The 144,179-nt window shown below is 42.3% G+C and overlaps 1 protein-coding gene and 1 long non-coding RNA gene across 2 annotated transcripts; both read right to left on the reverse strand.

Annotated features, from left to right (window-relative positions):
- Positions 1 to 1,873: 1,873 nt before the first annotated feature.
- On the reverse strand, positions 1,874 to 2,972 carry LOC118958229 (uncharacterized). Its single transcript, XR_005047293.2, has 2 exons — positions 2,579 to 2,972; positions 1,874 to 2,466 (listed from the first exon to the last, which is right to left on the reverse strand). It is a non-coding gene; the product is annotated as an uncharacterized LOC118958229 (long non-coding RNA).
- An 11,719-nt stretch (positions 2,973 to 14,691) lies between these two features.
- kcnh7b (potassium channel, voltage gated eag related subfamily H, member 7b) lies at positions 14,692 to 110,362 on the reverse strand. The gene is made up of 16 exons (XM_090229712.1): positions 109,863 to 110,362; positions 109,050 to 109,280; positions 86,541 to 86,696; positions 69,910 to 70,350; positions 69,681 to 69,701; positions 69,031 to 69,245; positions 67,418 to 67,843; positions 57,453 to 57,852; positions 57,125 to 57,324; positions 52,436 to 52,688; positions 34,122 to 34,327; positions 28,852 to 28,945; positions 28,445 to 28,678; positions 18,458 to 18,614; positions 16,610 to 16,793; positions 14,692 to 15,106 (listed from the first exon to the last, which is right to left on the reverse strand). Exons 1-16 carry the CDS (start codon positions 109,936 to 109,938, stop codon positions 15,074 to 15,076), a joined length of 3,327 nt encoding a protein of 1,108 aa, XP_090085838.1. The 5' UTR covers positions 109,939 to 110,362; the 3' UTR covers positions 14,692 to 15,073.
- Positions 110,363 to 144,179: the final 33,817 nt, after the last annotated feature.

The following is a 144,179-nucleotide window of genomic DNA, read 5'->3' on the forward strand; positions in this document are numbered from 1 at the left end:
TCAGGCCAAAGAGTTCAATCTTGGTTTCATCAGACCAGAGAATCTTGTTTCTCATGGTCTGATAGTCTCTAGGTGCCTTTTGGCAAACTCCAAGCGGGCTGTCATGTGTCTTTTACTGAGGAGTGACTTCTGTCTGGCCCCTCTACCATAAAGGCCTGATTGGTGGAGTGATGCATAGATGGTTGTCTTTCTGGAAGGTTCTCCACAGAGGAATTCTAGAGCTCTGTCAGAGTGACCATCGAACAAAAAGTTCCAAAAAACTGTTTTTACTTTGTCTTTATTGGGTATAGTGTGAAGATGGCTGAGGATCATTTTTTTTTAAAATCCATTTTAGTTATTCTGTAATGTAACAAAATGTGGAAAAAGTCAACCGATCTGAATACTTTTTGAATGCACTGTATCTGGTGTATTGATCATGTTTAAGCAATAAGACCCGAGGGGGTGTGGTATATGGCCAATACCACTGGCTAAGTGTTGTTATTAAGCACGACACAACGCGGAGTGCCTGGATACAGCCCTTAGCCGTGGTTTATAGGCCTTATACCACTAACCAGACTGTACCACAACCAGCCGTGATTGGGAGTCCCATAGGGCGTTGCACAATTGGCCCAGCGTTGTCCGGTGTAGGCCGTAGGTTTAGCCAGTGTAGGCCGTCATTGTAAATAAGAATTTGTTCTTAACTGACTTGGCTAGTTAAATAAAACATAAAAACCTGAGGTACCTTACAGTGGCTTGCGAAAGTATTCACCCCCTTTGTTATTTTTCCTATTTTGTTGCCTTACAACCTGGAATTAAAATGTATTTTTAGGGAGTTTGTATCATTTCATTAACACAACATGCCTACCACTTTGAAGGTGCAAAATATTTTTATTGTGAAACAAACAAGAAATAAGACAAAAAAAACAAGAAACTTTTTTCAAGGCAAAACTGCTCCAGCTCCTTCAAGTTGGATGGGTACTGCTGGTGTACAGCAATCTTTAAGTCATACCACAGATTCTCAATTGGATTGAGGTCTGGGCTTTGACTAGATCATTCCAAGACATTTAAACGTTTCCCTTTAAACCACTCGATTGTTGCTTTAGCAGTATGCTTAGGGTCATTGTCCTGCTGGAAGGTGAACCTCCATCCCAGTCTCAAATCTTTGGAAGGCTGAAACAGGTTTCCCTCAAGAAAGCCCATGTATTTAGCGCCATCCATCATTCCTTCAATTCTGACCAGTTTCCCAGTCCCTGCCGATGAAAAACATTCCCACAGCATGATGCTGCCACCACCATGCTTCACTGTGGGGATGATGTTCTCGGGGTGATGAGAGGTGTTGTGTTGGGCTTGCGCCAGACATAGCGTTTTCCTTGATGGCCAAAAAGCTCAACTTTTGTCTCATCTGACCAGAGTACCTTCTTCCATATGTTTGGGGAGTCTCCCACATGCCTTTTGGCGAACATCAAACGTGTTTGCTTATTTTTTTCTTTAAGCAATGTCTTTTTTTCTGGCCACTCTCTCCTTCACGGTTATCTTTGGTCTCTTTGTTGACTCTCTGATTAATGCCCTCCTTGCCTGGTCCTTGAGTTTTGGTGGGCGTCCCTCTCTTGGCAGGTTTGTTGTGGTGCCATATTCTTTCAATTTTTTAATAATGGATTTAATGGTGCTCTGTGGGATGTTCAAACTTTTTGATATTTTTTTATAACCAAACCCCGATCTATACTTCTCCACAACTTTGTTCCTGACCTGTTTGGGGAGCTGTTACATGTTACTTTTTTAAATTTCCCTTTACCAGTTTGGCCTATTTTGTGTATGTCCATTACATGAAATCCAAATAAAAATGTAATTACAGGTTGTAATGCAACAAAATACGAAAAACACCAAGGGGGATGAATACTTTTGCAAGGCACTGTATTGCTTTTATAAACCGGTTGCCAACACAATAAGGCAAGGAACTACACATCTAAATTGAAAATGTAGCTTTAATCAATACATTCCACCAGAAAAAGTAGTCCGGTAAAAGTCTTGTTGTTTGACTAGTTGCTATGCAACATAACCACAGGCTAGCTAGCAAGCATTAGCGCCACTTCTAGAGTGACTAACACATGCCACCTATTTATTAATGTTGAATGTTGCCATTTCTTAAAATTGTCCCACGTTATTGTTTGTTGTTGGTTTGCTCATGGTGTCGTTTATTGGGCTCTACGCTGCTGGAAATGGATTCCGTTTGTTTTTTGCTGGGGGAGCTGCTGCTGTGTTGTCAGAGAGAATAGTGCTCCACCGCTTCGTCGCTTCCAGATTTGGTCTCCAGGAACTTTGAAGAGAGGTTTCCAATCTGTGTCCTCTGAAAGACAGTATTTATCGTGCCACTAGTCAAGCATCCGACCGTTTCTGGATCATGGTGGTTCGAGGCAGTAGTTTGTGTAAATCTGCGACAGGACAGCTATTTTGCAGAGGGTGTTCACTCCCATTGTCTCTTTTATGTACCTAAAACATTTAAGACAAAATAACGTTAGCTAATTGTTAGGCCTACATAGCTTCCAGTTATATTGTCAGGGTACATTAGAATGATTTTGCTAGCTAGCTAACAGTTACATACCATATGTACAGTATCCATTCACTGGTGGGCAGCTTTGTTGTGCCTGCCCCTTTTTACTCAACTGTTTAATTACGCCGACAGACACATTGTTGCTCGTTGTGAATTCGGTGTTCTTCTGAATACTCCATGCCAAACTGAGAGGGGGGTCGTTGATATGTCTAGCGTAGCTGCTAATTCCATATTATTCGCAGTGGTGTAAAAAGTACCCAATTGTCATACTTGAGTAAAAGTCAAGATACAGTAATAGAAAATTACTCAAGTAAAAGTCTCTTGATAAGTGTGTGAATTTAACCATTTTTTTGTCCTGCTAAGCTTTCAAAATGTAACGAGTACTTTTGGGTGTCAGGGAAAATGTATCGAGTAAAATGTACATCATTTTCTTTAGGAATGTAGTGAAGTGAAAGTAAAAGTTGTCAAAAATATGAATAGTACAGTACAGATACCCCCCAAAACGAATTAAGTAGTACTTTAAAATATTTTTACTTAAGTACTTTACATCACTTATTCTTCACCATTCATGTTTCTCACTGAACCATGAAAGTCCCGTAGAATGATGTTCAGCTCCATTTTTGTTGTATTCCTAGACTCACATATCCCTTTTTCTGCCCACCAGTCAGTGAAGTAGGTAAGTACCCACTTTGTTTGCTTTACAATGTTGTTTTCATTTCGGTTTCTCTCAAGTTCATCTAACCGCGTATTTTCTACATCGGCATGTTGAAATATTGTTGATGCAGCCATCAGCTCGAGGTGAAAAGGCGCATTTTTACCAAGGTGAAAAGGCTAAACATTATAGTCATGGTATATGGTCTCACATAAACATGGCTAAATGCTGTTTTAGCAAATCAGCATCCAAACTACCCGGTTTATAATATAACGTATATAATGATGAGGAAAAGACATGCTAATCAGCATTTACAATTTATTCAAAACTACAATTCCTTATAGCTAGCATATTACAACCCTACCATTACGCTTGTTAACACTGACCTACGCTGGGGTCGGAATGCAATCATGGTTACTGTGGAGCATGCGAGATATGGGTTGGAAAATGTCAATGCAGGGAATGGATATGCCACTGTTCTCCACATTCAAAATTTAGCCACACTGATACATTGAGAAGTTTGAAATACTGCTAGTTTTCCCGGAAAACTGACCTTTTCATCCTCATGCTGCGTAGCCATTATGGTATGGCACATCTCATTGAACAATAAAGAAGTTGATTGGCTGACACTGCCATTCCAAAAAGGCTGCAGTGGCTACTGCTAGCTAGGACGAAAAGTTTTCCTGGAAAACTTCTCGATGTATCAGTGTGGATAAAGGTAACATTTGGAGTACAGTTGCATATCCCATCCCTGCATTGAGGTATGTTTTCTGACCCATATCTTGCGCCGGCTCCATGGAGTCTAAATTTAACCATGATTGTGTTCTGACTCCTGGGCAACTCAATGTAAACTAGTGTAACGGTAAGGTCGGAATCTACTGGCTACTATTCCTCACAAGATCTGTTCAAGTTCAAAGGAGCATGGTTTTGGCTAGCATGAAGGGCAATATATGGGCAATCTATGAATCCTTATCAAGTAATCATCAGGTGTCTTCCCTATCAGTTCTTTAACCAGGTCAGGGTGTTCAGTGTCCTGTAACACCTTCAAGAAGATGGAGAACTCCTGAGAAGTTCCTGAGTCCCACATATATTTATTCTGTTTTGATATTCAGCTAATATATCTAGAACAGAAGTTGAATTGTTAAATTACAGGATAATGCATGACTAAAAATGTACTCACATAATAAACTCATACCCTATTAAGAGCTGCAGTGCAGTTCGTGACATTAGTCTGCCCTCATCTGGTCCACAGATGTATTACATCAATATAAATCTAGGTCTATTGATCATTAGTAATATGATTTGATAGGAGTTTAGGCTATGGACAATGTTCCATATGGCACTAATACAGTCTACACACATACAATTACATACAATTTCACGGTCCTCTGGGAATAGAATATCTTCCGCAAAACAGTAGTCTTCATCCTCAAAAAAGTTCAATAAGTCTGGCGGAATTTTCATTCTCTGTCTCCAGAGATGGACTTCCTCCATATAATAATGAATGTTTACAACCCCCAGCTGACAGTGCATCCTCAAACTACCTGCACCAATCGTCTGGATGTTGCTGGATCCTGATGATTCTATCAATAAGTAGATTGACTGCCTTTCGATTGCTCTCTCTGTTTTCACCATACTTTGGATAAAGTATTTTTGGTCATTGTCTATGAAGTTCAGGTGATCCAGCACAATTTACATTATTATTATTTTTTTTTAACCTTTATTTACTTAGGCAAGTCAGTTAAGAACAAATTCTTATTTACAATGATGGCCTACCCTGACCAAACCCGGACGAGGCTGGGCCAATTGAGCGCCGCCCTATGGGACTCCCAATCACTGCCAGTTGTGATACAGTCTGGACTTGAACCAGGGACTGTAGTGGTGCCTCTTGCCTTAGACCACTGTGCCACTAGGGAGCACAAATTCCACTTCAATGAGTTTCTGCAGCCTGGGTCTTTTTGCCTGGAAACCCGACGTTGAATTGCGTTGAATTCTGTTTCGGGCAAAATTTGTGTTTGGATCAGGAAAATTTCCTCTCACAACCTTTACAAGCCAGTATGTTGAATAAAAAACATACTCTATCGGTTGTTAGCTCCTTTTGATGGTAGGAATGCAAGACAACATATCCACATAATTAAATATAATTCAAACAGTATAATTAATCACCTTATCAAAGTGCTGGTATCACCTGAATCATGTGTATGCTTCAGGTGATAGCCAATCAGGTTGCAGCAATCTGTTGTATACCCTTGGCTAACCTAATGTAGCAGGCACAAAAGACCTAGCTAAAAGCCGGGCCCAACATAAGGATGTAGCGTTAACTACTCTAGCACTGTGGTGGAGAACTAGCTGTTGACTAAACTTCCAATAAATTGAACTATTGAGGAACATCTGTGTGCTTATTAGCAAAGGGAAGAGAACACTTCGCTCTCCAACCAAGGTGAATGAATACAGGAGCAAACTGAAGTGACGAGGAAATTCATCAACTTTTTTTAAGGACAGTGGAAGTTGATAAAAGTGCTTCTTTACCAAAAGTAAAAATTAACACTTTACATTTTCACAACTTTCATCAAGACTTTACAGTTAGAAAAGTGAAGGAGGACTTTATACATTTCAACACAGCCTCCTATGGATTCAGGGACCAATCATAATGGGAATACAAAACAAACTAGGATGTGATTGGTTAAATGAGTTGTAAAAAATCTGACCAATTTTTTTAGACTTAGACTGACCAGTAGATTGTGGTTACATGTTATACTGACAATCAAATTGGTCAGTATAAGTCTAAAAACGATAGGTCAGAGTTTTGGAACTCATTTACCAATCACATTATGTTTTGTTTTGTATTCCCAATGTGATTGGTCTCTGGACTCATATGAGGCATTTTTTTCACATAAAAAATCTTCGCAATTAGATATCATGAAATTGGGGTGAAAAAACACCAATAATAAAAAATAAAAAAAACATCTTCCTTCAGATTGGGTGAGTTCGTTTTGCATGGCCTGGTGCCCCGGGTGAGCGGAGTTTGTACATTTTAGGCCATTCCATTGGTCCTTAAGTGAAGTCTCCAACCATGCAAAATGAACTCACTCTTTACCATTTGTAAAACCGTGATGGAGGCGGCTAACGGGCAAATATAAGCACTTCTATCAACTTTTACTGTCCTCCAAGATTGCTGGTTAGTGCACCCAGCCAGAATTTTCCAGATTCAACAGGTATAGGCACATGTCCACCAGAGGATTTACCTATGTTTATGTTAGGATAACGTCTTTATTGGACAATACTTTTAATTCCCAAACTGTTTTAACTATAATTTTGTGTGTTCTATTTATCTGGGCGTACCAATCGAGAACATATAAATAAATAAAACATTTCCTTGTTATGTCAGGATTACAATTTATTTCTCTCATGATCACGACATAACAAAAGTTGTTTTGTCGAGATTACAAGTTTACGAGATATAAATGGATGTATTGGAGATAGATTGACAGTATGGCTGAGGCGACAGAGCCCATTTAGAGATGGTACATTTCATGCTAACATCATGCCTTCATTTGTGTTTGGAGCTCATTATCAGTTCATAAATTTGATTGTTAGCAAGCTAAATGTCCCTTACCTTAAACTAAGAGCTGGGGGGATAAGCCCCCGTGGGGCATTTAAGCCCTGAACGATGCCTGACAAGTAGCCCTGTCTCCCAGTGTGCCATCCCAAGACCACAGACAATCACATGCAAGCAAACATAGCTAACTTGGATAGTCTTGTGAGTGAGCAAGCTAGCTAGCTATTTAGTTAGCTAGATAGCTAGCTAGCTTGTTATATATGCTGGTTGTTGGCTTGCATAACTTATATATGAATAATTGTAAGGGACATTTAATGTTTTATGGATAATATTTACATTTACAAGGTGGGTGAGCTCCATTCCTGACATGCTGATCAGATTCAATTTCAGCCTCAGATCTTAATCAGATTCAATAGCAGCCACACGGTCAAGAGTGGATGCGCTCTATTTCTGTCAGGCTGATCAGATTCAATAGCAGATAAATAAGGATGCTGCCTTGTAGGCTGTCTGCAAGGAGCCTTACATTTGAAACAGCCTACAAGGCAGCATCCTGACATTAGCCTCTGAGGCTGCTATTGAATCTGATCAGCCTACCAGGAATAGAGCTCACCCACTCTGGATCATATGCATCAGCACTGGCAGGGCTTTGTCAGCCTGCAAAGAGCTTTAGCTATGAAACAGCTTACAAAGCAAAATCCTGACTTAACGACAGATTTGTACCTTGTCAGCTCGGGGGTTTGAACTTGCAACCTTCCGGTCCAACACTCTAACCACTAGGCTACCCTACTGATACTTTTTATTATTTTGTGATCTCGACAAAATCTATTTTGTCATGTCATGATATCAAGAAAATTGTCTTGTGATCTTGACAAAACAACTTTTGTTATGTCGTGCTCATAAGATAAGTAAGTTGTGATCTTAACATAACGAGGGAATACTTTTTATATTCATATATCCTCTTTGGACTCAATTGTAATTTCCACTCTAGTCAGTTAATTGTTTGTCTTGTGTTAAAACGCCCACACCAATATAAATCCACTATCCACTATTTGATCTCGTGACAAAAAACGAACTGCCTGCTTCGTGAAATTTGTACTTGACGTGTCTTTTCCTTTGAAATGACGTGTAAATTATTTTTAGCATACTTTCCTGTCAGGGCTGGGTTTTATTTCAATGGTACAGTATCACCCACCAGCATGGCATTGTTAATTAATCAGAAACACCTGCAAAATTCGCAAGTTGCAACTGAGCTGAGCAACATAATATACCATCTTTGGCTCCAGCAAAGAGGGTGGATCAATGAAGATTGTTCACACAGGCCGTTAATCACATTGAAAGATGTTCAGTTCTGATCTACTTAACGGGGTGTGTTTTCCATAGACACCAAAGCAATAGCAGCTGGTTCTGGTCTACTTAGTTCATTGACTTTCATTGGACCAGAAAAAAAACAGCGATTGGGTGTGTCTTGCGTTGTCTTCCGTCTCTAGCTGCACTTGGCTGCCTGAGCCATGGAGCAAATTAAAATAGAGGGTGCGAACTTATGTTTTTGCACCTCCGCTTTTTTTTACCAGCAAATTATCATAATCCATTGGATCATTTGTAAAGTTTCACTTATTTTTGTTCTAGTGTGTTTTAAACAACTATATTAAAATTGTATAAATGGAATACATTTTGGAACCCGTTCACCGTTGCCCCAAGATTAATGATTTTGATCACGCTCCACTGCTTTGATCGGTGCGGCTAAAAATCACAAGTTTCTATCCTATAACGAAAAGTCACCCATGAAAGAAGATTCCACAAACTTGTTTATCTATGTAAAAATGTGCTGTTACATCAAGTATTGGTGTTTCGTGGATGATGCGTTCAGGGTGCTGCTGTTGTTATATATCATTTGCTGCATGCATTATGAGCAAATTCATTGTAGCCTATCATTTCACATCCATCCTCATGAGCCTACCAAAGTTTGCATTACAATATAGAAAAACGTGTCTCTAGTACAAACCATTCAATAGTTAGGCTATCCATATTACCATCTTATTCTTTCTATTTCCATGGCGGATTCGCGAGCCCGCAATTTATGGAAGATGACAAAACTTTGGAGATAACAATAGATTGAAAAGTCAAAGATACTGGTTTCCCCAGTACATCTGTGGTGGAGTTTTCCCTACATACCTATGGCAAATCCAGCACCAGAACCAGCCATAGCCCAGCTGACTAATCTTTTGAATAAGGTGTAGCAACAACAGAAAACATTACTTAGCTTGATAAGGCTAGGATGCTAGCTAGCTACACTGACAGCTTCTTCTTCATTGGTATAATGGCGGTTCGCAAACAAATATGTTAAGGTGCATGCTGCCACCTACTGTATTGGCTGTGTATCAGACTACTATTCTGTAGTATGAATTCATGACACTTTGTGAAAAAATGTCCCTACCAACTAACCCTACACACATTAAAACCTCATCACTTTTCCATTACTTCTGCCCTATCTGATCCTACACCAGGCCAGCAGCCTGGGAGGACGGGGCACTATTTTTCAAAACACCTAACTCGTCTGCAGTAAAATCTCGTACACCCAAGTACGTCTCTGCAGCTGCCACCACAACATCTATCCTCTCTGATTTATGTTCCATTCCAGCTATACAGTTGACAACCATGGCCATGTATGCCAAAAACCAACCTTACTAAAGCACATGTTATTCCTATCACTCTATATTGACCTTGGCCTACTCACAGGGATCCTATTAGGATGCCTTACCCTGGACCCATCTTCATCTACTTGTCTCTTCTCTGCCTCAGCATACGACACCTTCTGCACTGCTCTGATCCTGGCAACCTCAACCTGCCTTTCTTTCACTGGACACCTCTGATCTCCAGTACCTTGGACATCCCTACAGTTTACACACAACGTTTTACACCTACAGTATACTACACAAACCTTTATCACATGTCCTCCTGCACACTTCTCACATCTAGGAATCTCCCTCCTACACACTGCTGCAACATGACCATAAGCTTGACACCTAAAACACTGTAATGGGTGCGGGACAAAATCTCTCATGCAATAACAGACACATCCTAACTTGACGTTATCTGGTACAAATGCTGCAACAAAACTCAGTAGCATAGACAGTGTCTTCTCTCTTTCACCATGCTCTCCACCGGGTCTGCTTCACACCAAACAGAGGTCGTCACAGACACCGGACAACTTCATCTTCAGTTGGCTCTCCTAAACACTTAACGCTACTCCAGTTATCACTCCTTTCCGGAGAGGAAAGCAAGTCACAGTTATTGTCCCCAGTCATGTGGAGCGGAGCGCACGGTCCCTCTGGACAGCAGAAACACAAAAAATCTACACGATTCCATGTTGAGTAACTTTCACCGAGCCAACATTCCCCAAGCTCTTCTCCACCCAATCTGACACCACATATGGATCGGTCAGAAGGCAAGGATCCATTCTCTCCAAAAATCACACTCCCACTGGGCAAAAAAACATCTTGATCACCATCGGGACGAGGCTCAAACTCACCGCACCTGCCACCGCAGTTAATGAATCCTTACTCTCGTCATGCTAAATTTCCTTCTGCAGTAATCCATATTTATGCTTAATATGCTCCACTTTCTTAATTTTTTCCTGCCCTTTTCCTGCCCTTTCTGACCTCAATGGGTTCCCCTGATTCCACCTCCAAGTCAGATACACTTACTGTACGCAGTTTAGCAAAGTTGCACCCTGCTGTACTTTGAAAAACATCAAAAATGTGGAATGGAATGGTCCAATGGAAATGCGAGTGCAAGGTGAGAGGTTGTGTCATGCCTACCTCGGCTGGAGGTGGTGTCTGAAGTCAGCCAGGTGCAACTTTGATAAATTGCGTGCAGTAAGTGTATCTTTTGTGTATAAAATATAATTTCTTGCTGGTACGAAAGTTATATTCCAAATGTTTCCAAAACCGTATTGCAAGCGAGGATTACTAATGTTTCTTAATGTTAAAACAGAGCGTCGGGATTGTAGTTCACATGGAGCCAGCTGTGATCCATATGTTCAGCTGGGAACCCAAAAGGGGGACCGCTATAAGCCCCCTGGGCCCCGTTGGGTTCTTGAGAGCTAGAGCTAGGCTAGCTTCAGTCTCAATTGACTGTGTTGAGACATCTGTCCTGTCCAATAAACAGTTCCCTGGCTTTCATGTCGCAGGCCTTTTGGTCGTTGTTTTACCAAATAGGGCCTACATGTGAGTTCCTAGAAAAACACATTACAGTATGTTTTGAATTCCTGTTCATTAGCTGCATAGGACAGTTGATGTGTATTGATGATTACCATCCATTAAATAAATATACATAAAAGACTTGGTACACTTGACATTGTATTCAATATACTTTTTATTCCATAAAATAGACAAGGTAATTAACTAAATCAATTGTATTCCGTGCATTTTTTAAATCTGTAATCCCTTTAGACCAGAAACATTCCAATCATGTTTAGGTGAGTGTACAAGTGAAAATGCATCAAAAACATATGTGAAAACTAGACCAATACATTAATGTTTCCCTATCCCTCTAGTGTGTGTGTAAATCCGGCCAATTTACGCAAAAGCTTACTAAGGCCTTTACCACGTATTTACTTGCCATACAATACAATACAATACAATAACTAGGCTACTCATTTAAGGGAATGTTCACTTTAGGTAACAGCTCACATAATCAATGTAAAAATAAACACATGAATTAGTTGGAATATTGTGAGCATATATTTACTGCCTGTTACTCTGGTATGTGTCTTTACTTGGGAATGGACTTCTGTGACACTCATTCTATCATTTTAATACAGTAATCATGGAACCAAAATCCTTCCACTTCTTTTACGTTTTAGTCCCGTGGACATGCACATTATACTGTCTTGTCTTCATGACTTTAAATTGAAGAGAAAGCAAGGGCATTTGTAATGCCATATGTTTTAAATACTGTAGTACAACATTGATAACGTACTGGATTCTAAATACATGCATGAGACAAAATAATTGCACTGCTGAGTATTCAAGCAGCCTTTAGTGCAAAAAACATGTCCCCACGAAAATATGTGGTGGACAAATCTTTGTAGAAAAAAGGTCAGTCATTTGAAAGTTCTTCAAAAGTTTCCTAAATGTTTGTTTTCATTTTATTGCACCCGTAGCTTCAGGAAAAACATATGCTACCTACCACTAACATTTCAATTGCACCCCATCCTTTAATAATACAGTATATTTCTTAACAAATAAAAATAAGAAAGATATTTTTTCTTACATGTCTTTCCTATAATATGTTATATTAATGTGCAGATATAATACGTTATATCAATGTCTATGATAACAGAATACACTGGAAAACAATGTGATTTTGTTGATGAGAATGTGCAGTATGTAGGCTACATAAACATACTGATTTGATATTTGGATTTAGTTATAGGCACAATACCCCATTTATATCTCATGGGCCTATTGATAAGCTAACATTTGTCTCTCCATGTGTTACATAACATTATGCCTTGCATACAGTGCCTTGCAAAAGTATTCATCCCCCTTGGTGTTTTTCCTATTTTGTTGCATTACAACGTGCAATTTAGATGGATTTTTATTTGGATTTCATGTAATGGACATACACAAAATAGTCCAAATTGGTGAAAAAAAAAAAAAAAAACGTATTTTTAAAAATTCTACAAAGTAAAAAACTGAAAGGTGGTGTGTGCATATGTATTCACCCCCTTTGCTGTGAATCCCCTAAATAAGATCTGGTGCAAACAATTACCTTCAGAAGTCTCATAATTAGTTAAATAAAGTTCACATGTGTGCAATCTAAGTGTCACATGATCTGTCACATGATCTCAGTATATATACACACACCTGTTCTGAAAGGCAAGCAGCACCATGAAGACTAAGGAGCTCTCCAAACAGGTCAGGAACAAAGTTGTGGAGTATTACAGATCAGGATTGGGTTATAAAAAAAAATATCAGAAACTTTGAACATCCCAAAGAGCACCATTAAATCCAATATAAAAAAATTGAAAGAATATGGCACCACAACAAACCTGCCAAGAGAGGGCCGCCCACCAAAACTCACGGACCAGGCAAGGAGGGCAAAGTGACCAACAATAACCCTGAAGGAGCTGCAAAGCTTCACAGCGGAGATTGGAGTATCTCTCCATAGGACCACTTTAAGTCGTACACTCCACAGAGCTGGGAAGAGTGGCCAGAAAAAAGCCATTGCTTAAAGAAAAAAATAAGCAAACACGTTTGGTGTTTGCCAAAAGGAGACTGCCCAAATATATGGAAGAAGGTACTCTGGTCAGACGAGACAACAATTGAGCTTTTTGGCCATCAAGGACAAAGCTATATCTGGCGCAAACCCAAGCCCAACATCACCCCGAGAACACCATCCCCACAGTGAAGCATGGTGGTGGCAGCATCATGCTGTGGGGATGTCTTTCATTGGCAGGGACTAGGAACCTGGTCAGAATTGAAGGAATGATGGATGGCGCTAAATACAGGGAAATTCTTGAGGGAAACCTGTTTCAGTTTTCCAGAAATTTGAGACCGTGACGGAGGTTCACCTTCCAGTAGGACAATGACTCTATGCATACTGCTAAGGTAACACGAGAGTGGTTTAAAGGAAAACATTTAAATGTCTTGGAATGGCCTGGTCAAAGCCCAATTGAGAATGTGTGTGATGTGCCAAGCTTAAAGAGACATACCCCAAGAGACTTGCAGTTGTAAGTGTAGCTTTGGCTGTGTGTTTAGGGTCATTGTCCTGCTGGAAGGTGAACCTCTGCCCCAGTCCCAGGTCTCTAGCAGACTGAAACAGGTTTTCCTCTAGAATTTCCATTAATTTGGCTCCATCCAACTTGCCCCCATTCCTGGCCAGTTTCCCAGTCCCTGCCGATGAAAAGCATCCCCATAACATGATGCTGCCACCACTATGCTTCAACGTAATGAGAAGTGTTGGCTTTGCGCCACACATAGCGCTTTGCTCTAAGGCCAAAAAGTTTAAGAGCCCCTTTCAACATGTTTGCGGTGTCTACCAAATGGCATTTGAAATAGTTTTTTTCAGCAATGGCTTTCTTCTCGCCACTCTCCCATAAAGCCCAGCTTTGTGAAGCATCCGGGTGATAGTTGTCACATGGATTGTTTCTCCCATCTCAGCTGTGGCTCTCTCCAGCTCCTTCAGAGTTACCAGTGGCCTCTTGGTTGCATCTCTGATTAATGCCCTCCTTACCCGGTCACTGAGTTTTGGTAGACGGCCTCCAGGGGTTGTTCAAGATTTGGGATTATTTTTTATAACACCAGAGTTTATTTAGAGGTGTCACAGCAAAGGGGGTGAATACTTATGCAATCAAGACTTTTCCATTTGTTCTTTGTACATTTTTCCCCCCACTCCTAATTAAATCCATTTTAATTACAGGTTGTAACAGAATAAATGTGAATACTTATGCAAGGCACTGTAATACTATGTATGCATAATAATTTAGTAAAACTATAATCTCAAACAAAAAAGTCAGAAGTATACAGACAATGCCATTATCATAGATTATATTGTATGCTACTTTTGGTTCAAATAAGAAGTGCAAAATTGTTTAACATACTAAGGTGAAAACCAATGTACTGCCTTGTGAACATTCCAACATCGCACTTGCTTGTCAGGAGTATGACTCAAAGCTACCATGCAACAATAACACTCCCAGTTAGGCACATTAGCCTATCTACCCAAACAAGCACGTATGGTGTCTGTGTTGCTGGCAGTGTAACATCAAGGGTGTCCATGTACATATTTAATGATGCACATAATTTCAGGAGGAAAACTACAAGATACTTCACATATTGAAATGCAATAAATAGTCAATAAAACCCTGAGTCACTTCAGAGAGAGAAGACAGGCAAACAGAAAGGAGAGATCTACACTACCGGTGAAATGTTTTAGAACACAAACTCATTCAAGGGTTTTTCTTTATTTTTACTATTTTCTACATTGTAGAATAATAGTGAACACATCAAAACTATGAAATAACGCATATAGAATCTTGTAGTTACCAAAGAAGTGTTAAACAAATCAAAATATATTTTATATTTCAGATTCTTCAAACAGCCACTCTTTGCCTTGATGACAGCTTTGCACACTTTTGGCATTCTCTCAGCCAGCTTCACCTGGAATGCTTTTCCAACAGTCTTGAAGGAGTTCCCACATATGCTGTGCACTTGTTGGCTGCTTTTCCTTCAATCTGCAGTCCGACTCATCCCAAACCATCTCAATTTGGTTGAGGTCAGGGGATTGTGGAGGCCGCGATGCATCACTCTCCTTCTTGGTAAAATAGTCCTTACACAGCCTGGAGGTGTGTTGGGTCATTGTCCTGTTGAAAAACAAATGATAGTCCCATTAAGTCCAAACCAGATGGGATGGCGTATCACTGCAGAATTCTGTGGTAGCCATGCTGGTTAACTGTGCCTTGAATTCTAAATAAATCCCAGTGTCACCAGCAAAAGCACCCCCACACCATAACACCTCCTCCTCCATGCTTTAAGGTGGGAAATACATATGGAGAGATCATCCCTTCTCTCACACCGCGTCTCACAAAGACACCATGGTTGGAACCAAAAATCTCAAATTTGGACTCCAGACCAAAGGACAAATTTCCACCGGTCTAATGTCCATTGCTTGTGTTTCTTGACACAAGCAAGTCTCTTCTTATTATTGGTGTCCTTTAGTGGTGGTTTCTTTGCAGCAATTTGACCATGAACGCCTGATTCACACAGTCTCCTCTGAACAGTTGATGTTGAGATGTGTCTGTTTCTTGAACTCTGTGAAGCATTTATTTGGGCTGCAATTTCTGAGGCTGGTAACTCTAATGAACTTATCCTCTGCAGCATAGCTGACTCTGGGTCTTCCATCCTGTGACGGTCCTCATGAGAGCCAGGTTCATCAAAGCGCTTGATGGTTTTTGTGACTGCACATAAAGAATCTTTCAAAGTTCTTGAAATGTTCCGTACTGACTGACCTTCACATCTTAAAGTAATGATGGACTGTCATTTCTCTTTGCTTATTTCAGCTGTTCTTGCCATAATATGGACCAAATAGGGCTATCTTCTGTATACCACCCCTACCTTGTCACACCACAACTGATTGGCTCAAATGCATTAAGAAGGAAAGAAATTCCACAAATAACTTTTAAGGCACACCTGTTAATTGAAATGCATTCCAGGTGACTAACTCATGAATCTGGTCGAGAGAATGCCAAGAGCGGGCAAATATGTCATCAATGCAAAGGGCGGCTATTTGAAGAATCTTAATTTTAAAATATATTTTGATTTGTTTAACACTTTCTTTTGGTTACTAAATTATTCCATGTGTTATTTCATAGTTTTGATGTCTTCATTACTATTCTACAATGTAGAAAATAGTAAAAACAAAGAAAAACCCTTGAATGGGTAGGTGTTCTAAAACTTTTGACCGGTAGTGTAGCTCTATGGCCTTGGAGGCCCTGGGTCTGAGACTGGCCTAGATTTGGAATGCTGATGCCCCTTGTTGGGTTTGTTGTATGTGTGTCTTTGCACAAGTAGTACTGTAAGGCTGTCCTCTCTGGGTGAATCATCCATATAAGCCAAGCCTGACACCGAGTCTTTGAATTCCTGATGGCTCCTCTCCAAGTTAAGTTCAGGACTCTGATAATGTAAAATAAATAAGAGCAAACACACACATTTCAACATAAGTGTGCTTCCACCATTAGAAAGTATCTCAGAACTCTTGGAGTCGGTCATCACTTTTCAAATATGATATCAATCCCATTTTTAAAAAGTCTTGGTCCTTGATTGCCATTGTCTGTTTGTTCTGTGGGAATCAACAGTTCAGTACGTACTTGTGGTGATGAATGGCTGAAGCAATGGCTGCTGGTCAAAGCAGCGATTGGCTGACCCCTAACTGCAGGCCTTTGATAGTCTGGACTGGCAGTCACAGTGCTATAGGCAGGAGGTCCCAGGGTAGACTGCCTCTGCAGGAGCTGCAGGATGGTCTGAATATCTGATGTCATCTGGGACTCCAATCTGCAAACACAGATGGAAGGCAGAAATGAACTTCTACTCTTGGTTATAGGGATAAGGGACTGGAGGCTAAGGAGGGATAAGTTTAACACAAATCAACAACTATACTGTCTCTAGGCTATCGCTGTTTTGTTTTTATTGTACAGTCGTTGAATATGTCAAATTCTAGCACTAGGGGGAGCTTGTGATCTATGTTTACAGTATCATCATGGTTGTCAATGAAATCAAAAGGCATGGGAACATGTTTTATCAGCTCTCTCTCTCTAGTAGGAGTCATAATGAATATTCAGTATGGGTGGGGTAACAGTGTCTGTGGAGGGGATTTCTAGCTACCTCACACTCACACATTGTCTGTAATAATAATAATGGATGGATATCCTCCTGCTATCCATCACCGCCTGGTATGGCAACTGCTCGGCCTCCGACCGCAAGGCGCTACAGAGGGTAGTGCGTATGGCCAAGTACATCACTGGAATGTTAGAGGAAGGACCTAAAAATTGTCCAAGACTCCAGCCACCCTAGTCACAGACTGTTCTCTCTGCTACCGCATGGCAAGCGGTACCGGAGCGCCAGCTTCTACCCCCAAGCCATAAGACTGCTGAACAGGTAATCAAATGGCTACCTGGACAATTTGCATTGACCCCCCCCCCCCCCCCCTTTTTTTATGCTACTGCTACTCACTGTTTATTATCTATGATCTATGCATAGTAACTTTACTCCTACCTACAGTACATGTACATATTACGTCAATGACCTGGACTAACCTGTACCCCCGCACATTGACTCGGTACCAGTCCCCGCTGTATATATCCTCGTTATTGTTATTTTATTGGTTCTCTTTTATTTTTTACTTTAGCCTTTTTTGTCAATATTTTTCAAAACTCGTATTTTTCTTAACTCAATTTTTGGTTAAGGGCTTGTAAGTAAACATTTCACGGTAAGGTATTTGTATTTGGCGCATGTGACAAATTCAATTAAGTTTGATTCGATTTGATGTGACATATCAGATTTAATTTGAGGTCTCCTATTCTTTGTGATTATTCCTGCTAAAACTACCACCTGCTGTTTGTCTGTCTGCTCTCGTCAGCCTGCTGGTGCAGGTGTTGTTATCTCTCCTCTCAACCTGTTTGACTGCTTCAGGAAATAATGGGGATTGAAATGTAACACTGCACACGGAACAAGTTTTGTTGTGATGTTGTTTGAATTTGTATTCGTTGGAGAGTGTGTGCTGTTATTTTTCGTATGGTTTAATAACTTTCAGACACAATCTGGGTGACTTGTCTATTTGGGATTCATAGATTTCAGTCATGAGGTGCCGCAGGGCCAGACGGATTCACAAAATGCAACAGTAACAACAATTTACTTTTTTATGTTCATTCTGAATTTCCATTGTCTCCATGAAACAGAATAGAAAAACGAGAGCTTTATGAAATCACATCTGTTTACTGGCCTTTGTACCTGGATTGCAGCTAGATTTCCATGAATGTTAGACATTACATTGTAAAGGTCAGAGATGGCCAAAGGAGTGCAGTACAGGCCTACCTGTTTAAGTGCAGTACAGGCCTACCTGTTTAAGTGCAGTACAGGCCTACCTGTTTAAGTGCAGTACAGGCCTACCTGTTTAAGTGCAGTACAGGGCTACCTGTTTAAGTGCAGTACAGGCCTACCTGTTTAAGTGCTCTTGGAGCTGATCTAAGCGTTGCTCCACCTCTCCGTATGTAATTTCACTGGTGTCGTCATCCTCGCCCCTCAGGTCCTGCAATTGTGCTGACTCATCCAGGTAGTCTTGGGGCTTCTCGCAGTCCCATTTGTCATTGCACACATCTGGCGAGGGAGGGAAACACACATTCTTTACAAGTTCACATGTGGGTCAGAGCATAGGAGCCTGGTAATCACTAAACCAACCAACCAGTACAATAGAACACTATTAATATTTTGGTGAAAATCTGCTGTGTATTGTTCCTTGTGTTTGTAATTTATTTGCCTAGCTAGTGTTTCAGGAGACAAAATTGTTTTCTATGTCATAGTGGGACGTAGGTCAAGTTCCTAAGCTTCAAGGACAAGATGGCATTTTTGGAGAGAGACAAGAATTTGAGAGGAACCAACATCTTCCTCAACGAGGACTTCTCTGAAGATTTGTGCCAGAGGCGGAAATAACTTATCTTAACTATGAAAGCTACCAGAGAGTGTTGGGACATTGCTTACATCCGCTACGACAAGCTCAGGAGGAGTGAGAGAACCAAGCTTCCGGTTCAGTAGCTTTAGCTCAACAGCACACACTTACAAGTTCCTGATTGACTGACTCTATTAGCCAAACAATGTTTTAATTTTTATTTAACTTTTTAAAATATATTATTTCTATTTCTGATAAGCTACCCAGGAAAGGGATAAGAATAGCCCATATTAATATATGTAGCCTTAGAATTAAGGTTCATGAAATCAATAACTTGCTAACATCGGATGACATTCATATACTGGCCATCTCTGAAACTCACTTAGATCATTCCTTTGATGATACAGCAATACAAGGATATAACATCTACAGAAAAGGCAGGAATGCCTATGGGAGAGGTGTTTCTGTATAGGTTCAGAGCCATGTTCCTGTAAAGCTTGGAGAGGATCTCATGTCAAATGTTGTTGAAGTGTTGTGGTTGCAAGTTCACCTGCCTCATTTAAATCCTCTTCTTTTGGGGTGCTGCTATAGGCCACCAAGTGCTAACAGTCAGTATTTGGATAATATGTGTGCCATGCTTGATAGTGTGTGTGATGTTTAACAGAGAGCTCTGGGTGACCTGAACATTGACTTCCTCTCTGTATTATGACCCAGGTTATCACTCAACCAATAGTGTTGGATCTGTGACTTCCACTCGTATGGATAATATAAATCACTAATGCTGTAGAGCTTTGCTCCAAAGTAATATCAGTTCCCATTGGCTGCAATGACCATAACATTGTGGCAATAACAACAAAAGCCAAAGTGCCAAAGGTTGGCCCTAAGGTATGTAATTTATAAGAGATCATGCTAGATGTTGTTCTCTCAGGACTCTTTTGTTGACCAGCATGCACCTGTAAAGAAATTCACTGTGAGAACTGCTAGAGCCCCATGGATTGATGATGACTTGAAAAATGGTATGGTTGAAAGATTTTGTGCAAAAGGTGGTAAACAAGTCAGGCTGCTCAACTGTTTGGTTGACATACTGTAAATGGAGAACTTTTCGGACTAAACTTAACAAAAGGAAGAAGAAACAATATTACCAAACCAAGATAAATGACATAAAACACAACGGGAAAAATATTTTGGAGTATCTTAAATGATATCACGGGCAGAAAATCAAAATCATCTCCATTATCCATTGAAGTTGATGGGTCATTTATAATAAAAGCATTTAATATTGCCAATCATTTCAATGATTACTTCACTAGTGAAGTTGACTAATCCAGAAGTGAAATGACAACATTCAACAGTGAACCCTCATATTGTTTTGTATAAAAGATCTAATAATGAATAATGATGAATTTAGTCAAGTTAGTGTGGGAAAGGTGGAAAAACCATTGTTATCCATCAATAATAAGAAGCCACCAGGTATAGACAACCTTGGTGTGAAACTATTGAGAATGGTTGCAGACTGTATTTCCTATATCTTTAACCTAAGCCTAAAGGAGTATGTGTGTCCACAGACGTGGAAGGAAGCTAAAGTAATTCCACTGCCTAAAAATAGTAAAGTACCCTTGTCTGGCTCTAACAGCCACCCAATCAGTTTGCTGCCTGTTTTTTAGTAAACTGGCGGAGAGAATCGTGTTTGACCAAATATAATGCTATTTTTCAGAGAACAAGTTAACTACTGACTTTCAGCATGCATATACTGTAGATAAGGGCACTCAATGCGTACCACACTAACTCAGATGACAGGTTAAAATAAATGGATAATAATATTGTTGGATTTCATTGCAGCCTTTGATGTTATTGATCATAAATTGTTATTGAAGAAATTCACTTGCTGTGGCTTTACATCAACTGCCATCACATGGTTGGAGAGTTATTTATACAACAGAACCCAGAGTGTTCTTCAATGGAAGCTTCAGATATGTACAGTGCGGTGTTCCTCAGGGTGTTGCCTTGGGCCGTTACGCTTCTCTATTTTTACAAATGATTTGCCACTGGTTTTACACAAAGCTAGAATGACTATGAATGTGGATGATTCCACACTCTACATGTCAGCACCCAAAGACAGTGAGCTCACTGAAATTCTAAATGAGGAGTTACAGTCAGTATCACATTGGGTGATTAATAATAAATTGGTCTTAAATACATCTAAAAATTCAAAGCATTGTAGTTGGTTCAAAACATTCTCTAAGACCTAAACCTCAACTGGAGTTGTGTATAAAGGGTGTGACCATTGAAGTTAAAGTCCTAGGTATAACATTGGATGGTCAATTATCATGGTCAAGTCATATTAACAAAGGTGTTGTGACGTTGGGGAGGGGTATGTCTGTTATAAAATAAATCATATTTTTTTTACACAAATCAAGTGTACTAGTTGTTGGTTTTGTCCCATCTTGATTAGAGTCTGGTAATATGGTTAAGTGCAGCAAAGAATGACCTAGCAAAGGTGCAGCTGGCTCAAAACAGAGCTGCACACCATGCCCTTAACTGCATATACAGAACTAACAACAACATGCATGCCAGTTTTTCCTGGTTGAGGGTTGATGAGAGATGAACTGCTTCTCATGTAGTTTTTATGAGAAATATTACTGTGATGAAAATCCCAGATTGTCAGCATTATCAAATAGCATTCAGCTCAGACAACCATACACAACACCCCACAAGACACGCCGCCAGGCAGGGCTTGACATGAACTTTTTTTAGCCACTTAGGATAGATGTTTTACCTGTCCGAAAGCTGATGTCACTTATCCGTAACACCATCAGTAAAAGGGTGACTGAATATGACTGAAGTAAATAGGAGGGATCTGAAATCATTTTCTGCTCTTGCCATGTATCACGTGTCAAACTCGTTCCATGGAGGGCCGAGTGTTTTTGCTCCTCCCTTGTACTTGATTAATGAATTAAGGTCAATGATTAGTAAGGAACTCATCTCACCTGGTTGTCTAGGTCTTGAATGTAAAAACCAAAACCCACTAGTCCCTCTATGGAATGAGTTTGACACACCTGCCATAGACAATGTTTTCGCCCCCTAGCAACCATCCAAAATAATGAACCAAAAAAAAGTTAATAAGTAAATACAAGAAGACTGGCTGGCATTCTACGTGAGGGAGAAGAGGAATCATGACATTGACAAAATATATTTAGTGGAGCCAAATATTTAGCAAGGCCTATCTGGCTGTCTGTGTATGCCGAAGCGAGTAGATGTAGACGAGTGACACAGTCAACGAGTCTCGCTGGATGTGTGTCTTGTGAAGGGTTATAAATCATCATGGGCTCCAGAGCAACCATGCTGTCTTCAGAACTGGAACATTTTAAGCTGAATCACATTCTTTCCTCATCCTCCTCTCATATTAGGCCTAGGTTTCTACATGCGTTGTATGTACTGTAGGTTTCACATTGCTAGAATAATATGGAAATAAGCCTAGGCCAACTACGCATTTCTTTTCAAATGTTTTCCTCAGCTGTAGCCTATTTCTTTTAAATGTCTTGGTATTGTTTGCTCAATAATTATTCAAATGTAAAATATGCAAATTTGGGAAATTAAACACATTATTAGAATAGTTTGGAAAATAGTCTTCATACCTTTAAAATGTGTCTTCGTGCTTTTATAATATTTCAGTTAGTAGGATTAGACTTTTGGTCGTTTGGTTCACAATGGCAAGGAAGTTTGTTTTTTTTTTGGCCTCGCATGCATTCATCATTTATGTATTATAATGCTGTAAGGTTTGTTCAAATTTCTCATTTGATCTTTATATCTTGCTATTGTTTCTTCTATCTCTCTCATTATTACCTTAAGCCTCCCATCTTTCTGGGTTATTCCAAAACAACTTAAAACTTTTTGATATCGCCTAGAGCATGCGCTACTTTGGTGAGAATCTTAGCTCTGTCTACATTGTTATCTTGCTTTGTGTAAATATAACATATTAATGCCGAGCCCTACCACCAGGGGTCTCTTCACAGTGACCAAGTCCAAAACAAATTCCTGGCAACACATAGTATTATACAGAGCCATTATCGCATGGAACTCCCTACGATCTCCAATTACTCAAGCAAACAGCAAAACTACCTTTACAAAAGGGATTAAAAACATCGCATGGAACGGCGGGGACTGTGAGCGGACACACACACAAACGCACGCACACACAGACGCGTTAACACACAACTATTTTGTTGTGTTGTTTGTATTATTTTTTGTTGTTGCATTGTTTGTATACAGTTGTAATTGAACATTTGCGTGACTGCCCTTGTCTATCAGTGTATCAGTGATTTGTTACTTGTCCTGTATTGTTTTTTTTTGTATACCCCAGATAGAGTAGCTGCTGCTTCTGCAATAGCTAGTGGGGATACAAACAAATAAACAAATAATGAAGTAGTGGGTCGTAGTCAGGCTAACTCTGGTGTTATCTCTGCTAGACACACTGCTAATGCGTGCTGTGTACATTGATTAATGCTGGTGTGGGTAAGAGCAGCTCTTTTGTGATTTGAAACAAATGACAGGCTGATAATGAACTTTAATCACGTTTGTCTGATGTAGCAGGAGCCTTTGGAACGCCCAGACTGAAATACACACTCCTCTTTCTGTTGTCTCTTTCTTTCTCTCGAAACATTAGGCTATACATTAAATATTAAATGGTTGTCTCTTATTATTATAATCTATTTAGATGTGACAGATTACAAAAAGGGGGAGGAGTGGCTATGTATGTAGAATTTAATTTCATGGCGTCCCAATCTTGAAATATTTCTGTTCCCAAGAAATATGAGCTCCTGGTTGTATATGTGTCCATAAACTAGAATACACATTTATTTGTTGCTGGGATTTACCCCCTCATGCTGCCATGGTGGATGCTATTGGTGCTTTATCTGAGTGTTTATTTGACTGCTCTTCCCTCTGCCAGCATCTAGCTGACTCGACGTTAAACCCGTCAACTTCCAGTAAATCTTTGTTTAATTTCAACCATGTACGATCTGTGATGTGCTAGATGCCTTGTTTAAGATTGATGTAAAAACAAATCCACTGGGGCTGATATGCTTGATCCATTTCTGCTGCAGCTGTCTGTCCCCCTGATTGCTGAATCATTAACCCATAGGTTTTACCTGACGATAATATCTGCTACTATCCCCAAGGTTTGGAAGGTGGCCCATGTACTCCGCCTTCACAAAGGTGGTGACCCTTGTGACCTAAATTTTGCTTTATGTTTTGGATCATTGTCTTGTTGGAAGACAAATCTCCGTCCCAGTCTCAGGTCTTTTGCAGACTCCATCAGGTTTTCTTCCAGAATGGTCCTGTATTTGACTCCATCCATCTTCCCATCAATTTTAACCATCTTCCCTGTCCCTGCTGAAGAAAAGCAGGCCAAAACCATGATGCTGCCACCACCATGTTTGACAGTGGGGATGGTGTGTTCAGGGTGATGAGCTGTGTTGCTTTTACGCCAAACATAACGTTTTGCATTGTTGCCAAAAAGTTCAATTTTGGTTTCATCTGACCAGAGCACCTTCTTCCACATGTTTGGTGTGTCTCCCAGGTGGCTTGTGGCAAACTTTAACCGACACTTTTTATGGATATCTTTAAGAAATGGCTTTCTTCTTGCCACTCTTCCATAAAGGCCAGATTTGTGCAATATACGACTGATTGTTGTCCTATGGACAGAGTCTCCCACCTCAGCTGTAGATCTCTGCAGTTCATCCAGAGTGATCATGGGCCTCTTGGCTGCATCTCTGATCAGTCTTCTCCTTGTATGAGCTGAAAGTTTAGAGGGACGGCCAGGTCTTGGTAGATTTGCAGTGGTCTGATACTCCTTCCATTTCAATATTATCGCTTGCACAGTGCTCCTTGGGATGTTTAAAGCTTGGGAAATCTTTTTGTATCCAAATCCGGCTTTAAACTTCTTCACAACAGTATCTCGGACCTGCCTGGTGTGTTCCTTGTTCTTCATGATGCTCTCTGCGCTTTTAACGGACCTCTGAGACTATCACAGTGCAGGTGCATTTATACGGAGACTTGATTACACACAGGTGGATTGTATTTATCATCATTAGTCATTTAGGTCAACATTGGATCATTCAGAGATCCTCACTGAACTTCTGGAGAGAGTTTGCTGCGCTGAAAGTAAAGGGGCTGAATAATTTTGCACGCCCAATTTTTCAGTTTTTGATTTGTTAAAAAAGTTTGAAATATCTAATAAATGTCGTTCCACTTCATGATTGTGTCCCACTTGTTGTTGATTCTTCACAAAAAAATACAGTTTAATATCTTTATGTTTGAAGCCTGAAATGTGGCAAAAGGTCGCAAAGTTCAAGGGGGCCGAATACTTTCGCAAGGCACTGTATATATCTGTGATGGGAGAAATGTTGGGTTGTCTGAATTACAGCTGTACAGAACCTTTGGGCAGAATTAAACTTGGTTAAAGCTTCTCTAGAGTCCGTGAGTTATTTACTCACTTAAAATAAGAACCTAACACTTTTGATGGTGTTAAATCAGGTTTCCTGGGTATTATGAAAGGTGTCCTGCAGGGGTCGATATCTGGACTCTGCACTTCTTACTGTTTACATTAACAATATGGACTTGTCTGTAAAAAAATGTAACTTATGCTGATGATGCTGTTGTGTATGCTATTGCCTCATGGTTGACCAGGCTCGATCTGAACTACAGTCTGCCTTCATTGTAGTACAGAAAAACTTTCTTGACCTGAAATTGGTATTGAAAGACGTTAAAAAATATTATGCGCACAAAAATAACTCTGATTTAAGCATACAGTTGAAGTCGGAAGTTTACATACACTTAGGTTGGAGTCATTAAAACAATTTATTCAATTTTTTTTGGCAAGTTGGTTAGGACATCTACTTTGTGCATGACAAGTAATTTTTCCAAACAATTGTTCACAGACAGATTATTTCACTTATAATTCACTGTATCACAATTCCAGTGGGTCAGAAGTTTACATAAGTTGACTGTGCCTTTAAACAGCTTGGAAAATTCCAGAAAATGATGTCATGGCTTTAGAAGCTTCTGGTAGGCTAATTTACATCATTTGAGTCAATTGGAGGTTTACCTGTGGATGTATTTCAAGGCCTACCTTCAAACCCAGTGCCTCTTTGCTTGACATCATGGGAAAATCAAAAGAAATCAGCCAAGACCTCTGAAAAATAATTGTAGACCTCCACAAGTCTGGTTCATCCTTGGGAGCAATTTCCAAACGGCTGAAGGTACCACGTTCATCTGTACAAACAATAGTACACAAGTATAAACACCATAGGACCACGCAGCCGTCATACCGCTCAGGAAGGAGATGTGTTCTATCTCCTAGAGATAAACGTACTTTGCTGCGAAAAGTGCAAATCATTCCCAGAACAACAGCAAAGGACCTTGTCAAGATGCTGGAGGAAACAGGTACAAAAGTATATATATCCACATAACCTGAAAGGCCACTCAGCAAGGAAGAAGCAACTGCTCCAAAACCGCCATAAAAAAACCAGACTACGGTTTGCAACTGCACATGGGGACAAAGATCACACTTTTTGAAGAAATGTCCTCTGGTCTGATGAAACAAAAATTGAACGTTTTGGCCATAATGACCATTGTTATGTTTGGAGGCAAAAGGGGGAGGCTTGCAAGCCGAAGAACACCATCCCAACCATGAAGCACGGGGGTGGCAGCATCATGTGCTTTGCTACAGGCGGGACTGGAGCACTTCACAAAATGGATGGCATCATGAGGAGGAAAATGATGTGGATATATTGAAGAAACATCTCAAGACACCAGTCAGGAAGTTAAAGCTTGGAAGTTAAAGCTTGACCCTAAACATACTTCCAAAGTTGTGGCAAAATGGCTTAAGGACAACAAAGTCAAGGTATTGGAGTGGCCATCACAAAGCCCTGACCTCAATCCTATAGAACATTTGTGGGCAGAAATGAAAAAGCTTGTGCAAGCAAGGAGGCCTACAAACCCGACTCAGCTACACCAGCTTTGTCAAGAGGAATGTGCCAAAATTCACCCAATTTATTGTGGGAAGCTTGTGGAAGGGTACCCAAAATGTTTGACCCAAGTTAAACAATTTAAAGGCAATGCTACCAAATACTAATTGAGTGTATGTAAACTTCTGACCCACTGGGAATGTGATGAAGAAATATAAACAGAAAAAAATAATTCTCTCTACTAATTATTCTGACATTTCACATTCACAAAACAAAGTGGTGATCCTAACTGACCTAAAACAGGGAATTTTTACTAGGATTAAATGTCAGGAATTGTGAAAACTGAGTTTAAAATGTATTTGGCTAAGGTGTATGTAATCTTCCGACTTCAACTGTAGGTCCTGCCTCTAGCTAAATGGTAGATTATTCAGTCGATATCCCTATTGGTCCTAGATTATGGCGACATCATCATTGCACATGTTGATCTTAAGCTTCCACAGGCAGTTTGGAACTCGGTAGAGAGTGTTGCAACCGAGGACAGATGATTTTTATGCTCTGTGTTTCAACACTCTGCGATCCCATTCTGTGAGCTGTGTGGCCTACCACTTTGCGTATTAGCCGTTGTTGCTCCTAGATGTTTCCACTTCACAATAACAGGACTTAAAATTGACCGGTGCAGCTCTAGAGGGGTAAACATTTGACGAACTGACTATTTGGAAAGGTGGCGTTCTATGACGGCGCCACGATGAAAGTCACTGAGCTCTTCAGTAAGGCCATCATACTGCCAATGTGTGTCTATAGAGACTGCATGGATGTGCGCTCGATTTTATACACCTGTCAAAATGGGTGTGACTGAATTAACTGAATCAGATAATATGAAGGAGTGTCCACATACTTTTGCATACACTATACATGCAAAAGAAAAATAGAAAAAAGAAGAAACCCACACACTGCTCTTGATAATATCACTGCTCTTTAATAAGCTTTACGTATCGGCCTCACTTTTTAATTAGCACCCTGATGCTTGGTAGGTCGATGTCCTCATTGTGGTTTTACAGACGTGTTTAATACGTTTTATGTACACACTTTATTAGAATATTTATGAAATGCATATTGTTATATTTGGTAGCACTTATTTGTTTTCCCTCGACTCCAACCCCATTCGATGTGTGGAACGGATGTGGGTGGGGCTGTGTACATAAGATTGCTAATTTAAAAAAAACTCACAAAAGCTCTGACTAAGGCCGTGAGGCCGATACTTAAAGCTTATTAAAGAGCAGTGATTCTATCAAGAGCAGTGTGCGGGTTTCTTCTTTTTTCTCATTTTATTCAACAGTTACAGCGCACCTGTAAAAATGATAGCTCAGATGTGCTAGTGCCTTTTGAATTTTGGTATACACTATGTATGCAAAATGCACCATACTGGCTATATTTCTGTATTTAGAAAGTTACATATCTTGAAAACTTGATTGCTGACGAGCTAAATATGTTGGGACTATATCAACAATGGATAATGAAACAAATGTTGCTCAATGTTTGAGCACAGTAAGGGTTAGGATTGTATTTCTGCTTACCAATGTTATTGTCATAAGAGGGAGTTCTCTCCATGCTGTCTCGTGCCTGGATGTCTCTGGTGTTACTGGAGTCGAGCCCCAGTGCAGGGTCTTCCACCGAGGGACACCCCTGGATGGCTGGCCCCAGGGACCTCTGCTCCTCCTTCCCTGAGTGTTTCAGGTCAACTGAAGCTCTCTTTAGTCCTGAGTAGGACTCCCTCTCCGAGCTGTTTTCCGTTTCCTTGTTGCTTCCTCCTGTGGAATTGTAATCAACACGAGTCAGTGGAACACACCCGTGCTTCTAGTGCCACGGAAAGAATGCACTGAACTCTTCTGGGACTTAGAAAGGTGCTCAGTGAAAAATAACAATAAAACAAATGCATGCACAAAAGCAAGCGCTCGTTTCGGAGAATGAATATGGAACCCACCTTTAGTTGGATGTGGTGTGAAGGAGATTCTTCTTGCGCTCTTTGTGCTCTTAACATCTTCTGGATCGGAATCACTAGCGTGAGAATACGCAGCCTGTGTAGATGGAAACATCAACACATACAATCACTGAAACGGCATTCTAAATGGCACCTTATTCCCTTTATAGTGCACTTATTTTGACCAGGGCCCAGAACTCTGGTGAAAGTAGTGCTCTAAATAGGGAATAGGGTGCCATTTGAGATGCACACTGCGCCCGTCTCCTAAATGTAATGTAATATTATATAATGAATATTGTATAATCTGCTACAGCAACATATTATAGCAGTGGCCATGAGCATAGTTAAAGGCCCAGTGCTGTCAGACACTTGATTGTCCTGTGTTTTATATACACTCACCGGCTATTTTATTAGGTGCACCCATTTAGGGTCAGACCCCCCTTTGCCACCAGAACAGCCTGAATTCTTCGAGGAAGTCTACAAGGTGAAGGAAACATTCCACAAGGATGTTGGTGCATGCTGACGCGATGGCATCATGCAGTTGCTGCAGATTGGATGGAGGTACATCATGCTGCGAACAGCCTGTTCCATCTCATCCCAAAGGTGCTCTATTGAGTTGAGGTCTGCGCACGCCACTCAAACAAACAGAACTCGCTATCATGTTCCAAGCGATGTTTTCCACTCCTCAATTGTCTAATATTTGTTTAATCTTGTGCCCACTGGAGGCGTTTCTTCTTGTTATTAGCTGATAGTAGTGGAACCCGGTGTGGTCGTCTGGTGCAATAGCCCATCTGTGACAAGGATCAACGAGTTGTGCGTTCTGAGATGCTGTTCTGCACACCACCGTTGTACTGTGCCATTATTTGTCTGTTTGTGACCCACCTGTTCGCTTGCACGATTCTTGTCATTCTCCTTTGACGTCCCTCATCAACGAGCTGTTTTTTGCCCCCCCCCCTCGCACCACTATCTGTAAACCCTAGACACTGCTGTGTGTGAAAAACCCAGGTTAGCCCGCCTGACACCGGCGATCATACCACACTCAAAGTTGGTTAGGTCACTAATTTTGTCCATTCTAATTTTCAATTGAACAGTAACTGAATGCCTTGAGTCCTGTCTGCCTGTTTTATATAGCAAGCCAAGGCCACCTGATTGACTGTCTGTAGGAGCGATCCATTTATGTGAATGGGGGTGGTGTACCTAATAAACTGGTCAGTATTTCCACACTATGAGGTTTGAATAATACTGTGAAATTGTGAAAATTATGATAATGCCAAGTGCTGTTGAAAAGACTGTCTGATATCTCAACCTGTTTTGGTGGGATGGAGTATTTACATGCCTGCCTAGTGACATCACCAGGTGGTAAATTAGTTAATAGACCAATAAGAAAGAGTTCCAAACCTCTCTGCCAATAACAAATAATTTTTTGTTTTCCCCTCCCTACTCAGACCATTCACAAACAGTCCTAGCAAAAAAATAATATCTTTGCTAAGAAGCTTTTTTTTTTTTTTGTCCATTTTAATTGAAAACAAACACTGTGAGCTAGTTAATTGTTACCCAGAAGTTATTCAACATTGAGATAAAGAACAGCTGCATTGGACCTTTAAGGAATGCTAAGTAAAGTCAGTGTAGATGACCTTTTCGAATACTTTAGAATACAGGGAGTGGTTTTTGAAATAGTATTACTGATTTACCAGGATTATATTTAAGTGATAATGCCCTCGAAGCCGGTGTTTGGCCGGCAAACTGTGCCAATATATCCTCCAAACACTGGCTTCGGCGTTATCACATTTATACAACGGGTTGCCAACATATTCAAATAATGATTTACATACACTACCATTCAAAAGTTTGGGGTCACTTAGAAATGTCCTTGTTTTTTATTAAAGAAAGGCTCATTTATTTGTCTATTAAAATAACATCAAATTGATCAGAAATATAGTGAAGACATTGTTAAAGTTGTAAATAACCATTGTAGCTGGAAGCAGATTTTTTAAATGGAATATCTACATAGGCGTACAGAGGCCCATTATCAGCAACCATCACTCCTGTGTTCCAATGGCACATTCTGTAAATTAATCCAAGTGTATAATTTTAAAAGGCTAATTGATCATTAGAAAGCCCTTTTGCAATTGTTAGCACAGCTGAAAACTGTTGTACCGATTAAAGAAGCAATAAAACTGGCCTTCTTTTGACTAGTTGAGTATCTGGAGCATCAGAATTTGTAGGTTTGATTCCAGGCTCAAAATGGCCAGAAACAAATAACTTTCTTCTGAAACTCGTTAGTCTATTTTTGTTCTGAGAAATAAAGGCTATTCCATGCGAGAAATTGCCAAGAAACTGAAGATCTCATACAACCCTGTGTACTACTCCCTTCACAGAACCGTGTAAACTGGCTCTAACCAAGTATGTATTTTCAGTTTCAATGAGTTGTAAAAATGTCTCAGAGAACTCTGCTGAATTCCCTCAGTTTAAGGTCAGCTAAATTAACCTAGGCTACTTAACATTACTTGCTCTGTATTTTAAGTTGTTATATTATCATTAGAAGTCTATTATCAGGTAAAAGCATATACTTATTATTAATAATTTCTCAAATATTTATTAGCTAATCATTCAGTCGAATACGCTATACGCAATATACAGATATTGAAGTTGTCTTTGAGCGTTAAGGGAACTCGGTCCACGAAATTGTTATTATATTTTTCAATCTTGAAATACAAGGGTGAATGTTATTAATCAGTGACTGAAATTTCGCGCTACGTGATATTCACTTCTGAACTTGGAGACTTGGAGAGCACTCAAAGTGTTGTAGAACGCCCCTCTGAATAACGGGGCATGGTTTTGGCATAACTGCGTTGGGAAAAAGAAAGACGGCATCAGGACACTGTTGTTCAGAAGAGCTAGTCAACAACTAAGTTAACACAATCACTTCAAAATGAAGCTGGAAAGACTGCAAACTATCTGCACTTTGTTTCATTTTACCTTCTTAAAATTGTAATTTCTTTGTATACAGTCCATTCGGAAAGTATTCAGACCCCTGGACTTTTCTCACATTTTGTTACGTAACAGCCTTATTCCAAAATTGATTTAAAAAAAAAATCCTCATCAATCTACAGACAATACGCCAGAAGGCAGGTTGTTAGAAATTTTAGCAAATATATTCAAGATTTAAAAAACCTGAAATACCTTATATACATAAGTATTTCAAACTCTTTTCTATGAGACTCAAAATTGAGCTCAGGTGCATCCTGTTTCCATTGATCATCCTTGAGATGTTTCTACAACTTGATTGGAGTCCACCTGTAGTTAAGATCAATTGATTGGACATGATTTGGAAATGCACACACCTGTCTATATAAGGTCCCATAGTTGACAGAGCATGTCAGAGCAAAAACCAAGCCATGAGATAGAAGGAATTGTCTGTAGAGCTCCTAGACAAGATTGTGTCGAAGCACAGATCTGGGGAAGGGTACCAAAACATTTCTGAAGCATTGAAGGTCCCCAAGAACACAGTGGCCTCCATCATTCTTAAATGGAATAAGTTTTGAACCATCAAGACTCTTCCTAGAGCTGGCTGCCCTGCCAAACTGCTCAATTGGGGGAAAATGGCATTGGTCAGGGAGGTGACCAAGAACCCGATGGTCACTCTGACAGAGGTCCAGAGTTTCTCTGTGGAGATAGGAGAACCGGCCAGAAGGACAACAATCTCTGCAGCACTCCACTAATCAGGCCTTTATGGTAGAGTGGCATGACAGAAGCCACTCCTCAGTAAATGGCACAAGACAGCCTGTTTGGAGTTTGCCAAAAGGCACTTATAGACTCTCAGACCATGAGAAACAAGATGCTCTGGTCTGATGAAACCAATATTTAACTCTTTGGCCTGAATGCCAAGCGTCATGTCTGGAGAGAAACCTGGAACCATCCCTACGGTGAAGCAAAGTGGTGGCAGCATCATGCTGCAGGGATGTTTTTCAGCAGCAGGGACTGGGAGACTAGTCAGGATCTAGGGAAAGATGAACGGAGCAAAGTACAGAGAGATCCTTGATGAAAACCTGCTCCAGAGTGCTCAGGACCTCAGACTGGGGTAATGGTTCACCTTCCAACAGGACAACAACCCTAAGCACACAGCCAAGACAACGCATGTCCTTGAGAAGCTCAGTCAGAATGTCCTTGAGTGGCTCAGTCAGAGCAATTGAACATCTCAGGAGAGACCTAAAAATAGCTGTGAAGCGACAGTCCCCATCCAATCTGACAGAGCTTGATGGAATCTGCAGAGATGAATGGGACGAACTCCCCAAATACAGGTGTGCCAAGCTTGTAGCGTCATACCCAAGAAAACTCTAGGCTGTAATCGCTGCCTAAGGTGCTTCAACAAAGTACTGAGTAAAGGGTCTGAATACTAATGTAAATGTGATATCTGTTTTTTCTAAATTTGCAAACATTTCTTTAAAACTATTCATTATGGGGTATTGTGTGACGATTGATGAGGGGGGAAAAAAACTATATAATCAATTTTAGAATAAGGCTGTAACGTTAGGAAACGTGGAAAAAGTTAAGGTCATAAAAATGATGTCAGCTGATTCATGATAACGACTGGCTGAGAAACGTTGCCTGCCTGTCTGTCTCGTTCCGACTCCCGACACCTTCATTACTATGGGTCAGCTGGAGATCGAATTTGAATATTGAAACAAGGTTGCAAATGTTGGACAGACAGACAGGAAGGTTTATACAAATCTCCGCTGTTGAAAACAAAATGTTATTCTAAAGAAAATGTGAGATAATGTCTAGATGGTTTTTATAGTGGAGATCAAGTTTATAAAGTGCCCGGCTGGGTTGATGAGACAGTGGATTGCGCAGTCAGATGGAACAGAGTAAATTGGCATTTTAACATCATAGATTTAGCCGGTGGTAACTTGTGGAATAGACACTGGCTGGAATGTGGTTTTAACCAATCAGCATTCAGGATTAGACCTACCAGTTGTATGAAATATTTTATCTTAGACAATCTCATATGGCAAGTCTTATTTGTTTCTGTTATTGTCAGGACTTCATTGTTAGAATATGATACAGCATAAGATGCATCCCAAATGGCACCCTGTTCCATATACTCTATAGTGCACTACTTTTGACAAGAGCCCTACGAGCCTTGCTCACTAAAAGAAGTTCACTATAAAGGGAATATTGTACCATTTGGGACACTACCCATGTTTACTGACCATACAGTTTTGACAGACAACCCAATAGGCTTGTGTTAGGACCATCTGATGTAAATGTACCTTGCCATTCTCGTCTCTGAGGTCAAATGTCAGCTCCAGATTTTTCCGGAAAAAATCTGCGAACTCAGGGTACATGTCAAGCACCTCCAAGAGATCTTCCCTCTGGATCGTGTGCAGGTCACAGTAACTCAGGGCTCTGACGTCCGCATTGGACTTCCCAGGCTTGGAGTACAGATGGATCATTTCTCCAAAGATGTCATTCTTCCCTGGTGAGTAGAGAGCGAGAGAGTAGATTGGGTTAAGTTCTTAGAGAGAATTATCAGAATACTCTAGCCATCAGGAGATCTGGTTTGAGTCTCTCAGTAAATATAAGATAATCATAAACTCGTCTCTTTTTCAGGACCCTGTCTTTCAAAGATAATTAGTCAAAATCCAAATAACTCCACAGATCTTCAATGTAAAGGGTTTAAACACTGTTTCCCATGCTTGTTCAATGAACCATAAACAATTAATGAACATGCACCTGTGGAACGATCATTAAGACACTAACAGCTTACAGACGGTAGGCAATTGAGGTCAGTTATGAAAACTTAGGACACTAAAGAGACCTTTCTATTGACTCTGAAAAACACCAAAAGAAAGATTCCCAGGGCCCCTGCTCATCTGCGTGAACGTGCCTTAGGCATGCTGCAAGGAGGCATGAGGACTGCAGATGTGGCCAGGGCAATAAATTGTAATGTCCGCACTGTGAGACGCCTAAGACAGTGCTACAGGGAGACAGGACGGACAGCTGATCGTCCTCGCAGTGGCAGACCACGTGTAACAACACCTGCAACAGGATCGGTATATCCGAACATCACACCTGCGGGACAGGTACAGGATGGCAACAACAACTGCCCGAGTTACACCAGGAATGCACAATCCCTCCATCAGTGCTCAGACTGTCCGCAATAGGCTGAGAGAGGCTGGACTGAAGGCTTGAAGGCCTGTTGAAGTAAGGTAGGTCCTCACCAGACATCACCGGCAACAATGTCATCAATGGGCACAAACCCACCGTCGCTGGACGAGACAGGACTGGCAAAAAGTGCTCTTCACTGACGAGTCGCAGTTTTGTCTCACCAGGGGTGATGGTCGGATTCGCGTTTATCGTAGAAGGAATGGGTGTTACACCAAGGCCTGTACTCTGGAGCGGGATCGATTTGGAGGTGGAGGGTCCGTCATGGTCTGGGGCGGTGTGTCACAGCATCATCGGACAGAGCTTGTTGTCATTGCAGGCAATCTCAATGCTGTGCGTTACAGGGAAGACATCCTCCTCCCTCATGTGGTACCCTTCCTGCAGGCTCATCCTGACATGACCCTCCAGCATGACAATGCCACCAGCTATACTGATCATTCTGCGCATGATTTCCTGCAAGACAGGAATGTCAGCGTTCTGTCATGGCCAGCGAAGAGCCCGGATTTCAATCCCATTGAGCACGTCTGGGACCTGTTGGATAGGAGGGTGAGGGCTAGGGCCATTCTCCCCAGAAATGTCTGTGAACTTGGTGGAAGAGTGGGGTAACATCTCACAGCAAGACCTGGCAAATCTGGTGCAGTCCATGAGGAGGAGATGCACTGCAGTACTTAATGCAGCTGGTGATACAGATACAGACTTTTGATTTTGACCCCCCCCTTTGTTCAGGGAGACATTATTCAATTTCTGTTAGTCACATGTTCAGTTCATGTCTCAGTTGTTGAATCTTGTTATGTTTATACAAATATTTCCACATGTTAAGTTTGCTGAAAATAAACGCAGTTGACAGTGAGAGGACGTTTCTTTTTGTGCCGCGTTTATATTCTCAGAAGATTAGGAGAACGGCTCTGTCTGTCTGTGTGTAACACAGGAGACTGCTGAGGAAAGGGCAGCTCATAATAAAGACTCTAATGGAGCATAGGGAATGGCATCAAACACATGTAAACCATGTGTTTGATACCATTCCACTTAAGGTGCCACCCACCTCCTGTGGAGTGTAGACTAATGCACTCGACTGGTGTGGAGAAGGACGGCCGGTCTGGGTTTGCCTTTGAGGATCTGAAAAGTATAGTGCCTATTTTCTTTCTGTCTCTATATGCGTTGTCAACTCAAGGTCTGTACATCAGTGGTCTTGATCCATGATTTAAACAAAGTAATACAGTATACAGTATATCCGATAGAAACAACTTTGATGTGATGAGCACCGTTTGAGTTAGTGATCAACATACTTTGCTGAAAATACAAAAAGGAATCGACTGTTGTGATAATGAGATGCAATGCATTTGTTAAATTTGGAATTACTCTTGTATAATGAATTATATTATGCTCTTTACAAACGTGAGAGACCAGTTTGTCAGCTCTCAGCGGGTGGCGTGTATACAGAGTGTATAGTTTAAAGGGCATCTTAAGCCACTCGTCATCGGGCTTAAGGCGGCCTTTCAGTGGTGCCAGGTCTTAGTAAATGTCAACCCATGTGCAGAATTTTGTGTGAATGAGATGCAATAGGTTGGACTGCTGTGTTGCTTTAAGTGACCTATGAGGAGTGGCCTCCAGCCTCAGTGTTCCACCTCAGCAGGGACCAGATACTTCCCTAACACACGACTGCAGCACAGCAGAGTGGCTCAGAGTAGAGGCCCACACTCAGCTCTCACACCAAGGCTTTGTATCATGATTACAATAGAACACTTGCTTACAATAGAACACTAGCCTACTACAAACAATTCACATGTTTTTGGTTCTCAAAATCCATTAAGCCTGTACATACAAATGGATTTCTCTGTGATATATTAATACTATATGTTTTGTTATCAAATACGCTGATCTACAGTACAAGATTGGCATATTCAACACCTGAATGTATTTTATACTAGTTACTACTAGTCTTATCTGGTTAGGATTTCCTCGCTATCCACATTGGATCTGGGACGATTCTGGGCGAGAGTCGGGGCACTTGGGCTGAGAGTCAGACTCAGTGTGAGTTATCTGGCCCAAATGGGGCTCGGGCCGATTGTGGCTACTTGGGGCTCGGGCCGATTGGGGCTACTCTCTACTCTCTGGCAGATGATTACACGGACTGCTTTAAATAACATTTCATTATTTATATATTTTCCCATATTTTCTAATTGTTTTTGTGATAAAAAAAAATAGAATTAACATTTCAATTAAATTCTTTAAGAGTCCTGTTTAAGTAGTATTTTAGGATTTGGAAACTTTGTGCAATGAAATTGACAAGCATTAAAAACCTTGTGCATGGAGCCTCCCGAGTGGCACAGTGGTCTAAGACACTGCATTGCCGTATAAACTGCGTTGCTACAAATGCTAGTTTGATACCTATGCCGGCAGTGACCGGGAGACACATGAAGCGAAGCACAATTGGCCCAGCGTCGTCTGAGTTAGGGGAGGGTTTGGCCAGCCTGGATGTCCTTGTCTCATCATGCTGTAGCCACTCCTGTGGCGGGCCGGGTGCATGCACACTGAAACTTTGTTTTCTACGACAAAACATTTTTTTCGGGCCGATGGGTATAATTTGTATGCATAAAATGTGTAATAGTAATATTTAAAATAACTAAATTACTAAATGTGCATCGGGCCGCTTCTGGGGGTATTCTGGTAAGATGCCGGCAAAGTAGGCTGAATTCCGGTAGACGGAAACGGCCCAATGTACTTGGGGCGATTCTGGGCAGTCATTCATTTTGAATCCGGGCCAAGACCTACACCCAGGCTGATTCAATCAGTTCCGCCACCCCGGGAAGAGGGCCGCTTCTGGGCCGCTTCCTCATTGCTAGCTGGGTTTCCTTCTCACATTTAGACAAGAACAGTGACTAGAGAAATTAGTGGTGCCAGTTCATAAAGGAAACCCGAATGCCCTGCTACCAATTAGAGGCTAGTATCAATAACTTCTATCTTATTGGGTGGGTATTTAATCTTTACGGTTCTGCTGCCGTTTGCAGCTACTGCTACTATGTGATGGCTTCTTGCTTTGCATCAACGCTGCTGTGTAACTAGATGTTTCTCGCTATGGTGCTGTGTTCTGATATAATATTTTCTTTGCGAATGCTCACTAGCAGAGTTTGAACCTCGTCCACGTCGTTCAACATGGTCATGTTGCAATGTTTGGCTGCTGTGAGGATGTCACTGATTGCGAGAATCAACCATGTTGCTGCTCTATTGTTGTCAGTCAATAGCGGCTACAAACTAGCTAGCTAAGTAGAATTAGCCTCGGGAGTAGCCTATCATATATATCAAACTACTCGTTTGTTCCCAATACCTGCTTTCAGGCAGATACGGCGCGCTCCGTGAACACACACCCCATCATGGGGAATCATCCCGTCAGAAAAAAGAAGGAAGAAGCCTATGCTAGGCTAGCATACAGGCAATGCGTCGAAATATATAGGAGTTAGTAGCAATGTTTTTTAATAATGATTAGGAGATTAATTGTATTGGTCACACACACACATATTTAGCAGATGTTATTGCAGGTGTAGCAAAATGCTTGTGTTCCTAGTTCCAACAGTGCAGTAGAATCTAACAATTCACAGCAATACACAGAAATCTAAAAGTAAAATAATGGAATTAATAAATATATAAATATTAGGAGGTTGAATGTCAGAGTGGCATTGGCTAAAATACAGTAGAGTACACTATATACATATGAAATGAGTAAAACAGTATGTAAAACATTTTTAAAGTGACTAGTGTTCCATTATTAAAATGACCAGTGATTCCATGTCTATGTACACAGGGTAGCAGCCTCTTTGGTGCAGGATTGAGTAACCGGGTGGTAGTCGGCTAGTGATGGCTATTTAACAGTCTGATGGCCTTGAGATAGCTGTTTTTCAGTCTCTCTGCCCCAGCTTTCATGCACTAGTACTGACTTCACCTTCTGGATGATGACGGGGTGAACAGGCCGTGGCTCGGGTGGTTATTGTCCTTAATGATCTTTTTGGCCTTCCTGAGACATCGGGTACTGTAGGTGTCTTGGAGGGCAGGCATTGTGCCCCCAGTGATGCGTTGGGCAGACAGCACCACCCTCTGAAGAGCCATGTGGTTGCGGATGGTGCAGTTGCCATACAAAGGCAGTGATACAGCCTGACAGGATACTCTCAATTGTTCATCTATAAAACTTTGTGAGGGTCTTAGGGGCTAAGCCAAATTTCTTCAGCGTCCTGAGGTTGAAGAGACGCTGTTGTCTGTGTGGGTGGGTGGACCATTTCAGATCGTCAATGATGTGTATGCCGAGGAACTTGAAGCTTTTCACCTTCTCCACTGGTGTCCCGTCGATGCGGATGGGGGTGTACTGTCCTGAAGTCCACAATCAGCTCCTTCGTTTTGTTGACATTGAGGGAGAGATTGTATCCCTGGTACCACTCCACCAAAGCCCTTACCTCCTCCCTATAGGCTGTGTCGTCATTGTTGGTAATCAGGCCTATGACTGTTGTGTCGTCTGTAAACTTGATGAGTTGGAGGCTTGCGTGGCCATGCAGTTATGGGTGAACAGGGAGGGAGCTGAGCACACACCCTTGTGGGCCCCTATGTTGAGGATCAGCGTAGTGGAGGTGTTGTTTCCTACCTTCACCATCTGGTGGCGACCCGTCAGGAAGTCCAGGTCCCAGTTGCACAGAGCGGGGTTAACAGCCTTACGAGGGTTAACACGCTTAAACGTCTTACTCACGTCGGTCACAGAGAAGGAGAGCCCACAGTCCTTGGTAGCGGGTCACATCGGTGGCACTGTATTATCTTCAAAGTGGGCGAAGAAGGTGTTTAGCTTGTCCGGGAGCAAGACGTCGGGGTCCGCGATGTGGCTGGTTTCCCTTTTGTAATCCATGATTGCCTGTAAACCTTGCCACATATGTCTCGTGTCTGAGCCATTGAATTGTGACTCCACTTTGTCTCTGTACTGACGTTTTGCCTATTTGATTCTCTTACAGTCACCTAGCCGTGGTTAAATGTGGTTAAAAATGTTCAGTTTTGCGCAAATGCTGCCATCTATCCATGGTTTTTGGTTTGGGTAGATTGGGTAGTCACAGTGGGAACCACATCCCCTATACACTTCCTGATGAACTCAGTCACCATGTCCGTGTACACGTCAATGTTATTCTCATAGGCAACCCTGAACATGTCCCAGTCCGCGTGATCAAAACACGCGGACTGGGACATGTTGAAGCATGGATTTCGATTGTTCAGACCAGCGTTGAATAGACCTTAGCATGGGTACTTCCTGTTTTAGTTTCTGCCTATATGAAGGGGGGAGCAGAATGGAGTTGTGATCTGATTTGCCAGAGGGAGAGCGGGGGAGGGCCTTGTAGCCATCCTGGAAGGGAGAGTAACAATGTTTGAGAGTTTTTGAAGCGCGAGTACTACAGGCAATGTGTTGATAGAACTTCGGTAGCATTTTCATAAAATGTGTTTTGTTAAAATCCCCAGGTACAATAAGTTGCGGCCACAGGATATGTGGTTTCCAGTTTGCACAATCGTGGTATCGGCTTGAGGGGGAATATGTACGGCTCTGACTATAACCGAAGAGAATTCTCTTTGGGGGGGTAATACGGACGGCATTTGATTTGAAGGCATTATAGGTTGGTTGAACAAAAGGACTTGAGTTCCTGTACGTTATCACAATCACACCATGAGTAGTTGATCATGAAACATACACCCCCACATTTCTTCCTACAAGAGTTCTTTATTCCTGCCTGCACAACGTACTGAGAACCCAGCTGGCTGTATGGACAGGGACAGTATATCTGGAGAGAGCCATGATTCCGTGAAACAGAGTATGTTACAGTTCCTGATTTCTCTCTGGAAGGAGATCCTTGCCATGAGCCCATCTACTTTATTATTCAGGGACTGAACATTAGCCAGTAGTATACTGGGGTGGATGGTGTGCACACCTCCTGAGTCAGCCTAGAAATCCACTCCGAATACCTCTTCTCCACCGGCGGCGTCTTGGAGAAGCCTCGGGGATAAGTTCAATTGCCCTTGGGGGTACGAACAAAAGGATCCAATTCAGGAAGGTTGTGTTTTTGGTCGTAATGCTGGTGAGTTACTGTCGCTCTGATATCCAAAAGTTATTTCCGGCTGTATTTAATAACACAAAAAACATTCTGGGCTAATAATGTAAGAAATAACAGACAAAAAAACAAAATACAGAAAAATACAGTTGATTAGGAGCTAGAAGATGAGCTGCCATGTCTCTCGGCGTCATCGATCATGGTGATTCGATAGTATTTCAGTCTATATGCATACGTTTATCGTTTAGTGCAGCATCAATATCGATTTTTGTTTCACTGCGCAGCGCATGAGAACACTGGAATTATGCATACTGTCACTGATGGCTATATTTACAGGTCATGCCAGTCACATTAGTAGTGACTTGCGCCGGCAGTCACACCTTAAACGTTGTACAAGTCATTATGACTATGGAACCCTATTCCCCTACACAGTTTAAGATAGAACGCATTCAACTTTTATTCATTTGCAGAATATTCTGGATTATTGCACTTATATAGCTACACTCCAGCTGGTTTCTGCTCTTAGCAATCTGAGTATCTATGTTCATGGTAGCATATTTGTTGCATGAGTCACACTATTAGCATACATTTACGGTATAATTTCAGTCAACGTAGTTATATTTGATTCTTATTTGCAGCAGTAGATTGAAGCTTTTTATTAGCATGTCTTATGTGTTATGGATTTTAAATAGCGGGTCCTCCCTGTCAATCCATCTTGCATTCTAGTATTATTATTCTTATTCTATCATATGTTATTGTATGCTATTTTAGCAATCACTTCATTCTAGGCATCATGTATTAGTAGTTGTATTTATTCATTTTTTGTGCATTTTGTTATTTTCATGTCTTACATACTAGTTATATTATGTGTTGAGGCTGTAACTCGTAATGCTGTGGTGAATGCTTGCACATTCAGGTGTTAGCTGGAATTCTTTGCTTTATTTTCCACACACAGTATGGCATGGCTGCCAATATTGCATCGTGGCAGCATGTGCTGGTTAGGCTCTGTATACATCACCTAGGTGGATGTTGTGTTATTCATGCACACAGTGAGGTTGTTGTTACTTAGAAGGCAACACTAGCTATTCCTTCCACAGCATCTGCTGATGCATTGCAGTACAAAGGCACATCATTTTAGGATAGTAGTGTCGGGTTCACCTAGGGGTCAGGAAAAGGGTTGTACCAAAATGTTTGATGTATTAGAATAATTGATTATGCTTATGTTTTATTAATAGAAGGGGAGGGGTTATAAGACCACATGTGTAGGGTCCTAGACTACAGATTAACAATATATACAGTGCCTTGCGAAAGTATTCGGCCCCCTTGAACTTTGCGACCTTTTGCCACATTTCAGGCTTCAAACTTAAAGAAATAAAACTGTATTTTTTTGTGAAGAATCAACAACAAGTGGGACACAATCATGAAGTGGAAAGACATTTATTGGATATTTCAAACTTTTTTAACAAATCAAAAACTGAAAAATTGGGCCTGCAAAATTATTCAGCCCCCTTAAGTTAATACTTTGTAGCGCCACCTTTTGCTGCGATTACAGCTGTAAGTCGCTTGGGGTATGTCTCTATCAGTTTTGCACATCGAGAGACTGACATTTTTTCCCATTCCTCCTTGCAAAACAGCTCGAGCTCAGTGAGGTTGGATGGAGAGCATTTGTGAACAGCAGTTTTCAGTTCTTTCCACAGATTCTCGATTGGATTCAGGTCTGGACTTTGACTTGGCCATTCAAACACCTGGATATGTCTATTTTTGAACCATTCCATTGTAGATTTTGCTTTATGTTTTGGATCATTGTCTTGTTGGAAGACCAATCTCCGTCCCAGTCTCAGGTCTTTTGCAGACTCCATCAGGTTTTCTTCCAGAATGGTCCTGTATTTGGCTCCATCCATCTTCCCATCAATTTTAACCATCTTCCCTGTCTCTGCTGAAGAAAAGCAGGCCCAAACCATGATGCTGCCACCACCATGTTTGACAGTGGGGATGGTGTGTTCAGCTGTGTTGCTTTTACGCCAAACATAACGTTTTGCATTGTTGCCAAAAAGTTCAATTTTGGTTTCATCTGACCAGAGCACCTTCTTCCACATGTTTGGTGTGTCTCCCAGGTGGCTTGTGGCAAACTTTAATCAACACTTTTTATGGATATCTTTAAGAAATGGCTTTCTTCTTGCCACTCTTCCATAAAGGCCAGATTTGTGCAATATACGACTGATTGTTGTCCTATGGACAGAGTCTCCCACCTCAGCTGTAGATCTCTGCAGTTCATCCAGAGTGATCATGGGCCTCTTGGCTGCATCTCTGATCAGTCTTCTCCTTGTATGAGCTGAAAGTTTAGAGGGACGGCCAGGTCTTGGTAGATTTGCAGTGGTCTGATACTCCTTCCATTTCAATATTATCGCTTGCACAGTGCTCCTTGGGATGTTTTAAAGCTTGGGAAGTCTTTTTGTATCCAAATCCGGCTTTAAACTTCTTCACAACAGTATCTCGGACCTGCCTGGTGTGTTCCTTGTTCTTCATGATGCTCTCTGTGCTTTTAACGGACCTCTGAGACTATCACAGTGCAGGTGCATTTATACGGAGACTTGATTACACACAGGTGGATTGTATTTATCATCATTAGTTATTTAGGTCAACATTGGATCATTCAGAGATCCTCACTGAACTTCTGGAGAGAGTTTGCTGCACTGAAAGTAAAGGGGCTGAATAATTTTGCACGCACAATTTTTCAGTTTTTGATTTGTTAAAAAAGTTTGAAATATCCAATAAATGTCGTTCCACTTCATGATTGTGTCCCACTTGTTGTTGATTCTTCACAAAAAAATACAGTTTTATATCTTTATGTTTGAAGCCTGAAATGTGGCAAAAGGTCGCAAAGTTCAAGAGGGCCGAATACTTTCGCAAGGCACTGTATATATATTCATTACATAGTTTTAGAATTGTTCCACAGCTGTTTGCTATTTCTCTCACTCTCTTTTAAAGAGACCCCTCTTAGAAATGTGTGACTGAGACAGAACTCTGCAGGGGAGTGTGGGAGATAAGAGACATTCCACAATAAATCAACTTCGGGGAGTGGACATTTTATTGCCTAGCTTTTAGATAACACTGAAACCCTATGTTTGTATAGCTATAGATGCAGGGTTTTGGTAGAAAGGTCATGACGTAGTCAGTGACATCACTAAGGCGGGACTTCGGTTTAGTAAAACAACTTGAGACCTTTTGTTTGATGCAGAACTTACTCAAACATGCGTGCTATGTTCCTGATTGTCAATTTCTGTCTGCAATTGCATTAATAAAGGTTCTTGAATGATTTAATTAAAGATATTGTCATAATGCTAATTTGACCAATGAACCAATGATTTACAAGGATGTAATGAACAAACCCTAACAGTAGTAAGCAAGTTCATGTGCGTTATCATGCATGCTTGTACGTAACGCTTGTACAGCCATCTTATACCCGGATGCCGCTCACTAAGCGTGACTCATATCTACGGAATTGTGCTGGTCCAAATGTGTTGGTGCTACATGAACTGTTTATCAGTCAGTTATTGTGATATCTTGTGCTACTCGAATGCCGTTAGTCCGTCGTCAGCTAAGCTTACTGGGTATTTTCCTCACTAGTAAATATTCACAGGAGTACAAGCTCATTTTAAATTGATACTTCTGCCTAAACCTAACCTTTCTTCCTCAGATTTGGAATGGACACCTTGGTCCTTAGTATGTAAGCTGACGTGTATAGCTGTGCGGTGACGAATCAAAGCTTGCTATAGTTTCAGCATGTTGGATGGGCTGTTGATACTGGCATTACCTAGCATGTGGTGGGCTTGCTAAACACCCATATGGCGATCATTGTTGACGATCAAGCATTTATGGTCCCTTATGGGAAGCTCTGTTAGAGCTTATTCAGACACTCTTATGTGCAGGCATATCTAGTAATTTACAGTGCATTCGGAAAGTATTCAGACCCCTTGACCCGTTTTGTTACGTTACAGCCTTATTCTAAAATGTATTAAATAAAATATGTTCCTCATCAATCTACACAGAATACTCCATAATGTTGAAGCGAAAACCGCTACATATCTTTTGAAAATATACTACAAATGAAAAACACACATACCTTATTTACATAAGTATGCAGACCCTTTGCTATGAGACTCGAAATTGAGCTCAGGTGCATCCTGTTTCCATTGATCATCCTTGAGATGTTCCTACAACTTGATTGGAGTCCACCTGTGATAAATTAAATTGATTGGACATGATTTGGAAAGACAAACACCTTTCTATCAGTTGACAGTTCATGTCAGAGCAAAAACCAAGCCATGTCTGAAAGAATTGTCTGTAGAGTTCTGAGACAAGATTGTGACGAGGCAAAGTTCTTGGGAAGGGTACAGCATTGAAGGTCCCCAAAAACACAATGGCCTCAATCATTCTTAAATGGAAGAAGTTTGGAACCACCAAGACTCTTCCGAGAGCTGGCCGCCTGGCCAAACTGAGCATTTGGGGGAGAAGGGACTTGGTTAGGGAGGTCACCAAGAACCCGATGGTCACCCATGACAGAGCTCCAGAGTTCCTTTGTGGAGATGGGAGAACCTTCCAGTAGGACAACCATCTCTGCAGCACTCCACCAATCAGTCCTTTATGGTAGAGGGGCCAGACGGAAGCCACTCCTCAGTAAAAGGCAAATGACAGCCCGTTTGGAGTTTGCCAAAAGGCATACCATGAGAAACAAGATTCTTTGGTCTGATGAAACCAAGATTGAACTCTTTGGCCTGAATGCCAAGTGTCATGTCTGGAGGAAACCAAGAACCGATCATCACCTGGCCAATACCATCACTACGGTGAAGCATGGTGGTGGCAGCATCACACTGTGGGGATGTTTTTCAGTGGCAGGGACTGGGAGACTAGCCAGGATCGAGGCAAAGATGAACGGAACAAAGTACAGAGAGATCCTTGATGAAAACCTGCTCCAGAGTGCTCAGGACCTCAGAATGGGGCGAAGGTTCACCTTCCAACAGGACAACGACCCTAAGCACACAGTAAAGGCAATGCATGAGTGCCTTCAGGCCAAGTCTCTGAATGTCCTTGAGTGGCCCAGTCAGAGCCTGTACTTGAACCTGATCTAACATCTCTGGAGAGACCTGAAAATAGCTGTGCAGCAACGCTCCCCATCCAACCTGACAGAGCTTGAGTGGATCTGCAGAGAAGAATGGGAGACCCCCCCAAATACAGGTGTGCCAAGCTTGTATCATCATACTCAAGAAGACTTGAGATTGTAATCACTGCCAAAGGTGCTTTAACAAAGTACAGAGTAAAGGGTCTAAATACTTATGTAAATGTGATTTATTGTTAATTTTTATTTTAAAAACTATTTTTGCTTTGTCATTATGGGGTATTGTGTGAATATTGATTAGGGGGAAAAAAACAATTTAATCATTTTTAGAATAAGGCTCTAATGTAACAAAATTTGGAAAAAGTGAAGGGGTCTGAATACTTTCCGAATGAACTATATTGGGTCTATTTCTTTCATTATCAGGTTAGACATTAGACATTAGCCTTTAGTTCAAGTAGACTATTTTTAGGTCTAGGTTTTCATTATCAGGTCACTCTCACTGTGCATGCTGCAGATGCATAAGCTACTGCTGAGCAATTTCAGTAGGACATTAGGCTATTTAGACAAAGTGGATACTTAGCTAACATTAGCTGCGGTTTTCGGGGTTTGTTAATTATACTGTATGTTTTATGCCATGTGATGGTATGCCATGGCTGAGCTGTGGCTCTCTGCAGCAGTCTACTGTATGGTCTTCTCTCTGTACAATGTCTTCTGTTATATAAACACATATGCCTTTTCTATTCCAATTTCAGTACGGCAAATGTGCCTTATGCTCCAATAGCAGGGATTCTGTTCAATTTGGGTGTCAGGACCCTTCAGCGTGCCGGCTGCTCAAGAATCCATCTGTCTGCCTACTCTCCATGGCCTAAGGAAAAGCAACAAACGTATATCAGAATACAGTATCTCTCCTCTTTCTCAGTAGCACAAGTTTGAGTTCACGTTAAGGCAAGTGTTGGGTTTACGTTACACTTTCCCAGAGGTCTGAATGAACAAAGTGTTCCTTCCCTTTAATTGATTTCGTAAGATCTGTTTGCATTATGGACTGTCAAATTTGGAACATTGTCATCATCACCAGAACTAAGATCACTTTGTCCTCTCTTTCATGTTATGCTGCCTGCATGCTGAGCTTGGGCAGCACCTGGCAAACCTCTGTTCAACATTGATGCTGGTAATCAGTGACAAGATACTGGAACTCATCACGGCTCTGGTTCCTTCGTCAGAGCTGAGGGCTTGGTCTGAGCTATTGGCGCCCAATTCTGAATCGGCGCTGCTACTGTTTCTCAATTGATCACTCTGATCCTCTGCTACTACGACGTTAAAATTGATGTATTCTGAGATTGCGAAACCTACCTGAGTTGATGCAGTATTGCTATATGATCATGATTGTCAGCCCGTGCATAAGTAGAATATCCTCATACACCAAGATGAGAGCTCTCTCTGCCTCCTGGGCTTCAAAAGAGCCATCTTCAGGCAATGCGAAAGGTTACCCTCAATGGATTCACATTAAGGGAAGGGTGTTCTGGTTCATACAATGATATTATTAGAGGCAGTCGTCTTATGGATTTCTACAGGATTGTTTTACGGTTGGGGAATACACTTTGCACAAATTTTTCTTTAATCATTGCATTAACCCACGATTTTCCGATTTAATTATGGACACTCACATTCCCAAACGAATAGAAAGGGTAAAGGCATGCCATTAGTCACTGCTCAAACTAACACTGGTTTCTGTCCTTTATTCCATGTTACGCTACCCGCAGTAGCGACCACTGGCCACGCTGGGCGATCAATTATTCATCACCGATGCGAGATACTGGTTTACATCACGGCTCTGTCTCCTCTGCAAACGCTGCGGGCTATCTCCTGATATGCAGAACATTTTAATTTAGCATCGGTGCTGCTTCCATGACTTCTCTCTGTCCCTGCGTCCACACTGACGACCAAAGCACGTGGTCCTGTGCTTCCTATGAATGCTATATTAGATTACAACGCCAGGGAGATTTTGGATGCCAAAAGTTAAGCACAGGTGGTTTGGCTGGGTGCTTAATACTTAGGATGTATTGTAGTAGATATTTCACGTCGGCCATAGATTAGGCTACTCATATAGTTCAGTGTTGGCACCTGTCGGTGCTTCTTTAGGGCGGCTGGGTTCAAACTGCTGAGTGGCAGGGTAGGCAGATGGTCACATGTGCCAAGATTGACGCTCATCTTGCCTCAAGCGAGGGTACCCGGCGATACGTCACAAGAGATACATCAGAGTTATACGTGGCTCAGTATGCACGTACAGTGCCTTGCGAAAGTATTCGGCCCTCTTGAACTTTGCGACCTTTTGCCACATTTCAGGCTTCAAACATAAAGATATAAAACTGTATTTTTTTGTGAAGAATCAACAACAAGTGGGACACAATCATGAAGTGGAACGACATTTATTGGATATTTCAAACTTTTTTAACAAATCAAAAACTGAAAAATTGGGCGTGCAAAATTATTCAGCCCCTTTACTTTCAGTGCAGCAAACTCTCTCCAGAAGTTCAGTGAGGATCTCTGAATGATCCAATGTTGACCTAAATAACTAATGATGATAAATACAATCCACCTGTGTGTAATCAAGTCTCCGTATAAATGCACCTGCACTGTGATAGTCTCAGAGGTCCGTTAAAAGCACAGAGAGCATCATGAAGAACAAGGAACACACCAGGCAGGTCCGAGATACTGTTGTGAAGAAGTTTAAAGCCGGATTTGGATACAAAAAGACTTCCCAAGCTTTAAAACATCCCAAGGAGCACTGTGCAAGCGATAATATTGAAATGGAAGGAGTATCAGACCACTGCAAATCTACCAAGACCTGGCCGTCCCTCTAAACTTTCAGCTCATACAAGGAGAAGACTGATCAGAGATGCAGCCAAGAGGCCCATGATCACTCTGGATGAACTGCAGAGATCTACAGCTGAGGTGGGAGACTCTGTCCATAGGACAACAATCAGTCGTATATTGCACAAATCTGGCCTTTATGGAAGAGTGGCAAGAAGAAAGCCATTTCTTAAAGATATCCATAAAAAGTGTTGATTAAAGTTTGCCACAAGCCACCTGGGAGACACACCAAACATGTGGAAGAAGGTGCTCTGGTCAGATGAAACCAAAATTGAACTTTTTGGCAACAATGCAAAACGTTATGTTTGGCGTAAAAGCAACACAGCTGAACACACCATCCCCACTGTCAAACATGGTGGTGGCAGCATCATGGTTTGGGCCTGCTTTTCTTCAGCAGAGACAGGGAAGATGGTTCAAATTGATGGGAAGATGGATGGAGCCAAATACAGGACCATTCTGGAAGAAAACCTGATGGAGTCTGCAAAAGACCTGAGACTGGGACGGAGATTGGTCTTCCAACAAGACAATGATCCAAAACATAAAGCAAAATCTACAATGGAATGGTTCAAAAATAGACATATCCAGGTGTTTGAATGGCCAAGTCAAAGTCCAGACCTGAATCCAATCGAGAATCTGTGGAAAGAACTGAAAACTGCTGTTCACAAATGCTCTCCTTCCAACCTCACTGAGCTCGAGCTGTTTTGCAAGGAGGAATGGGAAAAAATGTCAGTCTCTCGATGTGCAAAACTGATAGAGACATACCCCAAGCGACTTACAGCTGTAATCGCAGCAAAAGGTGGCGCTACAAAGTATTAACTTAAGGGGGCTGAATAATTTTGCACGCCCAATTTTTCAGTTTTTGATTTGTTAAAAAAGTTTGAAATATCCAATAAATGTCGTTCCACTTCATGATTGTGTCCCACTTGTTGTTGATTCTTCACAAAAAAATACAGTTTTATTTCTTTAAGTTTGAAGCCTGAAATGTGGCAAAAGGTCACAAAGTTCAAGGGGGCCGAATACTTTCGCAAGGCACTGTATGATTAACAATCTATTTAAGATTAATTTGCGTGATAGGATTCCTTTAGGGGGTCATTCGATGATAATATTTTCAACGGCGCTTCTGCCATAGCTACACCTAAGCGTCTGGCGTAAAGTTCTGCAGTTTTGGGGGATTGGGATAGTTTACCGCACCCACTGCCCGTAGGCTATATCTTATAATGGATGCTTCGCTCCGGCAGTGAGTTACCCTGAAGGAGTAGAGCCTATATTGCAAAATCTTGCGTTATTCATTGCTGAACAAATGGTTAAACATTTTTCAACGTGCCGTTTTCTTTCTGAAATTAAGCGGAGCCGGGTTCAGAAAGGAAACCCGAGTGCCCCGCCTCAGCTGACCCATCAGCTGAGATGGTACCAATTAGAGGCTAGTATTAATCACTCCTACCTTATTGGGTGGGTATTTAAGCTTTACGGGTCTGCTCTCTCAACCTGCTGCTGCATGCTGCTTACCGCTACTCTGGCCTGGCTTTCTGCTCCCATCAGCAACCCAGCCTCCACCTGTTAGGTTATGTGTTCATGCAAGGGGGATTGGTAGAGCTTGCACTGTTGAACAAACGGTTAAACATATCTCTATGCAGAGTTTTCTTTCTGAAGTCGGGTAGGCTTCTATTCCCAAGGTCCTGTCTGTTAAGGCGTTAGGACTGTTCATCAGACAGGGTGGAGGCTCTGACATTTCCGTGAAGCGGTTCCGCGTGAGACTGTTTTGCGATATCAAAGAGCACAGGGAAATGGCTGTCGCTGCTCTTTTAATGGCTGCAAATCTTTAAATGCTCTGCTGAGAGCATGATAAGATTTTTCCGGCCACTAAGGAGAACCATTATGTAATTTTGTCATTTGTGTGAACTACCCCTTTAAGCCTAGCTATATGCTTCTGTTCTGTGTTCCTTCACTTTTGTAGCTATTAAACTAGCATTACACTGTGCTCTTCGAAGTTGCCAAACAGTCTCACACAGTGGCACTTAATAGAAATGTCAGAGCCTCCATCATGTCTGATGAACAGTCCTAATGCCTTAACAGACAGGACCTTAAGAATGGAAGCCTTTCTAACTTCTCTAGTCACGGTTCTTGTCTAAATGTGAGAAGTAAAATCATAACCAGGTAAGACAACTGGTATAAAATACATTCAGGTGTTTAAGCTTACGAGGAGAATGTTACGATTCTGGGTAGCCTAGACAGAACACATTGTTCCAGTCAGTTGTTGGATTTGAACAAGAGGTCTGCTGCAGTGGATCAGTGTTTGAAAAACCGCCCATCTTTCCTTTGGGAGGTGGCACTGTGTATCCCTGCCTGAGCTGACATCTAGCGCAACATATCTGCAAATATCATACGAGCACGAAGATCCTACCATGGTCTAGGACGGAATCATTCGAATCAATCATTTAAATCAACTCGTCCAGCAAACATGCAAAAAAAAAAAAAAATGTCTGCTTTAATTGTATAAACACAGAAGAAATTAATTGTAATATTAATGCTCATGCTCATGCCAGAGTAAGTGCTCCTTAAACCATTGTTAGAAAAATGTCTCACCAACCACAGTTCTCCACTTGGTTGGGTCCTTTCAATACTGCCCTGACAGTACAGTAAGTAGCAATGTGTCTTGTCATGCCTCAAAAAGCTACCAATAAGCATTAGCATGTTTTCCAATCAGCATGTATGAGAGCCTGGAGTTTTTACTGCTCAGATCACATGGTCATGAAAAACTCTTAGCCTTAAAGGAAAACTCCACCCAAAAACTATTTTTTTTTCCCCCATTGTCCTGTTGTTGATATAGTCCCAAAATGTTTTGCATGTGAGCAATTGTTTAAAAAAAATTCAAAATACAGAAATACAGCCGGTATGATGCATTTTGTATCATGGGATTCTGCGTTTTGCATCATATGATGCTAAATGCAATATACCCGATGTGATGCTAAATGTATCTTACCGTCTGTATTTCTGTATTTTGAAAGTTGATTGCTCACATGCAAAACAAATACAAATGGATTGTTTTTGGGTGGAGTTTTCCATTAACAACTAGTATATAATTTTATAATGTAGGAGTTTCACTTGACCATATGGCAACAGGTAGCCTAGTGGTTAGAGCATAGGGCCAGTAACCAAAAGGTTGCTGGATCAAATCCCTGAAGTGACAAGGTGAAAATATGTTGTTCTACCCCTGAACAAGGCTGTTAACCCACTGTTCCCTGGTAGGCTGTCATTGTAATTAATATACTTTTCTTAACTGACTTACCTGGTTAAATTTAAAAATAAAACATATGATCTGACCAGGAAAAAAATCACCCATTTCTATTTATAGTTCAACTGCATTTACCCAGAATGGCCACCACAATGTCATCCTTCAAGATCTCTATGGAGCCCCGAGACAGGAAGTAAAGTGCTGTGAGGACGTCTCCAGAGTGGACCAGGGTGTCCCCTGGGGGGGCGTGGGTGGTCTGGAAGCGCATGGCCAGGGCTCTCAGGCAGCCCTTGGTAGCTCCATGGAAGGCCTTGCAGCTCTCCAACAGATCCTGGTTGAGGTGGAGGCAGATATCTGCCTGAAGACACTCAGGGAATCCTTTTAACACCTACAGTATGTGTGGAGAAATTGAACAATTATAGGATGCAGCCAACGTGGATCACCTCTTGAGTCAACCAATTGGGTTTTATATATTTGTTTTCATAGTTATGATCACCCTTCTCAAATGGTTACGGTATCTCAAAAGTGTTTTCATCTCCTGGAATTTAAAGTAGGCTACCTGTAGTGACAAAAACAATAAAAGGATATACTTACCTTTACAATACATAGGAATGAACCTAGGTTAAACTATTCCTCTGTTGGCCCACATGGAAATTACTATGATAATGAAGTGTTTCAGTGATGTAAAGTGATGCAAATGTAACTACTGTATACACTCACACAGACTGTTCAGACCTTTTTTCACAATGAAAGATACTGTACGTTTTTAGAAACAGGAAGTACCGATGACGCGCTCAATACGGAAGTGGTCCGATGAAGCGGATGCTAAGCTACCAGACTGTAATATGTTCCAGGATTCATCCGATGGCATTGAGGAGTTTACAAGATCAGTCACTGGCATAATTAATAAGTGCATTGACGAAGTCGTCTCTACAGTGACTGTACGTACATATCCCAACCAGAAGCCATGGATTACAGTCAACGTCTGCACTTAGCTAAAGGCTAGAGCCGCCGCTTTCAAGGAGCGGGACACTAATCCAGACTCTTATAAGAAATCATGCTACGCCCTCCGACAAACCATCAAACAGGCAACACGTCAATACAGGACTAAGATCGAATCCTACTACACCGGCTCTGACGCTCATTGGATGTGGCAAGGATTGTAAACTATCACAGAGTACAAAGGAAAACCCAGCCGCGAGCTGCCCATTGATGCAAGCCTACTAGACGAGCTAAATGCCTATGCTTACTATGCTCGCTTTGAGGCTAGCAACACTGAACCATGTATGAGAGAACCAGCTATTCTGGATGATCACACTCTCCATAGCCAATGTAAGTAAGACATTTTAAACAGATTACCAGGATATGTACTGACCTGCTGCCAAGTGTCTTCACAGACATTTTCAACCTCTCACTGATCCAGTCTGTAATACCTACATGTTTCAAGCAGACCCCCAAAGTCCCTGTGCCCAAGAACGCCAAGGTAACATGTCTAAATGACTATCGCCCCGTATAACTCACATCTGTAGCCATGAAATGCTTTGAAAGGCTGGTCATGTTTCACATCAACACCATTATACCAGACACCCTGGACCCACTCCAATTTGCATACCGCACCAACAGATCCACAGATGACACAATCTCTTGTCATGACTCTCCTGTGAGGATCCAAAGATCCGGTTAAAACTGGATCAGCTCTACAGAGCTCTGTCTCCCTCAGAGAGGGGGGGGGGGGGTTGATGTGGTGGCTTTATGACACCTCACGTCAATTGTAAATTGTAATGCAGCAGGCCGACTCCTTTTGGTTTCTAGTTTGGGTGATTGAAATGTCTTTGTGTCTTATGAAGAGTTTGCTGCCCAAAACTACAACAAAAAACAAAGGACACTGGGACAATATATTTCAACATCCGAATGTTGGGAATGATGAGAGATGGAATATGGAAAATTAATGTCTATTTTGTGATGTCATAAAAAGGCTGAGAAAGACATTAGAAAAGAAACATTGTAACTTTAAGAGCTTTCACACTTTACATATCAGGTTTACATCTAAATGTTGTAAAAATGATATGATAAAAAAAATATGAGAATACTGTTGTGAAGATAGCAATGTGATTTTAGCCTTCTAAATGAGACTTGGGCATGGCTACTGACTGGGCACAAGTGAGCTCAGAGTTCGTGTCAACATGAGGGAACACCCTCCAAGACCAGAGTGCTTAAAAGGACTCACTAATCAAATCAAATGTATTTATATAGCCCTTCGTACATCAGCTGATATCTCAAAGTGCTGTACATATTAGACCAGAGAACGTGAGGTCATGGCCCACACGTTGAAATGGTTAAAACTACAAGACCAGACAGCGTGGAGCGGTGGCTACACGGCTGAAAATGGTAAGACCCTCTGAAACTCTTAACTTAACTCTTAAGAAGTTAAAGACTAGACCAAACATTCACAGTCGGCATCTGTGTATGTAAAGTAGTCTAGGATATTTGACTGAAGATGAGAGGGGAGAACAGATCCCTCTCACCACCTGAGGTATCTATTCTAATGAACACTCCAAGACAGAAAAAGCCTACAACTAAGAAGGACATTGCGACCTCTAGTGGACAACCAGAGACTTACATCAAACCACTTCCCATAGACGGATCGAGTGGTTTCGACAGGGAAATATAATCTACTCGTAAACATATATTGCATTTCTAATCCGAATGAGCGGTTGTTAGGGTGCTAAATATTCTGGTTACGGTGAGTGTTGTTTCCAAATGTATGTACATATATGTACATACCCCTCTCTTTCCATTGTGTAACCAAACGGTCATGCTTTTGCTAGTCCACTAGGGACCTGTTTTCATTCTATTATGTATGTAATCAATAACCTATGCTGTGTGTGTTTACATATTCTGTGTGATGATTTAGTTAGTCAGTAAATAAATAATTAAGCCAATTTGTGTATCACTGATCCAATACTTAGGTTAAGGTTTGGGCAGATATCCAAGAATGAGACTGATGAGGTAATAATTAATAATGGACTCTTATTGATGTAAGAGATATTTATATAATCTTTAGAGTTTAAGTCGGGAGATAGTACCTCTGTAAACAACTGCTCCCGTGGTGCCCCAAATTCCTAATGAGTTAATTGTTACATGATTCATTTAATGTAGTAATAATTAAATGTAGTAGGTAATTATTTGATTAATAGCAGTCATTACATTAATAATGTCACAACACTCTATTTCCCTCCACACTGCCCTTATCCACCTGGACAAGAGGGACACCTGTGAGAACGGTTGTTCACTGAATACCTGTACATCCCTCCAAGCTCATCCCTACGCTAAGGACCCTAGGACTGAACGCCTCCCTCTGCAACTGGACCCTGGACTTCCTGACAGAATGCCCCCAGGTGGTGAGAGTGGGCAACAACACATCTTCCACGCTGAGCCTCAACACAGGGCCCCTCAAGGGTACGTGCTTGGTGGCCGGGCATGACTCCTACACCATCATCAAGTTTGCCGATGACACAACAGTGGTAGGCTTGATCACCCAAAACGATAAGACAGCCTGTAGGGATCTCTAATCCCTGCAGCAATGTTCCAACATCTAGTGGAAAGACTTCCCAGAAGAGGGGAGACTGTTATAGCAGCAAAGGGGGGGACCAACTCCATATTAACACATTGACTCTGTACTCTGTACCGGAACCCCCTTCATATAGCCTGGCTACTGTTATTTTATTGTTGCTCCTTATATTTCTATAATTATTTTTTTTAAACTACATTGTTGGTTAAGGGTTGTAAGTAAGCATTTCAATGTAAGGTCTACATCTGTTGTTCTCGGCACGTGACAAATAGAATTTGATTTGATTTTGTAATAAGATGTTCGACGAGCAGGTGTCCACATACTTTTGGTCTTGCAGTGTAGTTAGTCCGGGTAAATATTTGGTAAGCTATTTAACTATCTGCATTGACCCTTATTGCACACCATTTTTTGACTCATCACATAATGCTGCTGCTACTGTCACTTAATTACAGTATATGTACATATCTACCTCAATTACCTCGTACCCCTGCACATCGACTCGGTACTGGTACCCGTGTATATCGCCAAGATATTATTATGTATTTATTATTATGTGTTTTACTTTTCTGTTATTTCTCTATTTTCTTACTCTGCTTTGTTGGGAAGGTAAGAATTTCACTCTTCCTCTACAGCTGTTGTTTACGAAGCATGGTGACGAATAAAATTGTATTTGATTTTATAAGAAGAAAACACTACTATATCCTTTCAGCAAGCTCATGCAGCCACATGCAAGCCAACCTGTGACATATGCCCTTAGCCTCAGCGCAAGGCACTCTTGTAATGAGAATCCGGCATGCATGTGGAAGCTCAGTGTTGGCACACAGAACACAGGAGATGGTATGGAAACTGAAACACTTCACTCAAAAACTGAAAAGAAAAGTGGTGATGATGACAATGACAATGGTCGTGGTTTATGGTGTTGCTGATTTGTCTTCTGTCGACACATGATGGGCTATTATGAGATGTTTTGAGAGCCAAATATTATAATATGTTTTGAAAGCCAAAGAAAAATGTCAAGCAATTAAGCGAAAATGGAAATGGTTACAGTGCATACTTTCACATTATATGTATATAATATAATAATATAGAATATATACCTCCTGCTCTTACCAGCGTAGATGTTATTCCAATCGAAAAGCAGAAATAAAAAATAAAAATGTTTTTTTTTTAAAGCATTTTGCACGAGGATCACATTGGCAAGAAAGAGGATTTAACTATGTTGGTATGCTGATTTGAGGTTCTGTTCTGTTTACCGTGTTCATGTCGATGCCGTTGGTGTAGGTCCAGGAGTGTTGGAAGTACTCCTCCAGTCTCTGCTTTAGTGGGTTGGGGATCTGATGGAAGCGGATGAACTCTCGAACCCGGAGCATCTGGGTGTGGTATCTTGCTGTGCCAGAGTACAGCCGCTGGATGATGGCTGAGACGTTACCGAAGATGCTGGCATACATGAGGGCTGAACAACACAGACATATATAAAGGCAGGGGTACAATTATTTGGTGTTTTCATAATATGCATTGATTTGTACAACCAATCTCGTCAATTTAAGGACAAAAGTTACACAATGAATAGTTCAGACTCACAGCCGATCAGCATGACACAGATAGAGAAGATCTTTTCTGAGTTGGTATTTGGGGAGACATTCCCAAAGCCCACGCTGGTTAGACTGCTGAATGTGAAGTAAAGTGCTGTGACATATTTGTCCTTGATGGAGGGCCCAGAACTAGGGTCACTGTAGTTATACCTCTTGCCAATGGAGACACCCAGATTGTCGAGCCAACCAATCTTGTGCTCCAGGTAAGGCTTCTCCACATTGCCAATGGCGTACCATATGCAGGCTAGCCAGTGAGCAATAAGTGCAAAGATGCACATGAGTAGCATTAGCACAGCAGCTCCATACTCAGAGTAACGATCCAGTTTCCTGGCCACACGCACCAATCGCAGCAGTCGGGCTGTCTTTAACAGGCCAATCAGAGTGGTAGTCTAAAGAGACAAAACATACGGTGCATATTTAACAAGCACTCCAAGAGACATGACCAGACACTGTGAAATATGTTCCACCTTTTACTAAAGAAATACTGAGTGTAAAAAACATTAAGAACACCTTGTCTTTCCATGACATAGACTGACCAGGTGCATCCAGGTGGAAGCTATGGTCCCTTATTGATGTCACTTATTAAATCCACTTCAATCCGTGTAGGCGAAGGGGAGGAGACAGGTTAAAGAAGGATTTTTTAAGCCTTGAGACAATTGACACATGGATAGGGAAGACAAAATATGTGCCTTTGAACAGGGTATGGTAGTAGGTGCCAGGCGCACCGGTTTGTGTCAAGAACTGCAATGCTGCTGGGTTTTCATGCTCAACCGTTTCCCATGTGTATCAAGAATGGTTCACCACCCAATGACATCCAACCAACTTTATACAACTGTGGGAAGCATTGGAGTCAACATGGGCCAGCATCCCTGTGGAACGCTTTCGACACCTTGTAGAGGTGGGGTGCCACTCAATATTAGAAAGGTGTTCCTAGTGTTTGGTATACTCAATGTATTTACTGCATTTGATTTATATGCAAAGTGTGCACTAACTTACAGTATATTAATATCACACAGCTGCATTAAAATATACTTCAGTCCGACAGATGTTTTACCAAAGTTAGCTTACACCTCTGCTTTAAAAAAGGCTGGAAAAAGAGTCAAATTCACTATTTCAACAGTAATGAGCTTTCTCAGCACTCGTCTCAACAGTATAATTCAAAGACTTAATCTTGGCGACTTTCAATGTAATGACTCTCTGGTCAAGGACGAATTAACACGGAGCTGTGATACAAGCAGCCGGCAGATAAATCCTGCTTTATTGAAGTCTGGGTGGGAGGAAGGCAACACAATGAATGATACCTAGGGAGGTTGCTGCTTGCTCTCTCATCAGCAATGGCTACACTTACACCATCGTTCTCTTTAGGGAGATAATTTGTTTACTTGACAATTAATATGACCCTGGCTGCCATTCATTATTTTTAAAGGGTCCGTAATTGATAACACTGACAGTGGTTCTAATGTACAGTGGGGTGCATAATTATTGGCACCCTTAAAGTGGAAATGACAGCATTTTCACTACATTGCAGATATTTAACAGACAATCATCAGTCAAAAATATCAAATTCACAGTTTTTGCTACAAAACCGACTTAATAAGAGGTTTTAAAATTTGGTTCCATTTGACTCAGCATTCCATGACGTATTATAATGATGGGGCGGTGGGTCAGATGCAGGTGCAACGATTTAATAAAACCAAGAACGCGACACTAACATAAGGTAGAACACCAATACACAAGAATAACACCAAATGGTGAGTGTACATGGGAGAGTGACATATAAAGGGGAGGAAATTATGAAGGTAATGTGAATCAGGTGTGAATTATAATGAGTAACAGGTGCGCGTAATGATGAATCCCAGGACCGGTGGTTAGTACTCTGGCAACGTCGTACGCCGGAGGGGAGGAGCAGACGTGACAGTACCCCCTCCCCTCTAACGTGCGGCTCCAGCCGCAGGACGACGCCGACCAGGGGGACAACCCCGAGGACGAGGAGCGGGTTGGTCCGGTTGGAGAAGGGGTAAATCACGTATGATGTTGGGGTTCAGAATGTCCTCCACCGGAACCCAACACCGCTCCTCTGGGCCATACTTTGCCCAGTCCACCAGAAACTGGAGCAGACCCCCACAACGTCAGGAGTCCAGTAAGGATCTGACAGCGTACCCCGGGCCCCCCTCGATGTCAAGGAGGTGTGAGGGACAGCATCAGCTAGGGGACCAGGAACAACTGGCCTGAGATGGGAGACATGTTAAGAGGGTGAGATACGGTAGTGACTGGGTAATTGTATCTTGTATGTCACCCTCCGGAGAACCTTGAATGGCCCCACAAACTGGGGGATCAGTTTCTTGCAGGGCAGGCAGACGCGATCCCCAGGATGGAACACAGGGGTCTCACTGCGGTGACGGTCTGCCTGTTCCTTCTGACAATGGACGGGAAGCCAAGGTCACTGAGGCACGGGAAGCGGCAGGAGCTTCCCTGCTGGAGCATTCCGGGGGGACTTGGTTTGAACACACACGGAACAGGAGTTGACATACCGTGTAACATACTGCACCATGGTGGGCCACCAGTGTTTCTCAGTGAGGGAATGGATGGTGCGAGAAATACCTGGATATCCAGCGACAACAGCTGTGTGCCCAGTCCAGCAGCCTATCCCTTATCCCTGTGGGAACGTAGATGCGCGTGGGAGGACAATATCTGGGTGCAGGCTCCCTCTCTATAGTCTGGCGAATGTCCATTTCTATGTTCCAAACCACTGGACCCACGATTCAGGAGGATGGGATTATGGGTGCCCTCTGGACAGGACCCTCTCCGAATTGTAGATACGGTCTACCTCAAACACAAAAGGTAGCATGGGATCTGTGTTTCAGCAAAGGGGCGGAGGTGAAACGCCCCTTGAGGAGACGAAAGGCCTCGTCAACTGCTGGAGGCCAACCCAACCTTGAGGAGGGAGGGAGGTGAGAGGGGCGGTGACGGCGCTGAAGTTCCTGATGAAGCGGCGGTAAAAGTTGGCAAACCCCAAAAACCATTGTAACCCCTTGGTGGTTGGGACTGGCCATGACCTTACCGCATCTACCTTCTTGTTCTACATCCTCACTCCCTGCGGGCTGATTTGGTAGCCCAAGGAGGAGACAGCCCTCTGGTGGAATTGGCACTTCTCCGCCTTGACAAACAGGTGGTTAGCCAAGAGGCATTCCAGGACTGCTCAAACGTGAGTGATGTGATCTTCCAGGTTGGTCGAGAAGATTAGGATGGCATCGGTGTAAACAGTCACCTGACGTCCTACCGTGTCCCTAAACACCTCGTTGACAAATGCCTGGAACATTGACGGAGCATTGGCTAAGCCAAAGGGCATAACCAAGTACTCGTAGTGACCAGACATTGTGCTGAACGCCGTCTTCCACTCATCCCCTTACGGATGCAAATGAGATTGTAGGCACTCCGCAGGTCCAGTTTGGTGAAGAACTGGGCCCCACGGAGCTGCTCGATGGCACCAATGGGAGAGGGTATGATATTTTGTGGTGATGTCATTGAGTCCACGTTAATCGATACAAGGGTGTAATCCCCCCTCCTTCTTGGCCACGAAGAAGAAGGTAGCGCGGGTCTTGGAGAATACCTCCCTTAGATCCTGATATTCCTCTGGGATGTTGGGCTGGAGGGCAACCACAGAACTCTCAACCGATGTGGAACCACAGGGGACAGGGAAGCAGGTCTTCCGGCATTCAGGTGACCAGTCAGTGATTCTCATACCTGACCATGAGATGGTAGGGTTCTGGCGCTAAAGCCAAGGTAGGCATAGGATGCTCTTGTGACCTGGTGCACTGGTGATGAAGGGGATGTTTTCCTGGTGATTGGGCTCCACTGTGAGGGTGAGTGGTTGGGTGATGTGTGTGATTGTTCTGGATCCTAGAGGCCGACAATCAAGACCTTGAACCGGTAAAGGAGAGGAGAGCGGGTATGTAGTAATATTGAGAGAGGGGGCAAGGGTCTGATTCATAGTCACCGGAATCCACTAAAGCTGTAGACACGGGGAATGAGGGACAGTCAACCAGAGTGAAGGGTACTACAAAGAGCAGTAGATGGAATACTCACTCATGGTCCAGGTGATGTAACATCACGTGACTGTCCCTCTGCTCTAGTGGATACCTGATTCTGAAGTAACAGACACCGCTGGTGCTTGGGCCCTCCCTGGCCACAGTACAGACAGAGCCCCAGCTGTATCCGTCTGAGTCGTCCACCGCTGGAAGGCATGTGACCCCTACCTCCATGGGTTCAGGCACTCGCCGAAAGAGGGAGAGAAGCGATGAAGATGCCGATGCTCCCGAAGGAGGTTATCCAGATGGATGGCCATCGCAATGAGTGCGTCCAGGGTGAGGTTGTCATCTCGGCAGGCCAGTTCCGTCTGGCCCTCCTCACGCAGACTTCCTCTAAATAACGTGCTGAGCGCCGGCTCATTCCATCCACTGGAAGCTGCTACTGTCTGGAAGGTAAGCGCATACTCAGCAGCCGTCTGATTCCCCTGCTGGAGCTGAAGCAGACGCTGACCTCCCTCTGCCCTCGGAGGGATGATCGAAAATACATTTAAACAGAGCCATGAACCCCTCATGAGACTCAAGCTCCTCCTCTCACCCAGATGGCTGTAGCCCACTCCAATTCCCGCCTAGTCAGCAGAAAAATAACCATGGCAACCTTAGATCTCTCAGTGGAGGGGGCTCCCATCTGATGTGCGAAATAGAGGGAGCACTGAAGGAGGAAGCCACGGCATTTGGATGGTGTCCCGTCATATTTCTCTGGGAGGGATAGACGGGCATCGCTGACCTGAGCGATGGTCTGGTGTGCTGACTCGGTGGGTAGACTGGCTCTAGAATATCCTCCGCTGACTCGTTGGATAGACTGGCTCTAGATTATCCTCCGCTGTTGAGACGTTGTAGACTGTGGAGAACATCTTCCATGGCCGTCCCCAGTTGAGCCAGCTGATCATGGTGTTGACAAAGAACGTCACCTTGTTCATCAATCGTCCGGTTGTCCTGCTGCTTCCATTCCATATTTTGAGTTGGTATTCTGTAATGATGGGGCGGTGAGTCAGAAGCAGGTGCAACTAACATAAGGCAGACCGCCAATACACAAGAACAATACCAACTGATGAGTGACCATAGAGTGTGACATATAAAGGGGAGGAAATGATGAAGGTAATGGAGTCCAGGTGTGAATCATAATGATTAACAGGTGTGAATCATAATGATTAACAGGTGTGCATAATGATGAGTGCCAGGTGTGCGCAATGATGGACCGGTGGTTAGTACTCTGGCAACGTCATTGGCCGGATGCAGTTTAATGCATGATTAATATAATTCACCAATACATTTCTTGGTAGTCCAAAAAATATTGTTATTAGGTTGTAAATCACAGCTGGCTTGGTACATTGTTTGCTGCCTCCATTCGGGATCCACTGTTTCAGTTTACATGATTCAATATTTAGGACAAAAACTGACGAATGTAACTAACTCTGTGAATGTCAATACAATCAAACTAGCAAGGGCAATGATCACAAGTCAGTCATAACGTGGCTAATAGGTTAGCGTATCTATTTATGTAGCAAGCTAAAGACACAGAGCCTAACATTAGCTACAGTAGATAGCTAGCTATCTGCTAGGAGGATGTCATGTCATTGGAGGAGCAGATGATTGACTGATGTTTCCCCTGATATCGTTTTTTGGTGGCTATACACAGCTAGAGATGCAGGTGTCATTTGGTTAGCTAGAAAGAATTTGAACGACTTATCACAGTTAGCATATCTCTTGCGTTTGCAAATTCACTGGCCATCTACTCAGACTTCAGCGTACTCTCGTCTGAGTGTGTCAGAGTGCAGAACAACTGATGAATTTAAAAAATGAGCAACACCCGCTGAATATGACCGGTATAAGCAAAACGTAGGCAAAAAAAAAAAAAAGTTAGTCATGACCGCGCTAGATAACATGTAAACAGCCTAACCACCTTTGCTAGGGTGAATAAAATGGTCAGAGTGAGGTGTTCTCTCGTTTGTGTCTGGAAGTAGCTAGATAGCAAGCTAGTCAACTTTAGCCAGTTAGCTTGGGTGCTTGCTTGGGACAAGCAAAAGGACGAGTAGGCTACAGCTGCAGAAGGACAAGTAGGATACACTTACCCATTGTGTATCAGTGCGATTTTGACTGCCAGCTAGCTGAAAATGTTTGAGAGGGTTTATCTAATGTTGCTTCGTTAGATTTTAGCTCATCTTGCTCTGGCTAGCATTAGTTGTTGATGTGCATAACTGAGAGAGCCTACATATTAGTGGTTGTTTGATAAAAAGGACTTTAAAGTTCCCAGATGTAAGAGGACTCCCACGGTATTTACTGTACATATTTTCAGAAATCAATTCAGGTGTATTTTGTGGCTTTTGGCTAATGCGTTCTAATGATCTAAAGTCGCGCTGTTGCAACTGCCTGGAAACACACAGTCCAGTTTAAAGTATATGATGGCAGGCCAGTGTGGCAAATGGCTTGTTTGCATAAAGGCCTACTGTAGCTCTGATTGGCTATGGCGCACTGGTCTGTGTAGACTCAAGTCATGGACGAGACAGAGGTTTTTATTACGTTTTCTTTACTGCAATGTCTATTGATTGTCCAAATGCACGGCCTCATTCCCACTCTATATTGTTATAGAATATTCACAAATGCTTTGGTATACGTAATTCCCAAACATTCTAAGAATTTATGAAAATGTGAAAATGACCATATCTTAGTGCTCACTTGTGAGAATATTTTTTTTAAGTGTCATATTCTTCCTGAGGGTGTATATGAATAGATCTTAATAAGATGTCATGTTGCTAAAAAAGACTGTATAAAATAAATAATACAAATACTGAGCTAAACGTCCTCTCGCTGTCAACTGCGTTTATTTTCAGCAAACTTAACATGTGTAAATGTTTGTATGAACATAACAAGATTCAACAACTGAGACATAAACTGAACAAGTTCCACAGACATGTGACAAACAGAAATGGAATAATGTGTCCCTGAACAAAGGGGGAGTCAAAATCAAAGTAACAGTCAGTATCTGGTGTGGCCACCAGCTGCATTAAGTACTGCAGTGCATCTCCTCGTCATGGACTGCACCAGATTTGCCAGTTCTTGTTGTGAGAGGTTACCCCACACGAGCAGTATGGCTGGTGGCATTGTCACGCTGGAGGGTCAAGTCAAGATGAGCCTGCAGGAAGGGTACCACATGAGGGAGGAGGATGTCTTCCCTGTAACGCACAGCGTTGAGATTGCCTGCAATGACAACAAGCTCAGTCCGATGATGCTGTGACACACCTCCCCAGACCATGATGGACCACTCCACCTCCAAATCGATCCCACTCCAGAGTACAGGCCTCGGTGTAAAGCTCATTCCTTCTACGATAAACGTGAATCTGACCATCACCCCTGGTGAGACAAACCGCGATTCGTCAGCGAAGAGGACTTTTTGCCAGTCCTGTCTGGTCCAGCGACGGTGGGTTTGTGCCCATAAGCGACATTGTGGCGCAATAGCGCCTCTTCAACCTCAGGAGGCTGAAGAAATTTGCCTTGTCACTCAAAACCCTGACAAACTTTTACAGATGCACAATCGAGAGCATCCTGTAGGGGCTGCATCACAGCCTGGTATGGCAACTGCACCGCCCTCAACCACAAGGCTCTCCACAGGGTGGTGCGGTCTGCACAACGCATCACAGGGGGCAAACTACCTGCCCTACATGACACCTACAGCACCCGATGTCACAGGAAGGCCAAACATTATTATTTTTTTAATGGAAGAGCCCACGTACAGTACATGCTGCACAACGAAGAAGAAGTTTCTCAGACACAAGTCAAATTGAGAAAAACGGTGTCTGGACCTTTCTATAATATGCCATTTATATCAAAAATGTAGATATGGTTGTAAAAAAGCTCAATTCTCCTTTAACAACAGCCCCAGGACCAGTGGAAGCAAAATAGCCTCATAACATCAAAAATCTACCATCATAGTTTACCATAGGTATGAGGTACTTCTCTGCATATGCTTCTGTTTTTCAACACCAAACCAACCAGTGGTGCATGGGCAAAGAGCTGTATTTTCATGTTATCTGACCATACAGTAGCACTGCCTGCAGTTTGATAAGCGACATTGACACTTTGATTGGAACCGGTGCGATGGTCAGATGACATGCAAATAGAGCTCTTTGGCCAAGCACACCAGCGGTGCAGAAAAGTACCTCATACTTACAGTACTTGTTAAACAATATATATTTTTTTTAGAATACAACATAGCTCAGTATTTGATTTGGATGTTATAGTATTCTTTCCTAATCTTTATCAAGGGTGCCAATTATTATGGACCCCGCTGTATGTGTGGATGAGACTTTGGTGTGTGGCCGTGGGAATGTTTGTTTGTTGAATGGGTAGAAATGTCATTGTTGAAGCTGCGGCGATGCTGTAATTGTGTGAAACAGATCAAATTGAAACATTGAATGAGCAGCTGTTAAGTCTGGACATTCTTTGATGCTTTCTGTAGCAGTTCTCGGCTGAGGAACATACTGTACATGTACAGCGTGTCTTTCTAGCACTGTGCTCATGTACATATCCCTGCCTGGCCCCATTTAGCTGTTTGATCTAGCTCCACATAGCTAGGGCTTATAGTAAGTAGCATTACAGGTCCGTTACCAATAGAAAATAGCCTCCTCAATTAAACTATTCAGGGGATGCAAGACAGGCAAAAACACACTACTTTCTTTCAAGCTATTCCCACTGAGCAAAAGCTTGTTACTAAGTACAAGTACAAAAATATGTACGTAATATTACAAAAAAATGTATTACTAATTTAGTTCAAAGGAAACAACGGTCAGTGTATTATTATAATTTTTTTGCCGAGCATACTACCACATTCTCCTACACAATAATACATATAAAAATACATTGCATAGTCTCAAGTCTACAAAAAATATTACTGGAATACCTACAGTGGAATACAAACAATACTGTGTTATGTATAGTGTGTTGTGCAGCCAGCAGGGTATAAGCAACTGAAGCATGGCGGAGAACTTAAACACAGCACGGGAGCCTGCTGGCTTGGTTACAAATCTCCCTGATCATTACTGTCTTAGACAAAAACTGTGCTTTGAAAGGGCAAATATGTAAATCCATTAACACTTGCAGGTTGTGACAAAATAGCTCCCTACACCTGGTTGCTGTTGGTCAATAAAGAAAACTAATATAAATGGTCAACAATTACCCTTAAATAAGCTGTAGCTCTACAGTACTAAAGATCCTGTTTCAATTTCATCCAAAACATACATTAAAAAAATTAGTTGAAGGTAAAAAATTGGAGACAAACCTTGGTGGCAAACCTTGGTGGCATAGATAGAAGACAATTGGGGGTAAATTTAACATTGAATGGTTTTGGTTTATTACACTGGTTTAAATTTTGGTTTGTTGTCAATATTCAGTCTGACTCAGCAGCAGTAGAATAGGTGATTATGGTTTATAAGCACGAGCTGTCTCTCATGTTCTGGTGTGCCAACAAAGCATGATAAAGCGCTGAAGTGGCTCCAGACCCTGAAGGGATATTCCCTCATAAATAAACAAGCCAGCCTGCCTCCCAATGGGCCTTTCACATCTGCATGTAAGCTGTGCACACAGCGCTGCTGACTCTCCCCTCATTTAAATGCATCATTGATTGCCATTTGTAAGCCATTAATCCACGTAAATGGATTTTGAAATGACGGCCATTCAGAAGGAAAAAAAGGCAACATGCAATTTAATACAGTAATCCTTTCAGAGACGAGACAGAGAAATGCAGGCTTTAAGTAGTAGCCCATAAAACTGAGCTTAGTAAATGGGAAAAGAATGGGAGCACTGCTAAAGTGATATGCAATAAACCTCCCAGAGAGAAAAACACAGGGAAAGACATGCATTAGGGACGACTTACTTCATCTGATCCTGAACCGAAGATAAGCAGGTCAAAGGGGATTGCAGCCACCATGTCTATAAGGAACCAGCCTTTGAAGTATTGAATGGCAATCTTCCCTGGCTGGCTGACCACTTCCTCGTTCAGATTCACATAGGTGGTTCGGAAGTTGATAACAATGTCAACGATGAACATGATGTCCACCATGAAATCCACCACGTTCAGGGGATTGCAGGAGTATCCACACTCGCGCCTCATTTGCTCCTCGCGGTCATTGAGTAGGAAAGCAGCAGAGTAGGGAGTAAGAATGGCTGTGTAGATGACCAGCAGCAGGATGAGCCAGTCCCACATAGCTTTGAAGGGACTGTAGTGGAGGATGGTGAATCTGTCCATGCGTGGAGTCTGGAGCTTGTATTCTGGAAGGACATCAGCGCCAAGTGACAGTACCTGTAGTAGCAGAGAGAGAAGAGGGGACAGCAACCACTAAGAACACTAATTAACTAGGCTTCTGATAGAAATAAAGTTTTACTCTGTAGATATGAGTGTCAAACCTTTGTCGGAATGGCAAAATATTAATCTGACAGTTTAACCAGAGTCTGCTTTTAACTCACTTGACTCAGTTAACCCGAGAGTAAATGCTGCACAGTCCTCTAGTCTCAATTGACAGACATGACAATTGCCTCTGTCTTGGGATGTGAATCATGTGCCTTCCAATATAGATGTGTTCCACAGGATCACTGCCTTACCGTCTCACATTCTGGCAGTAAGTGGTAGTAAATTCATCTATTGACTTTGATTAATTTGATATGATATGACAGTATTGAAGGAGGATAATCAGGTAATGTATCCTAGCCGTACATCTTTTGAAAAGACTACTTTGTGCTCTTTTTTAGACATTTGTAGTGCTTGACTCATAACAATGGTATAGATACAACAGACAGTGTCCAACGTTCAACAGCTTGGTTAACATCTCTGTAAGCTTTTCTCCATGGTTGGACTCTATGGCTTATTATGGTTATTCAAGCAATGTTGTAATCTAATAGCCAGTGAGTACGTGGCTTTCCTCTCCTCTGGATCCTAATGTGCTCTGACAATTATGGATTCTTAATTGCATCCCGACAGCTACTGATGTGAAAAACCCGTGGAATGGCCAACTCAAGGTACAGCAACACAGAAATGGAGAGTTCAGTAGGATGATGGCTGTATTTATGAGTCAGAATGGCTTGTCCCTTCTATAGATTGTCATTGTCAGGAGTGCTTGGTTTTCACCTGTCAAAGGAAAGCTTGGTTTTCTATCCTACAGACTGTGCTGAGGTTTGTCACTGACATTAATGAGACGACAGTCACTGTACAGCGGTTAGTTGTCCTAGGCACAAGTTTCTGCTACACACTACACTGCTGGACTTGTTTTTCCACAGAGCACAAACCTCAATTCATTGAGGATGGCCAAGCAGCCATTAGCGCCAAAAAATAATCATATGTGTCAGGCATTCATTAGGTACATGTCTTATTTTCTGCATGATGTAACAGGAAAGTTGTATGAAAAAAATATATATATATTTGAATGTGATTATACCAACAAATGTTACAACAGTCAAATGTGCTTTCCATACAAATGGCGTCAACTGTCTCACCTGTGTGACTTTTTCAGTGACGTTGTGCGTTCTGTCCTTGACCTTGGGTGCTATGATAGTGTTTTCTGACGATGGAGGAGATTGTGCCTTATTTTCGTTATTCCGCTCTGCAAAGTTGAGCGCAATCAGCGGGATCCTGTTGATGGTGCTGTACTTGTTGATGTTGGACTCCGAGGTGGAGCCCAGCAAACTGGACTTGAAATGATTGAACGGACCTGGAACGTGAAGAAAAGCCAAAGGAATTGACTATGGAGAGAGAGGTGGTCATACAGTACAGCACAGCTCCAGTAAAGAGCATGCAGTAGTATTCACGGGAAGCTGACAGAGCTGATCCCCCCCCAATAAAGCAAAATGGCTGTCTTTCATGCAGGTGTTGGGTGGGGATGGCAATATTAGCAATCAGTTGAGGCAGCAGGCTTTCATTCAAGAGGTGTTGTTCAATCATCAAAAGACATTTCAAATAAACTGACATGACAAAAACGTTACCACACCTAAATGTCTAAGTCACAACGCATTCTCAAGTGCAGCACTTCCAATGAGAGTAGAATTTCAGGGCGAAATAATCATAATTGAGGGCAATTGTCTTGATTAGGATACATGCTTCAAACAGTCCAGTGCACATCAAGCATGGTCAGAGAACACATCGTTACCTCGGATATAGCGACCATTGTCTAAAAGCAGCATTATAAAGGTGAGAGGAAGAGAGAAATACATAGTACTGTGGATGCAGATAATGCTGACGTAAATCTGTGATAGCATACTATCATACACAATTGAGCAAGGAGCATTCTCTATTCACATAGATGACAATAGCTCTGTCCCCATTCTAAATCTAGGTACCACAAGGCTTTCATTAGACATTTCATTATCCTACTTTACCTTCACTTGCGTGTCGGTCCCTGAACATGCTCTTGGAGTTGCTGAAGCCTTCTATGTCGTGGACGGAGGACGCTCGCCTCATGCTGCTCCCGCTGATGCTGCCTCTGGAGATGGTGTGTGCCAGGCAGGTGGTGGACTGGTGCGCCTCCGTCTGGTACAACCTTTCCCAGGGGTACTGCTTGGGAGAGGAGTGGCTCAGGGGTCCGGGTCCATGCAAACTGGCCTGGGAGGAGTGGTGGCTGGAGCTGATGAGGGCCCGTGTGTCTTTGGCATTGGTGGGGCTGCAGTTTTCCTTGGTCGGAGGCGACTGGAAATTGGTCAGAGCCACCGAGGAGGAGGGTGAGTCCACCATGACGGCATCTGGATCCTCTTGTGGAAGAGACTGTTTGTTGGAGACCAGACTCAAGGCAGCCTGGCGGAATCGGAAGAATCGTCCCTTTCCTAAACAACAGAAGATGTTGGACGTGTTTATTCCTGCAGTAAACAATCAACTGAAAAAGTGACACAAAAGTATGATTTTAGACTTCAAAACAAAATGTCAAGGATCTAAATCACAAGCAATGGCAACAACTCTTCAGTCAATTCAGTCACATTTTCAATTAATGCAAATCTCATTACCATTCTTTGAGTTGGAAGGTGCACTTTCATTTCTCTGACTGTGTGGAAATCTATAATTAGATTACCTTATATGTGTTCATGATCCAACAGGGGAAGGAAAGCAGGAGAATCAACCTTTTAATCCAATGGCATTCAGTGGTACGTGACTGAATCACCTTGGTTGGCTCATTACCCCACAGTGCATAGTGTGCATAGTGCAGTTATGCCTATCATTTATGTAGTGTTCTGTCTTCTTTGATGATTCATTAATTCAACTTTGATCAACTTTGTACACCGCAGGCTATCATTATCCATCATACCGTGTTCAAGGGTTTACTGTAGGTCGAAACACTTAATTTAACAGAGAGTTGGTGTGTCCTGTCCAGTATCCCATCTCATGTGTGCCCACTGTCCAGTAACATCTTCAGAGAGGACACACAGGCACAATACCTTGGGAGGGAACTGTAGTTTGGGATCATTAGCAATGGAAGAAGGGTTGAAAGTGAGCCCCAGGCTCACTCATGAATATGAGGCAGCCATCGTTCAGCACCCTCCTTACATAATGTTACTGCCATCTGTTTCCATTCTCTGGGCCACATGCGCTGATGTTACAACAACCCTAACACACAATAAAGCCATCATACTCAACAGGGCTCCTGGACAGGCCTCTGAAATAGCCCCTAATGGCAGGAGGTCTGCAATTTACATGGTGATACATGACTCAGTGTCTATATTGTTGGTGTCTCCGTTTACTATCATAGATGCCTGAGGGAAGTAGGCAGAAGAGGGAAGACTTCTGAAGTTCTGCTTGTTTCAACTGCCCCTAAAAACCAACTAATCTCTTTGAAAAGGGCCTACAGTTGAAGTCGGAAGTTTACATACACCTTAGCCAAATACATTTAAACTCAGTTTCCACAATTCCTGACATTTAATCTTAGTAAAAATTCCCTGTTTTAGGTCAGTTAGGATCACCACTTTATTTTAAGAATGTGAAATGTCAGAATAATAGTAGAGAATGATTTATATGAGCTTTACTTTATTTCATCACATTCCCAGTGGGTCAGAAGTTTACATACACTCAATTAGTATTTGGTAGCATTGCCTTTAAATTGTTTAACTTGGGTCAAACGTTTCAGGTAGCCTTCCACAAGCTTCCCACAATACGTTGGGTGAATTTTGGCCCATTCCTCCTGACAAGAGCTGGTGTAACTGAGTCAGGTTTGTAGGCCTCCTTGCTCTCACACACTTTTTCAGTTCTGCCCACAAATTGTCTATGGGATTGAGGTCAGGGCTTTGTGGGCCACTCCAATACCTTGACTTTGTTGTCCTTAAGCCATTTTGCCACAACTTTGGAAGTATGCTTGGGGTCATTGTCCATTTGGAAGACCCATTTGCGACCAAGCTTTATCTTCCTGACTGATGTCTTGAGATGTTGCTTCAATATATTCACATAATTTTCCTGCCTCATGATGCCATCTATTTTGTGAAGTGCACCAGTCCCTCCTGCAGCAAAGCACTCCCACAACATGATACTGCCACCCCCGTGCTTCACGGTTGGGATGGTGTTCTTTGGCTTTGCCATCTAGAAATAAAATTCTAGGTCGCAAAGCTAAAAGGGGAGAAGAAGCGGAGAAAAAAGAAGGATTGGATCCTGAAAAAGTGCCCACAATAACTGGTGAGTAGGGGGGGGCAGGTCAGAGTTTGGGAAACCCATTCTAATTCTATGTATGTATTATTTGTAGTGTTGTAAGCTAAGCCAGAGTCAATATCGTCAGTCCTAACTCAAATAACTCTAACTCAAATAAAGATTTCTGGCTGTGTCATTTGAACTTTGGAGAATTATTTATGACACATTGAACTTATCTAATTTGAACAATTCTAGGTGGCAAAGCTAAAAGGGGAGAAGATGCGGAGAAAAAAGAAGGATTGGATCCTGAAAAAGTGGCCACAATAACTGGTGAGTAGGTTTTGTTCATCGGTATTCAGCCCCTATGCTATGAGACTCGGAATTGAGCCGGCTCAATTCAGCTGCATCCTGCATCCTATTTCTATTGATCATCCTTGAGACATTCCTACAACTTAATTGGAATCCAGCTGTGGTAAATTCAATTGATTGGACATGATTTGGAAAGGCAAACACCTGTCAATATAAGGTCCCACAGTTGACACTGTATGTCAGAGCGAAAACCAACTGATGAAGTCGAAGGAATTGTCTGTAGAGCTCTGAGACAGGATTGTGTTGAGGCACAGATCTGGGGAAGGGTACAGCATTGAAGGTCCCCAACAACACAGTGGCCTCCATCATTCTTAAATGGAAGAAGTTTGGAACCACCAGACTCTTCCTAGAGCTGGCCTCCTGGCCAAACTGAGCAATTGAGGGAGAAGGGACTTGGTTAGGGAGGTGACCAAGAACCAGATGGTCACTCTAATATAGCTCGAGAGTTCCTCTGTGGAGATGGGAGAACCTTACAGAAGGCAGTACTCCACCAATAGGGCCTTTATGGTAGTGGCCAGACGGAATCCACTCCTCAGTAAATGACACAAGACAGCCCGCTTGGAGTTTGCCAAAAGGCACCCAAAGACTCTGAGATCATGAGAAACAAGATGCTCTGGTCTGACGAAACCAAGATTGATCTCTTTGGCCTGAATACCAAATGTCATGTCTGGAGAGAAACCTGGCTCCATCCCTACGGTGAAGCATGGTGGTGGCAGCATCATGCTGTGGGGATGTTTTTCAGCGGCAGCGACTGTGAGACTAGTCAGGTTTGAGGGAAAGATGAATGGAGCAAAGTACAGAGAGATCCTCGATGAAAACCTGCTCCAGAACCCTCAGGACCTCAGACTGGGGTGAAGGTTCAACTTCCAAAAAAACGATTTAATACATTTTAGAATAAGGCTGTAACGTAATAAAATGTGTAAAAAGTAAAGGGGTCTGAATACTTTCTGAATTCACTGTATATTTTGAGAATCATTATCACTATCATTGCTAGCATAGCTGACATTAGCTAGCTAGCTACCAACTAGCTAGCTGGCTAACATTACCCTACCTCAATAAAACTTGGATTTGGCTTGGAAACACGATAACATTTCAAAAGAAGTCAAATAATTAGTAAGAAAACCATTTGTCATGATTGTGATGTCACCAGATTGACTTTAGATGCAGAATAACTTTAGCTAGCTAACTAAGATTGAGGGGACCACTAATATTTTAGCTAGCTAACATTAGCATTGCCGGTTAATTTTGACCAACTTTGCCTGTAACAGTAATGGCAACATTACCATCTCTCTAAAGTAAATTTGACGACGTCATAATATGGCAAATTTGTTTCCTACTAATTACTTGCCTACTTTGGCAATGCCATCGTATTTCCATGCCACTCTAAGTTAGTGTCAACCAAGGTGCAAACCATGTCTAGGTCACAAATAAATATTGGATGCAGCTACTGTGGTACTAGCTAACTCATATCTGGCTGCAACAGTGTACTAACTAGCAGCAACAAATATCAAACCAACCCAGGGCCATAGCAACTGCCTGAAGCTAAACCAATCTGGATCCAGTTAGTCTACATCTGTAAAGAATAGAATTAGCTTCCAAAGGATATTACGTTCTTTCTCAAGCCATGTTAATGATTGAAGGATGATGACAATCGTTGACCCTGTTGTTCTGTTAGACAAAGTGCACAGCTGGGTGCCAGACTGATCCCCTGGTTCCCATAAACGGATGCCGGGACCTACCAGAAGGAGCAAAAGTGGGTATCATAACATGTCCAGCAATGTCATTGCAATGGTTTAGTGACCTTAAAATCATTTCATTCACCGTTCACTTGCGATTTTCACAGCTTGTCAGACAAGATCTCAGAATAAAAGTGTTATGCGACACAAGTACCCTTGTGACACCTCCTCCGTTGTTGCCAGTCTCCCTCTGCAACATATTTCACAGGCTCATCATTTGTACAAATACAGAAAGTAACCCTCTTCATTACTTTGATGCATTTGATAACCCAATTGTGAAACAAAATTGATGTAAACTGATATTATTATTAGATGCGTATAATGTCAAACCATTTACAAGCCTCACCTCCAGCCTCACCTCTTCCCTGCTCACCAATGGTTGTAGATGGGTAGAACAGAATTGGGTAGGTTTAGTCTGACTTGTTCAAACGTCATCATATGTAATATCTGACACACATGTACTATCTTAACTGCCATTGGTACTGTAATAGAACAGTGATTATGTGTGTACAGTGCCTTGCGAAAGTATTCGGCCCCCTTGAACTTTGCGACCTTTTACCACATTTCAGGCTTCAAACATAAAGATATAAAACTGTATTTTTTTGTGAAGAATCAACAACAAGTGGGACACAATCATGAAGTGGAACGACATTTATTGGATATTTCAAACTTTTTTAACAAATCAAAAACTGAAAAATTGGGCGTGCAAAATTATTCAGCCCCTTTACTTTCAGTGCAGCAAACTCTCTCCAGAAGTTCAGTGAGGATCTCTGAATGATCCAATGTTGACCTAAATGACTAATGATGATAAATACAATCCACCTGTGTGTAATCAAGTCTCCGTATAAATGCACCTACACTGTGATAGTCTCAGAGGTCCGTTAAAAGCGCAGAGAGTATCATGAAGAACAAGGAACACACCAGGCAGGTCCGAGATACTGTTGTGAAGAAGTTTAAAGCCGGATTTGGATACAAAAAGATTTCCCAAGCTTTAAACATCCCAAGGAGCACTGTGCAAGCGATAATATTGAAATGGAAGGAGTATCAGACCACTGCAAATCTACCAAGACCTGGCCGTCCCTCTAAACTTTCAGCTCATACAAGGAGAAGACTGATCAGAGATGCAGCCAAGAGGCCCATGATCACTCTGGATGAACTGCAGCGATCTACAGCTGAGGTGGGAGACTCTGTCCATAGGACAACAATCAGTCGTATATTGCACAAATCTGGCCTTTATGGAAGAGTGGCAAGAAGAAAGCCATTTCTTAAAGATATCCGTAAAAAGTGTTGTTTAAAGTTTGCCACAAGCCACCTGGGAGACACACCAAACATGTGGAAGAAGGTGCTCTGGTCAGATGAAACCAAAATTGAACTTTTTGGCAACAATGCAAAACGTTATGTTTGGCGTAAAAGCAACACAGCTGAACACACCATCCCCACTGTCAAACATGGTGGTGTCAGCATCATGGTTTGGGCCTGCTTTTCTTCAGCAGGGACAGGGAAGATGGTTCAAATTGATGGGAAGATGGTTGGAGCCAAATACAGGACCATTCTGGAAGAAAACCTGATGGAGTCTGCAAAAGACCTGAGACTGGGACGGAGATTTGTCTTCCAACAAGACAATGATCCAAAACATAAAGCAAAATCTACAATGGAATGGTTCAAAAATAAACATATCCAGGTGTTAGAATGGCCAAGTCAAAGTCCAGACCTGAAGCCAATCGAAAATCTGTGGAAAGAACTGAAAAATGCTGTTCACAAATGCTCTCCATCCAACCTCACTGAGCTCGAGCTGTTTTGCAAGGAGGAATGGGAAAACATTTCAGTCTCTCGATGTGCAAAACTGATAGAGACATACCCCAAGCGACTTACAGCTGTAATCGCAGAAAAAGGTGGCGCTACAAAGTATTAACTTAAGGGGGCTGAATAATTTTGCACGCCCAATTTTTCAGTTTTTGATTTGTTAAAAAAGTTTGAAATATCCAATAAATGTCGTTCCACTTCATGATTGTGTCCCACTTGTTGTTGATTCTTCACAAAAAAAGACAGTTTTATATCTTTATGTTTGAAGCCTGAAATGTGGCAAAAGGTCGCAAAGTTCAAGGGGGCCGAATACTTTCGCAAGGCACTGTATGTGTTCATATAAACATGTATGGAGCCAGCACATGGGGACTTGCAAGGGGGTGTAATGAAGTCCAGACTGATAGACATTGGCTTGATACTGTCTGAATGGCGAGAGACCTGGCACTCGGCATAATCATTTTACTAGACACAACTTTTACCTGTTTTGTCTTTTTAAAATAATTGAATTGAATGGTATCAGTCAATATGGGGAGGGAGAAACCCTGTGTATTCTGCACCAGGATCAGGGAACTCCTGTTGTATAAGGGACATCACACAGGAAGGTATATGACCACTCTGACATGTTTGACAAGGTAGCCAGCCCCATTACCAGCAGATAAAATGTTGATAGGCACAGTATCTGTATCGGCTGGGAATAACAATGAAATGTACATGTTGTTATATTAGCAGAACACTGCTTCTACAGTATGGTATCATGTAAAGAGTTGTTCATTCTACATGGACCTGGCACTACATTTGAAAGTTATCAAAACACTTAGCTTACAATAAGCAGGAAATCAGGAATCCTTCAACTAGAATTAAAGAAAACATGGGAATTTGGGGAAAATTACTGTAATTACTATAATTTTGCAACCATAGGTAGTAGCCTAGCCCAGATATGCCCCTGTAAGATGTATAGTACTGGTTAAAGACATGCTCTGGAACTTTGGTACTACTAAGTATCTATGAGCAGAATTACTGTCTTACCTCAATTAGCCACAAAATAACTAGTTTTGAAGCAACTTCTTTGCTGGAAGCTGTCACTATATTTTCCCCCACGTGGGCCATCCACCGAGCAATTCGATTTCAGCCAATGAGCTTCAGCCCCTCGCTATATGAGTGACACCTAGCATGATGTGCCCACAGCAGAGCGAGAGAGGGAAAAATGACCTGTGATATAGTACGCAATTTACCGGGATCACCTTTGGCTTGTGAGTGCAACTTTCAGAACTTCTGGCTAAAAAGTATAGAAATATACCAGAGAATCTCTTTAATATCATGGATCATACAGATCATGATGATGAGATCAAATGGACTCATTGCTGCTTCCACACCGATCTTGACAAACCATTTCTGTATGGACCGCGCTTTGTGCACGAGGGCATTGTCATGCTGATACATTGTCATGCTGATACAGTTGGATGTACAGAATCATCTTCATTGGAACTAAGGGGCCTATGTCACGCCCTGACCATAGAGAGCCCTCGGGGTTCTCTACTCACGCTGCGCCTTGGTCTGCTCATTTCTACAACGAACGTGACAGAATATCCCACCACTACAGGACCAAGCAGCGTGCCCTGGAGGAAAAGCGACGACGCCGGGGTCCACGGCTACAGAAACACCAATATCTTTTTTGGGGGGCCACAAGGGGCGGTCGGTCGAGCCGAGGAGAGAGCCAGAGACCGTCAGGGTGTTGATGGAGCAGTGTGAGGAGGGATATTGGAGAGAGATGTTGGTTAGGTGTATTCTACAGCGCATTTGCCCTGAAGAGAGTCTTCTCATCCTGTGCCGGCTCCCCACACTCGCCCAGAAGAGCGTGTCATCAGTCCGGTGAAACCTGTGCCGGCTCCACGCACTAGGCCTCCAGTGCGCCTTCCCAGCCCGGTACGTCATGTGCCGGCTCCCCACAGCGTGTCATCAGTCCGGTGAAACCTGTGCCGGCTCCACGCACCAGGCCTCCAGTGCGCCTACCCAGCCCGGTACGTCTTGTGCCGGCTCATCACACTCGCCCTGAAGTGTGTGTCACCAGCCCTGAGTCTCCAGCGATGGTCTACAGCCCGGAACATCCAGTGACGGTCCACGGCCCGGAGCTTCCTGCGCCAGTGCCATGGCTGGAGCCTTCCTCTGCGCCGGTGCCCAGTCCAGGCACGGAGTCCAGTCCCGCTCCATGGCCGGAGCTTTCCTCTGCGCCGGTGCTCAGTCCAGGCATGGCGTTCAGCCCGGCTTCATGGCCGGATCCGCAGTCTGAGCGGGTGCTATGTCCCGCACCGGAGCCGCCACCGACTCTAGTTGCCCACCCTAATCCCACCCCATCTAGGTTCAGGTTTTGCGGTCGGAGTCACGCCCTGTCACGCCCTGACCATAGAGAGCACTCGGGGACCTCTATGGTGTAATAGGTCAGAGCGTGACTAGGTTTTTTTCTAATTATTTTAGTTCTGTGTTGGTGTGTGAGTATGGTTCCCAATTGGAGGCAGCTGAATATCGTGACCTCTAATTGGGGATCATACTTAGTGTGTCCCTTTTCGCACCTGCGTTGTGGGATATTGTTTTTGTTTAGTGCTTATGTGCGCTACGAACTGCACGTTCGTTTATTCTTTGTTTTGAAGTTTCACCTCAATAAATATGTGGAACTCTACTCACGCTGCGCCTTGGTCCGCTCATTTCTACAACGAAGGTGACAGCCTAGCCCGAAATATGAAAAACAGACACAGACCACTTTTTCTCCTCCACCAAACTGTACAGTTGGCACTATGCATTGGGGCAGGTAGCGTTCTCCTGGCATCCACCATACCCAGATTTGTCCATCGGACTGCCAGATGTGTGATTCATCACTCCAGAGAACGCGTTTCCACTGCTCCAGAGTCCAACGGTGGCGAGCTTTAGACTACTCCAGTCGACGCTTGGCATTGTGCATGGTGATCTTAGGCTTGTGTGCGGACCTATTCTGTGAACTTGTGTGGCCTACCACTCCGCGGCCGTTGTTGCTCCTAGATGTTTCCATTTCACAATAACAGCACTTACAGTTGACCTGGGCAGCTCCAGCAGGATAGAAAGTTGATGAACTGACTTGTTAGAAAGGTGGCATCCTATGACGATGCCATGTTAAAAGTCACTGAGCTCTTCAGTATGGGCCATTCTACTGCCAATGTTTGTCTATGGAGATTACATGGCTATGTGTTTGATTTTATACATCTGTCAGCAATGGGTGTGGCTGAAATAGCCGAATACACTAATTTGAAGGGGTGACCACATACTTTTGGCCATGTAATGTATGTCATGTAATAGATTGGCATCATCACTCTTATGGTCTGTAAGGAAGATGTCTTTCTGGGTTCTGCCCTGTGGATTAACAAGTAGGTAGGTGACAATATTGATGGTTCCAGCAGTTTACAAACAATAGGTCTAACCCATCATTGAGTGTACCTGTTGGGCCAAACATGTTGTTCGTAAATGGCTGGAACCATCTCCCCAGATGGCCATCTACCTGCCCGGGTTTCCACACCGACAATTTGCAGTTGTACACATTACAATACAGTGTAGCCTTTTGTCAGCTGATGCTCAATCAGTTTTAAACAACAGCTGTCTCTAATTGAGGTTATGTGATGGCTCATCAGTGATTCTATATAAGCGGCAGCAGCATAGAGTTTACTTGATTCATCTATGTCTTCAGCATTGCATGGGCTGATGACAACTCTGAGGAGAAATTGAAGATGATGCTGAGATTGCTAGTGCTAGTTTTTAAATTGATTGATCATATCACAGAAATGACAAATCCACTAACACAATCATAGCCAAATCTTCTGTATGGTTCACGTGAGCAAAGTACTAGGTTTGAGAATAGAATCAGAATATTGATCCTGAATATCTAGTTGTTTACATGATGGTAAACCAGGTGCACAGCTTTATGTGCAAATTCCCACTCTTATTTTTCATAAAGTTTTGAAAGGCTCTGCATTTATCTGGCTCCAGGTCATCTATAAGTCTTTACTAGGTAAAGCTCCGCCTTATCTCAGCTCACTGGTCATCATAGCAGCACCCACCCGTAGCACACGCTCCAGCAGGTATATTTCACTGGTCATCCCCAAAGCCAACTCCTCCTTTGGCCGCCTTTCCTTCCAGTTCTCTGCTACCAATGACTGGAACGAATTGCAAAAATCACTGAAGCTGGAGTCTTATATTTCCCTCACTAACTTTAAGCATCAGCTGTCAGAGCAGCTTACCGATCATTGCACCTGTACACAGCCCATCTGTAAATAGTCCACCCAACTACCTCATCCCCATATTGTTATTATTATTTTTTGCTTCTTTGCACCCCAGTATCTCTACTTGCACATTCATCTTCTGCACATCTATCTCTCCAGTGTTTAATTGCTAAATTGTAATTATTTTGCCACTAAGGCCTATTTATTGCCTTACCTCCCTGATCTTACTACATTTGCACACACTGTATATAGATTTTTCTATTGTGTTATTGACTGTACGTTTGTTTATCCCATGTGTAACTCTGTGTTGGTTGTGTCGCACTGCTTTGCTTTATCTCGGTCAGGTCGCAGTTGTAAATGAGAACTTGTTGTCAATTGGCCTGCCTGGTTAAATAAAGGTTAAAAAAAATATATAAATATTTTTTTGTTGTTGTTGTTGACAGTCCTCTATCGTAATCACTCCTCTTTCACCCCAGCTGCCACACTAACCCTGATTCAGATGACCATCTTGATTACGGAGACATAATTTATAGATCGGCAGGTAAGGGTGCTCTCGAGCGGCTAGATGTTCTTTACCATTCAGCCATCAGATTTGCCCCCAATGCTCCTTATAGGACACATCACTGCACTCTATACTCCTCTGTAAACTGGTCATCTCTGTATACCCGTCGCAAGACCCACTGGTTGATGCTTATTTATAAAACCCTCTTAGGCCTCACTCCCCCTTATCTGAGATATCTACTGCAGCCCTCATTCTCCACATACAACACCCGTTCTGCCAGTCACATTCTGTTAAAGGTCCACAAAGCACACACATCCCTGGGTCGCTCCTCTTTTCAGTTCGCTGCAGCTAGCGACTGGAACGAGCACTCAAACTGGACAGTTTTATCTCAATCTCTTCATTCAAGGACTCAATCATAGACACTTACTGACAGCTGTGGCTGCTTTGTGTGATGTATTGTTGTCTCTATCTTCTTGCCCTTTGTGCTGTTGTCTGTGCCCAATAATGTTTGTACCATGTTTTGTGCTGCTACCATGTTGTGTTGCAACCATATTGTTGTTATGTTGTGTTGCTACCATGATGTGTTGTCATGTGTTGCTACCTTGTTATGTTGTTGTCTTTGGTCTCTCTTTATGTAGTGTTGTCCCTCTTGTTGTGATGTGTGTCTTGTCCCGTAGTTATATTGCAGGAGGCCTTTTGCCTTTTGGTAGGCCTTCATTGTGAATAAGAATTTGTACTTAACTGATTTGCCTAGTTAAATAAAGGTCAAATAAAACATGAAATAAATGTAACACTTTGGTGTATGCTAAAGACATTTTGTTTATGCTCTCTTTCCACAGGAGGTGGACAACAGCAGTCATGAACCCCCAGTCCCGCATCCACTACACCTTGACCTTCCTGTGGGCTTCCTGGGGCCTGGCAATCCCCTTTCCTTAATGGAGTGACAATCATCGAGCTAGGAGGACATTATGTAAATATGTATAAATGTAAATACTATTCAAAGAGACAAAGTACATTTTTTCATAAAATAATCAGTGGACTTTATGTACAACAAATGCAGTCACATACACAGTGCTTTCGGAAAGTATTCAGACCTCTTGACTTTTCTACATTTTGTTTCGTTACAGCCTTATTCTAAAATGTATTAAATAAATACATCTACACACAATACCCCATAATGACAAAGCAGGTTTTTAGAATTTTTTGCACATTTATAGAAAATAAAAAAAACGGAAATACCTCATTTACATAAGTATTCAGACCCTTTTCTGTGAGACTCGAAATTGAGCTCAGGTGCATCCTATTTCCATTGATCATCCTTGAGATGTTTCTACAACTTGATTGGAGTCCACCTGTGGTAAATTCAATTGATTGGACATGATTTGGAAAGGCACACACCTGTCAATATAAGGTCCCACAGTTGACAGTGCATGTCAGAGCAAAAACCAAGCCATGAGGTCGAAGAAATTGTCTGTAGCGTGCAGAGACAGGATTGTGTCGAGGCACAGATCTGGGGAAAGGGTACCAAAACATTGCAGCATTGTAGGTCCCAAATAACACAGTGGCCTCAATCATTCTTAAATGGAAGAAGTTTGGAACCACCAGACTTTTCCTAGAGCTGGCCTCTTGGCCAAACTGAGCAATTGAGGGAGAAGGGCCTTGGTTAGGGAGGTGACCAAGAACCCGATGGTCATTCTGACAGAGCTCCAAAGTTCCTCTGTGGAGATGGGAGTACCTTCCAGAAGGACAACCATTTCTACAGCACTCCACCAATCAGGCCTTTATGGTAGAGTGGCCAGACAGTAGCCACTCCTCCGTAAAAGGCACATGAAAGCTCACTTGGAGTTTGCCAAAAGGCACATAAAGGACTCTCAGACCATGAGAAACAATATTCTCTGGTGTGATGTAACTGAGATTGAACTCTTTGGCCTGCATGCCAAGAGTCAGGTCTGGAGGAAATCTGGCACCATCGCTACGGTGAAGCATGGTGGTGGCAGCATCATGCTGTGGAGATGTTTTTCAGCTGCAGGGACTGGGAGACTAGTCAGGATCGAGGGAAAGATGAACTCAGCAAAGTACAGAGAGATCCTGAAAACCTCAGGCTGAGGCGAAGCTTTACACCACTTCAGCCGTGGTGTGAAGTCAAGTCGTTTCAAAACTTTCCGAATGCACTGTACTGTATGTCAACATGGGCTTTCATAAGACACAGAGACTTTTATAAAGCTACGGCTGCAGTAAATTCTCACCTTGTAATGTCCCAAATGAAAATGATTTACACACATTTGTAAAGACCAATCTTATATGATTATGGCCTAATTCCTATAAGGAAGCACACAACACGTGATTCTTATACAATTCCTGTGTTTCTCACATATGTGACAATATACACTGTCAGACATATATTTCTGTATAATGCTTGTATGAATGTGGTGTACTTCATATAAGACACTTGTGATTCATAGAGACCCTTTCAAATGTTCCATTCGTTGTATGTGCATTTTTCATACATTATTCAGTATCCATACATTATTCATGCTATCGAATATCCCTGCATTACAGTGGGTAGGAGTTAGGTTGAGAAGTTATGCATTTTATAGTAAACGAGGCCTGCGATATTTCCATTGACATTTTGCCATGCTGACTGCAAATGCACACCCTGCTGTGTCATCATCTGCTCTCGCTTTTTTCCCATTTGATGACCCTAAGCGCAGAGCTTCTACTCCAGCCCTTGCTGCTCGAATCATCTGTGGACCACACGTCCTCTCCCTCGGCTAGTCTAATGATGAGCATCACATTGTATAAGTTGATTTTCAACATGGGAAGCTAACTACTAATAGACTTGTGATTTTTTTGATTTCATATGTACATTTTAAGTAATCGAAAGTACTGGTACCGCTAATCCTGTAGCTTTATCAGTTGAATATTTGCATTAGGTACATACTGTAGCTACTATGTGAAGTATTTTCTTTTTTGATTCATCTATTTTTATAAGCTAGCTTGCAATAGCCAGAGCCATGTATTTCATTTTTCAAAATACAGTATTGCTAGGGGGCTGGCCCAAGTGGACCAAGCTTGCAGAGTGTCATGGCCTCCTGCTTCACGTGCTCCGGCACATGTTTAGTTTTCATTCAACTGGGACTGCTTGGTATGAATGGTCACTTGCAGATAGAAGCTTTTGATTTATGAATGGTAGGGAAGAGACCACTTGATCCTCGCTGAGCCTTCTGAATTATTGGATTTATGTGCCTGTTTTAGTGTATTACTCGTGCTTATGTCAAAATACAATGTTCCCAGTTCTGTTTGGAGAACACAGTTCCTGTGTGTTTTGTGAAAACGTCAAAAGAGCAGAATATTTGAGAAGCAAGAAGAATGGGAATTGAATCTTGAATGTGCTTTTAGATTCAGCCCCATTAATCTACAGTATTTATTTCCTTTGGGAAAGAAGAGAGGGCATGCGGCTGCCTCTCTGCTTTATACCATTAAGCCTTCTACGGGTCATTTACTCAAAACACATACATTTTCCATTTCATACAGCAGCTATTAATCCGTCGCAATAACTCAGTATGAAATTACAATTAAATGGTTCAAAGAGGAAGACATAATGAGAGGAAAGCTCTTTGGTTGCACCCAGTGAATCTAGTTGACAATAGAATCCTGAATTAAAATTATTGATTGTATTTTCTGTGAATCTATACCACTGTAATTTTCCCACAAATAGCATAGCGGAAAGATACATTTTCATACGGTGCAATGTATCTCTTTTCCTGGTAATGTGCAGCTGTTCTATTTGCTCAGGTCTTGGTGACATCTTGGAAAAAATCCTGAGAAGTGGGTTCTGTGTGCAGACTTTGTGAAGGAGGGATTATGCTCTCACTTGCACGTACTATTGTGCTAGTTGCTATGATACCTGGAGATCGTACAGTATGTATGGGATCATAATTAGCTCCCCATGGTCCCTAAAATCAATTTGCAAGGAAAGCATATTTGTATGAGGCCAATAACATCAGGCCTATGCATTTATGTCCATAAAATGGATAAAGCATAAGTGTGCCTGTGGTGTCGGTCTGCTGATCTGTCACACCACCTGCGTATCTGTCCCTTCCTTCTGTGGTACTTTTTCCCTTCAGTGAAGACCTCTAGTACGGAAGAAGCGATCAGCTCTGATTAGTCATGTTAAAAACACACACACACACACATACGTACACACATGCGCACACCCACACACCCACCCACCCACCCACCCACCCACACACACACACACACACACACACACACACACACTAGGGTTGCAAAATTCCAGGACCTTTCAATAAATTCCCTTTCTTTTTCCAGAAAACCAGGGTATTTATTGAAAGTTCACAGATTTTTTGCAACCTGACACACGACACACACAGAGGAAACACAACCCCCACCGCCTTGGGTGCAGTGTTCAGGATTCATGCTGAACCAAGCGGAGGGCTCTGCCTTGCTCAGTGAGAGGAGATGCTCGGCACCTTCAATCAGGAGCAAGCAGAGATGTCTTGTTGACATTTACACCCTCTGACACACATCAGTGGAGGAGATGGTAAAGAGACACAGTTCCCAGTTCAAACACCACTGCTCTGTTATCTCTAAAAATAAGAGCAGAGATGGCAATATTCCACATTCGTGGAGGCCAAATAAATGGTGAAATAAAATGGCCAAGCAAAAGCTCTCCTGCCGCTGAAAAGTGCATATGTGCTAATTTATCCTATGGAAGCAGCTGGTCAATAGATAAAGCCCATTATCTATTCGTTTGAGCTTTCTACTCAGTTTCCTCTGTCATTCAGATGTTAAAAGAACTGTCCAGTGAAAATATCACTTTTAAAAGTTCATATTCTGTTAACTCGTACCCAAATGATTTTGTATATTCCCTAAATAGGGAAAATGGCACTTCACAGCTTGCAGAAAATAGTCACTTTCAAATTCTCCAAAGATCCAAAACATCTCTTTAATCTGTTTGAAAATGACACCAAGCTCTATTCCCTTTGTTTTCATTCGACTGGGATTGCTTGGTATTGGTGGCCAAAGCATTTACTTGCTTTGGTTTAAAAAATGCTTGCTATTTCCTCATAGAACATGATGTCATGTTAGCTCATTGGCTGAGCTGGCCAATCAGCGGTCTACTCGCATTCATATCTTTATGACTGGCATACACATACATGGCCCACACTGTTCTGTTGTTGGGGGTAAGCCCACACCATTCCAACACAGAAAAGCAGCTTTTTAACATATTTCAATGATTTTTTTCTGGAAGGAAAACTATTTCACTCATATTATTATTAATTATAGGTAATATAATTAATGAAACACTGGACAGTTACTTAAAGCTTTGTTCCAACTTGCCACTTTAAGCTTTGTTCCAACTTGCTTAATTAGCCTCTTGCAGATAGACGAGGATGAGCATGAATAATCGCAATTAGTGGAATCCACTTGTATAATTGCCCTTCTATTGAAGAGGAGTGTGTCTTTGGGAACTGGTAGGAAGTCAATTAGGGCTTCCTATGGGATGGGCTCCTTGATCTAGCTGCAGTCCTACATCATTACATAGGGCCGCGTCCTAAATGGCACCCCGTTCCCTATGTAGTGCACTACCTTTGAGTAGTGCACTACGTAGGGAATAGAGAGCCATTTGATGCACATCCATTCTGTATTGGGAAGAGTCAAAACAACTGTAATATTTCATACCCACATTACCAGTATACCGAGCAGTGCAGTGCATAGGGTAAAATACTCACCGGAATCAGTTCTTTCCGGGGATGTGTGGTTCAGTTTCTCTGTCGAGTCGCTGCTTCCTTCCTCAAGGACGTAATCAAAGTTTAGGATGAACAGCATCACTACGCCTTCCTCGTTCTTCACCGGGATTATGTGAGTGTAGCACTGGAAGTCTGACCCTGGAAGAGAAATAGTAAACCTGTCATGTCTAAAAGGTGACGTACCTTATGCTCTCCTTCCATATTTGAGCTCCACTACAGTATAACTTGTAATCCGTGTTCTTGCATACGCCTGCTACTGAACCTGAGCAGGCACCTTTTTAATAATAATATAGCGCTGAGGGTTGGATACTTTCTAAAGCCCCCAAGGAGAGAAACAATTACTTCGACATTATTATTATTATTCCAACCATGATCATTGGAATAATAATAATGTATTATTATTATTATTATTATTATTATTATTATTATTATTCCAACCATATTATTCCATCTATGCTGTTAGTGCAATTGATCATGTAATAAAATGTTGCTATCACCTCTTAGGGCTAAGTGTTCATCATGAATTCCCTAGCTATATGATAGGAAGGCAGTTCGCGGATTCGACAGGGTCACTGATTGGCCAAGACGGCACTAGATAAGTAGCGTGCTTTATGCGATTAAAGGCACAGTGGTGAAACATGTTGCCCTCAGACTATCCTGCATTTGCAAAACATTGGCCTAGAATGCAGACATCTGAGGCACGTGGGAGCAGCAGGCTACAGCACACAAGTCAGGCCAGAGCTTCACAGTGTACACATAGAATGTGCCCAAATGGAACCTTATTCCCTTTACAGTGCACTGCTTTTGGCCAGGGCTCATAGGGTTCTGATAAAAAGCAGTGCACTAGGGAATAGGGTGTAATTTGGGATGCAAACATAAGACTGAAAGGACTACGCTTAGAACAGAGTCATACCAGACCTAGTGCTGCTGAGCTGCCTCTTTAAGTGAAGGAAGAATGTAATCGGGTCTTGTGTGTGGCTGGTGTAGAGAATCAGGCGCAGGACAGCAGAAATGAGTAATCAACGTACTTTACTCAAAATACAAAAATACAAGGCAAATATACGAGCCCACAAATAACGGACCGATTTACAAAGAACAATCACTCACAAACAAACATAAGGAAGAGACGGTTAAATAATAAACAGGTAATTGGGTGAGTGAAACCAGGTGTGTAAGATTAAGACAAAGCAAATGGAAAATGAAAAGTAGCTAGAAAGCCGGTGACGTCGACCGCCAAACGCCGCCGAACAAGGAGAGGGACCGACTTCGTTGGAAGTCGTGACAGAACCCCCCCCTTGACGCGCGGCTCCAGCAGTGCGCCGACATCGACCTCGGGAACGACCCGGAGGACCAGGTGCAGGGCGATCCGGATGGAGACGATGGAACTCCCGCAGCAACAAAGTGTCCAAAATATCCTCCACCGGCACCCAGCATCTCTCATCCGGACCATACCCCTCTCACTCCACGAGGTACTGAAGCCCGACGCCTCGAGTCCAGGATGGCTCGAACAGCATATGCTGGGGCCCCCTCGATGTCCAGAGGGGGCGGAGGAACCTCCCGCACCTCAGACTCCTGGAGTGGACCAGCCACCACCGGCCTGAGGAGAGGCACATGGAATGAGGGGTTAATAAGGTAATCTGGGAGAAGCTGTAACCTGTAGCATACCTCGTTCAGTCTCCTCAGGACTTTGAATGGCCCCACAAACCGCGGGCCCAGCTTCCGGCAGGGCAGACAGAGGGGCAGGTTTCGGGTTGAGAGCCAGAGCCTCGCTGCGGTGACGGTTGTCGCTCGCCTTTTTCCGCCTCACGGCCCGTTTTAGGCGTCCCAGGCCCCTTCCCAGCACTTAAACCATCCGTCCACTGCAGGAGCTTCGATCTGGCTCTGATGCCAAGGTGCCAGAACCGGCTGATACCCCAGTACACACTGGAAAGGAGAGAGGTTAGTGGAGGAGTGGCGGAGTGAGTTTTGGGCCATCTCTGCCCAGGGGATGAACGCCTCCCACTCCCCCGGCCGGTCCAGGCAATATGACCGCAGAAACCTACCCACATCCTGGTTTACTCTCTCCACCTGCCCGTTACTTCCTGGGTGAAAGCCTGAGGTGAGGCTGACCGAGACCCCCAGATGTTCCATGAACGCTCTCCAGACCCTGGATGTGAACTGGGGACCCCGATCAGAAACTATGTTCTCAGGCACCCCGTAGTGCCAGAAGACGTGTGTAAACAGCGCCTCCGCAGTCTGTAGGGCCGTAGGAAGACCGGGCAAATGGAGGAGACGGCAGGACTTAGAACACCGATCCACAGCAACCAGGATCGTGGTGTTGCCCTGTGAGGGAGAAAGATCCGTCAGGAAGACCAACGAGAGGTGCGACCACGGCCGTTGTGGAACGGGTAGGGGTTGTAACTTCCCTCTGGGCAGGTGCCTGGGAGCCTTGCACTGGGCGCACACCGAGCAGGAGGAAACATAAACCCTCACGTCCTTGGCCAAGGTGGACCACCAGTACTTCCCACTATGGCAACGCACCGTCCAACCGATGCCAGGGTGACCAGAGGAGGGTGACGTGTGGGCCCAATAGATCAACCGATTGCGGACAGCAGACGGAACGTACAGGGGCCCAGCTGGGCATTGGGGGGGAGTGGGCTCTGTGCGTAACGCCCGCTCAATGTCCGCGTAAAGCTCCCACACCACCAGGCAAGGGGCTGGAAGTATGGGAGTGTGATCCATGGACCGCTCCTCTGTGTCATAAATCCGGGATAGTGCGTCTGCCTTAGCGTTCTGGGAACCTGGTCTGTAGGACAGAGTGAAAACGTGTAAAAAAACATGGCACACCTTGCCTGGCGAGGGTTCAGTCTCCTCGCCGCCCGGATATACTCCAGATTGCGGTGGTCAGTCCAGATGAGAAAAGGGTGTTTAGCCCCCTCAAGCCAATGCCTCCACGCCTTCAGAGCCTTGACAACAGCCAACAGCTCTCGGTCCCCCACATCATAGTTTTTCTCCGCCGGGCTGAGCTTCTTCGAAACGAAAGCACATGGGCGGAGCTTTGGTGGTGTGCCTGAGCGCTGAGAGAGCACGGCTCCTATGCCAGCCTCGGACTCGTCCACCTCCACTATGAACACCAAAGAGGGATCCGGATGAGCCAGCATGGGAGCCGAGGTAAACAGAGCCTTCAGGTGACCAAAAGCCCTGTCTGCCTCAGCCGACCACTGCAGCCGCACCGGTTCTCCCTTCAGCAGTGAGGTAATGGGAGCTGCTATCTGACCAAAACCCCAGTAGTTGGCAAACCCTAGAAACCGCTGCACTTCCTTTACCGTGGTGGGAGTCGGCCAATTACGCACGGCTGAAATGCGGTCACTCTCCATCTCCACCCCTGAAGTAGAAATGCGGTACCCTAGGAAGGAGACGGACTGTTGGAAGAACAGACATGTCTCAGCCTTGACGTACAGGTCATGCTCCAACAGTCGACCAAGCACCCTGCGCACCAGGGACACATGCTCGGCGCGTGTAGCGGAGTATATCAGAATGTCGTCGATATACACCACTACACCCTGCCCGTGCAGGTCCTGTAAAATCTCATCAACAAAGGCCTGGAAGACTCGGCCTGCAAAGGCCTGCAACCCGTACGGCATGACGAGGTACTCATAGTGCCCTGAGGTGGTACTAAATGCCGTCTTCCACTCGTCCCCCTCGCACCAGGTTGTAAGCGCCAGCACCAGGTTGTAAGCGCTCCTGAGATCCAATTTTGTGAAGAAGCGCACCCCGTGCATTGACTCGATCGCACTGGCGATGAGAGGCAGTGGGTAGCTATACCTCACTGGGATCTGATTCAGACCCCGATAGTCAATACACGGGCGCAGACCCCCATCCTTCTTCTTCACAAAAAATAAACTTGAGGAGGCAGGTGGAGTGGAGGGCCGAATGTATCCCTGCCCCAGGGATTCGGAGACATATCTTTCCATAGCCACCATCTCCTCCTGTGACAGAGGATACACATGACTCCTGGGAAGTGCTGTGTTTACCAGGAAATGTATTGCACAATCCAATCAATGCAGGCCAACTCCCAACGGACGTCCTCGTGCAGACTGCACCGGTAGTGATCGATCAGGGCCCTGTCGTTCCATCCCGCGCTGGCCAGCCAGAGTCCGGAAGTCCAATGCAAAATCCTGTGCGCTCCTCGTCCCCTGCCTGAGGTGGAACAGTTGTTAACCGGAGGGTGAACTCCGCGGCGGGTGAACTCTGCGTAATGGTCCAACGCCGTGTCACCTTCACTCCATATTCGGCTTAGCCTGAGAGGCAGGAGACTAGGGCGGACACGCTCTCACGTCCCGAATGAGCCGGGTGGACGGTCGCCATGTAGAGCTCGAGCTGTAGTAGGAACCCCTGGCATCCGGCAGCCATCCCATCATACTCTCCTCTGGGAGCGTGAGACGAATCCCGCTGGGACCAGGTGAAGGAGAGGTGGACAGTGGGGTCAGCAGTAGTTGGGCTGGTGGAGGTGCTGGAAATCCTCCTCCTCTCTCCCAACTATCCATCGTCTGCAGCACGCGATCCGTGGCGGTGCCCAGACGTTGCAACATGGTCGCGTGCTGCTGGACGCTCTCCTCTACTGCCATAGGGAGGGTGTCTGCTCCTGCTGGCTCCAATGGGTTGGTGAGTGATTCTGTAATGGGGTCCTGTGAGAAGCTGGTGTAGAGAGTCAGGCGCAGGACAGCGGAAATTAGTAATCAACGTACTTTACTCAAAATACAAAAATACAAGGCAAATATACGAGCCCACAAATAACGGACCAATGTACAAAGAACAGAGGGTTAAATAATAAACAGGTAATTGGGTGAGTGAATCCAGGTGTGTAAGACTAAGACAAAACAAATGGAAAATGAAAAGTGGATCGGCTGTGGCTAGAAGGCCGGTGACGTCGACCGCCGGACACCGCCCGAACAAGGAGAGGGACCGACTTCGGCGGAAGTCGTGACAAAGAATCCATTACCGAGACCTCATCTGGGTACTGAATTGCACCTAATTCCCTAAATAATCCCTCCTTCACAAGAGTCAGGGCCCTGGTCAAAGCATTGCACTATATAGGGAATAGTTTAAAGTTTTAATGTCACGTGCAGAAATACAGTGAAATACCTTTCTTGCAAGTACCAAACCCAACAATGCATTTAGCTATATCAATGTAGCACTAAAAATAATGTAGGGTAGAACAAAAACATAAAATTAAGAAATAAGAAGAAGAAGCAAGCACCTCCCTCCGTAGAGCCATGCGATTGAGGGTGGTACTGTTCCCGTACCAAGCAGTGACGCAGCCAAAAGTTCTCAGTAGTGCAGCTGTAGAACCTTTTGAGGATTTGAGGGCCCATGCCAAACTTTTTCATCTTCCTGAGGGGGAAGAGAAGCTGTCGCGCCTTCTTCACGACTGTGCGCATGTGGACCATTTTAAGTCCTTAGTGATTTGGACTCTGAACAGGGAGTACAGGAGGGGACTAAGCATTCACTCCTGTGGGACCCCCCAGTTGAGGGTTAGCATGACGGAAGTGATGTTGCTTACCCTCACCACCTGGGGTCGGCTCGTCAGGAAGTTCAGGAGCCAGTTGCAGAGGGAGGTGTTCAATTCGGGGGAATAGGGTGCAATTCCGTGGAGGCTGCTGATGGGAGGACAGCTCGTAATAATGGCTAGAATGCAGCGAATAGAATGGCATCAAACACATGGAAACCATACTGTATGTTTGATGTTGATAGAGTTCCACCTGTTCTGCTCCAGCCATTACCATGTGCCCATCATCCCCAATTAAGGTGCCACCAACCTCCTGTGATGTAATTTCAGTCACAAGGGGTTGACTTTCTCCAGGCAGAATGGAGAAGAATAACATCTGACCACAAGCCAGTAAATGTGTGTTTTACGGAAACTGAATCAGTTAGGCTACAATACAATGTAGTATATGCAAAACATTGAATGCAACATTTAATCCAAGTTTAATAGTCTCAGCACTAAATCAGTATTACATTAGGTGATAGTTACTAATATTTTGTGCATGACTGTGATTGCTTGAATCTTTGAAATGTCACGCAAACCGCTAACAGCGCTCAGAATATCCTTACCAGAACTTAATCAGTCAAGAGAGTGTTAACAGATTGCTAATTATTTCAGCGCTACTGGAGACACTACAACAAAACAACAATAATTTGCAAGTCTGAATGCTTCACATGCATGCTGTAGCTGAGCCATGCTGTAATAATAGAGGAGGAAAAGGTTGACAACACCATCAAGACCTTTTAAAGGGGCGCTGAACTCCATGATTTGGCCTCGTTCTTCGACTTGGTCTTAAAGAAATGCAGCAGCCATGACAGAAACCAAACAAGAGTTGTCCCGGGGGGGAGGGTTTAATGTGTGTGTGTTCGCACGTGGCAAGCGTTTGTACATTCCCTCTGCCAACAGTACACAACCCAAGAAAAACTGTTACGGTACCGTTTATTCCGTAACATTTTGGACAATACTTATTTTTTTTACAATGATTATCACATGCACACTTTATAGTACATTTATATCACTAGAATACACGTTTCCGACTCATATCGATGCCACATCGGCTGTTTTCGAGAGATTGACTGTGCTCTTCCAGTTACCTCAAAACTCAACTGAATTCTACTGTGTTTAGTTATAACGCATATGCTAAAGCTGCACTGCTACCTAATTACCACCAACAAAAATGATGATACAGGAACTTTTTGAGTTGGTTCCTTAGGGTCCTCCAATCTATTTAGAGCCAGTACAATGTGAGGAGGAGCATCCCGGGGCCTTGGTAGGGCATCAATGTTAGGAAAATGTTATTACTTGCTTCAAAGGACACCAAACAAGCTTATCAGAATGGCATCGTAAACAAAAATACATACTGACATGTGAAGGGTCCTTCCATATAGACAAGTATACACTATTATATTCATTTGTACGGCCATATAATTGGAATAGGAGGCATTCTTTATCAAAACATGTTTTTGTTCATAAGTTCACATTGTTGTTAGAGAATGGAAGGCCAGGACGTTGAGAGGGTGGTCTCCTGGTGCCTATATGCATGGTTTAAAAATGTATCCAGCCTTGTTTCAAGTTTGTATTTCACATGCACAAGTACCTGAAATTCCTTTCTTGCAAGCTCGAAACCCAACAATACAGGAATCCATATCAATTCAGTCCTAAAAATAACATAAAAGTGGAACAAAAACAAACAAGAAAATAAATAAATAAATAAGCTATATACAGGGTCAGATCCAATACCATATTTACAATGTGCAGGGATACTGGAGTGGTAGGGGTAGATATGCACTGTCACTGATGATGCAGAGTTATCTGGCTGCTAAATCTATCCACTCATTAGATTATGTTCAACTCATAATTTACCCTCCCTAATCTCCTTGGACCATAACCCTATATCCTCCACTACAATATAATGCTATCAGCATTACCACTGAAGTGTAAAAAGCAGGTTCAGATTCATTCAATGTCATTCACAGTAGACATAAATAAATCCTTTCCTCAGTGGGACTCCATTTCTCCCGAAAGTCTCGCTGCCCTCATAAAACAAGCCACATATCCACTGCCCTTCTAGGAAGAACACCTGATGTGCAATAATAAGCAATAAAAAAAAATGCCCATCCTTCCATATGCAAATGTCTGTGTCTCCCTCGTCTACCAGCCGGGCTCACAAAGAACACACATTGCTCGTTCACAGGACTCGTCTCAGAGCTGGATCTCACACCACGCTGCCAGTCGCATTCATTAGCAGTAGCTGTCTGTCTGACTAAATATATCAATCTTTTGTTGGACTGCCTTCATATGTCAGGCTTTAATAGGATGCTTCCGTGCATCAGCAGCCCCCCATAGAACAACCCTTCTGAAACAACATTTTATTTCCTAAACTGTGAATTACATGAATGTTTTTATTGGATGAGAAAAAAAGAAGACATTTAGCTGACACTTATCCAAAGCATCTTACGGTCAGGGTATTCAGCTTAAGGTAGCTACTGTAGGTAAGGCAACCACATATCACAATCATTGTAATTGTGGTGAATTGGTAATAAGTAAAGCCTTCAGATATTTAATCTGCTACCGGTTATAACAAAATCCGGTGTATAAGCCTCACTCACCTCCTCTGATATCATACTGTTCATAGTCAGCGCTTTAAGATTCTCATTACAAAGGAAGACGCCAAAGGAAGATTCGCAGGTATTAAACATGCATCGCTTTTAGTTAACAGCATTTAGGAATACCCGCAATTACATGACGACAATGACACCTATTCATCTTCATCTTTCTCAGCAATAAATTATTCAGTGTATACACGGATCTTGTGTCTGTCAGTTGGCATACATTAATGTTGCACATTGCGTCACATTTGAAATCTGCGCAAAGAAACTAGCTACTGTGTGTGAGTACAGAATATGCTGCAGGAAAGAGGAGACCCATGCGGACCCAAGAGGGGGCCAGAATGGCAAATTCAGCGGAAATATGTTTGGGAATTGATTTACTAGATGGGAAAACAATACCTGGCTAAAAGGGTGAGCTATGGGGGTCCCTCCTCATCCTGTCACCCGCTGAAAGTCAGGTGTATAATAATTATTTCCACTGGGGGAAAATAAAGTAAATAAGGCCAATCATTTCCTACTTTCGGTCAGGAAACTATTCACACATTTTCATAGTCATTAGGAAGGCAGACAGACTCTGGTGTGTTGATTGAATAGCGAATTCTCCAGTTAATTCCCTCTGCCAGTACACCGATCAAATCAGACTACATTAATTATTGTGGATAGTGGCCAGGATATAGAGTAGTATGTATGTGTGCCTCTCGGGTTGGTGGTAAATCTCCCTAAAAAGTACAGGAACATTTGGATTACGGTTTGAGAGGTGTTATTCAGTGCTATACATATTCCTAAACAATTGTGTCATTAGGTGTGTACACGGTTGAATTCACTAGGCACCAAATGGAAGAGAATGGACTGAAACCCAGAGCATATCGGACTGCTTCTCTCTACCATATCACCGGATCATTACACCAGATCATTACTCCGGATCATCGCAGCTAGCTAGCTGCAAACGAGTGGCTACTGTTAGCTAATGCCTCTGTCCCGAAGCAATCACCAGCTAGCCTTGAGCTAGCCTCGAGCTAGGCCCATGTACCAGCTAATTCTAGGGCTACAATACCTCCTTTGCCAGTTGGCCTGGAACCTTTACTATCGACACGGTGCCCCGCCGATCCATCACGACTGGACTGCCAATGTGATCGCCCGATGTGGTCTCAACAGGCTATTCTGTTCCGATGTCTCCGAAGAACCAGCTACTAGCCCCGGCCCGCTAGCTTTACAGAACGCTGTGTCCCCTGCTTGCCTAGCGTAGTAGTGACTACCGAACAGCACCCTGACTCACCTGTTGCTGCTCTTCTGACCCTATGATCACTCGGCTACACAGTTGATGCCCCCTGGACTGTTTCAATAACACGGTACCTAATTTTGTTTACCTGTCGGCCCCAGCCTCGAACTCAGGTCCTGCATGTACCTAACTGACCCGCTCTGCCCATTCACCACCAATTTCCCATTTTCCCGTTGCTGTCTTACGTCCCTAATCTTACTACATTTGCACACACAGTATATATACTTTTCTATTGTGCTGTATGTTTGTTTATCCCATGTGTTGTTTGTGTCGCACTGCTTTGCTCTATCTAGGCCAGGTCACAGTTGTAAATGAGAACTTGTTCTCAACTGGCCTACCTAAAGGTGAAATAAAACAATTTAATTAAAAAAACAAGGAGGGACTAAGTGAACTTGTCTAATAAGAAACCGTGGTTTTCATTTTCCATTGCGAAACGTTTTGCTATTGTGTGCACTACTGAATATGACCGAGTTACCACCTCCCCTCTCTGAGTTGTAGATCATTCACAGGTAGGTTGGGTCATTGAAACTGGCAGGTCCAGGATAATACAAAGTGCTGATAGTGTACATTAGTGTCTCTACCAGTGATTGGATGTCTATCATTATCAATTCCAGTCGGTGGGTTCAAGTTTCCCTTCAAGTGTCACTCTACAAGATCTAGGATCGCCCTCACCGCATAAGGTGCTCTCTCAGCACCCCAACATGATCCTCGTCTTCAGACCCCACACTCACAGATAGTCAAATTGAGTTTTCCAGCTTTTTACCTTGGTCCTATTGAATGTCAGATACCAGGCCACAGAGGAATGCAAATCTTAGTGATGCCGTGGCCTTTCAGGATAATGCATCCATCATGGAAAAAGCTTTTATCAAGCTGACTATGAATGCATAAGGTCAGCGGGCAAAGCAATTGTGTAATTAAGAGGATGTACTTTGTAATTGAAAGATTTGACAGTCTTATAATTTCAAATTTCCCCAATAGTCAGCAAAGGGACAAGTTGAGAAGGGATATCACGTCTTCATTTTCTTTATATTCATCTTGTTGACAATAATAAGTGAAGTCTAAATTGATAGAGGCTAGAACTATCTGAATTACATAACCATTTTATCTCTGCTGTTGAAAACGAAATGTTAGTCAAAAAGAAATGTGAGATAATGTCTCGATGGTTTTTATAGTGGAGATCAAGTTTATAAAGTGCCCGGCTCGGCTGATGAGACAGTGGATTGGGCAGTCAGATGGAACAGATTAAATAGGCATTTTAACTAGATTATATTTCCAACATCAATAATTCAAAACATATATGCTAATTGAGCCATTATTGCCAAAGGTCTACCGCTGTGTGGTGGTGCTCTTCGTCTTTTATTTAATTAATGAATTTTACCTTTATTTTACCAGGGAGTCATACTGAGACCAAGGTCTCTTTTACAGATGAGCCCTGAATTACATAAGTGACAGAAAATACAAAATGCAAGCAGAAAGTCACGGTTGTAAAAATAAAATAAAAACACATTCTTCAGTAAAAAGATCTTCAAACAGCTTTGTAAATTGGCATAGAGGCACCAAAACATTACATTTAAGAACATTTTGAAGATTGTTCCACAAATAAGGTGCAAAAAAACTACAAGATAGAGACCTAGAGAACAAAGGAATTTCCAGAGTTAGCCATCCCTGAGACCGGGTGTGGTAACTCAAATGTCTAAAGTTTAGTAATGATGTTAGGTACAGTCTGACATTTGCAAAAGAGCTTTCTTTATGAATGAAAAAATAACAATATATCAACCTATGTGACATCCAAGAGGGCCAACCATCTTTCTGATAGAGAATGCAGTGATGAGTACTAAAATGGTCGCCCATAACAAAGCGGAGTGCACTATGATAAACTGCATTTAACGGATTTAATGAAGTGGCAGCTACGTTCATATAGATGATGTCGTCATAGTCTAGGACTGATAGGAACGTCGACTGAATAATCTGCTTTCTAATATTTAGAGAGGCAGGATCTACTTCTACAGAAGAAGCCCATTTGTATTCTCAGCTTCTCTGCTAACTCATCAATATACTTTAAAAAAAAACAGTTTTCATCTATTCAGATGCCCTGATACTTCGAAGCAAGGACACGATCAATATGGACACCATCCAAAGTACATAAGATTAAATCATCAGAATAATTTTTATGCGCTCTAGAGAACAACACATGCTTAGTTTTACCTGCGTTCAATACTAATTTCAGGTAAATAAAGTTGTTCTGCAATACAATGAAGGCAGACTAGTTCAGATAGAGCCTGGTCAACTGTGGGGGCAATAGCATATACAACAGCATCATCGGCATACAAGTGCATGTTGCAATTCTTTACAGACAAGTCAATATTTTGTATGTAAACAGTCAAGAATACAGATGACCTGGGCTCCACAATCACCCGACCTCAACCCAATTGAGATGGTTTTGGATGAGTTGGACCGCAGAGTGAAGGAAAAGCAGTCAAAAAAGTGCTCAGCATATGTGGGAACTCCTTCAAGACTGTTGGAAAATAATTCCAGGTGAAGCTGATTGAGAGAATGCCAAGCATATGCAAAGCTGTCATCCAGGCAAAAAAGTGGCTACTGTGAAGATTAGAAAATATATTTAGATTTGTTTCAAACTTTTTTGGTTACTACATTTAAAAAATAATGTTTTACCTTTATTTAAGTAGGCAAGTCAGTTAAGAACAAATTATTATTTTCAATGACGGCCTAGGAACAGTGGGTTAACTGCCTGTTCAGGGGCAGAACGACAGATTTGTACCTTGTCAGGTCGGGGATTTGAACTTGCAACCTTCCGGTTACATGATTCCATATGTGTTATTTCATAGTTTTGATATCTTCCCTATTATTCTACTATGTATAAAATAGTAAAAATAAAGAAAAACCCTTGAATGAGTAGGTATGTCCTAACCTATGACTGGTACTGTATATGGCCCCTCCTCCCTATTTTTGTAACCTGTCTCATCTAAATACATTATAATAATTTACTTCAATGTCTTTATCAGAGATATAACCATTTAACCATGTTTCTGAGAGAGCCATGATGTCAGGACACGAGTCCTGTACCTAAATGTCAATTGTGTCCATTCTTTTTATCATACTTCACACATTTAGGAACATTAGGCCAAGCCTCCTACAATATTTAAAGTCAGAGGGGGTATTTAGCTCATTCCCATAAGAGCTAACAGGCATAGGGTCATCTGCAGCTACTTCTTCAGTGAGCTGAGACTTTGCCAAGGTCCCTGGCCAACCACGTGAGAGCAGAGCAGACTGAGCATTTGACAGACATCCCTCAAGTCGTTGGATGCAGGGGCTGGAGTGGGAACTGGGAGAGCAGAGCAGTCCACCCGGATGAAGCTCCATCCAAAGGAGTGGAGCTGCTGCAGGGGATCGGTGGGGCTGCCAATACCCTGTTCTGGGTGTGGACAGGAAACCTTGGTGTGGCTCCTGTTGCAGGGTTGGGGCTGCCATTGGGGATAAGAGTGTTCCAGCCTTGTACTGAGAATGGGAGTAGGGAGAGTAACCAAAACTAGCCTGGGAGGGAGGTTGTGGGGTGAATTGAAGGGGGTGGAACGCAGTATGGCAAACTCTCAGTATATGTAGGCTGACGATGTGAATGATACATGGGCTGGGTCTGGTTGAGCTGTGCTGAGGCGGACCTGTTCTGGTTGAGCTGTGCTGAGGCTGGCCTGTTCTGTTGAGCTGTGCTGAGGCTGGCCTGTTCTTTTGAGCTGTGCTGAGGCTGGCCTGTTCTGTTGAGCTGTGCTGAGGCTGGCCTGTTCTGTTGAGCTGTGCTGAGGCTGGCCTGTTTGTTGAGCTGTGCTGAGGCGGGCCTGTTGTGGTTGAGCTGTGCTGAGGCGGGCCTGGTCTGGTTGAGCTGTGCTGAGGTGGGCCGGGTGTGGTGAAGCTGTGCTGAGGCGGGCCTGGTCTGGTTGAGTCGTGCTAAGGCGGGCCTGTTCTGGTTGAGCTGTGCTTAGGCGGGCCTGTTCTGTTGAGCTGTGCTGAGGCGGGCCTGGTCTGGTTGAGCTGTGCTGAGGCAGCCTGGTCTGGTAGATTTGTGCTGAGGCAGGCCGGGACTGGTTGAGCTGTTCTGAGGTGGGCCGGGTGTGGTAAAGCTGTGATGAGGCAAGCCTGGTCTGGTAGAGCTCTGCTGTGATGGGCTGTGTCTGGTAGAGCTGTGTTGAGGCGGGCCTGGTCTGGTAGAGCTGTGCCGAGGCAAGCCTGGTCTAGTAGCATGAGAGGGAGGTTGTAGGGGGAATTGAAGAGGGTGGTGTGGAAGGCAGTGTGGCCGGCGATGTTCTTAACTCTGCATATGGCCTCTTTGACTGCGTCTCCTGGGGGAGAAGAGGTGGAGGGTGGTGTGGGGGACAGTGTTGCTGGCTGTTCTCCATTCTGAATGGCATCACCGGATCCAGGTCTAAAGGATGTCTGATTTGTCTCAGGGAGTTGGTGGCTGGTCTGTGTCTTCTGTGGGTGAGGTGGACTGGCCACCCAGAGCAGAATCCTTTAACGTCCTTGCGAAAGATGGGAACAGGTGTGCATTGTCATAAAGACAGTCTAGGCTGAGGGTGGGATGGTGGACCAGGTGTACGTTGGGCCATAGCACACATTCCTGACAGAGGCTGGCATTTACCTTCTGGAGGATGGCAGGATGGAAATCTCTCATCTGGAGCGGGGATATATTACAATCTCCGCAAGGGGGAAGATGGCCCTCTCTATCAGTCCCCTGGGTGTTGCCACCCTCTCTTGTTGGGGTCGCATGTCATTGGTCCCTGTGTGAATGATGATATGGCTGGGGGAGCCAAGCTGGGCCACAGTCAAGAGCTCCAAAGCTCTCTCTCTAATTAACTCCATTGGAGTCCATCATTAATATAATGTCTGGTTTCTCATCAGGTCTGTGGAGGACGGCAGGAGTGATGGGAGTAATTACAGGCCGTGAAATGGGGATGGAGGAGGTCAGCTGGGTTGGTGCATTGGTTGGTTGGGTTGGTTGGTGGATTCCGATTCAGCTTTTGGCTTGGTTCAAAGTTTTTGTGGGACTTTGTAGAGTGGATGGTGGTGGCTGGAAAATTCCTGCCTTAGCTCATGTAGCTCCTTCTGCAGGTCCTGCATGGAGCTGGTGTTGACTGTACCGGACAGTTCCTCTCTAAGTCTTCCCACTTCGCTCCTGAGAGTCTGGTTGTCCTCCTCAACATTCTTCACTGCACACTGCAGTTCCCGGATCTCCTCCCTATGCTGACGCACCAGGCTGATCTCCTCTAATAGATGCTGTGGTACTGCAGGTGTCACGTGTGAGAGGCATACTCGGGGCTGTGTCTGCTGCAGGCGAGGGAGGGAGAGGGACCCTAGGGACTACATACTGGGGCACAGATGGAGTGGAGCATGTTGTAGGTAGTCGCAGTGAAGAGGTTTTAAGTTCAGCAACAGGAGGTTTTATTTGGTCGAAGTAGGGGACAAATTGATCCAGACTGGCCTCTGAACCTTGAACATCACAGTGCCGTTATAATAAATATTAATGTTATATTTGGAGGTGGAATCAATGTAGAGTTGTTTATTGTTCTGTTTTCTGACATTTTAAGTTCATTATTGGTATTTTGGAGAGCTGTGTGCCAAGCATTAGGATCATCTGTGTACTGGTGAACAGAAGGTCTCCTTATATTTTCTTCCCTCTGAGTTCCTCTGAGTCTCTGGGGATTCTCTTAGAAAAAAATGTTTTTCTTTCATGACTCACTTGTAACATTTTCGTGTAGAAATTACAAGATTATGTTATAATACTGTTGTTTTATGCAACGAATGGTTGTTTTATGCAACAGAATCGGGTTCTTAGAACTCTATTGTGTCTGTGTGAACTGAGAGGAGCTTCTTAGATTTAACTCTAGCAACTGATTGATAATGGTCTTGTTGTCTCTCGGAGACCGCATTTCAGAGAATGAGTTGGTGTTTGTGTACTGGGAGGTACCAGGGTGGAGGTGACTCGAGTATGGATAATGATGAGGGAAACCTTGTTTTGGGGTCTAGACTGTGGTTTCCACACAATGAGAACAGTCTTTACAGCAGATACGGTGTCTGCTGTGAATTATTAATTCCTTTCATGCGATTCCTAATCTTGTGACCAATTCCACACATCTGTTGTTTGTCATGTGGACTAAGCAGGTGTATCTTTTCTATAAAATATCTTTGTATCCTTTGTGTCGGGGCTCTCAACCCAACAGTCGCCATGTTGGTTCAACCGGCCATCGTTATTACTCTATCCCTTCCATATTAATACATTTTGAACAAAAGTAATATCCTGATTGGTGATTGACCTTGTCTCTCCTCATTATTGATTAGAATGTCCACGACCCATTTTCAGGACACGTGATGGCAAGGCCTCTGAAACAATGCTTAGAGAATGAGTCAATCTTCATCCCCCTTGTGACCTCTTTAAACAATGCACTAAGGTCTAGAATGATGTGCTTGTGCCTCTTGATGATACCACTTATTTAAATAACGCACCTATAGAGATGAATGCACTGTTTAAACAATGCACTTGTATGAATAATACAAATAAAGATGATAAATGTGTTTTTCAATGAAACAACACGTTACACATAAATGAAGATACCCTCTCCATGTTTAGGATCTTCCCACCTCATTTTCAAGTGTTCTTTTGCTTGTTTGTTTGCTCGTCTGAATGCTTGTTTTCTTATCAAGGCCTGAAATGTCCTCCAGAATTCCCTCAGAAATCCTTACTCTTTCGCCCTGTGTTGGTTTTGTGTTTGTTTGTCTATGTCCTAACTCTTCTTGTCGTCCTTGTTGGGTTTATAGTCCACCCCGTTACCATTCCTTCCTTGCGTTGCCTGACGATTCAGCAGATGACCCTTGCAAGAACCAAGCCGATCAATCTCTCAAAACTATTTCCACAAATGAAAAGCATCTTCCAATTCCTCTTGATGTGCAGAACACAGCAATCAACAACAAAAAAACTAAACTGTTCACGTACAATAAAATCATTTGACAAACAATTGAAATTTAAGGAGGAGCTCTTCTTAAGTGCTGTCGCTCATGGAAGTGGTCAACAGAAGTCCAGGCAGCCTTGAAGTACATCTCTGTAAAGAAGCATTTTTATGAGCAAGAAAAGTCTGAAAGTGTCCAGAAGAGTGAAATTAGGACAGTGTTATATGTAGAACTTAATGTCCATCTCTTAAATAATTGATCTTTAGTGCTCCCACGAGATAGGGTGTTTATGCTACGTTATAATGAAAACAAAATTGATGTAGGCGTACACGTTTTGTCATTTTGTTCAGCAGACTCTTCTTAAGGTTTGGGTTTGGGGCGGCAGGGTAGCCTAGTGGTTAGAGCGTTGGACTAGTAACCGGAAGGTTGCAAGTTCAAACCCCCGAGCTGACAAGGTACAAATCTGTCGTTCTGCCCCTGAACAGGCAGTTAACCCACTGTTCCCAGGCCGTCATTGAAAATAAGAATTTGTTCTTAACTGACTTGCCTGGTTAAATAAAGGTAAAATAAAAATAAATAAAAGGTTAAATTGGCATGGTAGCTTGTCCAATGAGAGAGAAGCATTCTCATATTAAATATTTTTGACACTGATCTTCAAAAACAAACATTTTATGAATCACAACATTAAGACATAGAAACAACCGTTCTAGATGGTGTAAGCTATGCGTGACACTCTCCATGGTTATCTTGCTAATACACTGTGACATGGTTGTTACATGGCTGTGTTGCTGAGGCCATACACAGCTGCACTGACGCATGGCCAATTAATAGGGGAATATGTAAGGGGAGGGGAGGGAAGGCGTGCTAACCTTTTGTTTGGAGTCTCTTGGCCATGTGGCCATATCTCGCCTCAGTGAGACTGCTCCAAGCTAGTCATCGTAGCTTACTTTAATCTTTCATCAGTGTCTTCCAATACTGTGGAAGCTAGATAGCTGATATTTGTCATCCAGTGGGCTGGAATGGCTAATCAGCTGGCAAAAGCTCACTGGAAGCTAAAACAGATGATTTGGTGACCATTGGATTGGATTCAACAATGTCCCCTTGAGATAGAGATAGGAATTCATATGTGGATATGTAGGGTGACTAGGCAAGGATTTTGTCCTTGATATGCTGTCCAATACTCCATCTGCCACCAATTCAGTGTTGATCAGCTTTTTGTCAGATGATAATTACATCAAGCCGGTCTAGAACAGGATTTATATCTTTGGAGAATAAACCAAGGTTGATTTATTGAAGAAATCTACCACAAAATGAATTGAATTAATGTTGTTTTTTTTACATTCTATTTTCGATCTCCATTTCTAGTTTGTTCTCACAGAGAAGTCTTTATGTAGTTGCCTGGAGATGCTAATACAACAGACTGAAGGAAGCTGCACTACTGTTACCTGATCTCAAATTAAAACCTGATCTGTTTTCATTTCATGTTTTAATCATTACTCTGATAGACTGGCTTCCATCTGCTAAACGCCTGACTCTGACGAGGGGAAAACACTCGATGCATTTTGAGACATACTGGGAGAAACCAAAGAGGCAAATATCAATAAAAAATGCATGCGCCTCCTTTTGACCGCAGCCATCCTGGTCTCCTGCAGCAGCCGAATGTGGTTGTGGAGGATTTGGAGTCTGACCAAATCATGGGCTGGTGCCACCAACTGTAAAAGTTAGTGGCAGCAAGGATACCAAGGGGAAATGTTAATCTGGAGCCCTGAAATAGTAATTAACACTTAGGTTAGGTGTTGATTCAGGGGAACACATATGCCAAGAACTCATTTGCAAGATAGGCTAAGTCGTTAGCTTGGCTTTTATAACGTATAAGGCTTAAGCAGACAGGCAGACAGAAACCAAAAGAAGCACAGTGACAGCAGTGTCTAAGTAGGGTGTGTAGGGTCAGGATGTGGGCTGATGTGGATAAAATGCCGGTGGTGAATTCTTGTCCCAGTCCGCCCCTGGGGGGGGGGGGATGTCCCTTCAGCTCCTCAAAGGGGAGTCTCCTTTGAAATGAGGCACCCACACACGTACCTCAGCAGCACGGCTAGCTAAGCTGGGACTGTTCCCATTATCCATTTAACTCCACCACACTGCTCAGTGTCAGCTTCCCTTTGTTCACACTCATTCAGTTACTAAGTATTATTACACCCCTCGGAATAGGATCGTTTTTGCAAAGCCCCCGCAAAGGAAGGCATTTACCTTAGTGATTAGGAACCTTCAATGAGAGCGAAGACATTGTGATTGTGGATGTATCTCCTCTCACAGTCATTTACTATTCAACACCTAGATAATAGATCCAATTGCCCTGTGGCGAAGGTTTTGGCCGTGTACCTCACTGTGGTCTTCGTTGTCCTTCTGCCTTCATTTCTAAGCACAAACATAAGCAGCTGAACTTTTCTGCTTTCTTCAGGTCAAAGAGCTGGAGATGTGTGGCTGATGACGATGTCACTGGGCTTTCTTAACCACTTGACGGTGCATTTCAAGATCCGCCACAGTGGGACCATGACAGTAGGACAACCAAAAGAGATGCTTACAAGCGCGACTATTCCCATCCACAGTTTTATGTGAACAATTCTGCATGCCTATGATTCATTTGATAGTGCTTCCCGTTAGACAGTAAGGGTGAGTAAGAGCGAGGGAGAGAGCACCTGAGGTCTAACACCACCGAGTTGTGAGTCATGTGATTTAATATTGATTAGACACACACATCCTCTATTTCCTCTGCCGGGACCTACCGCCTATTCATCCTTATGCTCAACTATTTTTGTATGCTGTCAACACTGTCTCGCCCCCTCTTGTGTCTAATGTAATTTACACGAGGTGAAATGGGATAAGCTTTTACAAAATGACCCACTCAAAAAAATATCATTGGTTTGCAGGGGTTCTGATAGCTCAGAATGGGGTCAAACAAGGAGACACCAAACACAGCCACTTTACAGTCCATCAGCTTTCATTCATAGGAAGTGAACTTGTGTCGATAGGGCCATTGCTCTCAAGGATGTCATGACGCTTGCAATATGCGTTCCCATCTACAGGAGCCTGTGGATTGTGTCCTTCCATAGCGCAATAATGCATTTACGCTGTAAGCTGCTCACTCCTATTCACAGCAGTGCCATCCTCGACATGTTTATTCATGAGCTCCGCGGCTCACTCTAGACTCCTCAGAGGAGCATTGAGAGTCATGTCTCGAGGCACAGGAGGGAGGGCGGGAGAGCAAGTGTAATGATTCCATTTGAATGTGTCTTATGGCTTTGGCTCTGCTCCCATTCCTTATTAACCATGATCGACACATTGAGTTAATACAGAACTGCACAGTGACTGAAGTGCCTTTAAAACCCCGCTCTCCACAGTGGTACATTTTCAAAGAGCCCCCCTGGAGTATTTTGTGTAATTCTCTTTCTCCAGGATTCAAAAAATACATTTTCAACTTACTAGAGGAGCATCTGGCTCTGATTTTCACGTGATTAGCAGAAATCTGCCTAGGCTGATGACTAGGCTGCTTCAGGAAGATAAAAAATGGAACTATCTGGATCTTCCTGTACATCTCCAGTCCGTTTAGGGAGCTGCAAAGCGCCAAGGTAAATGTTTCATTATGTACACAGTATAGTTAACCACATAAGAGAAGAAAATGACATTCACATTTGAGTCATTTAGCAGATGCTCTTATCCAGAGCGACTTACAGGAGCAATTAGGGTTAAGTGCCTTGCTCAAGGGCACATCGACAATTTATTCACCTAGACGACTCAGGGAATTGAACCAGCAATTTTTTGTTTACTGGCCCAAACACTCAACTGCTAGGCTACCTGCCGTGAGCCAAGGCACAAACAATATTCAACCTGACTTCCTGTCGTCATATACTATACCCCGAAAAGGGGTGCGACATCACATTGACTTGGAGGGGGTATTATACTGGCCAAAAAGCACTCTGCCTGAAGATGATATTAGTGGCATTACATGTGTAGATGTGTCATTGAGCATCAACTTCATTTTAATCAACTGTGACTTCACAGAGGGCGGCAGTACTGCTGCCTGCACTGAAAACAGTTCATATCATGTCTAGGGTTTAGCTAAAAAAGCACTCCACCCATGTGGAACACAGTGGCCCAAGGAAATGGAAGCCAAAGAGGACTCAAGGTCCTCACGAGAACGGTCAAACAGGGCTAGAAGAGGAAAACAACATCTGCTTTTGGAGTGAAAAATGAGATGTATTTTGGTTTTGTTTTGCCAGAGGAGTCAAGGACCTGGAACATATGACGGAATAACAATGCCTCATAGACATACTGTACAGTTACGGCAGCTCCTTGTCCTTGTATTTGTGTGGTAATGAGTAAGGCCCAGAGTTTTTTCAGGTCAGTTCATGTGGTCAGGAAAAAACATAGAATTAGGAAATAGAATAGTAATTTAATAGGATCTCTGTGGGAAAAACTCTGAACCGACAGTTAAATCCAATTTGTGTAGGAAACAAATTGAAAGGAATATAGAAAAGCCCACCTGTGAAGCTGGCGTGCATTCCAAATGCCACACTTTTGGAAATATAGTGCATACATTTTGTGCACTGTGTAGGGAATAGGGTACTGTTTGGAAATAGCACTGGTCTGTGACATGTTTACAGTTTCAGTCTGATGATGGTACATTGAGTACTAAATTAATTGTTTTGTTCATACTCTCATAGATTTCTCTTTAAGGATTGTGGCTGGGCTTGGCTGTCTCTCCACTGTTGAGAGATTTTGTGGGATGACATTCATTGATTTATTTTCACTGTGAAACAAGACTGTGCATTGAATCGCTATGAGCTATTTGTATCCTCATTAAAATTGTCTAGAACAGCCTTGGAGACTGGAAGGTGAGTCGAAGCAAACTGTGCGCTAGACCAGAGGGAACTGAGACAGCACTTTCCATTCCTCTGTCAGAAATAACACACTACTCCCTATTGTGTCATGGCAGCTGACCAAGCCCTGTTAACCTTGTCAGAGTCAAGATTCACTCTCTCTCTGCTTGCGTGTATCTTGGTCACAACTAGGACTAAGATAAAGTAAACTACCATTTTACCCCTGCCATACATAAAACACATCTGAAATTGATATGATCTGCTGGTTCATACTGCTAGATGCTGAATGTCACTTTAATACCTCTCATATGCCATGGTCTTAATACAATGTCATGTTCAGACTTCTGGTATTGTCTGCCAAGCCACTGATTACGCCTCCATTATGCAATGGCAAATGTTTTTTTTTTTTTTTTATCAAGCCAGAGATCATTGTCATAGGTTAGCTTGCTTCCTCGCTTAGAGTATAATAACATTCCCTGAAACTCTCTCGTGACATCGTGCCTCCTAACCAGAACGATGATATCAGTTATGGATTAAGACAGGAATTGTAATTGATGGTAGCTACCGATAATATTTTCCAGACATAGCATATTTCAGTAAATGCAAGGGAAGATGCACATCATACATGGGTCGGAAATGGTTTTCCACAATTTGTTATGGATAGATTTTTTTTGTCCTTTCCTATAAATGTTGTTTTCCAAGAAAGAAAATACCCAACCCTTGAATTGGCTTGTGGATAATTATAATTATCTTGTCATAGACGAAATACTCACATAACAGCCACAGTTTACTGCACAGTAGTCCACTGTACAGAAGATCAGAAAAGTAGCATCTACACGAACAGCGATGTTTATAACACAGGTCAATGGAGACAAACACTTGATGGAAAGAAAGGCTCTCATTACTTCTCGTTGTCAAGTGCCCTGTCAAGACTGTGTCACCTCATCTCTACTGTGTTCACTGACTGTGTCTCTAATAGCATAGCGCCACATTTAAGAGCTCAGCTAACCAAAACAAGGCGGCATCCCAAATGGCAGCCTATTTCCTATATGGTGCACTAGAATCCACAGGTCTCTGGTTAAAAGTACAACAGTAGTGCACTACATAAAAAATAGGGACACATTTGAAATGATTAAGGGGGCTGTCTTGTGCTGGGACTGTAGTTTATGGTTTCTCAGAGGCAGCCTGTCGCACCTAGTGCATACCACCACCTCTCCTGTCTGTCGCTGGCCTGGTTCACTGACTCACCATCTTTGCGGTGATATGTGATTTCCACCTTGCGCTCCTCTGAGCCCATCAGAGCCTGGGCCACCTGGCTGATGGCATGTGTGTCAGTGTGCTCGCCGTGGAGGAAGTCACAGGTGCATGGCTTCTGCATGACATCCGGTCTGGAATAGCCGGTCATCTCACAGAAGCCGTCATTACAGTAGATGATCGCACAGTTCTGTACCCGGGCATTGGCTATAACAAATTTCCTATCTGTAAGAAAACAAAAACGATACACAATGCTATCAAACCAATCTTTATGTACAGCAGTCTAGAGGTAATACATTACAATTTGAGAGTTTTTGAACATTGCTGTATTTGTAAACTGAAGACAGTCCAATACTTGATTGTATTATTACAAAGGTGATATATATTTTTGAATCATTTTTGAGACTTTTTGAAACAACTCTTGATTCCTGAGTAAAACTATTGACTTGAAGCATACAGGAGCATAGGAGATAAAAAATAATAATAACAATTGATTGGACTAATATATTTATTTTCTACACACCCAAAGGGGGAGGCTCAACTCATCCACCACTAATGATACTAAATAGATAGTAAATAGATAGTAATAGATCATGAAGATATAGTAAAGCTCAACAAAGTACATTATTGACACTGATTTGTCACTGACAAATTGATTTCAATTAACAAACCCCATTCTCAATTGGACAAGTTCAAACTGTTTTTAAAACGTAACTTCATTTCCAAACAGACTGATATACACGACTGCCACAATGCCAAGAATAACGCTTTAGATTAAAATGATGATACTTGGGATGGTATACTTACTCTGTCCCTCGAATTTCCGTATTATTATTCCAAGAAATGTATTTTGTGGCGCAACGTGACCTCTCCGAACAGGCATGATTATTCCGTGGTGTTGTATAAAGGCGCTTTCGCAATGAGACCTGAAGTTACTGTTGAAGCTTCCTCTTCTTTATCTTTCCTTTGTCACAAATCATAGCCTACTCGACGCACACGCACTTTCCACTTTAAATGACCTTTCCCAAATTCACAAGAATACGCTTTAGCCTGCATGCATACCGGAGCATTTGAATGACTCCTTACCGATACGCACGGAATCGGGGAGGATTGCCTGGGTCAGATGTAGTTTGTAAACCATTTCTAGTTGAAGATGGATGCGATCTTGACGTTCTCTGTGGTGATGTGGTGGACGACTAGAGGACAGGGGCTGATATGCCAGGGGAGTGACGTTACCCCTAGGGGCTTAGTGCACAGCGCTGCCACCTCGGGTAAGGTTCATTCTTTGTGCTGGGAAAGCATACATCAGTCAAGCAATCTCGAAAACCTGTACAGTAGGTCCTCTTCAGTGCGCATGTAATACGTGCTCAACGAGTTGCATCTTTGAGTTGGAGCCACGTGTTTTTTTTATTTACGTACAATATAGCATCCATGGACAGAATATTCATGAAAAACCTTTGAGTTCATAGTACAAATAAAGTACAAAGTACACGATGAATGAAGTATGTACTTTATCCATCGTATTTGTTATGTCATTAATATACATCTTGAGCGTTATCATTTCAAACTGATAACATGAAAGCGTTCTGTAACAAATTGTGAGTAGCCTACTTACTGTATGCTGTAGCCTAGTAATAGCGCACGAGGACTTGTCCATGGTGCTGAAGTTTCAGCGATGACACATGGGCGCAATTGAGACCTCTTGATTTCCTATAAAATATTGTTTAGCATTGATTATATAGCCTATTAACAGTTTTTAATTAATTGTATAGTTCTACCTTGTTGTGTAGCAAAACATAGCTTAAATGGATTCAGTAGGTGTTGCATTCCAATTTATATGAAACCCATACCTGTCTAATACACAGCTCAGATAATCTCCGTAAAGATATGCAAATGTGTGCAGAATGAAAAGCCCTTCATACTGTCCTGCAACATCTGTCCATGTATTTCAGTATAGGAGCTCATCGCCTATCTGCTCCATTAAGAAAACGGGTTGAATGAACGCATGACTGACAAACACAACCATATGTATAATAGAGAGCCTTAGCATGTGTGCTGCACGTGTCCGCTTCTCTTCTCATTTCACTGTCAGCTATTACAAAGTCTTACATAATATTTTGTCTTTCAGCATTCTTTTTTCCCAGCACTGCTATTTTAATCTGTCTGATATTTATATCAGTACCATTGAACTGCAAGCAAATATACAACAGAATAAATATATACTCTAATCTCAATTTAGCCATATTTTGGCATCTGGCGATACATACACTATATGTGCAAACGTATGTGGACACCCCTTAAAATGAGTGGATTCGCTATTTCAGCCACACCCGCTTCTGACAGGTGTATCAATATGAGGCAGCCATCATTCAGCAACCTCCTTACATAATGTTTTGCCATCTGTTTCAGGGCCACATGCGCTGATGTTACAACAACCCTAACACACAATAAAGCCATCATACCCAACAGGGCTCCTGGACAGGCCTCTGAAATAGCCCCTAATGGCAGGAGGTCTGCAATTTACATACATTGTCTCCGTTTACAATCATATTAGATGCCTGAGGGAAGTAGGCAGAAGAGGGAAGACTTCGAAAGTTCTGCTTGTTTCGACTGCCCCTAACAACCAGCTAATCCCTTTGAAAAGGGCCTACAGTTGAAGTCTGAAGTTTACATACACCTTAGCCAAATACATTTAAACTCAGGTTTCACAATTCCTGACATGTAATCCTAGTAAAAATTCCTTGTCTTACATCAGTTAGGATCACCACTTTATTTTAAGAATGTGAAATGTCAGAATAATTGTAGAGAGAATGATTTATTTCAGCTTTTATTTCTTCATCACATTCCCAGTGGGTCAGAAGTTTACATACACTCAATTAGTATTTGGTAGCATTGCTTTTAAATTGTTTAACTTGTGTCAAACACTTCGGGTAGCCTTCCACAAGCTTCCCACAATAAGTTGGGTGAATTTTGGCCCATTCCTCCTGACAGAGCTGGTGTAACGGAGTCAGGTTTGTAGGCCTCCTTGCTCGCACACGCTTTTTCAGTTCTGCCCACATATTTTCTATTGGACTGAGGTCAGGGCTTTGTGATGGCCACTCCAATACCTGGACTTTGTTGTCCTTAAGCCATTTTGCCACAACGTTGGAAGTATGCTTGGAAGACCCATTTGTGACCAAGCTTTAACTTCCTGACTCATGATGCCATCTATTTTGTGAAGTGCACCAGTTCCTGATGGTGTTCTTCGGCTTGCAGGCCTCCCCCTTTTTCCTCCAAACATAACGATAGTCATTATGGCCAACAAGTTATATGTTTTGTTTTATCAGACCAGAGGACATTTCTCCAAAAAGTACAATCTTTGTCCCCATGTGCAGTTGGAAACCGTAGTCTGGCTTTTTTATGGCGGATTTGGAGCAGTGGCTTCTTCCTTGCTGAGCGGCCATTCAGGTTATGCCGATAAAAGACTCGTTTTTACTGTGGTTATAGATATTTTGTACCCGTTTCCTCCAGCATCTTCACAAGGTCCTTTGCTGTTTTTCTGGGATTGATTCGCAGTTTTCACACCAAAGTACGTTCATCTCTAGGAGACAGAAGGCGTCTCCTTCCTGAGCGGTCTGACGGCTCTGTGGTCCCATGGTGTTTATACTTACTATTGTTTGTACAGATGAACGTGGTGCCTTCAGGCGTTTGGAAATGGCTAATAAGGATGAACCAGACTTGTGGAGGTCTACAATTTTTTCTGAGGTCTTGGCTGATTTCTTTTGATTTTCCCATGATGTCAATCAAAGAAGCACTGAGTTTGAAGGTAGGCCTTGAAATACATCCACAGGTACACCTCCAATTGACTCAAATGATGCCAATTAGCATATCAGAAGCTTCTAAAGCCATGACATAATTTCCTGGAATCTTCCAAGCTGTTTGAAGGCACAGTCAACCTAGTGTATGTAAACTTCTGACCCACTGGAATTGTGATACAATGAATTATAAGTGAAATAATCTGTCTGTAAACAATTGTTGGAAAAATGACTGGTGTCATGCACAAAGTAGATGTCCAGACCGACTTGCAAAACTATAGTTTGTTAACAAGAAATATGTGGAGTGGTTGAAAAACGAGTTTTAATGACTTCAACTTAGGTGTATGTTAACTTTTGACTTCAACTGTAGCCATGCAATCTCCATAGACAAACATTGGCAGTAGAATGGCCTTACTGAAGGCCATTCTCACCTGCTGGCGAGTCTCTGATCCACCTCTATGCAGACGACACCATTCTGTATACTTCTGGCCCTTCTTTGGACACTGTGTTAACAACCCTCCAGGCAAGCTTCAATGCCATACAACTCTCCTTCCGTGGCCTCCAATTGCTCTTAAATACAAGTAAAACTAAATGCATGCTCTTCAACCGATCGCTACCTGCACCTGCCCGCCTGTCCAACATCACTACTCTGGACGGCTCTGACTTAGAATACGTGGACAACTACAAATACTTAGGTGTCTGGTTAGACTGTAAACTCTCCTTCCAGACCCATATCAAACATCTCCAATCCAAAGTTAAATCTAGAATTGGCTTCCTATTTCACAACAAAGCATCCTTCACTCATGCTGCCAAACATACCCTTGTAAAACCGACCATCCTACCAATCCTCGACTTTGGCGATGTCATTTACAAAATAGCCTCCAATACCCTACTCAACAAATTGGATGCAGTCTATCACAGTGCAATCCGTTTTGTCACCAAAGCCCCATATACTACCCACCATTGCGACCTGTACGCTCTCGTTGGCTGGCCCTCGCTTCATACTCCTCGCCAAACCCACTGGCTCCATGTCATCTACAAGACCCTGCTAGGTAAAGTCCCCCCTTATCTCAGCTCGCTGGTCACCATAGCATCTCCCACCTGTAGCACACGCTCCAGCAGGTATATCTCTCTAGTCACCCCCAAAACCAATTATTTCTTTGGCCGCCTCTCCTTCCAGTTCTCTGCTGCCAATGACTGGAACGAACTACAAAAATCTCTGAAACTGGAAACACTTATCTCCCTCACTAGCTTTAAGCACCAACTGTCAGAGCAGCTCACAGATTACTGCACCTGTACATTGCCCACCTATAATTTAGCCCAAACAACTACCTCTTTCCCTACTGTATTTAATTTATTTATTTATTTTGCTCCTTTGCACCCCATTATTTTTATTTCTACTTTGCACATTCTTCCATTGCAAATCTACCATTCCAGTGTTTTACTTGCTATATTGTATTTACTTTGCCACCATGGCCTTTTTTTGCCTTTACCTCCCTTATCTCACCTCATTTGCTCACATCGTATATAGACTTGTTTATACTGTATTATTGTATTATTATTATAGTTTGTTTTACTCCATGTGTAACTCTGTGTCGTTGTATGTGTCAAACTGCTTTGCTTTATCTTGGAAATGGGAACTTGTTCTCAACTTGCCTACCTGGTTAAATAAAGGTGAAATAAAAAAATAAATGAAAAACTGAAGAACTCAGTGGCTTTCAACATGGCACCGTCATAGGATGCCACCTTTCCAACAAGTCAGTTAATTAAAATGTCTGTCCTGCTAGAGCTGCCCCGGTCAACTGTAAGTGCTGTTATTGTAAAGTGGAAATGTACAGGAGCAACAACAGCTCAGCCACAAAGTGGTAGGTCACACAAGCTCACAGAACGGGACCGCCTAGTACTGAAGCGCGTAGCGCGTAAAAATTGTCTGTCCTTGGTTGCAACACTCAATACCAATTTCCAAACAAAGACAGCACAATAAATGTTTATTGGGAGCATCATGAAATGGGTTTCCATGGCCAAGCAGCCGCACACAAGCCTAAGATCACTATGCGCAATCCCAAGTGTTGGCTGGAGTGGTGGACTCTGGAGCAGTGGAAGTGTGTTCTCTGCGGTGGTGAATCACGCTTCACCTGTCCAATGGATTAATCTGGGTTTGGTGGATGCCAGGAGAATGCTACCTGCCCCAATGCATAGTGCCAAATGTAAAGTTTGGTGGAGGAAGATTTTTTTTAAATGAATTGTTTTTCATTGTTTGGGCTAGGCCCCTTAGTTCCAGTGAATGGAAATCTTAACGCTACAGCATACAATGACATTCTAGACGATTCTGTGCTTCCGACTTTGTGGCAACAGTTTGGGAAAGGGCCTTTCCTGTTTCAGCATGACAATGCCCACGTGCACAATGTGAGGTCCATACAGAAATGGTTTGTCGAGATCGGCATGGAACGACTTGACTGGCCTGCACCACAAAGGCCTAACCTCGCCCCATCGAACACCTTTAGGATGAATTGGAACGCCAACAGTGAACCAGGCCTAATCGCCCAACATCAGTGTCCGACCTCACTGCTCTTGTAGCTGAATGGAAGCAAGGCCCAGCAGGAATGTTCCAACATCTAAAGCCTTCCCAAAAGAGTGGAGGCTGTTATATCGAAAAAGGGGGGAGGCACACTCCATATTAATGCCCATGATTTGGAATGAGATGTTCAAATGAGCAGGTGTCCGCATAATTCTGGTCATGTAGTGTATTTGTAGACCCAGAGTGAATGTGAGTGTATTTTAGCCCTCAGCTGGTGTGTCGTGATCTCTGCAAGGCGTGGTGGTGCCACTGTGTATTAGCCGTGCTGTTGGTGTGGCTTACAGGAAAACACAGCCCTCCTCTGGCCTCAGAGCTTTATCTGTGGGCTTTTATTCAATCACAGTTGCATTAAGGGAATCAGCAGGCCTCCCTCATTACTCATTCTACAGTTATACCAGTTACACTGGGACCTTGCAGATATGTACCAGGGCGGTCATCATTCACCCAAAATCAAGTTATGGGTTATGGGTAAAATCTTGGCATGCTTTTTCATTTCATCCACACAGTACAATTAAAGCTGAATTTCTTATGTGGAAATGGATCTGAGCTTGGAAGAGTGCAAGACTTGACTAATGCATCATAGTCACATGAGTGTGTTTGATTTATGTGATAAAATATGCTGAGTGTTTACGGCAGAGGAGAAGCTTCGGGTGGGTGAGGGGATATATCTACTGACCTCATTTGAGTGTTCCACACAAGGCAAATTGTCCCCCACCGAGCCCTTAGTGCCCTTGGGTATGGACATTACAGATGCTCCAATCTGGTCCCTCATCTCTCAGCAGCCAGCATCCTGGGTGTGAAAGACTGGAAATAGAACTAGCTGGCACAGCTGGAACTATGATGGCTGGCGCTCACTTTGATTGCAAACCATGACATTGTGAGGGCACCTACTTACCAGCAGTGGTTTGATCTCTCTAATGGCTGCTGGTTACTGGTGTCCTAATTACACGCATATTGAATATTTTGAAATATACTATTTTAATTGAACCTTTATTTAACTAGGCAAGTCAGTTAAGAACAAATTCTTATTTGCAATGACGGCCTACCCCAGCCAAACCCGGACGATACTGGGCCAAATGTGGGCTGCAATTGTGCGCTATGGGAATCCCAACCACGGCCAGATGTGATACAGCCTGGATTTGAACCAGGGACTGTAGTGACGCCTCTTGCTGAGATGCAGTGCTTTAAACCACTGTACCACTCGGGGACCTTAAAGAGTAGTTCCCTGACCGGGAATCGAACCCGGGCCGCGGCTGTGAGAGCGTCGAATCCTAACCACAAAATGCTTATATAAGGGATATTGACATTGGTTTGTTAAGACAAAAATAATAAAATGTTATAATTTGGAGACTGGCCAGGTAAACAAAAACCAAAGCATGGATTGCTGTCTGACCTTGTCCATACACTTCTTACAGGGTAAAGAAACCAATGTATCATGTTGTAATTTGGGTGAGCTATCCCTTTAACTAAAAGCTATTAAAAGCATATGATGCTTTGTAGAATACAATATACTGTTTGTACTACTCTATCTGTACTCCTGGGAGATGTCAGAGACTCGCAGAACTGTAGAAGTAGAAGTTATGAGGCTTTATAACATTGGCAAACAGATAGTGCCAGTAGGTACCAGTAGGTCCTCCTCTATTACATTGAAGGGAGCAGTTACCCTGATCTATTGTTCCCTATGCAGAGTCTGGAGTAGTCTGACATTAAAGACATTCTCCGGGACTTTGGCGAATTGGGCTCAACCTCGTCGTTATTGTTTAAACCTCCCTTTGGGCTGGATGTGTCCATGTGTAGTTCATACATGCAACATCTCTGCGCAGAATTACTGTTTTACCTCAATTAGCCATGAAATCCCTAGTTTGAAAGCAACAGTTTTATGGAAGCTGCGCGGTGGCATTTTCCCTATATAGGGAATCTACACACATTTTAGTGACGCACGGCAAGCTTGGCCCACATGCAATTTGAGTTCCAGCTAGCTAGATGCATGAGTTCGCACAAGACTGACGAGACTGCAGCTATCTAACAGAGTCGTTGCATGGATTGGGTAAACAATTGCTATTATTTTCAAAATGTCATCCAAAGAGGTAAGCTATGCATCGTGTTTTTATGAACACTGATTTATGAACTGATGTGTTTTATACAACTGGAGGGTAGGGACATAATACAAAATATATATTAAAAAGGGGAATAGAAATTATGCAAGTAATGTTATTTGATAGACTCCAAATATATCTGCTAATTTGGTAGCTGATCTATCCCCTAAAAAACAACAACAGCAACAACAACAAAAACATGGCTGTTTGTTAGTCGAGCAAGGCTAGCTATAGCCAGAGCCATATACAGTGCATTCGGAAAGTATTCAGACCCATTGAATTTTGCTACATTACTGCCATATTCTAAAATGGATTAAATCGATTTTTTCCCCCTCATCAATCTACACACAATACCCCATAATGGCAAAGCAGAAACAGCTTTTTTAAAAAAAAACAGTAATACCTTATTTACGTGATTATTCAGACCCTTTGCTATGCGACTCGAAATTCTACAACTTGATTGGAGTCCACCTGTGGTACATTCAATTGATTGGACATGATTTGGAAAGGCACACACCTGTCTATATACGGTAACCAAAACATAGCCTACAGTCTACTACAGTGAGATGCAGCCGTGCACAGCTGTCTTGCCAAATAAATAGGCCTATAGGCCCGCTTCCAACATGGAGAATCATGCCGCTCCCTCATGAGTTCAGCAACACATTGTGATATGGAACAATACACTTCTGTGAATCAAATTCGACCCACATAATCAATTAAGCAATGCCAGCCTACTTTAAACATGTTTCCAATACGTGCACTTCCATTACAGGAACGAAAACCAACAAGTTACCAAGAAAACCATATTATAACGTATCTATTTCTATGATGAAACATACTGATATGTAGCTATACCCAGGCGCGTCATTTGCGTTCTTGCATTGGAATTATATTGAATTCTGCTGGTATCATGCACTACCACAATGAACATGAAAGTTCAAAAAATGCTTTTCGCCAAGAAGTGACAGGTTCAATGGCACGATATCCTGCTGCGCTTTTGTCAGCGCCTTGGACAGCGCAATACACACTAAAGCAAGATTTGTATCAAATCAACCAGCTAGATTGTTTTAGTTGTATCATTTCAAAAGAGTTGCATTCCATTCTCCCCCAAAATCTGCTTGTAAGTTCCTCTTCAAATGCCAGTTGGTTGAGTTGCGCTGTCCTCGGGCGTAACGTGCTTCTTCTGCGCTGACTGAACACGTGTGTCAAAGTGGGAAATGAGTTGTAGCTGTGGTTGCCCCAAAAGTCAGTCCATGTGACAGTGCAGTGAGCACGGTCGGCATAGCGGAGACCGCACAGAGGGTCATGTTTGAAGATCTATTACTGATCACTGTATACCTGGCTAAAAAGTCATGACGACTCATAGCTGTAATCAATGCCAATGGTGGTTCTACAAAGTATTGACTCGGGGGTGTGAAGACTTATGTAAATGAGATATTTCTGTATTTCGTTTTCATTTTTTTTAAGTATATATTTTTCCCAAAACATGTTTTTACTTCGTTATCATGGGTTATTGTGTGTATCAGGCTGTGCCACCACAAAATGTGGAACAATTCAAGGGGTATGAATACTTTCTGAAGGCACTATACATTGTAATGTTGTAATTGTTTTTATTTCAGTATTCTACATTTTGTATTGTAGATACAGTATGTAGTGGTACAGTAGTGATGTAAAAACATGTTGTATGATGTAGGTGGGTGATGGGTGGGTGATGTAATTGCCTTAATCTTGTTTGGACCCCAGGAAGAGTAGCTGCTGCCTTGGAATAGGGATCCTTAATAAAATGCAAATAAAAAATACAATGATGACAGACAGAATGTTGGCTAGCCTAGCTAATGGCGGCACAGACCCAATCCACTTTACACAAACACTCAAAATACGCTTCTCACTGAACACAATAAGTTTAGTCTCTTACCTTTTGACCAAATATGACTTTTATGGATGTCCAACACTGGATGAGGCACTAGTGTTTCTCTTCCTTGAGGCCATCTCGGAAAAGCATCCGATATCTATTATTTGTCTGCCCTTTGTCTTTCATGAACGGCTCCTCCATTGATATCTCAATCTAGTTTTCTCTTCTTGGCCTGACATCAAGTATCAATAGCATCATTGCCACATTTGTAGCATAGTTATAGCTGGAGCAACTTTTCTCTATGGCTGACTTGAGTGAGAGGGCCACAAGCATGAACTTATTATTATTATTATTTTATTTTTTTTGGGGGGGGGGGGGGGGGGGCGCAATCTTGTGTTCAAGTCAAATGAGGTTGCGTGTGGGGAAAAAAACAAGGCTGGCTCAGGCCTGCATAGTGTGGGTCACATAGCATGTAGGGCGGACCCACCGGCTCAGTGGAAAACCCCATGCACAGGGATACACAGCGGAGAGAGATAGAGAGCAATAACGCACATACAGTATCTGCTCATATGGTACTCAATTGTGAGGGCTACTTTCAGAACTACCGGCTAAAAAGTATACAAAAGTACCGGTGTATCTCTTAAGGACTGGCGTTAAAAGCCCCACTAACAGTGGAGAGCTTCATATAATTCAGATTGCCAGCATTATTCAGCTAAGGACATTGATCGTTAGCCCAAAGGGTTCTCTTTAAACCTTGAAAATGAGCAAAGCAATGTAAACCTCCTTATAAAACAGTTAACATACCCAGTACTGTTCATGCTTGTTGTAGAAAAGATATTTCCGACTTTTTAGCCAGGTATAATGAGCAGTAATAGCTCTTCAAACATGACTCTCTGCACACTGCATATTGCTTTTTAAGGATGTTTTTTCCACATTGCATGGCTGTTTGGACATTAAGCATTCCCCTCATGACAGATTGTCACTGTTCATTCATTTCCCCCTTAATCTCTGGGAATTTAGAGCAATTTGAAAACAGCAGTACAGTGCCTAATCCAGGTCTCACAGTAGGCCAGGCATACATGGAGGCAGGCAGGGACTCCATCTCTCTGTCTGCTGCAGTGCCCACCCCTGCGCTCTCTCCCTCGCTCTCTCTCTGCCTCTCTCTCTGCCTCGCTCCCCTCGCCTATCTCTCGCACCTCTCTCTTTTCTCTCCCTCCCTCCCTCTCTCCCACACACATTGCCATTGATTAGGGCCACCCTGGTAACACAGCACAACAGAGGGCTTACTCATTGTCCATATAAACTAATACTGTCCCATCTCAGAGAATAATCCACCACATAAAATAGAGTGCTGCGCTTATACCCCACATCCCACACGCAGTCAAAACCATCTGCCATGAATGAGACAAAAGGAACAACTGAATGAACAACAAACGCTGACTTGAACCTCTGGCCACTTCATGTGGCTTTAACTAATCCAATGGTTGTCAATCCTCTCCTCAGAGAGCCCCAGACCTTTCACAATGTTGGTGCTCTGAAGTAGCTCACCCGGGCTTTGATGATTAGATGAATCAGGTGTGCTAGCTCTAGAATATATCAAATACAGGAAACGGCTGGGGTTCCCCAAGGAGATGTTTGAGAACCACTGCAAGTCTAATCTACTAGAGGTTGAGGTTTAGGGTTGTCGGCAATCTTTTCAAAGTTGTAGACTTATCAGTTGTGATTTGAAAGCCTGCACACTGTGTGAACTGAGTTTTAAGGACAGGCTGTTGTCTGGTTGCAAAAAGAGAACAATGAGCTCATTGATTGTCACAGCCTAATAGAGTTAGAGGAGGTTCTGTTGAGTTGATCATCACTAAGGCGCAATGATAATGCATGCTGTGTTGAAAAACTCCCAATTATCCTGCTCAGTCCACAGCTTCCTTCGATACCTCGCCTTACCTCATATTTTTCCGTTCATTTGCAGTGCGGAACCATGTATCTCCAGTGTCTCTATCTATAGGGAGGTGCTGCTGAGTCCCGTGTAGGGCTGAGCAATTAGTGCACTTGGGGGTCGGTTCGGTTTTGGTCGGTTTCAATTTTTTTTCCTTCTTTTGTTTACATGAAATGCACGATGAAATATGACCTTGAAATGATTTTAGAGCCTTTTCATTTCAACTCCAAAGCCGCAAATTGAGAACATTCAATTGTAAAACATACAAAATATTCCATTGTCTCAACAACACAGAATGACTGCCCATTACTGCTCATCACTTACTAACTATCATTTATTCACATTACTTTACCTAAATAAAATATTTTAGTTGTGTATAGATTATTATTCTTTTGATGACTTGACTATTTAATTTCTTACGGTCATCATCTCATCTCTGCTCAGGCTGAAGCATGCCAGCCAGCCATCTAGGGTTATTTCTGTGCTCCCCTTGGCTAGCGAAAGGGTAGCCAGTGATCATTGGGTTGCCACAGCTGGCTATGCTGTACAGCTGTCTGACACAATCACTATTTTAGTAGTCTCTCTCACTCTCGTTGCTGTGTTGTGCACGTTCCTCTCTCCTGAGGTCTATGTGCGGGTGCAATGGAATAGAATAGGCGCACTGGATTCTGGACATTGTTTTCAATTGTCACGTTTTCTGTGCTGAATCTAGGTTTAATATTTGCCTATTGAAAACTACAACTCCTTACAGCGTCCCTCAGTTCATTATTGATTTGATGCCTCTCATGCTTGATATGTTTTCTCTCTAGAAACGGTGCGTTGAGCTCATAAGAAAAACAAACTAAATAGAATTAATGCAATTGAACCGACATTGGTCAATTAGTTGTTAAATAATAATAAAACAATGTCAAATTTGGTTAATCACTCAGCACTAGTCCTGTGAGAATACAGCAGTAGACAGGCAGGCACAGCACATTGTAGCCAAGGACTGATCGTTCACCCTGATGTCACCCACAAATCGGGCAGTGCCCCATGATGAACCGCTTGCATTGTCTACTGTTACAGTCACTGTCTGAGATGAGACTGTAGGCTCATCTCTAATCTATGTGTCGTCCTCAGCTCCTCCTATTATCTTCAGTGTAATGCTGGGTAACAGTACTAGTGGGCTGGTGTTGCCCACTATTCATCTTTGTAATATTTGACCATAGCACCGCCTGGCCATAGCACCACCTGGAGTTTGATAAAAGGCATTGGCACTTGGATTAGAACTGGTGCTATGGTCAGATAAGATGAAAATAGAGCTCTTTAGCCACTCACACCAACAGTGGGTTTGGTGTTGAAAAACACAACCATATGCAGAAAAGTACCTCATACCTATGGCAAAATATGGTGCTGGATCTTTGGTGTGATTGGGCTATTTTATATCCACTGATCCCGGGGCACCTGTTAGGGTCAACAGCATCATGAACTTTACCAAGTGCCAGGACATTTTAGCCAAAACCCTGGTTGTCTCTGCTAGGAGGATAAAACACTGCAAGTAAATCTTCCAGCAAGACAATAACCCCCAGCACTAATCAAAATCGACAAACAAATGCTTAATTGACCACAAAATCAACATTTTGCAATGGCCGTCTCAGTCTCTGGACTTAAAAGGCTCAGTGTCGTTATCCTTGCAAGCGGAGGGTGCTTGAGTATTGAAAATAGGGTTGCCAATCATTTTGACCCATGTCTTTTTAAATGTTTTATTTATTACTTGTTAAACAATATTTATTTCTCTGAGCAATTGTATTAGTTGAAAATAATATAATTTCCAAATTTAGCATACAACATAGCATATTTGTATTATTTATTTTATACAGTATTTCTTGCTCATCTTTATCAAGCTTGCCAATAATTATGGACCCCACTGTACCTAAGTAGGACATCACATTGGAGTCAGCATTACTGGCTTACTGGGCGTCTATCAAATAATCAGGGCACAGATATAAAACCATATAGTTTGAGAATTCACTTTAAAACCTTTCATAATTTCCAAATGGTCTTGTAATAATTTCCCACTGAGCTGAGCTATAAGTGCCCTTATTTCTCCAATGGAAATGACTTTCCAAGTCTCCAACAACACCTGAGTGTTGATCGTTTACCCAGGGACATAGCCCTGCCATTTTCAACGGCATGTTAAAGGTATCATCCTTGAGCTCTTTTCCAAAGTACCAATTTTCCATCATAAATAATTGATTTGTTTTACACAATAAAATATTGCCTCAAAACCATTACGCAGCAGACAAAGAAAAGATAAAAGGGCACATGATCAGAGAGAAAGAGAGGCGGAGCAGGAAGTGTTTCATATGGAAAATATGCTGAAGTAAATAGAGCTGAATATATTGATAAAAGTCACCGTGTCCGAAATAGATTTTTGGTTATCAAAACGTCATGCCAGGGTAAGCCTACATGAAAAACAGCCCGTATTTGAAGTATTTTTAAAATCCCCAATGGGAAAAATGAATGGTGGAAAAATGATTGGAATCATTTCCTTGTTTGACCCCTAGGTTTTATAAGTATTATGACACCTCCACTGTGGGGCTCTATATAGGAAGCTGATGAGTCAGCTAATTTCATCACTAATTACAGTACATTTGCATGACATGGTCCACTCTCTATTACTGAGGCCCCAGGGGTGGGCAATAACTGTCTCAAGGGCCACTTTGGATTTAAAAATTAAGGGCCACACAGATATTTTTTATTGAACTATTTTTTTTGTGAAAAGCAATTTGTGGTCTAGAAAACAGGAAGTTATTTGAAAACATATAGGTCCTTTATATTTTCTACATACTTTCTATCTAGTTTTAGGTGTTCAAGTGTGGCCTGGAGTGTTTAAAAAAAAAAAAAAAAAAATATGAATCCCCCCCAGATTGAAAAGGCTCTTGGGCCAGATCTGGCACACATGTTGCCCACATCTGCTCTATACAGTCAAGGGACATGCATTTACTGTATCTGCAGGAGCGTTAGAACACAGCAGATAAAACAGATGGATTATTTGCATATCCATGGGGAATATAATGCAATGTATTGATACGCAGACACTTTCTGATTATTATTTCATTATGCCATTCACAAAACCTAACAGCCGTTATCAAACCAGCTGGAAATATTCATTGAGGATGATAGAGTTTTCTGTCTTTTTCTCTTAGGGAGATTTCTTGATAGGGCTGTTACAGGAAATGGAATAGCTCAAAACTATTAGTGTCCTCTTGGGTAGTTTAGAAAGGAGCCAGTTCATTACTACTGTTGTCAAACTGCTGGCAGGTCTCAATGGAGTGATTTCCTCATTGCTGCCAGATCCATTGGTCTGCTTGATTAGACGTTTCCATGGAAACTGCTGTGCCCCAATGGATCCCGCCTGCTTTTTCTTAATGTAAATTGACTTCCCATAGTTCTAAGGCTGTGATCTCTTCATAACCCATCGGCCAGCTTCCCATCGGCAAGCTTCACATTTTTATCTTGATGGCTTAGAATCAGAACAAAACCGCTGTAATGTGAAACATTTTCTAGTCATATGGACTGTTTGTAAACTCAGCTGCTGGCAGCATTCAAATGTAGCTTGCTAATGCAGTTTCTTACAATAGAAAGCAACAACCTGGCAAAAGCGTATCCCCTTCCATCGTAGAGCTCTCTCTTTGTGTCTTTACCACATGGAAGTGCATTACATTGAATTCTGCAGGCACAGACAAGCACCTCTCTTTAAGCTCTGCCTGCTTGGCACATCCCACACCAGGGACTCTCTTTGTGGGTAGTCTGTCTGCACAGCAAAGGTCCTCTGGAGGACCGCCAACAGAAAACCCCTTCTCCACACCTAAATCTACACTCTCAAATTATGCTACGCTTCAAAATAAGCAGCCACATTTCCTTCAGACTCTTTCCTAAGGCTGTCTTTCCACATTCACATTCAGCCCAAAATATATTATGTGAAACCTGTCGTTATACTGACATTATCTTGCACTTGAGTAGAATATGTTAAGGAGAAACGACTTACAGTTGAAGTCAGACGTTTACATACACCTTAGCCAAATACATTTAAACTCAGTTTTTCACAATTCCTGACATTTAATCCAAGTAAAAATTCCCTGTCTTAGGTCAGTTAGGATCACCACTTTTGTTTAAGAATGTGAAATGTCAGAATAATAGTAGAGAGAATGATTTATTTCAGCTTTAATTTCTTCATCACATTCCCAGTGGGTCAGAAGTTTACATACACTCAATTAGTATTTGGTAGCATTGCCTTTAAATTATTTAACTTGAGTCAAACATTTTGGGTAGCCTTCCAACAAGCTTCCCACAATAACATGGGTGAATTTTGGCCCATTCCTCCTGACAGAGCTGGTGTAACTGAGTCAGGTTTGTAGGCCTCCTTGCTCGCACACGCCTTTTCAGTTCTGCCCACACATTTTCTATAGGATTGAGGTCAGGGCTTTGTGATGGCCACTCCAATACCTTGACTTTGTTGTCCTTAAGCCATTTTGCCACAACTTTGGAAGTATGCTTGGGGTCATTGTTCATTTGGAAGACCCATTGCGACCAAGCTTTAACTTCCTGACTGATGTCTTGAGATGTTGCTTCAATATATATTAACATCATTTTTCTTTCTCATGATGCCATCTATTTTGTGAAGTGCACCAGTCCCTCCTGCAGCAAAGCACCCCCACAACATGATGCTGCCACCCCCGTGCTTCACGGTTGGGGTGGTGTTCTTCGGCTTGCAGGCCTCCCCCTTTCCCTCCAAACATAACGATGGTCATTATGGTCAAACAGCTCTATTTTTGTTTCATCAGAGCAGAGGACATTTCTCTGAAAAGTACGATATTTGTCCCCATGTGCAGTTGCAAACCGTAGTCTGGCTTTTTGATGGCGGTTTTGGAACAGTGGTTTCTTCCTTGCTGAGCGGCCTTTCAGGTTATGTCGATGTAGGACTGGTTTTTACTGTGGATATAGATACTTTTGTACCTGTTTCTTCCAGCATCTTCACAAGGTCCTTTGCTGTTTTCACACCAAAGTACGTTAATCTCTAGGAGACAGAATGTGTCTCTTTCCTGAGCGGAATGACGGCTGTATGGTCCCATGGTGTTTATACTTGCACAGATGAACGTGGTACCCTCAGGCGTTTGTAAACAGCTAGGAAAATTCCAGAAAATTATGTCATGGCTTTAGAAGCTTCGGATAGGCTAATTTACATCATTTGAGTCAATTGGAGGTGTACCTGTGGATGTATTTCAAGGCCTACCTTCAAACTCAGTGCCTCTTTGCTTGATATCATGGGAAAATCAAAAGAAATCAGACAAGAAGTCTGGTTCATCCTTGGGAGCAATTTCCAAATGCCTGAAGGTACCAAGTTCATAATTTTCTGGAATTTTCCAAGCTGTTTAAAGGCACAGTCAACTTAGTGTATGTAAACTTCTGACCCACTGGAATTGTGATACAGTGAATTAATTGTAATTGTAAAAAATTGTTGGAAAAACGACTTGTGTCATGCACAAGGTAGATGTCCTAACCGACTTGCCAAAACCATAGTGTGTTCACAAGAAATTTGTGGAGTGGTTGAAAAACGAGTTTTAATGACTCCAACCTAAGTGTATGTACACTTCTGACTTCAACTGTATATATGGGGCACCTTCAAACTCAATGCCTCTTTGCTTGATATCATGGGAAAATCAAAAGAAATCAGCCAAGACCTCAGAAAAAAAATTGTAGACCTCCACAAGTCTGGTTCATCCTTGGGAGCAATTTCCAAATGCCTGAAGGTACCAAGTTCATGATTTTCTGGAATTTTCCAAGCTGTTTAAAGGCACAACTTAGTTGTGGGGTTTACAATTACAATTAATTCACTGTATCACAATTCCAGTGGGTCAGAAGTTTACATACACTTAGGTTGGAGTCATTAAAACTCGTTTTTCAACCACTCCACATATTTCTGCTATACCCGAGTGAGATAACCTGCGATAAAATACCCCAAATAACAGTAATTGAGAATTTGTGTAAAAATATATCCCAGTGAAGGACATTCCATTACAAGGGGTAAAAAATATTATACAGTAGTATGGCTTTCCTACAGTAAGCGTCTTTAATCAAGAGTTCCCTTGAAACCTGGATTCACTTTCAGTTTTCCACTACTGTAAATTGTCGCTTGACATATCAGACCTCAGCATGGCATCAGTTACGGACAGGTCATTCATACTGATTGGAAATTCAAGATGCGTCATTCAAGGTTTTCCAGGAATAACGAGGACCTCTCATTTGATGCAATCTCATTCACTAGTTACCTTTTATTACATGAAAATGAGCTGCGGAATTAATGAATGACAAATATTCCAAAACCAGGCAAAAGATCAGTTTATTAAATCTACACAGCCCCTTCCCAGACGTAATTTGTTTGGAACAGCTCATCTGAAACTCAGTTATTGTTTTAATTTGAGCTACCTCATATCCTATCACTCCCAGCACAGTGATGAAATTGTAATTAAACCTTCCTTCATGTTGTAAAAAAAATAATAGCTATTGCCTTAGAGAACCGATTAGAATGATCTTCAACAGAATGTTGCCTCATGCTCCTTCAATGTGCTATTCATCCCTTTGAATAGCCCAAATGCATCATTTGTGCAAGTTACATGTCCCTATACTATGTAAATACATGCTCGTTTTTGTTTCCTTTAGTTTATTTAGATCTAGTGACTTGATAAACGTAAATTATTAAGTAAGCCGTATCCGAGACAGAATGGCCCAAAAGGGCATGAGCCTATCTCCTGTTTCTCTAGCATGAGGCAGCATGATGTACGGTACACGTTTATTCCCTGGATAGGAAGTGTGTGTTGCAATTCCTTGTTTTTTGTTTTTTTTGCAATTCAGTTTATTTATATCTAGTTGCTCGATAATGCCTAATCTTAACGTGTGGGAAGTGTTTGGGTTGCTTTGTTCAACAACCTTCATCTATAACAATGTCTTCTGCATTTCTGAACACTGAGGTTAGAATGGATTAGGAAGCTAAAATGTTAAAATGTTCTATTTTTTCACCTAACAAGTCATACTCTTTTGGAGAACGTACTGTAGGCTATCACTGTTGAATGTATTGATTTATGAAAAGCTTTATGCCGCCCTCTTGTGGAAATGATGATCATGTACACTTAGAATTATTCACTGTAGATCAGGTTCCTTAACCTTATTCACATTACGACAGCGACTATTTAAAATCCAGACTAAATTGACACAGAACAGAAAAAACTTGTGAGATCTATAAGACATTTGATGTTGTTCAGAGTATATTCCTTGAACCGGCACTGAATCCTGACTGGTTCACCACCGGATATCTTTCTAAAACGAGTTTAATCCCGATTAACCAAGCCAACATATGGAATTGTTTGAAGATGGTCATAGCAAGGATCATTTAGCTATTTGATTTGGAATTTTAGGACCCCTTTTGGTATAAAAATAAAGACACTTATTTGATGAATTTGGCTTTGCTGCTATTAGCCCAAAGAAACACATTGAATAGCATATTCTTACATTGAATAACAGATTCTTACATTGAATAACAGATTCTTACATTGAATAACATATTCTTACATTGAATAACAGATTCTTACATTGAATAACAGATTATTACATTGAATAACAGATTCTTACATTGAATAACAGATTCTTACATTGAATAGCATATTCTTACATTGAATAGCAGATTCTTACATTGAATAACAGATTCTTACATTGAATAACAGATTCTTACATTGAATAACAGATTCTTACATTGAATAACAGATTCTTACATTGAATAACAGATTCTTACATTGAAAAACAGATAACCAAAATAAATCAAAAGGAAGTTTGTTTTAAAGTGTTTAAAGTGTCGGTCCTATATCTGAGAGATATAAGAAAGAACAGGATTTTTTTTTACCCATGTTTAACCTATTTTTGGGGGGTGAACTACTTCCATATACTTACATGCATTTTTTTAGCAACCTTCAGACGAGTCTTGTGAGGCTGGTGGGCATCCTAGAGCAAATGGAGAGAACACCATCGTATTCATGAGAGCCTCCTCTTTCCATAGAGTGGTATGTAGGCGGTATTCATTTGCAGGCCAAACCTTTCGGCTACAGACGTTTTTCGGGATGCCTCGTGGTCTGACAAACACCGCTGTAGCTTGACCACCTTCCACTGCAGGAGGCCGACATACTGTAGGCAGATGTGGTGGATTGAGAGACGCAGCCCATGCAACCCCCCCCCCCCCCCCCCCCCCCCCCCCCCCCCCCGGATGCAACCCCCCCTCTAATTCGATATCGGTAGGGGCGTGGACATCGGCTCTAAGGGGCATGAAACCTGTCTATTGTCCATTAACCTTAAAGGAGTCATTCAAACTTAATTGTAATTAATTACACGGACTACTCCTCTCAAAATGTAAGAATCAATCAGGTAAACTATTTGTAAAGGACAAATCTAGCCTCAGACACACCTCCTGATCTGTGACAATGAACTCTAGACACTAGCAACAACAACAAAAATGCTTCACAATGAATCTGATAAATAGGTTTATTTTTTGTTGTGTGGTGGATTGATAACAATATGTATGTTTCAAGTAGTGCAGCTTTGACACGTTCTATTTTATAACTAACTTGTATATCCAAATACAAAGATTCTTGTGATCGACATATTAGTTGTTGGAAATTAGGAAATTGACCAGCTGACCATTTAAAAAAAAAAGATACATAAGATTGATTAGTTCAGAGTTCAGTTGTAGAAAGGTTAAAGTCCATATGGTTCCTAGATTTATACTTTAGCCATGGCTTTACTAACTTGCTTCTAATTGTTGATTGGAGAAAGCAATAAGGCAATGGAAAAGTAAGTAATTGAGCTGGGGGAAATTTAGTCAGCGGCAAAGAACACTTCAATCAATCACACTCACCAGCAAGTGGACACCTTCTCCACTGCCTTAGGTCCTTAACTAACTCTTCTAAAGTGGCTTGTCCGTATGTAACAAAATACCCAAATCTCTTCTCACAGGTCCTCGTCAAGCTGTCAAGACCATGTCGTAGTTGCTCATGTGTTTCTGCAGGTGCTTTGGTGCAGTATTTAAATGACAACATTTCTAACTAGTGGTGTACTGTGCAGGTGCTCTTATCCTCTGTTATCAGAATCATGAATAAGAAGTACGTCATCTGATTTCATGATGAGCATTGCCATGGGGTATCTGGAAAAGTGGTTTGTAAACAATGTTATTTGGGGAAATGTGACTTTGCAGAAGCGTAAGCAACGCCCTTCACACTATCGATTACTCACTGACTTGCGAAGTGAACACAACCCATCTGGGTCTCACACTGTAACCACACTGTCTTTCCCCCACCGCTAAAGGCCACCGGGTCTAATGTCTTATAGGCAGACATTCTGTAAATGCTCTGAGGAACTGCAATGGAAGGAGGCAGGCGATATCACCACTGTGTGAGTAGAAAGTAGTTACACGGGAAATAGAACTAGTTCACTTTAAATAGGACACATTGTAGTTGTAAGAAAAATAGCCTACATGATGAATTTCCATTTGCACTGGCTATTAGTGTCAGGCGCTGCAAAGCAATTTACAGCCTCATAAACAATTACAGTCATGCCTGGGCAAATTACCAGGTTGTTCTAAGGACATTGTGCATCCAGAATTAAAACGGAGACCCAATGAGGCAGAAAGCAAATGCAAGGTCATTACTTCAGCAGAAGGAGGTTTAGGCTCTTGGGGGTAAAAGCTGTCTGGAAACCCCATTGTTTAACAATGGGTTCATGTTTGCACTCCTTACTAATGCTTCACATCACTCGAGACACACTTTATCAGGCTTATGTTTCTGAGAGAAAGATTGTTTTGTTATATGGTAAATGCTTAATAGAGCGGCACAGTAGATAGTGACGTTCTTGTGAACTACGATGTACTTTTACATTTGAATAGATTGCTTAACAGCAACGGAAACATTGACCAACATAGACCGACATCAAATATTGAGGTACGTCAAAGTCAAAGACATTTTTGAAACCTTATAGTGGAAGGAGTGGAAGCGTTATGCACTTAGAGTAAGTATCACGTTGTCACTTTTCCTGATGGTGATGTGTCTCATGTTCTACTCAATCATCCGCCATCCACATCAGTTAAGGGTGTTTTGGTCAGCTTCACTCTGCATTTATGATGCAGATACAGCTGGAGAACTATTTAACTTTCTTACACCAAACTTCAGACTTTTGTCTGTGTCTGTGGGATAATGCAGTAGCACAGCATCCTATATGTTTATTTCCTTGTACACAATGTTTTAGAACTGCACCCCTATATTCACAATGTCGTTATAAACTTGCTCTTTGACCTGTGCCAGTAGGACACATAACAGTTGCCAGTAGAGGGCAGGGTTGACCATTACATGTGTCTCAAGCGCAGAACCGTTTATATTACCCTCCAAAGAAGACGTTTAATTGATGGTGATCCAAAATATTGAACGTTGACAATGTTATTATTGGAGTCGTTTTGAAATGGTCATTTATAAAGCAAATTACATGACCGTTTTCTCATAGCATCAATGGCCAGCAAAAAGGTACTTACAGGTAGTTGTCAAAATTCAACACCTGTGGGAGGGCCTTGTTCTGTGCATTAAATGTGTGGTCGCTTCCCAACTCGAACACTAAATTGCACACTGATTGTACAAAACAGTGGGGACACCTTCTCTTTCCATGACATAGACTGACCAGGTGAATCCAGTTGAAAGCTATGATCCCTTATTGATGTCACCTGTTAAATCCACTTCAATCAGTGCAGATCAAGGCGAGGAGACAGGTTAAAGAGGGATTTTTAAGCCTTGAGACATGGATTGTGTACAGATATAAGATCTTAGTTTGATCACTCTTTTGTTGCTGATCATTTTCCCTCTACAGCAGGAAATGCAAATGTGTAGTATAGTCAAGGTTTAAAAATGCTTCTGAAGTTTATCATTTCCACTTTAAAATGTCAGACTTGATTTGCCCTGATGAAAAATGTATCAACCCCTACAAAAAATAATAATTCACATTTCCTGTTGCTGCTGGATTCTTTTCTGGTTGTAGCAAACTGGCCCAAATTAAGATCCTACATCTGAATATATGCCATTCAGAGGGTCATTTAAGTTCCTTTGAACAGGATATGGTAGTAGGTGACAGGCGCACCGGTTTGTGTCAAGAACTGCAACGCTGCTGTTTTTTTTTTAATGCTCAACAGTTTCCTGTGTGTATCAAGAATGGTCCACCACTCAAAGTACACCCAGCCAACTTGACACAACTGTGGGAAACATTGGAGTCAATATGGTCCAGCATCCCTGTGTAACGCTTTCGACACCTTGTGGAGTCCATGCTCCTGACGAATTGAGGCTGTTCGGAGGGCAAAAGGGTGGCGCAACTCAATATTAGGAAGGCGTTCCTAATGTTTTGTACACTCAGTGTGTGAACTAAACTTGAGACGTTACTGATCACAGGTATACTGTAGTACTGTACTTGTCCCAACCTGTGTTAATTATCCGTTCTCAAGCAGAGGAAAACAACTTGATATTTTCAGACCAATGCTCCTATGGTGACCTCTGTGGGACAGGCAGACATACCTGTGTGACTGGCGATATGAAACAGTGGTGCTCTGGCCATGCGTGACAGTGTCAGATTACCACACTGCAGTCAGACAAGCGGAGCTGGGGTAAAAGCCTGCCATATGGGCTCTTGTAATTGAGCCAGGGAGAGGAGAGGAGACGAGACGAGAGGAGAGGAGAGCATAGCATATCATAGAATTTCCCCTGAACACGTTAGCATAGCATAGCATCCCTCCTGAACACATTGTGGCCCCAATGGCTGTATGGCTGTTTCAGCTGACCACAGGGTGGCACTGAAGGGTACAGCCAAATAGACACGTTATTAGTGGAAATAACTACATCAATAATGGCTGTCTGACGCTCACTGTCTGGGTATTTTTTTAACCAAGAGGCCGACAGACTCAACGTTTAAGTTCTCTCTCTCCCCCATGTAGTTAGCAGGAAGATGGAGAGAGTTATTCAGAAGCCTGACTCTGATAATATTGTAAAGGAAGTGGCACCATTGAGGGGCAAAATGCCACCATACCTATGTAACATTCATATCATTTGAATTATAAATCAGAACGAGGAAAAGTCTATGTTCTGAGTGGATTAATATTTAAAGGATTGAGCATACATATCAGCATATTGACAATGGGAGAATACTAATTTTCTCATCTCTGTTTCTGATGAGAGGTTAAACAGAATGCTAACTGCATAATTCAGTTTCGTTTTTGCATTTTCTTACCTTTGATAGATTTTTTGGGGGGGGGGATTGAATAACTTCTCTGTTTTTTATTTCCTGTCAAAAAAAAGAAGAAATATTTTCAGTGAAAAACTGAATATATAGGAAGACGGTGCATGCAAATGAGAGTACATAGGTGATGTCTGTGTTTTGACATTACATAGAAGGCATACTCACATCTTTACCGTGCACACATTTTAAACATACCAATTGAACCACTGTTATTAGTACATTTAATATCTAGCTGTAAGGGCTTTAGAGAAGCAAAAAGACATAAACTGTGTACCTGTATATGACCCGTAGTTGACATGTACAGAGTACAGTAGTCTGACTACATCACAGACGGTTCAATTGAATGTTACATTTAACTCACTTGGAACCTGGGCAGAGAGACATGGTTTCTTTTGTATCGTTATAATTCCTCTCTCTGGTTGGAATGTGCTTCTTTGTGAAAGAGCGAGCCCATCCAGGTGAGAGTGTCTAACAGTAAGGAAATCAATATGATGTAAATTATTAAGAGCTCAGGAATGCGTCTGACCCCCACTGTCTTGCACCGGGCTGGGTTCTGAAGGCTGGCAGGTGGACGCGGGCTTGGACTTTCCCTCTAACACTCATTAGTGGCTGGGAGCCCGGGCTCCCTGTGAGTGGAAAGGCAGGGATCACAGCGGGGAAGTGATGGTCCAGGCCTCTCACATCCCGACTCAGCCTTCGCTCCAGCTCCTTCAGCCTCTCCCTGGAAGCTCATTAGTAAGTGCACTGATGCATAAGAGCTAGTCATTAGCTGAGCCTTTTTTTCTCATCTTCATCTCTCTCCCCCGACACCACGTCTGATCCCGGAGACCAGTGGCAGTGGCAGGTTTAAAAGACAGGAGAGGGCCACATTACTGCAGGTAGATGAACAATAAAGAGTGGCTAGCGGTGGTAGCTAGCTAGCAGCGGAAGGGCTTGAGTCAATTTGATGTGAGCTCTTCAAAATGGAGTCCATCCAAAAGCCCTCCAAACCAAAGAGTAAACATTAGCGCTTGACCATGACTTTGGCTGTGCGCTCCACTCTTCCTCCATGGTTGGTTTTGATCTGTGGTATTTGCTTTTGCTGCTGGCCAGATCCCCTCAGCACCTGATGGCTGGCCAGGCTCTGAGTAAATAAGATCTCAGGCCCAGTCCTCTCCAGGGCTGCTGAGTAAACAAGGTCTCTGGTGTGCGTAGCGTGCCTGGCAGCAGGGTGAATGCTGGTCCAGGGGCCTCCAGAGGCCCTCCACCCCCTATTTTTCTATCTAGCTCTTTAATTCTCCCTCTCTCTCTCTTTCTCTCTCTTACTCTCTTATCTCATGGAAACAAAAGAGCAATATACTCATACTGTACACACTCCAATGATAGTCTGCTCTTCATGAGGAGATATCAGCATTGCCCTCAGTACTGTATTCTCTCACAGAACTGTTTGTTAATGTGATGTAGAGTCTCGTATGTAGTAATAATACATAAGATTTTCTTTTTCATGTTGACCATATCACTTTCTATGTCTTTCATGTATAAACGTTTGTAGGAAAATCTGAGGGATAATTCCAGAACTGAATGAAGTGTAAAAAACTACAATAACCATAATTTATTTAAACCTTATGGTCCCATACCCCACTAGGGGGGGGGGGGGGTCACATGCACACACACACACTCACACTCACACTCACACTCACACTCACACTCACACACTCACACACACACACACACACACTCACACTCACACTCACACTCACACACAGACATACATAACCGCATACACACGCATATATATATATATATATATATATATATATATATATATACTACCATTCAAAAGTGTGGGGTCACTTAGAAATGTCCTTGTTTTTGAAAGAAAAACTAATGTTTTGTCCATTACAATAACATCAAATTGATCAGAAATACAGTGTAGACATTGTTAACCATCACTTCTGTGTTCCAATGGCACGTTGTGTTAGCTAATCCAAGTTGATCATTTAAAAGGCTAATTGATCATTAGAAAACCCTTTTGCAATTATATTAGCATAGCTGAAAACTGTTGTCCTGATTAAAGAAGCAAGACATACTTGCCTTCTTTAGACTAGCTGAGTATCTGCAGCACACGAGATCTTCAGTTTCTTGGAAATTTCTCGCATGAAATAGCCTTCATTTCTCAAAACAAGAATAGACTGACGAGTTTCAGAAGAAAGGTCTTTGTTTCTGCCCTCTTTGAGCCTGTAATCGAACCCACTAATGCTGATGCTCCAGATACTCAACTAGTCTAAAGAAGGCCAATCCTATTGCTTTTTTAATCAGGACAACAGTTTTCAGCTGTGCTAACATAACTGCAAAAGGGTTTTCGAATGATCAATTAGTCTTTTAAAATGATAAACTTGGATTAGCTAACACAACGTGCCCTTGGAACACAGGAGTGATGGTTCCTGATAATGGGTCTCTGTACACCTGTGTAGATATTCCATAAAACAAATCTGCCATTTCCAGCTACAGCTATACAACATTAACAATGTCTACACTGTATTTCTGATCAGTTTGATGTTATTTTAAGGTACAACATTTTTTTGCTTTTCTTTCACAAACAAGGACACATTCTAAGTGACCGCAAACTTTTGCACGATAGTGTATAAATACACACACACACACACACCTCAGCAAGCTAGCTGATTAATGTTAACCACTTTTGCTCAAGATCTTTTACGGCTTCCAAAGCACTATTAATAGATGCCCAAGTGTGCTCAGTAACAACACACGCAGCTATGGAATTGATTTGTTCATATATTTATGGCCGTACGGACAGATTTATCCAATATGACACAGGAAAATACATTTTAATATCTGCATTGCATTCAAACGTCCGTCAGTTCTATGTCAACAGTACTTATCTACCTCAAGACACTTGGGACACTTTTACAATGCTGTTTTTCTCAATATGTCCGAACAATACTCTCAATGATAGGATGGTAACGTCGTTATACGCCATGCATAACTTTCAGTAGCGTTAACTGAACGTCATCTGCTTGTTTTAGAATGTTATCAAATCACTCAGTCATATCTTATGGTACGCCTGTACATGGACGTCAACTATAGTTAGCTATTTCAAAACCAGCAGTTTAAGCATCTAAACACTGCATGTAATCAAGCATTGTCCTCAAAGGAATCCTGTGGCATTTAGTGCAGACAGAATGTCATAAAGATAAATAACGATGATGACACCTGCAGATATTGTCATTACTTTCGCCGTTGTAATCTCCCAAGCCACAAACAAATGGATTTCATATACTGCAAAAAGATTAAACAATTTAATTTAACATTTAATGTCCTTTTTGAATGATTATAAACATTACGTGACCATAAGGGAGGTCCCTAAGTATCCAAACACCTCGGATCCAGTTCAGCACCGCTACAGTTCCACCTCCTCCTCTACTAATGGACTGCTGAAGCTCTTTGCTGCTGGTACTACGCCCCAGAGTTGTGTTTTGTTAAGATTTCGGGACACAATTCAATTACAGTGAAATGTACTTTGCATGTCAGGGTAATGGCCAAAAAGAAGTAGCCACGTTAATGTGCTACAGTGTCTTTCCATGGGTAATGGTATGGCTTGCTATTGCAGAAGTTTACAGAGTCAAATTCACATCAGCTTAATGGGATCTGGAGCTTGCCATGCTGGAAACTTTGATGCCAAGTAATCCAGGTTCTAACTAGGAGAGACTCCTGCTGATTTATTCACATCCACTGTTGATTGTTTTTGGCCGCAGGAGCTCAAAGTCCTTGCTAGTGCCAAAACTGGTGGCACCAACTCCTCTCCTTTAGCCCCTGTCGCATTGTGTGTGGATTGCCTGCAATTAGTAAAGCTATGGAGGCAGAGAAATTACAAGATGGAACATGGCTATTGCAATGCAAGGAGGCTGTCGGCTCACACGCCAGCTGAAAGGCAAGGCTCTACAATGTTTGTTAGCCCTCAGGGTTATCCCTGATTCACTACTGCAGACAGGCAACAAGATTTATGTAACATCCCCCTCGATACCCCGGACAAACGTTGACCATTGTGGACGGGCAATTGAGGCAGCTTTCTTTATCAGCCTAACATGACACTAATGTGTTTTTATTCCTGTTTAACCCAGGCTGTGATGAAGCTTTTGGCAGGCTAAGACAGAGACGGTGAGAGGCAAGCTGCCCTTAATTTGTCTGGGAATACATGCCAACATGCAGACAGAGGCTGATGCACTCGCTTGTTGTCGAGGCGATGGCCTATCAGTCTTCTTGTTCCAGCCGGGTCCTTTATCTCATGTTTGTTGCTGTCTGCCATTGTGAGAAGAATCAGCAATTTGCATCCTCCAGCCGATAGCGTTCCAAGAGGACTAATGATTGTGTGGCTTCGCCGGGATCCCACTCAACGCTGTCTGAAGTAAATTAGAAATAAGTGCAGTTTCCAGAACTCATCCACATGGGGAGTGTTTTCACAGGATCTCACAGGTCCCCTTTATTCACCGGCCTGTCGCCTGTGATTTCATTAACACTGCTTGTCAGCTAAACACAATAGGGCACACACCAGGCAAAGCACTCAAGCAAACGACCATATGCACACACACTGCACTGTAGACCCCTCCCCACCACAAAAAAAGGAGCACTACTTTCACATGTGGGCCGTCACAGTGCAGTACAATAATATACACTTGTTTAATTTCCTTCCTGCTTATAGTTGAGGAAAATATGAAAGCAACATGAATGACCTGTAGTATTCTCTGAGCATTGAGTAGGAGCCACAATGGGAGGGTAGATCTCAGTGCCAGGTTCTATTCCGAGGTCCACATTCCAATTTATTAGGAGACTTGTGAAACAAACTCTTGCGACAGAGGTGAACGCATGTCCTGGTAACAGTTGGGCACGTTGCCAGGCCTGGCCAGCCCCACATACTCCCATCAGGCCCTATCTCTCTGCAGTTACACTGTACAGTGCATTCGGAAAGTATTCAGACCCTTTGACATTTTCCACATTTTGTTACGTCACAGCTTAATTCTAAAATTGATTAAATTGTCTTTCCCCCTCATCAATCTACACACAATACCCTATAACGACAAAGCAAAAACAGGTTTTTAGAACATCTAGAAAAGGAATTTAAAAAAGTAAAAAATTAAATATGACATTTACATAAGTATTGTCTTTGTGGTTCTAAACTGCCAAAATGTTTTGGTATCTTTCCACAGATATTCCACACAATCCTGTCTCGGAGCTATACGGACAATTCCTTCGCTACTTATGTAAATAAGGTAAAGCTGTTTTATTTTTATTTTTTTAACTTGCAAACATTTCTAAAAACCTGTTTTCGCTTTGCCATTTTGGAGTATTGTGTGTAGATTGATGAATACGGCTGTAAAGTAACAAGATGTGGAAAAAGGAAGGGGTCTGTATACTTTCCAAATAGCACACTATTTCCTTTAAAGTGTGCAACTTTTGACCAGGGCTTCTGGTCAGAAGTAGTGCACTATATAGTGAATAGGGTGCCATTAAGCATAAGCATACTTAACATCTCAACCTGAATTGGAATACTGTAAAAAAAAATGTCCAGAAGGGATAAGAGTTAGTAGACTTCATTGCAGTGTGCTATAAATGCATGTCCTCAAAGTGATTTTATTGAGATTTGTGTATTTAGTTTACCCGTCATGATGGAATACTTAGAATACTTAGAATAAGTGTACAGCTCCCAATATTGTATAAAAATCTTAGCTTTAAAGCTAATTTTGTGGCTGACAGACTAATGTTTTTTGTTGACATCTTATCAGGGAAAAAATATGTTTTTGGAATTTTCCATTTCTTTCTATATTATTCATTTCCATGTCTGCTCGATGCCCGGAAATGCCATTGTACAAGATATAGTGGAAAAGGATTTAAATGCAAAAAGGAATGAAGTGTCTACAATGACCAGGGTCCTGTACCAACACCACGAGATAAACGGCAAACTCTCCAAAAAAGCTTTTATAATAAAAAATGTAAAAACGTAAAATGCCTGATTGATTAAAACAGAACATTTATTTAGGTTCAAATATGTTTATTTTATGTAGGTTTGAGAGTCAAAAAGCAACTGAGAAAAAGTGTTTAAAACATCAAGTCAGATTGGTGAAACACTGTCAGAGTGCTGAAAGTTCTGATAGAATGGTGTTTTTGTTGAGGATGTTCAAATTGTACAAATGTTTGTATGGTCTGTTTTGAGTATCTGTTGTCAACTGTTCTTTAGTACATCCTTAATCTATTGAATTATTTGCTGTGCTTGACCTAAGGGACAATGTTTGTTTTATAAAATATTGTTTCTAGAAAACATGCAAAAATGCGAGATTTTGTTTTTAGCTCTGATGCATTATGTAGTGCTATAAAATTAAACATAAAGAAGTTTGGAGATTATCTAATGTTAGAATTACACAATCAAGGCATTTAAACACTTGTTGGACACTATAAAGTGCCTTCAGAAAGTACTCAACCCCCTTGACTTTTCCACACAGCCTTAACCTAAAATGAATTAAATATAGAAAACAGAAATACCTTATTTACATAAGTATTCAGACCCTTTGCTATGAGACTCTAAATTGAGCTCAAGTGCATCCTGTTTCCATTGATCATCCTTGACATGTTTCTACAACTGTTGTAAATTCAATTGATTGGACATGACTTGGAAAGGCACACACCTGTCTATAAAAGGTCCAAATATACATATAAAACCAAGCCATGAGGTCGAAGGAACTGTCCATAGAGCTCTGAGACAGTACTGGGTCGAGGCACAGATCTGGGGAAAGGTACCAAAACATTTCTGCAGCATTGAAGGTCCCCAAGAACACAGTGGCCTCCATCATTCTTAAATGGAAGAAGTTTGGAACCACCAAGACTCTTCCTAGAGCAATCGGGGGTAGATGGGCCTTGGTCAGGGAGGTGACCAGATACCAGATGGTCACTCTGACGGAGCTCTAGAGTTCCTCTGTGGAGATAAGAGAACCTTCCAGAAGGACAACTATCCCTGCAGGACTCCGCCAAACAGGCCTTTATGGTAGAATGGCCAGACGGAAGCCACTCAGTAGAAGGCACATGACAGCCCGCTTGGAGTTTGCCAAAAGGCACCTAAAGACTCTCAAACCATGAGAAACATGGATTCTCTGGTCTGTTGAAACCAAGATTAAACTCTTTGGCCTCAATGCCAAGCTTCACGTCTGGAGGAAACCTGGCACCATCCCTATGGTAAAGCATGGTGGTGGCTGTGGGGATGTTTTTCAGCGGCAGGGACTGGGAGACTAGTCAGGATTGAGGCGAAGATGAACGGAACAAAGTACAGAGAGATCCTTGATGAAAACCTGCTCCAGAGTGCTCAGGTCCTCAGACTGGGGCGAATGTTCACCTTCCAACAGGACAACGACCCTTTGCACACAGCCAAGACAACACTTCAGGACATGTCTCTGAATGTCCTTGAGTGGCCCATCCAGAGCCCGGACTTGAACCTGATCGAACATCTCTGGAGCGCCCTGGAAATAGCTGTGCAGCAACACTCCTCATCCAACCTGATAGAGCTTGAGTGGATCTGCAAAGAAGAATGGGAGAAACTTCCCAAATACAGGTGTGCCAAGCTTGTGGTGTCATACCCAAGAGTCAAGGCTGTAATCGCTGCCAAAGGTGCTTCAACAAAGTACTGAGTAAAGGATCTGAATACTTATGTAAAAGTGATATTTCAGTTTTTTGTTTTTATAAATTAGCAACAATATCTTTAAACCTGTTTTTGATTTGTCATTATTGGGTATTGTGTGTAGATTGAAGAGGGGGGAAAAAACAATGTAATGAATTTTAGAATAAGGCTGTAACCTAGCAACATGTGGAAAAAGTCAAAAGGTCTGAATACTTTCCGAAGGCACTGTATGTAACCATGAAATGCATTTTATGGTGTCTGATGGAGTTGACATACGGTGCCTTCAGAAAGTATTCAAACCAGTTGACTTTTTCCACATTTTCACGTGTACAAAGTGGAATTCAAATGGATTTATTTGTGATTCTTTTTGTAAACGATCTACACAAAATACTCTGTAATATCAAATTGGAAGAAACATTTGAATATATATTGATGAGATAAGTATTCCGCCCCCTGAGTCAATACATGTTAGAATCACCTTTTGCAGCGATTACAGCTGTGATCTTTCTGGGTAAATGTCTAAGAGCTTTGCACACATCTGTACCAAATATGTACAATATTTACACAATATTCTTTTCAAAATGAATCAAGCTCAGTCACGTTGACTGTTGATCATTGCTAGACAGCCATTTTCAAGTCTTGCCATAGATTTTCAAGCTGATTAAAGTCAAAACGGTAACTATGCCACACAGGAACATTCAATGTCATTTTTGGAATATTTTTATTCTGTACAGGCGTCCTTCTTTTCACTCTGTCATTTATGTTAGTATTGTGGAATTAATACAATGTTGTTGATACATCCTCAGTTATCTCCTCTCACAGCCATTAAATTCTGTAACTGTTTTAAAGTCACTATTGGCCTCATGGTGAAATCCCTGAGCAGTTTCCATCCTCTTCGGCAACTGATTTAAGAAGGGCACTTGTATCTTTGTAGTGACTGGTTGTATTGATACAACATTCAAAGTGTAACATTTATAACTTCACCATGCTCAAAGGGATATTCAATGTCAGCTACCAATAGGTGCCCTTCTTTGTGAACCATAGGGAAACCTCCCTGGTCTTTGGGGTTGAATCTGTGCTTGAAATCCACTGCTCGACTGAGGGACTTTACAGATAATTGTATGTGTGGGGTACAGAGATGGGGTACTCATTTAAAACCATGTTAAACACTATTATTGCACACAGAGTGAGTCCATGCAACTTATTATGTGACTTTTGATGCAAATGTTTAGTCCTGAATTTACGTAAGCTTTTCATTTTTAATATATTTGTAAACATTTCTAAAAACATAATTCCAATTTGACATTATGGGGTATTGTGTGTAGAGCAGTGACACAATATTTCAATTGAATCCATTTTAAATTCAGGCTGTAACACGACAAAATGTGGAAAAAGTCAAGGGGTGTGAATACTTTCTGAAGGTGCTATGAATCCAGTTAGTGATGTTTTATGAAGAAAAAATGAAGATGTTCTCTCTTTACATGTTGATACTTTGGTCCATCAAAAATATGTACTTCAAGTTGTGTTAATTGACACTATAAAAAATATTAGTAGGAAAAAATGTTGCCCCTATTTTCAAGATTCCCTGGGCTCAAAGAAGACTTAAACTGACTGATTGGACCAATGGGAATGTGCTCTTACTAAGTCAAATTAAAACTATGTTGAAGCAGACATCAGTTTGCCATCTGTGATTAACTCACTAATCAAGTATGTGTGCGAAGCAGAAAACTCCTCTAAGGATCAACCTCTCTCTTTTGATAGTAGAGTACAGTTGATGATTGGATAAAATGTGCTGGCTTACCGTGCTGGAATATGAACGTATAATACACCATTTGCATTTTAAAGAGCTATTGAGCATTATAAAATAAATTATCCCAGCTACACAACCCTCTCACTTAAACAACTGTAGCTTCCAGCTTGTTATTGTAATACAATAACATTTTCGTAAGGATACATTTAACTTCTGTTTGTAGTTATAATGTGAATGGAAATGCACTATGTACTCATTAAGGACTTGTTTTTGGATAGAGATTGATTTGATTTTACTTGCACAATATTCATTGTAATATAGCCTATTGTATTTGGCCTACGGTAATTATGTACATGCCATATGCACCATTATTTCAGCGTTGTCGCATCCTACACTTCAGCAATCCACTTTGACTGTGACACGGATCAACAAGCCATGCATGAAATTTATGCATGACAAATGAGAAGTTCGGTATGCCTAACAAAATGTTGTTCAATTAAAGGAAAAGTAATGGCGTCCCGCAGTATAAAACAAAGAAAATCAGGACATACTTAAAAGTGACAGAAAACCATAATGGCTCGTTCTCCCACCTGTCATGCTATGTTATTCAGCTAATTCCCCTTGCTGTTTAAAACACTTGCACATCCAAATTCGCCATCGTAATCTCTATGACAGAGGACATTAATTATGGTCATCAGTCGATCGTTGTTTCTTCACAACATCTCTGATTAAAATTTCACACAATGTAATGATTGTGCTTCAGCGTTTAGAAGCTGTGAAATGTACGGAGAAGTCAATGAGTCTGAATTTGTATTCTTGGGAGAGTCGTTCGCGTTAAAAAGCTGCCCAAATCAAAGGCATAAGTGCTTGAGGAAAAGATTTATTTACATGCAAATTATAATATATCTTAACAACATGTTCATTAAAATATTGTGCAAATGAGGGACCAACAAAGTGATAACTTCTATCCCGATATGTGGGTTCAGATTTCATACTTGGGAAGTTTAATTAAGCAATAGATTATGTTTTGAAGGGAGTGTTCAGTTTAATGAATCCCCCGAGACCGCAGATAAACACTGCAAAAGTATCAAAGCATTCATCTCTTTAATAGATGTG

Source organism: Oncorhynchus mykiss, chromosome 3 (assembly GCF_057628025.1).
Source record: "Oncorhynchus mykiss isolate SJ-2025 chromosome 3, ASM5762802v1, whole genome shotgun sequence".
NCBI lineage: Eukaryota > Metazoa > Chordata > Actinopteri > Salmoniformes > Salmonidae > Oncorhynchus > Oncorhynchus mykiss.

Excerpts from the sequence above, each read along its gene's own strand:
- kcnh7b (XM_090229712.1), bottom strand. The coding sequence starts at position 109,938 with ATGCCTGTTCGGAGAGGTCACGTTGCGCCACAAAATACATTTCTTGGA. Across the intron at positions 34,328-52,435 it reads CATTGTGGTGGCCATTCTGG|GGAAGAATGACATCTTTGGA; the intron begins GTAAATGCAGTT and ends TCTACTCACCAG. Across the intron at positions 18,615-28,444 it reads CTCTTATGACAATAACATTG|ATGTGTGCAATGACAAATGG; the intron begins GTAAGCAGAAAT and ends CTCCCTCGCCAG.